Source organism: Trachurus trachurus, assembly GCF_905171665.1.
Source record: "Trachurus trachurus genome assembly, chromosome: 4".
Classification (NCBI taxonomy): Eukaryota; Metazoa; Chordata; class Actinopteri; order Carangiformes; family Carangidae; genus Trachurus; species Trachurus trachurus.
In genome coordinates this window covers 19840646-19943426 of record NC_139898.1, presented here as the reverse complement: position 1 = coordinate 19943426, position 102781 = coordinate 19840646, and the positions used below count along the sequence as shown (strand labels likewise).

The window sequence follows — 102781 nt, the reverse complement described above, 5'->3', positions numbered from 1 at the left end:
GGCTACAGTATCAGCAGTTTAAAAAAGGCTTATGTTATAACGACACCAAATCTTTAATAATAAAATCTTAACAAAGCCGTAATCAAATGCCAAATCATATGAAATGAAGAGAAACATCCCAAATTAAAATTACAATCTGATGGTAGTCTCTTGTATAGTCAGCCCTCAGGCTAACTATACGAGAAATACATTATCAAATAGCTTTGATTCAGCGCAGGCCAGCCATCTCTCAAATCAACCAGAAAACTATAGACATAATTTCTGGAAAAGAATACCAGCACTTTGGCTTTTGGCCAGTGTAGGGTAGCTACTGTATGTGTCCAGTTACAACCTAGAGGCAGGAAATTCTTTATGCATATGGCCCATGACTATGGTGACCCCTAAGGGTAAAGCACAAAAACAAACACATTCAGTGATCAAGAGAAGTAGCCTACACCTTTATCCATCACAACATTATAATTTGGACTTTATTTTTGTATTTAATTTCATGGCTGCATTTCCTTTGCCATAAGAGGCCAATGTACAACTAACAAAACCATGATTTTAAAGAAATAGCTCTGATTTCCCAGATGAATCCCAGTAATAACTTATTTCAAAGACAACGCCGGTATGATTGCTGCACCTTCTTTCAACTGAATTTTCTGTCCGCTCTCAGTCCCTCTTTGGAAGAATAACAAAAGACAATGAACATTAGGCTGTGACTGTGGTTTTCCATCAGGTTCTTAGAGAACGGTTGCTGTCTTAATAAATCCCATTTTGGACTTAAACAACAGACTTTTGAAATAAAAGAAAAGGTGGCTGTGTGATGTGACACGTCTCGTCAGGATAAGAAGAAATGTTTTCAACAAAAAAGTCTATACTCATCTGAACTGAGCCGTTGCCTACCTGATTTCATTCACGTCATATCACTGACATTATTCCCTGGTAGTGACTCATTTGCTATGAGATGCATGACTAGGTTATTGCAACAATAAAGGCAATCGCAGGCTTGTGCTTAACTGCAGGACGGTTTATCACAGGATCAACACATGACAGAGGGAAAAATGAATGGGTCATGATGTTGTCCCATATTTGAGTGACACCATTTATGATCATGATAAAGGCGTGGACCTTTTTCTTTTCAACTGCTTCATAAGAGATCTCAAAAGATTTAATAAAAGGGAGGTGAAATAAGGCCAAGAGTCAAAACTGAATGATAGTGTGGCTCTACATTCAACAAAACAATCACTGGAGGGCATCCTGATGGTCTTGGCGCTGTAATTGGGAAGTCCCCAGCTAAAGTTCAATTGGGGACCTCTCACGTCCATTCATTTGAGATACTTGAGAGTACATAAAGAAGCCTTCTCACTGTTCTCACATAAACTGCTGCTGAGTCACATCTTTATGCAGACCCACCTCCAGATACAGAGGAAAGTGTATGGGCACGTTGCCCTGCCATTACACTGGAAGCAGAGGTCTTAGAAATTCACTGGAGGACATGTGGATCCAGTTTGAATTTAGCAAGATGATTTTGTTACATGTCAAAGCAAGAGTGGAGGGTTTTTACTTAAGAAACAGTAACAATGTTATAACGTCAAAATAGCTGTGTGCACCTATAGGTTGTGAGGGAAACCTAGTAGCCGAGTCAATTTTTGGTTTAGGCTATTGCTGAAAATCGTATATCTTCAATTCAATTCAAATATCTACTCAAAAATGTTTACAACTTTACTAAACCCTTCACCCTGGCATAATACAGAATTGCAGGTGTGGACAATGTTTATTAAAATGCGTACCCCAGGACTGTGCCAAAGAGGATGTGGTAATATTAGGTATTGTGTGTTGCCCAAGGACATTTTGTCAGGATTAAAGACTCCAGGGATCAAACCTATGACCTCTTTCCCTTGTCTCTTAGATCAACAGGTCACTTTCCCACCGTCCGCTTTTATTTATTGCAGTTTTATTGCCCTCCGAAAAACGACGCAAGTGTGTGAGAAAGGCCAACACCATGAACCATATAGTATTTTGTTCATAAAGTTTATTACATAGACGATGAACAGAGAGTTTGAAAATAGCGTTGCCATATTATTCCCCTGACACGACTGACTAATCATTGAATTACATGGTTACATAATGTCCGGCTGCCGACTCACAAGGTCTGTCTGACAAAAACAATTTCATGCAGTCCTCAGATAAGACGGAGGAGATGGAAAACAACCCAATATGAGTTGACACACAGTAGTAAAATACACAATTTGTTTTTTTTTTCTTGCTTCATTTCATAAAGGGTGAATAGATGAGTATGTATGGGTGAAATGTCAAAGAGCAGGAAAACAAAATGATTTACATTGAGACTGTCTGTGTAAGTAGCTACAAGAGGAAAACAACTTATTTATGAGTTGAGGATGTACTGTACTCAAAGAGGTAGCATAGTGTGAATTAATTACTGTAATGAGAGTACATGTAATTTGATTTTGAGTAGCATGCAGCAGTGTGTTTTAGATTGTTTCAGGATTAGATATGTTTTTATTGGGCAAACAGTAATTCTTGCTCCTCTCTAAATGGACCTAGAAACAACTCCCTGTAAAAACAATGTCGCAACATCGGCCCCAACAAGCCCTCTATACTTAGACGCCCCTCTTTAGTAGCACTAGAGCTGTTCGTGGGCTTTCCCAGCCCCAGCCAAAAGTGTTTGTGTAGCTGGTTGTGTTTATTTACTCTGGTCTGAGGGCGAAGACTACCAGGCTGTACTGTGGCGCGTCACAGCACAACGTGCCGGGTCCACTTTCAGCGAACCACCGCAGCAACAAGACGGGCCTTGTGTCGTCTATATTTTGGGGCCTGGGGTCCTGGTCAGTGGTCACTTTCAGCAGCCCAACCTGGGAGCCCTCTGCCCTTTAGTAAAGCAATGTGGGGTCCAAGAGTGCACGATCAACAAACAGACTGACCAAACATCACTCAGCACTTGCTAAAAAAAGGGCTTCCCCAGAGTAAAGGGTACAAGGGGTTGGTTCAGGGCAACTGGACCAGTCTGAAACTGACATAATGAAATATGCATGTGAACCTTGTGCATGTTTTCGAGTTTATTGGGCTGCTTTTCCACAGAAACACACATTGGCTAGTTTGTGTTGACACGGACCATTTCTTTCCCAGTGTCTGACTGCTAATAAAAGTAAGCATTAAATAAAGCTGAATTACCATCACGTGCGCACGTGTGTTTCAAGGTGCAGCTCTGTCTCTGTGTCTCTTTTTTTATACATACTGTAAGCCTCCTGTTAGTTCAAAATATACATAGTTCACAGAGCAAGCTCACAGTTAAAGTCTGGTGTATTTTTGGAGATCATTGGGTGTATTTTTCTGATGAGGTATGCATGTTCATCCTGAAATTTTTCACTAGCCCATGAATTCCTACAGAGGTGGCCTTTTGGGGGATTCGCGCTTCACGTATTGCACAATATCCTGTGATTACATAACACAGTGTGTGAGTTAAACATAAGTTTGAAGCAAAAAACGCGCAGTAACATACAGAATGTCCATCCAACAGGGAAGACTGTTGCAACAAAGGCACAAATATTTGAATGCTCAGCAACTTCTTTTTACATTCTGAGTCTACACAGTGTTTCAATTGTATAACATATCATAAGTGAAGTGACATATGAATTTAGGACCACCACAGAAATCATTCTTACTCTTTTCTCCCTGCAGTTGCTAATAGCGAGTAATCTGACTAATAATGAGTCAACAGGCGTGTGAGCTACATGAGAAGTTAGGTTTGTGGTGTCAGATATGCATCATTTCTACACCTGCTTGTGTAAAGACAAAGACAGTTTCACTCTAACGTCATTACCCGCGGGCATCTCCAGGGAAAAACTCCACTTTTTACTTTTTAATTTGTGATGGTAATTCACTGGAAGACAGAATTTATCATTTTGATCTGACACAAAGAAGAGAGGAGAGAGGACACTGAATGCAGAAGAGTGTTTAAATGTAATATCAGCATCAATTTTGGTATAATTACAGCCCTTGAATGGCGCCTTGAATGGCACCAGAGACCTTGTCATCTATCTGAAGCACTTTTTCAGAGGGATGTACTTTGAATCCTGGCTAACAACTCTGTCCCACCCTCTTCGCCAATCGGATTAGTGCAAATACCGGTATAAAAATTTAATTACATGCATAATGCAGCTCATCAAAAAACATTAGATTAGATTTTAATTTAATGACATACTTTAATCAAAGTATAATGACTTTTAATGACTTGTTACTTGTGTAGATTCATTCATTTACTTGTTTTTTTGTAATTAATATAAAATTATAAAATGAACTTTTCTAAAAAATAAATAAATAAATAAAAACACACATCCTGCGTGGTCATTTTTCTAATGAGGGCAAAATTAGGATTTGTTAAAATTGCCACATCACCACAATCTCAGGCTGCCAAAAGGAGTTCGAAGTTCAGAGCTTTAAACCTTTAAAACCCTTACAGCACAAAGAATAATTTCAATAATTACCCTGAAAACTGGGGGGAATAATGGTACAGACAGTAAAACAACATTCCTGCAGAGAACAGATTTTTGAGCTTTAATCCTGAGTGAGACAGAGTCAGTGCTTCATTGTGTAAAACTGTAACAACCAACAGGAGGAAACAACAGGGAGATTTTCCCTTATTCAAACACTTTGGCCTAAAGGATTATTTCACATTGAGTGTGCGACAGAAATGCAGTTACTCATGGATGTGGATACGTGTTGCTAAGCATGGAAACAATACTGTATGATTACACACCCAAATATAACAGAATGTGTATATTTTTGCAGGAATGTGAAAAGTTCAGAGCCAGGGTGAAACAATAACAGGACAAATCTAAAACCCACTGGACTGTTTCCTCTTTGGATTTCTGGCATTTTATTGAAGCTAGGTCCATGACGTAATGCAGGAGGTCTTATTGCCCAAGCAGAGCGGGTATAAACAAGCATTGGTGTGGAAAGGGGAAAAAGTTTTCAGTGGAATTTGTCGTGATTATTATCTTCATCGATGAGCTGAACCACTTAGCGTCACTTGTTTTTGAAAGTGTGTGATTCCAAGAAAATAGCTTGCATCAAACGCTGTGCCTTGGAAGAATAAACAAAACACCCACATGGAGAAATTTTACCTGTGTTTATTGTGTGTTCGTCCAGTCCATGACAACTCATTCAACAGCATCATTGTGTCTTTGCGCACACATTCACAATAGCTTAGCAGTGAACAAACACGGTTTATATGTATGTATGTTTGTGTATTAACATTTGTAATCACCTCACCTGTCAGTGGCTGTTTTTGCAATATATCATGTATCACACATCTTTGTCTCCACTGACACAGGAAGGATTGAAGTGGCTCAAGTGAACCCAATGTTAAATGTCAAAGGGGGAACTGTAATAACTCCACTAACAGTTTCTTCTGTTACTAATCTTCTCTTTTTTACCCGGGAGCAGAGAATCCAAAGAGCTTAGTGATTGTGTTCATATGATGCACATGCTGCAGGGCTGCAAGTGAGGTTGGAACCAGGTCACTGATTTGCATGATACTGTATGAGTAATGAGAGCAAAGTACCACAGGCCCATTAAACTGGGATTTATCTATTACGAAAATGTTATATCATGCAAAGTGTATTAAATTCAAGATTTCATCTGATTGTAAGCAGGGTCTATCTGCAGGCTCTTTAAAAACCCTAAATAAACACTGCTGTGAAATTACAATCATTCGTTTAAAAGAACGTCAGAGAAGTCCGTTTTGTTTTTGTCCAGTATTAGTCTTCCCCATCACAGCGGTTGTTTCATGAGGTTGTTTCATGAACCTTCCGGTTGTAACTGTAACCAACAATACGTTGGTAATGTGATGTAATTTACATGTATTTACAATATAAATTAAAGTAGCAAAAGGTTGAGATATAGGCAGAAATGAAAGAAAATCTTCATATGACAACATATCACTTTGTTTTTAGCCAAGCTTCATTTTTGCATACAATGAAATGCCTCCTTTACAGATGATAAATGTTGCATTAGAAGATTTCCATGGTAGCTGTGAATGAAAAAAACAAATACTGGTGTTTTGTCACCTGAACACCACCAAACAGTATTAGCATATGAAATGCCAAACATGAGACTAAGTAAAAGGAGCCTAAAATGATGTCTCATATTTGTTTAGTCTAGCATCAATAAGTTAACACTGTATGAATCAGAAAACATGTCATTTACATGATAGCAGCAAAGCTTCATGTCAGATACTGTCAGGTAGTTGGTCTACCAGACTGTAATATCTTAACAACTATCAGATGAATTGGCACCTTTAATATGCACATCATTAACTGAGATGATACAAGTTGTCAAATTAACTATGAGGCAGTGTTATAAACATAATTGAAAGTGATGTTGCTGCATTATCCATATATTAAAATGCACGCATGCTCAGACCAGATGAGTGCAGAGTTGCTGTCACTACTATTCATCATCATTTTGTGCAGGGGCATACTGTAGTGTCATTTCATCTCTCATTAACTGGTGTCATTACTTTCAACAGTATTTGCCAGAAGCCATAGTAACAGTGTTTTGGAAAATAAGTGAGTGAAGCAATGTAGTGTGCGCTCAAGCTCATTCCATTCCACCTTGATTGTTGGCTCGTAAAAGTGCCTACAAGTTAATATGTGTGTCATCACCGCCCACTGACACTCAAAGCTGTGCTCCATGTAAAGTGCACGCATGCTGCTGAAAGCTAGCTATGGTATAAGATAAAGGATATTTGATTACTTCTTGGTTATAGTAAACAGTCTTTTATTTCTATTGAGCATTTAACTAATAAAAAAATAGATTCAGTACATTTTATAATAATTGGCAAAATAGCACTTAAAAATAAAGTATTTTGCATGGGGAAGCTTTATGATTAAAAAATGAAGACAACCCCCCCCCCCAAAAAAAAAACAGGTGTAAAGAGAGAAATTATGTGGCAAATATATCTGTTACTCCTGAATGACTTACCGTAATGATGACTGAGGATGGTACACCCTAACAGCTACTAATAACTTAAAGCAGAAGTAAGTGATATATTTGTGTTAATATAAGTCTTAAAGGGACAGTATGGGACTTTATTGGCTTTTTATTGACAAAAATCAAATATCGCTTTCATAAATACGTATTTCACTGAAGTGGAATCGCGCCCGCATACAAACGAGCGCTTTCTCGTACCTTAGAATGAGATGTTACAAGTCGTTACAAACATACATGGGGGGGTTCACCGAACCTTCTCTGCCATGTTGAATCGCCATGTTTTACGTTCAGTGTCACCGTGGCTGTAAGTAACCTCAAACTCGGGCCGCCGGAGCTTCTCGGCTCGGGGAGAAAGTTTTCCAGACAGCGCCTGTTAAAACTGTCACCACCGTGTAGCTAGTGTGAGGAAGGACGGAGGCACTGGTGTTGCCTTCAGGTGCAGTCAGACACCTGAATGACGCCGTGAGTGACGCCGTCGGCAAACCAACTGGATGTTATTTTACTCGACGAGAGAAAGCCGGTAAAACGTGGGTCAGGTAAACAATACGACATCACCATGACAACATATTGTCACGCCTGTATTGTTTTGCCTCGTGCTGGCGGACCGTTTGTTTACATAGAGGCTTGTTTATCCTGATACATGCAGCGTGTGTTGTTTTTCTGACTTCTGCCCGAGTTTACGTAAACGCAACAGCAAGAATACGTGCCGACATGCAACCGCACCGCTAGATGGGGGTAAATCTCACATACTGTCCCTTTAAATAGTTATATCTTCCGACAGCAATCACTTACATAGAGTGTTTAGACCGAAACATGGGTCTGTCAGTCACTCTGCTCTGCTCTGAGCCGAGGAGAAAACATTTATCGTATCCTACAGTTTTTATCCAATGAGGAGAGAGAACGGCATGCAGGGCTGTGTGTGCAGCCAAGGGACGCAGTGAATGTGGTGACGTAGGGACGAAGACTGTTATGGTGCGTTCAAGGAAACTCGTAACTCGTGTTTTTCCGACCTGTGAAGTCGTACCAGTTCGATCTGGTACGTGTTCACGGGTCGGAAGTTACGAGTGGCCGTTATAGTGACTTTCACAGGTAAAACAGGTCGGAAAAACACGAGTGGGTTGCCTAGAACGCTACAAAGTCGTAAGTTGTGACTTGAAGCTGTAATTTACGGTTTCAAAAGCCTACCTGGAACGCAGCATTAGCCAAAACGACCGGATTGCTTACTTCTGCTTTAAATATAGGACAGTATGACCTCACTGGCTGCTCATGATAATTTGGAACAATGTCAGAAATAGATGCTTACATCTTCCTCTCACTCCTTTTCCTCCCGCCACTCTTATATATTAGAGATCCCTGTAACCTTTAACCTGACATGCCATAATATCTCCTGCTGTTTATACTGGCAGGTGTGCTTCCATCTTTTAATCTTCTCATCGTATTCCAAATCCTGAGCGACTCATTTTCTTAATTACCAGACTTGGAGGGGGATTATGGTTTCTTATGGGAGTCTCAGAAGCCAGCAGGGCCATCAGGAGGCTTAATGTTGGTTGAGAGGGTTGAGGGTGTGCGTGTCAAAATGACCAACTGACACCGGGTATGAACAAATGGGACAAGTACTTGTCGGTCCATATGGCCAGTGGACAGACAGAGACAGAGACACAATTCAAACCAAGCTTAAACTTGTTGATGAGGAATATAGGCTACTTATTTCACTCAAGAAAGCAGAATGTTTGTTTGTATTTTGTACTTGGTAACAAATTACTACATTCAGAACACACAGAGGGCCCTTACTCAGAGTATTTATCTCATGTATCTAGGTACTTGGAACAGTGTGTGATTGTTCCCAAGCCTAAAGAAGACTGTAGGCTACTCGTCTAATTACAGGGAATTACGAGCCTTTCCTGTATTATGTAGTCTATATTTTCTTTTCCCTTTTTTCTTCACTTCCCACATGTCCCTGCTGGAGCATTTTCTTATATAAAGGCTACATTATGAGTGTTTTTTTAGAAGGATTATTTTTTTCTGTGATCAGATTACTGCTAACCACACTCGCTATTCTAGCTGTCTGGAACTAATGTGTTGCTAATAGCATTCAAATAATTAATATAAACAAATAACTTGTATGTATTTTAGCCTTGTAATCTTTCCTCTTGTTGACATAATCATTAGCATTAGATTTGTTGTCCAGTATTGTTTTCACAGTTTTATAAGTGCCCACTGGTGGGCCTTGAAGGAATTGCAAGTGAGCCACTTGTTTTGATGAAAAGATGTAATTCTGCAATGGTGTTTTAAAATGTTCAAGAAAACCTATTAAAAGAAAGTTAAAGAAAATGTTGGAAAAACTCCTTCACTGTCTTTTCTTGCGTTCACACCCATGTGATAAAGCCAATTGTGGAAACTTTTGTTTGGTTGCTGGCTGACCACTTTGCTGTTGAACTTTTATTTGCTATCGGTCTGACTGGATGCTGAAAGTTTGCGTGGTAAGAATTATAGTTTCAGAATGGATAGCAACAGGAAGAATTAAAAGTAAAGAGGGTCAAGAGACAGATGGTGAATCGACATTACCAGCAACACTGGGAACGATTGCTTTTTATTTTTAAGGACAACTCTTTGTTTTAAACCTTGAGAGGATATTTAGTTACCATGCATCCATGTACATAGTGATGACAGAAAATACAGTCTAGCATTTTTGGAGCCTGGTGCAAAATCAGCATGAATCTGCAATTCAAATTTTAAATTTGACTGCTCTTCTTGAAATGTATTTTTCTCATTCTTCACTACACCATATTAATGACTGATTACGCGATTAAAAAATTAAATGCACCATGTGAAGCCATGTACATTTTATACAAGTAAATAAGAAATCACATTATTTATTCTTCCACCACGTCAAGCCTTCAGTGAGATTTTTGACAATGATCTTTTAAGTGGAAATGTTCTTGCATTGGCATGCAAATAAAGTAAATGATGCTTTTAAAACCATATGCTTCATAATGCTTTTTTGGACCCTTGAGTTGTTGGCAGACCTGTTACATAAACAGCATACTATGCTTGCTCGAAGAACTTGATGAAATAACATTACATTACAATAAAATTACTGTAAGATCCCAAATCAATCATATCAGTCATAACAGAACATAGTGTGTGGCGCACATTTGCCTGCTGCCACCATTTATTCCACAAGTTTATTTCCCCATTAGGCTGAATGTCAAATGATAATACTTATCAGTATGAATTTGAATGCAGTTAAATGTCTCAAAAGGTGCAGGAAAAGCTCATGCTGGTGTAAAGCAGAGAGCACGTACCAGCTACAGAGAAAAATAACATTTCATTTGTGAGAAGAAGTAGGCTACTATATGTGAAAGTATGAAGAACCTCTTTTCAAAAGGCCGTTTTGGTGGCTCAGTCAGCAGTACAGTTCAAGTTAATTCATGCCTTACATACACAAGTATCTTATAGTCAAATGAGGCATAATTGGTGGAATGTGGGTCATTCATGAGCTAGTCTTGCACGAGAAACAAAGTCACTTGACATACTTTTGAGAGAACTTCCTTAACCCTAAGCTATATGAGCCGCCACATTATTACCTGATAACCTGCCAGGTTGTTTGTGTTGAAGAATCGGTTGATATCATCAGACATAAACTATCTCTCCACCCTTTTTTTCTCTTGCCCAAGGGTTTCTTGTGTTGACCTGCCAAATTTTTACTAACCAGCGGCTGTAGTGCACCATCTGTGTTCACACACTCTACTCACGACTCCAATCATCACAATCTCCAGGTCATAAATCAAAAAGTTGTAGTAACCACACAAGGCCCCAAGATGTCATCACTGAGCAGCGAAACAGTGCTGCAGATACCACAAACCCCATTTATCTATCTATCTATCTATCTATCTATCTATCTATCTATCTATCTATCTATCTATCTATCTATCTATCTATCTATCTATCTATCTATCTATCTATCTATCTATCTATCTATCTATCTACCTATCTATCTATCTATCTATCTATCTATCTATTTTGCTTCATGTTGTTGTTTTACTATTACTGTTGTTTGTATCTTCCCCTTCCCTTTCCCATTCTGTCCATCTTTTTTTAATGACTTATCATGCATAAGGCATCTTTATATCTATTTCATTACTTATATTATTTATATTTATATTTTCATTCAATTGCTAAAACACTCATTTCTGTTTTCTGTGTGAATCAGTTGCTCAGTTGTCTAAACTCATTCACAGAACTGAACATCCCTCTGACAAAACCATTACCTATCTTCACCACACTATTTGCAAATCTCAGTCAGCAAAACTCTAAACACAATTCTCATGCAATAAAACACAGTTGTCACTGTGATGCACTTGTGATGCATAATGGTAACAACAACATAAACACAAATAAAACACACATGTCATCTGTCAAGTGTCAAACACTCAAAATTGTTTCTAATGATGTAATAACCAATATAAACCACTTTAGAATGCAAGAAGACAGAGTGATCATTTCTGATGACATTCGGACTACTGACATGTCCTTGTGCATGCATACCAGAACATTATTTTGCACATTCACTTAGAATTGCCAGACTGCCATACTGGGGTGGGAGGACACAACCCCAGCAGGAGAACATTGTAGTTGTTGAGATGGTCCATCAAAACGATGCCATTACACTATGTGAAGTGTAAAGCCCTGTGCTGTGCCAAGCCCAAAGACCAGGTGAAGCTCAATTTCAGGATGATGATGAAATTTTTTTTTTCACAGTACCTATTACTGTACTATAGTTTATGTTTGATGAATGCAGAGTAAATGCTAAATCCATAGAGTTGTAAAATATTTTTTTTCTCTTTAGTTTTGGGGACAGAAGACGCATGTGATAATACTGCTGTTTTTGACTGATTAGAGCGAGATCTGACAACATTGTTTGGTTTTGAGCACAGGTAAAACTATTTTGAGGCAATGGTATGATTTTGAACATTTGAAATTTGATTACTTTCTCGATTGTTTACACACATTTCCTGAAAGCATGCCTCATACTCTCAGAACTCTACACACAAATCCAAAAAAACACACACAATGGGCAAAACCCCTAACTTCCCCTGCAAAATGAAACTTTACATTCAAAACAATGTTATTTATTCTCAAAATGCTATTTTAGTCTCAAATGACAAACACAAACCATCATATGACTAGACATTTATAAGAACCAGTTGAACACTGATGTGCTCAGTGTAAAACACTATGATGAATGGAAAACACTTCTACTCCATTCATCATAATGACTTAGGCTTTTTTTTTGTAACTACAGACAGTACATATATAAATGTGTTGTAAAATATTTTAGAATATTGTTTTTATACTCAGAACACTCAAATACACGGTTCATCATCATTATGGTCACTGCTATATATATCGGTGTGTGTGTGTGTGTGTGTGTGTGTGTGTGTGTGTTTGTGTTGTGTGGCCTCTCTCTCTGTTTGGTTTCTCTCTTTTTGGTGTCAGTCCATCACTGCCTGTTTCCCTTTTTTGCTAAAGCTCTGATTGCTAATTGTAAATGTGATGAGTGACTGATGAGTCAGTGTGCATAGTAGGGAAACTAACTTTTTTTTTTTGAATAACAGTGTGTTACTCGTGAAAACAAGATATTTTCTTCATGAAAATTGTGCCAAATGCAGAGAATTGTGTGTAGTGTTTTGAAAAAAGTGTGTTATAGAACTGCTAAATGAGTGTAAAGCAGGAATTGTGCTTGTAGTTGAGCAGACTTGGTTCAGGGGGTCGGTGCATGAGTTAGATGTTGAGGCCATTGTGTCTCAAGTACCAGAAATTGTGTGTAAACAATTGAGAAAAACTGTAAATGAAAGAGAAATTCAATTCTGTTGTGAACAATTGCCAAGTGGTTTGGAGATCAAGTCCATGTTATTTTGATAATGTAATTTCTTTTTCAAGAAATGAGCCAAACCGATGCAGAAAAACTGTAAGTCATGTCAGTCTGTTAAATATGACAAATACTATAATTGAATCAGACAGCAACTGGAAATCAAACGTTATCTGTGTCCAAGGCAAGGCATCTTTATTTATATAGAGCATTTCATACCAAGGCAACTCAATGTGCTTTACATAAAGATAAAACATTTAAAAAGAACAGCATAAAAACAAACAATTTACTGTAAGACATTACAGTAAACATAGAGTTAAAGGGATAGTTCACCCAAAATTCAAATTTCACTCATTATCTACTCACCCTCATATCGACTAAGGGCTGGGAGAAGTTGCAGCACTGCATGTCCATATGACGGTTGCGAACGGAGCTCACTTTTCTTCGTCCAAAAAGACACACCAAAAAACATCCAAATACCTCCATAGTGCTCGTCTGTAATGTCCCTCTTGTATTGAAGCCCCAACATGAGAAATTGTTCCGAAAAAAAATTAAATAAGTATATGTTTTAAGCTTGTTTGTAGTGGAAGCTCCCAGCGCTGCTCTCCCTGGTCCATCCAAATCTCGCGCAATTTGCATTGACATCCAGGTCACAGCTCCGCAAATCGCGAGAGATTCCAGCAGAGTAACACTCGGAGCTTCCGCTTTTTAGTGTGTCTTTTTGGACGAAGAAAAGTAAACTCCGTTCGCAATCGTCTTATGGACATGCAGTGCTGCGCCAAGCCCCCCTGTAACTCAGAGAAGGCACGGAGGACTCTGAAACTTCTCCCAGCCCTTAGTCGACATGAGGTAGATAATGAGTGAAATTAGAATTTTGGGTGAACTATCCCTTTAAAAGCAAGAGTAGAAAATAGATCAAGTTTAAAGTTCTTAAAAAAGAGCTCAGCTATGAGCACATGAAAAGAGAAATGTTTTTAACCTGGATTCAAAGGTGCTCAGTTGGGGCTGATTTCAGTTCTGCTAGTTCGTTCCAGTTGTGTGCAGCATAACAGCTAAATGCTGCTTCACCATGTCTAGTTTGAACTCTGTGCTCCACTATCCACTCCACTAGATTGCAGTTTATTATTAATTTATTATTTTTTTGACTTGCAAATGGCAGCTGCTGTCTTAAGGAGACTTTCATGGTGGCTTGGAGACATGTGAGAGATACAGTATGTGTGTGTGTGTGTGTGCGTGTTGAGGTGGTGGTTTGCAAGAGGGTGTGTATGGACATGTTTTTTGTGTTTCATTTATGACTTGGAAACACACATCCATATCAGTAGGTGTGGTGGTCAAAGGTCCAAGCAGGTGTTGATCTTTTGACTCACACCTTACGATGGGGTTCATCAGGTAGCAGATGCAGAAAATAAAATAACCGCAGCGTTGGTCTAGTAACTCAATGGGCGCCAACCTGTCACAAGTGGTCGCCTTCACAGTCATGTACATCTGACTGGAGGCATTTGGACGCATGTTTACTGCCGGGGTAATCAAATGAGCAGTAAAATAAACACAGCAAAGGCTCTGACTGCAGTGGTGCCTCCCAGTTTGAGTTTCTAGGATATTTTTCCCCCATAAATGAACTGGTTTTCTGTTCCATCTTCTGGAAAATTTGCTTCAGAGCTCCTCTAAATGTCACTCCTATCAAAATACCTTTTTTCATTGCACTGAGTTTCGTGTCAGGTGGTTTAATGTCATGGGATATAGTGTAGCTTGGTTCTTTTCCAACTGCAGCACCATGACAGCAAATTACATTGTGTTCTCTTACAGTCAGATGTGGGAAGTAAAAAGTGTCATTATTACCAACCTCAGGGTGCTGAAGACACCCAGGTGGGAAAAGATGTGTTTGTGGAGTGTTGTTTAGCTCCTTATCAGTGCAAAAAATATTTCAGACGACTCAGATTGCACAAAGCAAATGTGCCAGACTGTCTCTTAGCATTACCCTCGAATCTGACCAGGGGAAATGATGAATTCTGAAAAACAACACAGACAGTCTCAATTTCTAGTCTTATTTACCTACAAACAAAAATGTTGTAACATTGGGCCATCTCATCTTATTTGATTTATCTCTTCACAGCAGCATATTATGGTGATTCGATTAAAACATTTGACATTTTTGCTTGTGTATTTTGACCTATTTGCTTTATCAACACTTACAGACATCCAATCTGTCTGTGATGCATGAATGCCTTTAACCTCCCAGGTCATAGAGATGACTCAGTTGATATTGAAAACATGCATCTAGTTCATATTGATAAAGAAAATTAAAGAATATTGAAAAATCACATTTAAAAAAACAAAAAACTGAATCTCCTCCTACTTTTAGGATGTTCCAGGACCAAGTTCACACTTATCTCTGCTTTCCATTACCAAAAATAAAGCAGGACAATATTACACACAGTAATGATTTACATCGGATGAGCTATTTATGATCTCATTATGAATTGTGGATATATAAAGTTGCTGTTGGCTACATTTCAGTCACTGCTACTGCTGCTGTTGTTCTTATTCCTTGGCTGGTACTTCCGGCACAGGCATAGGTATGTGCGCGTGTGTCTATGCAAATATGCAGAAACTCAACACTCACCAGAACAGAAAATTCAAGTCAAACAACATACCGTTGCTCTAAGTGACAGGTGATTAGTGCAGTACAAAGCATGGAGCAGCGAAGACGGAGGCAAAACCAGAGGAATCCAGACCTAACAGATGACCACATACATACCACTGTAGATTCCAAGGTTATAGAGTATGTGGGTCACAGTCATGTTGCCATGAATCTTTAGGGAAAGCTTCATGAAAGCTACAAAGTACTGTGGTGCCTTAGCCATATTCTGGGTTTGTGAACATGGAAATAGGGCTTTAATAGACACACACCGTTCCCATCTTTGTTTGCTTCACCAGAATTCAGAAATGACTGAATCCAAACCCTGAAGAGTTATGATAAGAAACACCTTAAAGTAGGAAAATCGTCAAGCGAGACTCTAAGTGGAACTGATCCTACCATGAAAATGTCCATCCAGTGTAAGACTCACTTCATCCTTCACTATGAATCCTGACTATTCATCTGTGAAGAACAGAGGGGCTTTATATCCACTCTGTACATTATCATACCAGGCTACCAGTGCATGTAGAATAGTTTGTTGCTATCCCTCCAGACAGTTTAAAAAAGCAGATTTTACCTGTTGAACACATTTGAAAAATACCCAATGAAAGGCCTTTGAAGGGCAAAAATGCATCAAATCAAAAGAGCTTGTTTGTGTCTTGACTGTAACTGACCTTCTGTAAGAAAAACAAATAGTGGGTGTTGAATGATCCACATTCCTGACAAATTTCTACAGAGAGTGCGGACAAAAAAAGTAGGTTTATAAACCAAAAGACTGAACAGGAAACAACAAGAAGGACAGAGTTTCATACCAGGGTAGGTGAGTCACTGAGGAAGTGCTTTCACTACACATTTATAGATACATCTTCAATTTAATTTTAAGGATTTACTACTGTAATTGACTTAAAGCACAACTCAATATTTTTAAAACAGTATTGGTTTCTGACTCGTCTTTTTCTTTTTCTTCTATGCATTGCTGATGAGGCCTTTGGCTGCATCATCACTATTCAAATTCAAACTAACCCACTGCCATCCAGATGAACTGAGTTTACATAACCTCACCTAGTTTGTGTGAGTGTTTGCGTCACACATGTTTGTGAGCATTTGCATTCCCCCATATCATACATCTACTCACATGAGAAAAAATGTGTGTGAGCTCTGTGATTGTCAGAGTTAATTTGCATGTGTGTAACATCCACACATTGAAGGCATGATCAATGGCAGTGTTGATCCATTCCACAGATGGGGGGGGGGGGGGGGGGGGTGTGCGCTCCGCGGAGAAGACTGCCTCATTGTGTGTCCCACTGTGTCTAAAACATGACGACTGAATGGTCGTGCAGATGGACCACCTTTGATCTCCCAAGCTGACCTTTCTTTGGGGAGGGGAAGGGGGGGACAACGGTGGCTGTAGCCATGCAGGCTGATTGTCACATGTTTCATCCCCAGTTGCTATGAACAAGAGATAGGTTAGTGAAGGATAATGATGTTTTTACAGCTCTGCCCTGGCCTTGTTGAGTCAATGTCTACCGTAACATTCTTGAAGGGACTCTTATCACACTTGTCTTGTAATGAACCAATGAAACTGTTGCTGACAACTCATCTGTCAAAGATACTGTATCTCCCGAAATGGTGAGGACGTGTGCTTCCTTTGTTTCCCCCCATGGCTTGGCCACTATTGATTTCCTTTGTGGGCGACAGGCCGGGGAACTCGCCTAGCAGAGAGGAGATATTTTCTTGGAACAGAGTGTCACCACTGCTCCACCTTCCCTACCTGCTGCTTAATATTTAATTCCCTGCACCCAAGGAACGACAGTGGAAAGCTTGTTTCATGATCATTTTGTTGAGATTGAAATTCTGTAAAATCACACCCTTTGTACATATATTTGTCTTATATTAGATATATCATCCATATTAGCTTTAAGGCCAATTTCCACAGTTATTGTGCATTCAACACACTTGCATTCAACACACTTTTAAAAATTGATGAAAAAAATATAGGCTGACAGTGTGTGATATGAGCTTTCTAAGTCACGTGTCAAAGACATACATTTATTTAGTGATATATCTTATTAAGAATAGACCAAAGCATATCAACCTTTGAGAGCCTCCATCTGTTTTAAGTTAAAAATAGGTCTATTTCTCCAACTGCGATCCAAGATTAAGCGTGAACTGAGGTAATGAATTAATGATTTTGTCCAATTGAGGTGAAAAAATGGCCTGGATTGTGTTCAGGATATGAAAGACAGAGCAATGCCTCCTAAAGAGTCAGGGTTAGAATATACAATACACCTCACACTAATAATTTCAGTAACCATAAACCTGTCAGGCAACTGTGTCTCTCACACTTGACTCACTTGTCTTTACTTTTGGCTGCTTTTGATATTGACTGACTTTGAATAAAAGCTTATTCTACTTGTGTATAGCCTACCTTAACAGCTGGACCCATGGATGGAGGTGGGATAGCCTCATGTAAATACAAACTCCTATTGTTCTGCTGATTCTTGAGGTATGAAACCTTTGAAAATAATTTATAGGATAGGTCTATTGATTTTCTCAATTCAAATTAAATAATAAAAAGACCAAACCCACTAACAGATCCTAAAAGTATTGCCTGTGACGCCAAAGCCCTGATACACCTCATATTCTTCTTGTGCAATGAATGTCAATTGTTTGTTTAAAAGCAGATTAACAAACCACACCTTTGTGTTTGACATGATTCTTTACAATAGCTTGTACATAATAATGTAGTTTATTTTGAGTCAACCCCACATCCTGATGCTGGGAACGCTCAGTAGTGCACCAGTAAGTGTATTGATCCACTGAAAATAGTCCCAATAAATACACTATCAAGCATTGTTGGAGAACATTTGCTAAAAAAATGATTGTACTTAACTGTGTTTAAAGGTGAAACTATAGATTTATGACCTGCTTTTAAAGACTAATGCTGTTAGCAAGAATGAATGGTAAATGGATGGGACTCAGAGCCACAGACAAGCTGGCAAAGTTGGAAGGTTTTGAGAAACAGACAAACCAATATTTAGATATTTAGTTAGTTTATTTGTCATGTAGCCTACATTAAAAAGTACGGTGTACAGTCAATTTTTGTCTTCTGTGGTGATTTTATAATTTTTTTTTCATGTGCATTGTCAACAGTTACAATGGGATTTAATATTACAACACCTACCCTTAATAAACACTGAAAATATACTACAAAATGAAATATGTATATTTAACCACCTTAGTGGTTTTTAGACTTGTAAACACAAACACTTTTCTAACTTAAATCTTCTCAAATGAAACAACCTGAAAAGTGGAAAGTATTTGTTAACGGAACTGCTCACCACTCTGCATAATGCAACTTGTGACAGGGGCTCACAAATATGCAGTTCTTGTTTTATGGAGTCGCAGGCCATAAAGACAAACAATACCGTCTGTCAGCAAACGTCAGTGCAAAAGGTAGTTGTTGTTGCCTTAATCCTTTCAACCTGTCTTTGTCTGAAGGTTTTCTACTTCATCACAAATGTCTATATGTGGAGGCATAAAAGATGCAAGAAAGGATTAGGTGCCTCAAGGCAACATGTACCTACAGCAGTAAATCAGTAGCAGACACATGCTATACACATCTGCCTGCCGAGCATTTGTTTCCAGTTAGTCCAGTCTAAACGAGTCCAACTTAAACTTAGCTTTGACCCCCTTTCCCTCCCAGCATGCAAAACACCATTTCTAATACCACACATACTGATTACTAAACATTGTACCTACAGATCACAGAGTGTTGCCATGCATGCAAAAAATTATCAATCCATGTATCTGCAAAGAGAAAGAAAAAAAAAGAGGCAACATTTGCTCTGTTTATCTGTTATCCAGCTGTTACGATGACAATATATGGTGCTAATGGCCTCCTGCAAAACCAAGCCTTTTTCTAAAGCAAACAAGTCCGTCCTTTTCTATATCTCCATGACTCATGTGCAGGCTGAGTGGTTTGGCCGTGTGTGGTGCTATTTTGACAGAGCAAGAAGGGCAAAACAGAGGTGGCCATGGAAACCGGCGGCATCCAATGGGAGAATAGTGTATGGGTGTGGCTGGCTGATGGACAAGTGGTACTGTCCCACTCTGTTCCTTCAGTCTGGTCAATTAGTAACTTTTTCTACCCTCATGCCTATAGGCACACACACACACACACACACACACACACACACACACACACACACACACACACACACACACACACACACAGACACAGACACACACACACACACACACACACACACACACACACACACACACACACACACACACACACACACACACACACACACACACACACACACACACACACACACACACACACACACAGAGAGAGAGAATGAACCACTGGAAGTTTCTGGATAAAGATAAACCTATCACATGATGTAAGACCTCAAAAAGATCCAGATAAAGGAAGCTGTAGGAAAATGGAAAAATTGAATAGCATATGGCAATATGAACTGATTCAAAGTCAGAAGTTTTGGAAGCTTTACTTATTCATTTTACAGTCTGAGTCCAAAAGATTGTCCCTTTATTAGATTTCTGTTCGTATACCAAAATCAGCAGATTAACTTAAGTTCACTTTCCAACTTTATCTCTCTGTGGGGCTTTGAAAACCAGTTTCTAATGTGTGTCACTTCATGGAGGTGAAAGTCACTGATTAATGCCCTTCACTAGCTCCTTACCTGCGGTTGATACGCCACTGAGCAATGTGTTTCAACTGGATTTGTTCCTCTACACCTGCTCAATGCAGGTGGCTCCCAGGGGTGAAAGTGTGCTATGCTTTAAAAGGGAGTGCATGAAAAAATAACCATGGTTCTTTAAAAAAGTTTCCAAAACAAAAAAATACACTGAAGCTTTTCAGATAGGTATCGAATCAACTATTTTACAGCTTTTCTGCATTTACAGTCCTTCTTTGTGTACTAATTTCAGTTAGTGCACAGTGATGAGAAGAGAAAATTAAGCAAGACTTCAGAAAAAAGTCATGTGGTTACCTTATTAATGGTTTCCATGGAGCAAAAACAGTGATACGTAGAGTGCTTGCAAGCCTTGTAGTTTGATGATGTCCTGCATAGGTTTGATCCCACAATAGACCCTCCTACTGAGGTTCCCCTGAGCAAGCTGCTACAAATTCTACAAGTTTAATCTGCTAATCACTGACATTTGTAACGATCATAGAATAAAACTCCTAACTCGTGCTGTTTTTATTGATCTGTTAAAAAAACATGCAACTGTATATACAGTATGCACACACAAAGAATACACATCATATAAATCCTTGAATTATTCACCAGTGTAGTAAGACTTGTTAAATGCACATGAGGACTTTGAATTGGAATGATGTATCACAGACTCACAGGGGAGGGGAGGGGGCTGTGAAAAAATGACACCACCTCCCTGCTGTTTATTCATTGTATGACATTCTGGGGAGTAAACTATGCTTAAAATGTAAACTTACCCACATACGTATATGGAAATCTTCTCTCTACAACACATTACCGACGGCAGGCTGAGATAATTTCACACATTAGAAATGTTCTAATCTGTATGGAAGAAATGATACAAGTTTCATCACAACCATGTTTGAAGTTAAAACTAAGTTACACCAGGATTCCTCCCATGATCCAAAGATTTTATGCCATGTGGATCCAAATTTGCTCATTCCCCTAAATGAGTAAATGAATGCTTCACTGTGTTTACCCATAGACTGCATACAAAAGCCTTTACCATGTGATGACCTGTTGACCTTTTTAGTATGTTTCTCTCACTTTTTTCCACTGACAGTGCATGATGCAGTGACCCTACTAAATGTTGACCTGTTATGTGAAAATGAAAAACAAAAACATGTATCCATGCAAAATTAATTTACCCAGCTGATGAAAATGGTCTGCACTTAACACATATTCAAGAACTAGATCAAAATGCATTGTGATCTGAGGATACTTGGCCCATTGATTTGGTGCGTAACAAAAGACGCGATAGCCACTGCAACTCAGGTTAAAATACTAAGCTTTATGGTGTCTTTAAAACTATCTCACACATCTTAATGAAATTACATTGCTCTTGTTTGCTTTGAGAAGCATGTGAATCATGAAAGATTGGCTAAATTCTGCTTTGCCAATATGAAACCTCGTCGACAGGTTTAACATCACCAAAAAATTAAAGTGGTCAAAAGAGAATATCAAAAACAGACAAGTTGAAAACAAATCTTTTGATTCACTGGGGAAAATAGTCCGTCTTGCTTCAACCATAATGTATTCCTCCGCGGCGTAGTATATTATGCAATGAGGTAGCGAGGCGAACAACGACTGAGGCGGAGTGATTTAGGCAGGACTACACCCAAGCGTCTGTCCGATTGCAGCGGCTTCTCTTCGTTGCCTAGACCAGAAGAAAGCCGGGACGTGACGGAGTCGGGGGTTGTTTTTTGCTTGCTGGAGGCCCGCTAAACCACCGATAAATACAGCTTCCGTACAGTGTCTTCGTCGCTGCTCGAGAGACGTTTGTGACCCAACTTCACCCATCTTACTTTTTCATCTTAGAACTAATTTCACAAACATGACCTGGCAAAGCTACGTGGACAACCTGATGGGTGATGGCAGCTGCCAGGACGCGGCCATTGTTGGGTATGCGGACGCCAAATACGTCTGGGCATCGCACCCAGGTGGTACCTTTGCCAACATAACGGTTAGTATGCTTCGCTTGTTGATATGTATGGTTAGATCGGGGGGAAAAAATGTGAAATTTACCACGCTGGAGCGTTTGTCTGCAGAGCCAGGCCTTGTTGAATGAGGATAAGGCGAGCGGTGTGGTACACATGGTATCCGGTGGTCACACACACACACATACACACAAGTTGCATCGGCACGTATGCACCATTGCCTTTCAATTTAGAGATGCGATTGTTTTGTGTTGGTCCCCCCCCGCCAGTACGTTTAACACACACAGCGGACTTTGAATTGTGTATTTCTCTTGGGGAAACAATCGCCTAGTACGAGGTCGGAAATAACCCACCTAAGCCCAGTGACGGACGGTGCCGCGAACTCGAGCTAAAAGGGGCTAACGTTAACTTAGCATCGCTAGCAGTGTTTGCTCGTGATAACGTTACCGGTCCTAAAGCGAAATAGAATCGGCTCTACACCAATACCAGGATGGTTATTATTATAACTTTTACTGGGATTGCGTCGGTTGTGTTTAAATGACAAAAAAATAGTAAGCAATGTGAGGTTTGAGCAGACAAACGTCTACCGGCCCCGCAACTTATTAACGTTAACATTGATTAGCATCGGTTAACGTTAGCTCAGATCAGGCCGGTCATCATCCCCTAACGTTACTGAAGGGAAACCGTTATTAGCTAACCTAACGCCAATAGCGCAGAGGTAGCGTTGCACACACGCGTTTCAGGCGTGCTGCTGATGGTTTGCCTTGGGTTTTTTTTTCCCCTATACGGCTTCTGTGAATCACAGTGCCTAGCGCTACCGCCCCTTATTTTCCAAGATGGCGGATACACTCCCAGTTTCTTATTCATTTTGTTCATGGATGCTAATCGAGTCGTTAACTCCTCGGTGGAAAAGGAAAAAAGGCACCGACGGTCCAGAGTTATACGGGTCCAGCTTTAAAGTCGTTTGTAGGCTGTAAAAAGTATGTAATCTGAAACGGTGGCTGTGAATGAATGTATAAGTTAACGCGACTAAAAACAACCGACAATCTCCGGCGCTTTCCTCAGTCACAGCCTCCATTTTGTTTGTTAAATAAATTATTAGAGTCCATAATGCAAGTGTTTGTTTGTTTGTGTGGAAGTAAAAAAAAATAATCGTGGTGTTGGTGTATAAAAGATGCAGTCATCTTGATAAAAAGAAACGATCACCCATGCCACAGACAAGTGAAGTATAAGCGCTGGTGTGTGGCTGTGTGGAGCTAACGTAGCTTGGGAGTGTCCTCTCGGGGCTTAGGGCAGGGTATGGTTGTGCTGCTACTACTCGGAAGAAGCAAAATGTAAAAATGCACATAATGGGTTTTTGCAGTCTCTGTCCGGGGGGGAGCCCGCCATGTGGAAGCAAAGCCAATTAATTGAATACTTTAAACTAGTGTTAGATTTGATTCACTCTCGGAGACTTAAATGGGCTTTCATGGGAATGCAGCAAGTTAACAAGGTGGATGAGGAACTGCGGGGCAAGTTTAATGTGGGAATGGAGAACCGGTTCTCCATAGGGGGGGAAACTGTCGTTGTAATTGATAAATTAATTAATTAGCCGACTTGGCCCTGGCCCTCATGTCGCTAGCCGTCATGCTAGCGTTATCTGAGCCTGTAAGAGTTTTCCGAGCTTCTTTTTTTTTTGTCTGAAGGGTTTCGTGTGTGCCATGACTGTGCAGTTCTGGAGTTGAGGGGCGACGCCTTTTGTTCTGCAGACTGGTTCAAAGAAACAAATTACCTATTTAATAAACGTTTTAACATCGGTAATGCATTTTGTAAAGGTTTCAAATACGTTAAGTAGAATATTAACAGAAGTTATACCTTGATGAAAATTTCAGAGATTTTTTTTTTTTTGCCAGATGCAGTGGGCCTCTGAGATTTAAGACTTGATGTGAATGTGAAAAAAAAACCTTAACACTTTAATTCAGATTTTCATGCTTCTAAGTCATAAGACCCATTTTACATTTATCTTAATTTATCAGTTAAGTCAGATGGCTCTGTTTAGACAAACGCAGATGCTTTTTGAGCACTTTACACTTCTGATGATTGCGAAGAACTTTGTAAAGCGCTGAGAAAAGCCTTTGGTATTGGGTAAGAGAATGGTCAGCTAATCATACTGTTATCCTTATTTACCAAAGTTCCTGGCTGTGCTTTAACTGAAATATTAAAACCAACCAAAATACACACGTTTTTTTTTTGACAAATAATTGACTTCTGCACAACTCTAACTTTACAAAGAAGTGTGTCAAAATAAGACTAGAGATGATGCTCTGGTTATTTATTAAATACAATTTAAATGTACCATTGTTGGAGCTTGTTCTAGTGTGCACATTTTAAATGTATATGGCATATGCACATTAAACACCTCATGTCACTGCTGCACCAATGTAGAGTGTCGTAAACAGGTGTGGCAGCTGAATATACCCTGAGACCTAGATTAGCAAAATGACATGCAACTAGCATAAGGAGTGGGAAGTTCAAAGTTAGTTCTGTAGTTCTGCAAGTATTAATGTCACTTGAAGCCGTTCACGCCATAATTAACCTGCAAGGATGTAAGAACTTGGTGAAGTTTTCAGACCATCTAAGTATTTGGAGTTACCCTATCAAACCATATAGGCTAGTATTCTGTAGAGGAGATCTGGGCTTTCCAATGGTGTGTCATGTGATGGGTTTGCATGCTGGGAACTTTACTTTTTTTTCTTGATCAAGATGGCCGCCATACCAACAACCACATTTTCTGGATAGAGGGGGGGTGATGCAAATATTCTTTATCTATTGCTATTTTAACCCTATATATTGTTTATTAACATGTCCATAACAATCCATAACATCTGAAAATAGTTTCATAATTTGTTTTGAATGTCAACTGTAGTGGACACCAGGACCAATTTAATGACTGCTCATCGTTGTGGGAGAAAGAAGTGAAGCAGAGAGGATTCTAGTAGATAGTAGAGAGACATTCAGATTTGGAGCTGTCAGATGAGGATGAGTATCAGTCAGATATCAGATAGGGAAAGATGGTGATGAAGAAAGAGGGGAAGAAGATGCAGGCGAATCCGATGAGACACTCTGAGCCAGAGAGCAGGAAAGTTGTCATGCTCTGGGCCATGAGGACTATGTTTTATTTAGTTTCAGATTAATGTATTCAAATCTATTGTTGTATTTGTACCATGTGTTACTGCTGTTAAATATTTGCTAATTTCCCAAAAATATGCTTGAGGTTGGTCATTAGGAGTCATATTACATCCATGACACTGAAGTTACTGCATTAAAGGGATATTCTGGCATAAGTTTAACCAATGCTCTAACGCACTGTCAGACCCAGTAGAACCCCCCCTCGATAGATCAAGTTTCCCGACCACAAACTTGTCTAGTTGTAGCGACTAAAGCGCAGACAGCCAGATAGCACAATACTGCTGTCTTTGTAGCCACGTTGTTTTCCAACGGCCATCAAAAAAGCCATTCGTAGTCACGAATAATGCTCAGAACAGCACCAAACTACAGTACAAACAGGGTCCCAGCCCATAATACGAGGTATCGAACACCTGCTAGCTTGCCTGAGTTCTATTGAAAACAGACCAAAACACAACTCGCACTCTCCTCCAGCTGCTTCCTACTAATGCAGAAGTCCTGACAAGGCGATTCCCAAATGCATCAGAGTTCCTATCAGTCTTCCCTATCCGTTTCTAACAATAAGTAGCTGTTGTGTTTGTGTTTAAGTAGTTAAGTGTGTGAGGTTAGATATGCTTCTCATTTATTATTTGGGTTATTTTTTATGGACCCTGTTGTTTTTACTTTGACTTTTGGAGAGGCTGCTGTAGTACCGGATTGTGGTGAGCTCAAGAAAAAACGTAAGTAAACAGGGCCACATTTGCCGAACACTAAACCTCTCTTTTCTCAACATAACACTAGCAAGTGTCGACAGGGAAATGAACAGCGTTGAGTCGCTCAAACTATCACAGTCAGCAAAGTGTGTGTGTGTATTTTTGGAACTAAGCGACTTCTCACTTTTCTAATGCATTCAGTAATCGACTTGTTAGGGCTTCTGCAATGGTAGGAAGTGGCTGGAGGTGAGTGGGTTAGTAGTAGCATTATTGTTTTTATATCAAATGTATTCTTGGGTTAATATCACTCTAAAGACATAATCTACTAATTTTCACATGGCAATCGTCCTGTTGTCCTCTACAGTGGGCATGCTGTGAAATTAAAAACTAGAAATATGTTGTGAAAAAATAAAAAAGGTGTTTTAAGGCCAAATGGATAGGAAATCCCCCCAAAGCCATTATCAATAAAACATCATGATTAATCCACTATGTAGACACCACACAATGCAGTATTTAATGTTCCAATTCATGTTAAAGCCACACTAGACGGCTGCAGGTAAGCTGTCTTGTGCTGTGTGGGAGTGTGGCATTATGGTGTTGGTATTCTATGGGACTGGCCAAGACAACAGACTGATCATTTTAAGTGGATATAGGTTATAATGTAATATTGTTGTGGGGCAATGGGATTTACTAATTCTTTCAGTTTTTGTTTTCAACCTTGATTCATCTTACTTTGAATCAAGGTTGGGGGAATTGGGAGCTGAGACAAGAGGTAGAGGGATTCAAATCTTTATTTGTATACCACCTAATCAGTTTCAAAAGGCTTCAAAGTACCCACATTTGGAGAAATTAAAGAGAGGTGGCGTTCAGAGCAGGGAGGAACACCCTTGAATAACCTTGTGGAAATGATGGAAAAGTCTATCTGAATGGCTTGATGTTAAGCTGGAAGCTTGGCCAGGTGTACATGTACCTGACAACTTGTTTTTGTGCTTTGTTCTAGCCCGAAGAAATCGACGTGATAATAGGAAAGGACCGGGAGGCATTCTTCACCAGTGGGCTGACCTTAGGCAATAAAAAGTGCTCCGTAATCAGAGACAGCCTCCAAATTGACGGCGACTGGACAATGGACATCCGGACAAAGAGTCAAGGAGGAGAGCCAACATACAACGTTTCTGTAGGCAAAGCCAGCAAAGGTGAGCATGACATTCATTGTTGTCAGCTGCATACATTTAGTAGTGCTACAGTGACACCGTAGCCTGCTTTTGATATAGTGCCATTAGTTTAGTCATTTTTACAACTTGTGTGTTGTCCATGCATGTGGGATAGATCTTCAAATGCACCTTTCCTCAATATATGACATACACAGGTGTTAAAACTGTCTGTAAATCATAGGATATTATCTTCTTAAAATGTCATGTAATTTATGAGGGAGAGCAAGTACATGTCAGCTAAATCTACTCTGGAAATATGCAGGCAGGTTGTTTTAAAGCTGAAGGGCAAGTTCATGTCAAGATGATCATTGGATTAGGATATAGGTTAAGTGTTAAAGTCAGTTTTCAGTGTTTATAATGTCAGTTGTGGATACTTTACATTTTGTTAGGAAAGCATTGCAGGTAAACCAAACAAAAGACAATTTATTTTCCCCCTTAAATATGTTATGTCTCTACATGTTCATGATTTTTGGTACGTAACCTATTTGGGGCCCTTGTATGAAAGTTTTGCATTTTTCAATGAAACTAACCCTATTTGATACTGAAGATTTATACTCAGCCATGTATTGCAAGAAGATGTATGATGTTTAAAAATGCATTATATCATGGGGGTAATTGATGTTGCATACCTAAAATAGTTTCTTATCCTAGAGCAAACAGTATAATCGAGTCCAATAAACGTATGAGCTCGCTGTTACTTCCAGACTAGATGCTTGTCAGCCAGAACAACAATAAAGTAGGCACTTGATTTGTGTTCTGCATAGCTGAAACACTTCACAACAAACGTCACAGCTCACTCATGGATTGCTATTTAAAGGCTGAGGTTTTTTAATGGTGCTTATCGCCAGTGTAAAATGTTCATATAATTACTGGATATTTATATGAAAATTCAATTTGACTTCGCCTGAAATAAAAAAATAAATAAAAACCTGGATACTGATTGCCTTTTTTCCAAAAAAATAAGACGAACTCAGCTTTCAACAGTAAAACGCTCATGTTGAAGGTGACTGCCCCGTTTAGAATAGAAATGATGAAATCTGTTTGTCAAACATTACTTGATAACCATGTTAGGAAAGTGAAGTTAAGTCCCTTCCAGGGCCTTGTCTGAGAGTTGTGCCAGTTTTCATGTTGCCTGTATGGGCCCCGATGCCCCCGTCCTTCCCACCTTTCCCCCAGACACCACTAAAACGTACAGGTGAGACCGTAACTGGTTATTGTTCCAAGCGCGCACACTGGGCTCACTCACGGAGCTGGGATTTTCTAAACTTTCTAAACTGCATGCATCTCTCTCCTTCCTGGTTAACGCCCTCCTCCCTCCCTTACCCACAAAGTATGACTCTGTTCCCTGCTCACATGCTTCCTGGTTAAAAACGAGTATTGAAGCACTTCAGGGCTCTTACATGTATTGAGGAGAGGTACCACAAGCATGCTGCTGTCTCCGCATGTGTGCTGCATTAGCGATGGTTGTTAGCAGTCAGTAGAAGCTTCACTTTCTTATTCTTTGCTGCTGGCATGTGATTTGATTGATGTTTCAGATGAAACAATAAAGACCAGTGTCCTCAACTGGAGTGCAGTGCAGTAAAGCCTGTCGTACTCACAGGAACACTACACATCCAGCTACTTAAGACGAGAAACCAGGCTTTATCTGGTACTAATGTGACACAGGTAGTCAAAGTGTTTGATTTGGTGACCGCATGGCCTACAAATACAATTCCTACCATACAAATTGAAATTGGGCCAGGGGTGTATTGACCAAATTCATATAACACATAGAGGCAGTAGAGGCAGTGTAGTAGTATTGAAGTGTCATATTGCCACAGCCATTTGATCAAATCAATGTGTGGTTAATCTCAAAAAATTATATTTACTTATTGGTTTTCAGCCAGTTTAAAAGCAAATTAAGTTTTCTTTCTATTATCATTTAATGATTGATTTGTGAAAATCTCAAACTTCACAAGATAGAAACAGGACCCAGACGTATTCAACAAAACAGCTTTGCATGCGTCCTTTTACATGTATTCTCCTGCTGTACTCACTTTCTGTCTTCCTAATTGTGACGTGACACGTCTTGTTGTTTCACCACCAGCAGCACTGATCAGAAAATGAATGTTTAGACTCGATACTGCCTCCAGACCAAAGGTGCTGCTGTGCTTTTTGTGCCATTGTCCTCCTTCGTAACTGTCTCGTCTGCTTGCTGCTATTGGGCCTGTGCTCTTCTCTTTTCACTTGTGTGATCTCCACACCTTCTCTAAATGTCCTCTCTGTCTCTTTTCTTTCAGTCTTGGTCTTGGTAATGGGCAAAGAAGGGGTCCATGGAGGCGGATTGAATAAGAAGGCATACTCGATGGCAAAATACTTGAGGGATTCAGGGTTTTAGTTTAGTTTTGACGTAGCTTATGTGGCGTAGTTGAGGGAGAGAGAAAAACAAACGAAAAGGCAAACAAAAAAAACACAAAACTTCCGAAAAATAGACAAAAAAAAACGCAAATTACTGTCAAATCCATTTTTCTCCCCTGAACAGTCCCATTAAACAAAATCCCAGGAGCGATTTCTAACAGCGCAGGGTTCAGGCTCTGTCCTCAGTAATGTAGCCCCACATTTAGCAAGGTGACAATGAAAAAAAAACAAATAAGTATGTTCTTTTCCAGCCCTGCTATCATCATGTGTATTCATTTATTTTTGTTTTTTTTCCTTTGTGTACTCCAGCAATGGTTTTTGTCATGGGGAAGGAAGGTGTCCATGGAGGGCAGCTCAACAAGAAAGCATTTCAGATGGCTGAATACCTGAGGAAGTCGCAATACTAAAGCAGCCTGTACCCAGCCACCTAGCAGCTCACCCTTACCACCCTGTTGCATTTCACACTACTTCCAGTCCTAGTTGATAGTTACTTTGTTTTGTTTTTTTCTTTTTCTGCCTTCTCTCCTACCCATTTGTTATCCCTCTTATTATTTTTTTTAATCTTCCCTCTTACCCGCCCTCTACCCCTCAACACACTTGCGCTGTGTACTCTTTTACCCCCAATTACGCACTATAAGTTGATCCATAGCAAAGATGAGCATGTTGCTAACAGGTTGTCATGACAAATCTGTACTTAACCAAGACCAGCAAAAATCGAAAAAGATTCTGGCCAAACACTTGGACAATGGAAGCTACAGTGTCAATTTGAAGTAGTTATTTCTTTTTTTTCTCTCCATCATGGTGCCCATTACTTAACCCCCACCCCCCCAAATCCTAATCATACACACTCCCTCCCCCCCTGAACAGCCGATGCCTTTGGAGCACTTGAGCAGTAACCAAGCTCGTCATGTCTTCCTCTTTTTATTTCCTCCATCACATCGGGGAGGGGAGACTGCATGCATATCTCAGTCCACAGTTGCCCCTCTCCCTGTCACACCCACCATGTAACCCCCCCCCGCCCCTTTCTCTCTCACACACTCCCACTCTGCCAAAATGTTCAGTTCCTTCCCTTCTTCCCCCAGTTTCCCCCCCATCCTGTTTGCTCTAAGCAGGTGACACTACAAAACCTCACGCAGGAGACTCATCTTCACCACCCCCAACTTGTTCTCTTAATCCCCTCTCCCTTCAGATGCACTTCTTCTGTCCTGTTTTATACACAGAGGGGGGGGTGGGTGGGTGGGGTTGGCGGTTGTTTCTGTGTGGGAGGGGTGTTTGGATCAGCTCGGTTAACGATCATGAACCGGATTTGCGCGTGTTGGTGTCGTCCAGATGCTGGTAGCCTCTCCTCCCCACCATCACAACCTCTACTACACAAACCCATGGACATTCCACAGTAACAATGGCTCAGGCACTTAAAACTGTTTTTTGTTTGCCAGCTCCTGTAATATATATATATTTTTTATTTTGTTTTTTTGAAAGGCTGCCATTTTTGGACAGTAGATATCCCAGCATATAACCATCTGGAGTATGTCCAGTTTGATTTTTTTCTTTTTTTTATAGGACCAAGTGTAGTTGAAGCTCGGGTGTTTATACAATTGCTCTAAATCATGTGAAGGATGACTGCTAACTTTCTTTTTTTCTTCCAAAAGAAACGCTAACCAGACAAATGCATACTATGGTTTAAAAAAAAAAAAAAAAAAAGAATCAACAGGGGAGGTAAGGGTGGGAGTAAGAAAATTCTCATTTTGTTTCTTTTCTTTATTGTTAGGAAATAAACTACATTTGTACAAACCCATGCTGTGTTGACAACTACAAAACTGTGGAATAAATTGCCTTTTACTTTATAGTCAACTGAGCTCTGGGGTATCACACGGTCTGTCCATGGTCAGTACTGCTAACTAACGTCCAACTGAGAAAAACAAAAAAAACTTTCAAAAGTAGAAATGACACTCAATGGGAGATGGGGATTGGTTGGAACAAAGACGCTTATGGTTGTCATGTTGAAACTTAACTACAGAACCTGTGTATCCTGTGCCATAATGTAGAGAGATCTGTTGCTGTTGTAAGATGGATTTTACCCACTGTCCACTAAGGAGTCATTTCATTGGCACTTTTTTTCTTTTCTTTTTTTTCTTAGCTTCAGCTCCACTGTTAGGCCTTGTGGGATATGTGTACTCATTAAAAGAAAAACCTGTTTCAAGTCCTGTTTGCTGATTTATGTTCATTTCCTTTTCCTCACCAGTTTTTTTTTTTTTTTTTCTTACATCTGGGATACAGTCTCTTTAATGCATCTGATTTCATATGCATAAAACCAAGAAATGCCATAAATTGATTTATCACCTTGTTTACAGACAGATCAAATAAATTTATTCCAACCAGATAAGAGTTTGTCTGTTTTTTTTTACATTGGAGATGTTGGGTCATTTTTAAATTTCTTAAAAACAAAACAAACCCAATAGCTCAGGGATATGTGCTTATTTGCCTTCTTCTAAAGAGCCAGACGTACGATATCGGCATGCTTAGTCAGTGCAAATTTCACTTTATGGTGCTAAGCTTTCAGTCTATGCTCTTAAATGTGTGGATATCTTGCGTCTGGCCTTTGAAACCCTTGATTCTTCAGCACCTTACTAATCCTGAGCTCGGTTGAGTGGCAGTCTTCCTACATTGTCTAATGAGCTAGATGAGAAAATCAATATCACTTTCATGTGTCTTAGACTGAAAATAGGTGATGGCAATGAGCTCATTAGTATTTCAAACTTATGCTAAATTAAAAGCAAGATGTTTAAGATTCCAGTTTCCAACATAATGAGCATGAATTTGAGTAATGCTTGAAAAGCATGTGTCTTAAGTTAGTCTAAACTTAAGTCATTAGATGGGTGCTCTCAGTTCCCTGAGTTTTAACAACAATAGTCCAGTGATATTTTATGAAGCTTTTAAAGGTCAGATTGGGGACAAACCGTTTTAAAAAGTAATTTCCCTTCTATGATCATTTTGGTTGCTGTTGACTTGCGCTGCATCGGAGTGAGTGAGAGACGACAACATCTACTCTATTTGAGCTCTGTGAACATATAATCTAAGGCCGTGGTTCATTCTTTGTTCATCAACAGCTGACCAAGACGCATCAAGGTCCATTTAGTAGCACATTAGGAGCTTTTCATCAAATCACATGATCTTTGTCAGATGAGATTTGGGGCTTTTTATAAGCCACCAAAGAGTGAACAACTGAAGAATGTTGTCTGAAAAAACAAACAACTTTGTGCTGACTCAAAGTGGTGGAAGAAGTATTCAAGAGAAATTACATTATATGTATTAAATTATAAAGGTACCTAAGGTAACAATGGATGATTGTTGGTCGTTGTTTATGAGGGTTATAATAAATTGCATTATCACTGATGCATTAATGTCTTATAAGATTATCGGTACCAAAGAAACAATGCAGAGTTAAACTTTAATCTAGAAACTACCAATAAACTAAGGTTGGCAGGTAAATGCTGTGCTGTTAGACAACATACTTCCCTGTGAACTGAAGAGGAAAAGATCTATGACAGGATATCTGTCATAGATAGGAGATAACGTACAGGTACCTAAAAGTGCTTGAGTAAATGTAGTTGATTACATTCTCACTGGCCTTTATCCCTCCGCCTGCCCATAGAGATAAAATCAAACTGTTAATCTGAGACATTAGTGATATTTGTAGAGTAGTGTAGAAGCCCCATCATTTCCATTTGTTCAATGAGCCATGCCAGACGTGTACAGACTGAGCTGTATCAGATAATAAGGTCACTAGACTATTAGTCATTAGATGTTTACTTGTGTGTTCCTGTTAAAACTCCAGTTGTCCACATAGTAGCTGTTTTGTTATTTAGCACAGACGACAGGCCTGTGTTTACATGACGATGGAAGGTGAACTACATCAAGTTTATTCACAGCCACGTTAACGGATGGTGGAGTTTCCCGGTCGAGTGTCATTTTTCATTTTTATTGAAGTGAATGCATATTGAGAACAGACATACATGAGCAGGAAATCACTGACAAGACAAAAATACACCAACTGAAAAAGGCAACAGGATTCGTTGACAAAATCAAGCAATTTTATGAAAAAAAAAAAAAAAACACATTAGTGTATTTAGTATTTACTATAAACAGTATTAAAATGAGATAAGGTCGGTTAAATGTGTTTTACAAGGCCTATCAACCAGTAACTGCTCGTGTTAAAGGAAGTGATAGGTCTGGAGCAGCCAGAAGAAGTTCACCACAGACGGCGCGGATACACAAAGTGTCTCTTTGAGCCGGTGTAACCCGCGGCGCGCTGCAACGTCACACACACACCCTTTACATCGGATGCGTCTCTTGTCTGGTTTGGCTTCAGTTTCTCCTAATGTGAATCACTGTAACAGACAAACTGTGGCACGAAACACAGACAGAAGCAGCTCGGCTCCTTCACACGTCAGGCTAGAGATAAACTGGCAAAAACCATTATGCTGTGGCTTTAAATGTTTCTATACTTGAAAGTTAGTTAAGTTTAAAAAAAAGAAAAAGAAAAAAGGATGCTGCATAGCGCTTCTGGGTGTGACAGTTTAGCATGAATATGTATGTACAGTAATAAACCTTCCCAGTTATCTGAAACATAGAAGATAGGACATAATCAAAGGTAGATACGTAACTTATTGTGATCTATATTATATATATATATATATATGTATATATATACAGTACTTTTGCTGAACTCTGTGTAAAGCGTGATTGTTTTTTTTTTCCCCACTTGTGACTAAAACAGAAACGCACTGTGTATCATCCTTTTATGACTGATCAGAGTACAGTATAACAGTGTACTGTACATCAGCGGCATCAGTCCTGTCAAGTCTGTCGAGCAGCCCTTAGATACGCTCACCGACTTCCTGTCACATCCACAGAAATCAGCATTTATCCATCATGGTGATAAAAAGAAAACCTACATTTGAACTGGTAGGGAGGAGGATATGTTGCCATGGATTTGAAGCAGTAACCGAAGAACTCTGATGATGAATCCGTTTCGTGCCCTCCAACTAAAGTCTCTGCAGCTGTGAGGTTTGTGTGTGTGTGTGTGCAGGGCGAGAGAGGGGGGGGGGTTTAGTGACCTGTGTGTGTGTGTGTGTGTGTGGGGGGGGGGTCATCTGACAATCAGTCAAGCCCGGGGCAGGTCGTGCTCGATGCCGTCAGAGCACGGCTGCTGCATCTGCACCACCACGGTCTCCACGGTGACCTCCTCCTCGCTGTCGCTGCTGTCGAGCTCGTCGTCCTCGTACTCGGACGACTCCGGGTCCTGCTCCGAGCGCGACGCCCCGGACATGGTGCCGAAGGAGTGGGCGCTGGTGGAGGCCAGGGAGCGCAGCAGCGGGGTGCTCTCCGACACCTCCTCGTTCTCGTCGGGGCCGCTGTCCCCCTCCTCCGAGTCGGAGTCGGAGTCGCCCTGCGAGGGGACCACCTTCTGCTTGCACACCGGACACGTCTTCTTAGTTTTGGTCAACCAGGGGTCCACGCACTTACTGTGGTAGGCTGAGGAAAAAACAAGGACAAGGTCACAGACCCCATGATTGGAGCTCAATCAAGTAGCCAATTGCTGCCAGGGGGTCCAATGTGGCCCCTGAGGTGAATTTGCAAGGTGTGAAAACTACACAGAAAACAGAAGAGGCATAATATTGTCAAAATTGCACAAATATTTCTCATGAAAGGTTTTGTAAAAGGATAGTTCACCAACTCTTCACATCTTAATAATGTACTTCTTTGCGCTAGATACAACAAACAAAGCAAAATGTAGAGTTGATTTGAATTAATTATAGTTTATTACACTGTTATTTTACTAGTCGGGCCCACCTGAGATCAAATAGTGCCGTATGTGGCCCCTGAACTAAAATGAGTTTGACACCCCTGCACTAAATGAACAACATGGACTCACCGTGAGAACACGGTAGGACTCGCAGTTTGTCTCCCTCCTCGTACTCGTCCAGGCAGATGGCACAGACATCGTAGTTGTCCCCTGGGTCAAAGACAATTTGTCTGTCAGAAACTGCTTTGTTGAGCAATAATAGTAATACACTAACTCCTTCTTGGCCAGTGGGAGTGTGTTAATGTCAAAGAACTATGCAAACTCATCCCAGGCCCTGGTCCGAGTGCAATGATCCACCATGACCCATGCAGTTATGAAACATTATGTATTATTAGAGCTAATAACAGGGTTGTATCACAACACACTGCGCTGTGTGGACAGTCAGAAGTCACTTTTGGGACATGGCTAAGGAGTATTATTGGTACACAGAGGATTAAGTGGATGTTTATGTGTTTTCCTGCTGACGTCAGGGTGGGTCCGTCACGTGTCGGCCATTTCAGGAACTCAAGTCTGATTTCCTTCAACTTTTTGTACGACTTCTCCAAATAAAGCCTGTCCCCAGCACCCGCCCATCCAGAGCTCTGCCTGCAGGCACAAAAATCGCCGCTGAACTGCCAGCGCTGCATTTTTCCTGACGTTACAGGATACCCAGAGTCTCTGTGTGAACGAAAAAGCTCAGGAATTTATCAACGCACTCCCTTTTCAAATTCCACAGCGTTCTTCTCCTTTTCCTTCCCTTCCTCTTCTCCCCCGGCCTGAGCCGAGAGGGAGGGAGGGAGGGAGGGGATTGAGGGCTAGAGCGGTGCTGTGCGGCCGGTGTGTTTATGTAAGCTCTAAATGAGCATGTTTTCCCCGACTGGGCTGTGTGTGTCCGTGCCAGGGCTACATGTGACCGTATAAGGATGGGGAGTCACATCGACCACAGCCACCCCTACTCCCACCCCCACTCCTCTCTTTCTCTTTCTCTTCCTCCTCCTCTTCCTTTTCTCTCTGAGCGTCAGCAGCTACAACTCAAGGTAATGTTTGTCAATTCTGCTCACTCTCCCTCTTCACATGCTCAACTTCTGTCTTTCCCCCCTCCCAAACAACACCAACATCATCAACCCAGATTTTTTTTTCTTTTTTCTTTTGTAATTTTATTATTATTTTTAACCCAACTCTCTTCTGCCTTTTCTTTTTGACGTTATTCCAGAGCAGCCTCCATCTTTTCCTCTCCGTCTCCCTCCCCTCAGGCCAGTGTCGGACCGTCGGGGTGAGGGAGAGGGAACGTTTATGCAGGCATGGATCCAGTATACACTCAGGAAATGCTGAACTGTGGCACTAACTGAGCTATTCTGAGGCAGGCAGAGAGGGGAGAAGGTTCAGTCACTTCCTGAACTCAAAGACCGCTCTGGGGAGATAATGAAGACATCTGGGTATCATTTGTAATGTTGAAATACAAAAGGACATGATGACATTTTAAAAACGTATGCAGACTTGATGCAGTTTTTCTCAAGGACTCAAACACAAGCAGTCAGACAGTTATCTGAGTTTTTTTTAAACTCCTAGGATCAAAACTTATCGGAAGGAGAACCGAAAGTCAAACCAATCCTCAAATTGTCCATTGTTATTATCCTTTAGCCCTACACATATAAGGTCCTTACCCTCCTTACACTACCTGAGCTCCTTGCTACGATCCAACCATGAGATGTTCTTCACCTTAATGTAACCTCGCTTTGCTGAGCATAAATCTGTTTGCTACAATTATTTTTAACCACATTAGATCTAATGTAATCTGTAACTGTAGGATTTTTTTGTGTCGTATGTCTCAGGCTAGGTCTTATAGCCGTAGCCAGTCCTCCGCGCCAGCACCACCCAGATGAACGTGTCTGATTGCTTTCAATCAATTTTTGTTTTTATTGTTTTTATTTAAACATCATTCAAATGGTGTGTGTGCACTGACCACTGAACCAGCCCAGGGCTCCAGTGTCCAGTGGTGCAGCAGCATCCGATTCCCAGTCTGGTCCCGGCTCATTTTTCTTTCTCACAGAACAAATTATCCACTTCCTGCTGATCAAAGTTCCTTCCTACTGTCGACGTTACTCGCTTCCTCTAGAAGCCACGGCCGCAGATCACCATGGTAATGTCATTACTGTGACCTACACATGTGAGCAGCTGAGGTTGAGTTTATGAGTCTCACCAGTAACAGTGCATGTGTCACGGACAGCACGAGTTTAAAAATGGAAATAAAATGGCTTTCATGTGCTCTTGCTCTTGTTTTTTTTGTTTTTTTTATAAGAACACTGTTTCCTCTCTCCTCTCAACTAGTCTCGACAGTGTGCCCTGTAAGTGTTTTGGGCTGAGCCACCTTTGAAGTTGGGTAGTAAAATTGTTTTTTTGTTGTTTTTTTTTCAATGTTTTGGTAGTTGTGTTTTTTTTTTCAGATGTTGGGAATCCCTTACATTTACGTATTGGGGGCCAGTAGCACATCTTTAAAGGACTTGTGAGCCGGTGCAGCTCTTCTCCCCCTCTATTTTTCATTAATCAACCAGCCTGCCAGCATTCCTGGCTCTCAGAGGAACCACGCTGTCCTACTGAACTTCAGCTGAGCAGTGAATGTGTGTAGCAGAGCGAGAGCGAGAGCAAGAGCAAGTGAGGGAGTGAGCGAATATAAAGAAAGGGTGACAGAAAAACTGAGTAAAAAAGGAAAAAAAAAAAAAAAACACAGTCAGTCGCTGCTTGAGCCAATCAGACGAGGGCAACCGGCAACTGAGGCCGGTGAACTACGAGACAGAGAGAGGTCCTCTGTACTGACATCAACATGCCTCACACACCGACGGCTGAGACACTGCAGCTGCTCTGTTCAGTGTGTGTGTGTGTGTGTGTGTGTGTCCTGCCCATGGTTTGGAAGCAGAAAGCCGTGGAGCGGGGTGGAGTGACTCATCGTACGCAGGGAGGGATCAGACTGGAGGTCAGGGGTCAGAGGGAGAGTCCGGCCTCAGAATCTGTCCCAGTTTTCTGCAGTCGCAAACATTTGCAATTTCCAACGTCGGTCACTGTCGAAACCCCCCCCCCCCCCCCCCCTCTCCACCCTCCACCCTCCCGCCTCCCAGAGGGCCAAAACTCACTGTCAAACGTCAGGCTTACAGGCTAAGTGGGGATGACGCAAGGCCCCTGCAATAAAACCAGAGCGTAAGTCAAGTTAATGGCAGAGTGGCGCTGTGCTCTGACAGCCGTAGCAGCTGCTATTACATAATCCTGTACATTGACACAGATCTTATGTTGCTCGCTGCTGTTCAGCCTTGTATTGTGGGCCAATTACATGAGTACCATGGTTTTTCACCCTGGCATTGTGCGCCATCCATACAGACCTTCTTTTGTGTCGTTGTCTGCTGTTCACATCAGCCTGTGGACTCTTATTTTCATACATGCCAGTCTGACGTTACCGGCCGGCGCCTCCCATCGCCACCTCTGGCCCAGACCTTCACCAGGACTGCACGTCGGAGGCTAATAAAATATTAACAGCAAATGTGGACGGTATAAACTAAATCAAAGCTCGACAACAAGCAGCAGCAGCAGCAGCGAGAAATAAATCGACTCACTAGGAGCTTGTCCATCACAGTGTTTGCAGAGGTGAACAGAATCAGGAGATTTCTCTGGTCTCAGCTCCTCGGCCAGAGAGGGTTGATGGTGGGCAGACACACTCATCAGCACAAAGGCATCCTGCCAGCGCAGCAGCAGCAGCAGCAGCGGCAGCGGTGGTGTGGCTGATCAGCTGGTTAACATCTTCCTGAAATGACTTCACCGGCTCAAAAGGGACATCACACCATGTTGCATTTAGAAACTCTCCAGGCGTCCTGATTCATACTAACGCAGCACAAGCGCAGACACAGAGACGGATACACAGGCGCGCACCCTGTGATGCCACCTACAGGCTTTGGATGAGAAGCTCTGATGTTTTGATTTTGGCGGCTTTAACTATTGTCATCGCAGCCAGAAAACCTCTCTCTCTCTCTCTCTCTCTCTCTCTCTCTGCAACTTCAGCGCGATTCCTCCAAGACGGCGTTCAGCGGCCATCGTTGGAGGCGCAGCATCAGACGAGCCAGATTGTTGATTGGATCTTTGCAGTGCACGCTGCTCTTTGAACAGCGTTTTCTAAAACAGACTTAAAAGAAAATAAATAAATAAATAAATATAAAAATCACCAGCGTTCCACCAGTGGCTCTGATCTTTGCTGTGGACTTTGAACACATGGAAGGCTGCAGCTTTAGAAGCAGCAACACAACATCACAGTGCTCCCGTTCACTGTGGCTGCATCTGTTCAAAGCCCCCAGAGTCCAAGCTCAGCATTATCCACTGTACCAGAGGCCAAGGGCGCCATTAGGCATCCTTCCCACTCTGTGCTACACACACACGCACACACACACACACACACACACATAAACAGACATATTACACACATATGCGCGCGAACCGATGAACCCCAAGTTCAGGCAAACTGCCGAAGAACTTGGTGGGATGGGAACTGGAACAGCAGCGAGTGACTTGTGTGGCACTGAGCTGTCCCACAGCAATGCCACAGCTGAAAAAAAAAAAATTCCTAATGTGTCACAACATGGGGCTTATAGGAAGAAAAAAAAATCACAGTCAGCACGCCATAAACAATGACCACTGGTGATCTGATGAGCTTTGCGATACCACTGTCTGTATATAGAGATGTACAGCGAGCCTGTGGCCACATGACCACACCACTCCATGTTTCATCAAGCACTAACAGACTTTACCAAACTATCTTAGAAGACTGTTCCACTGATTTAACACTGCACATCACCTTATCAGTATTTTTTTTATCACTTTATTTTGTCTCTCTCACCTACATTACCCACAAAGCAACTTGGTCGCTGACAGTTCAGTCAGAAATTCTAACGTGTTGTGTTAGTGGCGTCTCACGTAGCCTTGAGCATCGAGCAGCACAGATGAGATCATTTCTCTCTAATAGATTTTTTTTTTTTTAATTTTAAAGATCTTCACATCAGCATTGAATAGCTCCTTCTGGGAACATCGGGAAACACCTTTTCTCACATAATGCATCTGTAATCACGCACGCCCCTAGCAACAGTATCTAATGTGAATTTTAGTTTATTTTGGTGGCAGCCAGATACTTATCTCATTTCTATGACAAATATGCTGATTATTGAATATTTTGGTTATTAGAGGACTCAATTTCTAACAATATGGCCCCAAACAGAGGCACTGCCCCGCTGATCTCAGGCTCTCCTGTTACCACCACCCAATGCTTCAAATCAGGGCACTCGCTTCCTTGCCAAGCTAGCATTGCTCCAGAGTGCAGGGCTTAAAAGATGATTAGGTGGAGATTTGGAGTCCCCCCCCCCTCCCCCCCTTCCTGTGTCACCGAACGCTCTGACTCAGCTCACAGGAGCGCAGACGCCGCCCCGGAGGCCGTTTCCTGGACATCTGAACTCTCTGTAGAGGCCAAGGTCGACTGTAGCGGCGGCTGGTGGAAACCCTGAGTCAGAGTGGGGCGCTGCTCGTAGGCACAGCCACCCGAGCGAACGAACCACAGAGCCTGACATGACACACATGCACACACACAAAAAAAACAGCCTTCTGAGCAACACACACTGCTTTTAGCTGGTGTGTTGCATGTGCATCTGTCACTGCCAGGAGGGGAGGAGCAGCTCGGCTCATAACCCCCTCAATTAGCAGCTTTGCAAGGGGGCTACTTATTATGCACCACCCGTAGTCTATAAAGCTCCCTGGTGTTTCCCTCTGCACAGCTGATTGTAGTCAGAGGCTTTCCAGTCTGCAAAATACAGCAGCCGGAGGAAACACAGCCGACACAAAAAGAAAACCTCTAAATACACAGACAAGACTGACTTGACCATAGCACACTAGAATTTGCATTGCAAAACGCTGGTATAACCAGAGTGACCCTTGTACCAAGATAGAGGGGGAAGTCAAAGGTGAAACTCTGAAAGAAAACATTTCCAGTCCAATGTGTCAAACCAGAAAGCTTCACACTATTAACACGCTCTTTGTTATTGTCCCTAAACACAAACACCAACTCCCACTGTACATTTTGGTTTGAGATAAACCAAAATACACTTAACTTTCAACCTCTGGCATGACTGAGACTACATTCCACACTATCAGTCATGTGTCCGGTCTCAACAGAGAGGAGCTCTAATCTGCCACAGAGCGCTTTGTGGAAAAATCAAGTCCATATTAATCCGATTAGCTCCGAGGTGCAGAGCTCGAGGGAGGAATGATGTGTCGTAATTCCCCGATGACATCTCTCTTCTGGGCCGAATCATGTGAGAAGCAGCAGCACGGCGAGGAGGACAAAAAAAGCATCTCTGCAACCTCCGAGGCCAAAGGTTACCGTTACAGTACAGGACTTTTGATCTGTGGTTTCGGGAACACAGGACAATCCTGGTGAAGTAGAGAGTGAGGGTCCAGCACGCAAAATGAGATTTGATGAACTATTTACTGGCAATGTTTTTGTTTGGTTTTTCTGCCTCAGGAAGAGTTTTGTTGAGTCAAAACTTCACCAATAAAAAGTTAAGGTAAAAAGTTAAGGGAGCTCCGTCTCTGTGCAGGTACTTTTCCATTGTGTACTTGTTTACTTTTCCGCATCCAGCATTTAATCCCGCCAGGATTTTATAGATGTGCACAAAACCAGCTTTACCTCTTAAACTCATCATTGCACAATATACTGTAACTCTAAACGGCCCCGCATGTTTATTCCAGACTGTAAACGACTTTGATTTAAACGTTACAGTCTAAATTGAACAGTTTAGAGCGATTTACTTCCATACCTTTCTTGAACTTGTGAATTGGAAGTTTCTTTAGCTGATCTTTGCGCAGGCGACTCCTCCGAGCTCTGTGTCGGTCCTGGACAAACTTGGTGATCTAATCATAGCAGAATAAAAAAAGAAGAGAGAAAACTGTCAAATTCCTTTCAAATCACTTTACAAAAGACAGACACACGTACACAGAGACCTACTGTCCAAGTGATGAGTCCAATTAGAACTCGTACCCTGCAGTTGCACACCTCAGCCAACCCGAAAAAAGCTGCATCACAGCTAAATTTAATCAGAACTAATGGACGCTGATAACTAAGTAACTGCTGAAATGCACCAACCATGAAGACGACAATGAGGATGAGGCAGATTCCCACAATGATGAGGAAGGGTATCAGGTAGTATTCCAGAGGCAGGCTGAAGTCCGGCATGAGAACCACGTGTCCCCTTAGAAAAAAAAAAAACCGCACAGAGCCGTTGTCAGGTGAGGGACATATCAGAAGCATTAAGCTTTGGCAGTGGCAGATATAATAAAGTCATTAAGTTGAATAAAAGCAGCATTTTCTCATTGTGGGCTGCCGCACTTAGAGGGATGGTTTGGGTTTTCCGATGAGGGGTTGTGTGAGGTAGACAGTCCAGAGTCGGAAGACGAGAAGAACTATGTCTTGCCGTGCATGGGGGCCACCAGAAAGATATGTGTTATAGACACTTAAAATTGTCCACAGAGACTAATCTAATATCCATTTAAATGTCAACTCCATCCAGCATTAACACACTTTCCTTTGGCACTATATTTGTTTCTGGTGGCCATTCCTGTTCATTCATGTCTTCTAAAATAAGGAAGAAAAAAAAAAAAAACACAATCCCCTTAAGATATTCCCTCTAGCGTTGTTCACACAAAGGTTCCTCTATCAGCAGAATGACTTTTCACATAGTTAATTAAAGGGATATGGGCTCTGCTTCTGTTCACACAACTCCCTGTACAGCGTATCTCTGCTCCAGTCAAATTTGTAAAAGCTAATTTGGTCCAGACTGACAAAACTCTGCCAATACCATGTTTGGTGTTCATTCCTCTGACTGCAAAGAAGTTGGGAATAACGCTCTTGTATTTGGATGGTATCTGACATGACACCAGCTGATTTGAAAGTGGAGAAATTGGAGTTGAATGCTATGACTCTCTGGGCTCCTCTGACAGGCTGAGACATTTCATTACTGGATTATCACCTCAGCAGCAGTGACAACACATGAGATGACAAATCCTCTGCATTGATATATTGCAGTGTAGTGACATTATACAATAATATTAGAATAAACTCATGGCTAGAGAGCAGAGAATGGAGAAAACAGACAGCTGTGAGTGAGCTAGCGGAATAAAAGGCAGCAGTCGTCTCTTTATGGTGTTTGAACTGAGAGTCGTTAAAGGGGAGAGTGAGAGGAGCCGCAGAGGAAACTGTTTCTATTTATACTGATGGGTAGAAAAATGAGATTTCGGTTTAGACTTACCCCTTGTCATATGTGTAGTCCTCTTTCAGAGAGTTGGCAGTCACCTCGCTCACAAACACAGAGGGAATATCGATCTGCTTCATAACGTCCACTGCACACAGAAAGGCACAAAATTACCCGTGCAGAATATCACACGACTGGATATCAATACTCACTCAGCTCCAGTGATGATGTTGAAGCATATTGTGAATAAATGAAAAATTAATGTTATCAAACTTTCCTCACAGGCCACTAAGTACCGTTTAAACCACATTTCAACAATCGTCATCAGCTGTTAAGAGTTTACTCAGTACAGCTTTCATTATTTTGGACATGAAGATCATGAGATAGATTGTCAAAATATATCTTTTAATAATGGCTTAACAATAGTTTGAAGCAAAAACCATCTACCGTAGTCCCAGATTCTGAAGTGTAAGTCTGCAAGATTTTTGCATTTTGGACTGCTGGTCAGACAAAGAAATCTATATAAATATTTAGACTGGGGCTTTGGAAAGTGTGTTGGTCATTTGTTGCAGGCCCAGGTTGAACACTAGAGAAAGTTGGCTGGTGTTAGCTGCTTTTTCCAAGTTCAAAAAATAAATGTGCATCTCAAAACCACAAATATTCTGCGGTCCCAGGGAGAGCATGTCTGTAAAACCTGTACCAAAAACGAGTGACCAACTAGTTCTCTGTGTGAAAGGGCAGCACACGTTGGGACTGTCTGGCTCGGGTAATACAGAAAAAAACATTAACACAACATTAGTAAAGGTTGTGGGGAGGGTGGTTCAGTTTCCAACAACAAACACTTTGGCTAAAACTTACGGACACTTAAAGTGACATGGTGAAATATCTAAACAACTTGCAACTTGCTCAGAGTATAAAACCTCTTTTGTTTGTGAGATTTACTCCTTGGAAAACAATAATGAGGTCATGAAGCCTCCTGGATAATTCATGACTCTGCTGCAGCCCCTCAAGTAAGAAAAGGGGGACTGACATAGTAGGCAAGGCTTCACTGAAGCCTCCTAAACAATATCATGTCACGAAATGGATAGAGCGAGGACAATATAGAGTCATCGGGAGAAACTGCCTTGATCACATCCTTCCCTGAGCATATCTTGGGACATTAAATGGGTTTCTGCCTGGGAGGCTGCTGTGTTTTTCTTCAGGCTCACAGATGAGAACAAAAAAAGGTACATCCTCTGTCAACAGAGAGCTGCGTGAACAGGCAGCTATGTAAGATGCTAAATGCTTCTGTGTTGGCACCCAGAGGAGGAGCTGCTAACTTACGATCGTTGGATCCCATGCTGATTAACTCATCGGAGTCCACATTGTGAACAATGGCTGCCTTGTACCCCGCTTTCTGGGCATTGAGGACCTGAGGAGACAAAAAACACTGACGTCATGTACAATCTTAAAAAGGTGAAGCCTATTCACCAACAACAGCTTTAAGACTGTACTGCTTCCAGTTTAAGGACGCTGCTGCTGATATGAAATAATTTATGACCTGGCTTTGTGGACTGAATCCTCATCGGGGCAGTGAACGCAGCTGAATTTTGTTTGTCGGCATCTTAATTACAATAGCAGTCTGAGAGGACGGCAAGAGACCACAGATAGCGGGACACAGCGGCTCCACTGGTCTCACTCGACAACATGTTTATGATCAGTTTCCCAGGAAATGTTTGCAAAACGAAAGATGTTTGCATTTTAACGGCCAGCCAGCCCGATCCTCCGTGATAAACACAAACTGCTTGTCCAACCTGACTGAGCTGCAACTGTAGATCCAAAGCAGGAAGCGTTTGATGAAGCAAAGGGAAACTGAGGCTAAAGGAGAAATCTACACGGTTGAGTTTTAGTGGCAGAGCCAGCGAGACGGTAGAAAGGCTGCACTATTGTAGGAATGTATGACAAATGTTGATATCAGATCCAAAAACATCTCACACTTTCACCTCGATGACTTTGCCTACCAGCACCTGTTCTTGTTGCGATGTGCTGCATTTCTTATTTTATTTTGAAAAGGTCACAGGTTTTAATTTCATTCCCATAAACCTCTTTTGTGTTACCTTAAACAAAACACTGAGAACGAGTCAAGGCACAACTTGTGATGCAAATGCAAAAAACGACCTCTCCACCAAGAAAAAACGATAACAGAAAGCAATAAAATCATTATTCATCACTATATCAATTTATTCCAGTTTGAAAGCTATTTTCTTTTTCTTTTTTTTTAAAGTTTGTAGCTCTGTCTCTCTCATGACCAGGACTAGCTCAGATAGTTTCCCTTTGTGTAGCTGCCTGTGTGTTAAGTGTCTTAACTACTGCATTAGTGTGCCACCATGTCCACAGACTCACACACATTAATCAAACATGTGTCTCTCCAAACCTCTTCAGAAAAAAAGTGAAGCTCTCACTTCAGCACAAAAACAGATGCTGCAGCGTCCTGAGCGTAACCTGTTTACCGTGTGTGTGTGTGTGTGTTTGAGGGACAGTGCAGCTGTTATCCTTTAAAAGGCAGCTTTTCAAAATCTGACACGATCTATATATTTGAATTCTTAAAATGAGGATGAGGATTTTTCAAAAGTCTGGGTTGAGTTTTTTTGGACAGTCTGTCATGTATACCGACTGTTAAAAAACTCTGGGTTTTCACTCAGCTTGCAGCCGAAAAATATAAATTTAAAGTTGTGTTATAAATGTGACAGTGATTATATAAATGCAGTATGACAGCTATCTCCACCAGAAATGAACACAGTTGAAAAATTCTGGGGGACCAAACACATCTTTTTTTAAATTTGGCTGCCTTCCTGTTTTTTGAAATATATGATGTTGAATCTTGTCCATGGGATCATTACACTTTTACAACTTGCTGGAAACATTAAACAAATAGTAAAAAAAAGGAAAAAAAAGAGAGAGAAACTTTCCAGCAGCTGAGGGTCAGGTGTGCTGCTGCATCATGGATGTATGGGGAAGCTGATAATAATGAAGCTCTTCCATGTGTGTGGCTGTTTTTGTGGCGCTGACACAGTATATATCCTGTATAGTCATTGTTGTGGCTGACAGCTCACAGCAGATGTGGTGGAGGAAATAGGATGTGACAATATAATCCTGGAATGAACCATTATGCGCTCTCACACGGACACACGGAGATGAAGCTGGGACGGTAAATGTTTCCTCTCGAGTGGAGGGGGGAAAAAACTATTTGCATTAAATCAGGTAAACGTCACAAAAGGCACATTCCTCCTTCTTCCTCCTTGTCTTTCCTTTGTATTTGTTAAGTGATGCTGCTCTGTGAGCAACAGCAACACTGCCACTGCTAAAGAAAAACCACATTCCTCCAGTGTAATATCAGCCAATTTAAAATAATATCATCCAGTGTGGTGGAGAAATAATGGATTTAGCCTCTGACAGCATCCACAGAACAATGTTTTTAACACTTCTGGGCTTTAGTTTGATGAAATTAGAAGAAAACATAAAGCTATGTGTGATGCATCTCATATTTCTGGGGAACTATAGGACCAAAGTGGGACAGAGTCATCCTCATATTCAGTCTGAATAGGCCACTTTGTTTTACTTCAGAGCTCAGTCTGACATTTTGTTCATGGTAGCCACTTTCCATTTGGGATGGGGTTGGTTGGATATTTTGCCCAAACCAATGAGGACACAGTAAAGTATCTGTCCTACCAACATTTGGTCAAGTAAGTTTTACTTTAACAGCCCAGTGTCACACAAATGTGCCTGAAGGAACTTCTCAATCCTCAGACCACGAGTCTGGATAACGGAGAAAAGACTGAATATAACAGATTGACACACTCGGCTTGATAAGAGAACTCAAGAGTGGTTTTCTACCTGAAGCCACAGAGGAAATACTGCCGTTAATTATCAGTCGGAGCATGTGCTGCGCTCTTGAGTTAAATGAACACCCGACCCACAACAGTGAAGAGTGAAACTGCGATGTGCAGCCAGGCGGTGCCATGTAAAGAGAAAAATATCAGTTTAGTCCGGGTCACACTCTTAAATATAAGAAAGTCATCTGCTCTGTTGAATAATCTTAATCAGTGTTGAGTGTGTGTGTGTGTGTGTGTTAGCCCTGTCCTCAGGCCCAGGCCTTTTTTTTATACGAGCATTGTCCTCTGCTGTGATGCAAGAAAATCCATTTAGACCTGTGAGGGGTGAGTGTGTATTGTTGCACTGCATGGACGCTTAACAGTGAACAGCTCAGTCTTTTGTCCATCGCTTGTCATTGTAATTTTATGCAAAGGCATACGTGAACCAGCGTGTATGGCAAGCAACAGCATTGTGATCCCATGTGTTTGCCTGTGAGGGTGTATTGTGCGGAGGTATCAATGGCTGCTGTGTGTGTCTTCGGGCCAGTCGTCTGGGTAAGTAACACACTGGAAATACTGCATCTGGGTGTGTGTGTGTGTGTGTGTGTTCTGAGAAAGGAAAGCGAGCAAGGTGAGTGTGACTTCCGTTTCATTTCATGACGCTTATCTCCTAATGAATGAAACAACCGCTAATGATAATAACAGAGCAATCAACCAAGGCGAGGATAATCCTTTTTTCTCTTTCCCAACTTTGCGATGTGCTGATTGACATGGAATCTTAATCTATAAAATCAATCTGTCATTTGTGCTGAACTACACAAATCCTGACGTGTATCATCTTGTGGTGTGTACAGCGATTAGTCGGCGGTGTGTGAGGCCTTTGTTGTGTGACGCTGCTTCTCAGCTCAGTTTGCCTTCAGGTTAATTTGATCAGTTCGACAGATGTTGGTCCTTTTTTTTTTTTCTTTTTTTTTAAACCAACTCCTCCGCAATAAAGCCGGCAGCAATGTTTGATTGAGTCTCACTGTCAGCCATTTGTTTTACTGTATCATGTAACAACATTAAAGCAGAAGTGAGTGATATATTTGTGTTAATATAAGTCTTAAATAGTTATATCTTCCGACAGCAATCACTTACATAGAGTGTTTGGACTGAAACACGGGTCTCTCAGTCCCTCTGCTCTGCTCTGAGCCGAAGAGAAAACATTTATCGTATCCTACAGTTTTTATCCAATGAGGAGAGAGAACGGCATGCAGGGCTGTGTGTGCAGCCAAGGAACGCCGTGAATGTGGTGACGCAGCGACGAGGACTGTTATGGTGCGTTCAAGGAAACTCGTATTTTTCCGACCGTGAAGTGGTACCAGTTTGATCTGGTACGAGTTCACCGGTCGGAAGTTACGAGTGGCCGTTATAGTGACTTTCACCGGTAAAACAGGTCGGAAAAACACGAGTGGGTTGCCTGGAACGCTACAAAGTCGTAAGTTGTGACTTGAAGCTGTAATTTACGATTTCAAAAGCCTGCCTGGAACGCAGCATTAGCGAAAACGACCGGATCACTCACTTCTGCTTTAATATAGTTAATGGGGAGTTTGCCCTTTGGTTATAAATGAATCTCATATTAATGTGAATGAATCTACATTACCCACACTTGTTAATGGGTCCATTTTCGATAAATATATCATTTTGTCTTTATAGTTATTTTGTTATTATTATTTAGTGGTCGACTCGCTCAGCATTTCCTACTTTTGGTTTCCCGGACGCTGCCCGGCAGGTCATGCGAATAACGCCGCCGAATCGCCGTTTATGGTCGGAACTACGACGGCATCTGATCGTCTTCGAACCTCCGACTTTCATTCTTGATAAATGAAAACATTCTTGGCAAATGTTTTCGCTTTCCAAGAATTTCACCGTGCACGCGGAGGCTCATGGGAAATGTAGTGTGAAAACACTTCGCTTTCCAAAACTCCTCGTTGTCCCTTTAATCTGTTTTATGTTGTGACAAAGCTGTGGTTAATGTTTAAGCTTAAGGTATGATCATGCTTTAAGGTAAATTAACTTCAAGGACGCTTTGTCATTGCCACAGCATGTAAAAAAAAAAAACATGAGGGGAAATGAAATATCATTAAATAAAACACATAGCACATATAACATTAAAAATAAATAACAATAACAACAAAAAAGGACCTGAAGACACAGTCAGTGCAAAAAAAAAAGAATTGTATTAAGTACTTTGCGGTAGCTGAATAGTAACATGCCATATAACCACAACAACCAGCTTCAACCATCACTAGACCTTCACTTCCTGTCTTCATGTTCACTGGGAAAAAAGAGCTAAAAAGGCCTAAACAGGAATAAGAAAAGGTTATGGGACCTTAATCGTTGCCATTACTTGCAGGTGCTTCATATTAGAGAATACCATAATTGAGAAGAAGATAAAATAAAATACATAAATAAAAAAGAGACAACACTGACAAAACGTGCTCCAACACCTCCAGATTTTGTCCAGTGGCTCTGGCTCATTAGTGGATCAGTCAGGTTGTCTTGTGCCAAATAACCACTTCCGAGGTCACACTTGACTCCCTTTAAGTTCAAATCTACATAGCATCTAATCAAATGTAGATGTCATCAGTTCTGCCACTGTGACTGGTATTCACTCCCGGCACAATAACTTGTCTGCAGTTTGGTTCAGTGTCTTTTTTTTTGGGGGGGGGGGGGGGGTTACAGTAAACGTGAGGAGCCATTTTGGCTGCAGGCTGCCTAGATGCCAGTGTGTGGTATGGTCTGTCTGCCTGGGATCTGCACAGGAATTCAACCTCTGCTACTGGCTCACCCTTGTGTTTGCATGGGCAAAGATAAGGACATTCAGTGCATTCCTGAGACTGCAAAGAAGGAGGAAGCAGGAGAGTGAGAGAGCGAGATAGAGAGTGTGAGGCAGAAAATGAGAGAAAGAGAAAAGGGGAAAATGAGATATGAAACCTCTAGAAATAAAAACATCAATTATGCAAAACCCTGTGTGACTAGAAACACATACAAAGGCACACACACACACACACACGATGCGGCATCACCATGGGAGGATTTCTTGGTTGCTCTTCCACCATCTGCAGACCATTGTGGTGAGCTGTAGCACTGTCTTTCATGTCAATTTAACAGCTTTCATTAAACCACTTAACTGCTGTAATCCCAGTGGGACCACACATAAAAATCCTGCTTTTCTCCTTCACTATCACATCGCTCTATAAACCTTTCTTGATTTAAATGTTGTTGTGTGGAAGGGGGAAAGTACAATTTAAATTTACACATTTTATTCCACCAAGAAAAGTTGACAAAGCAACATTGTGTTTCTCTGTACTTTGTTATTTATGGGTTAAAATCCTGGGTTGCTATTGTGCAGCTACACTAAAAAAAACTAGAGGTTAAGTGCCTCTCAAGGGTGTCCTGACGTCTTTTGTGTCATGTGACAGCATGACTTGGCTCCAAAGACTACTAGCTCTGTGTTTTGTTTTTGTTATTTTCCTCCATTTTTCAAAGTCCACATTATTTTTCCCTTTTTTGTATAATCGGGCCATGGATTCATAACAAAGTAAAATAAATAAATAAGCATCTGATGCTTGTTTTCTCTCCATGGTACCCTGCTGTGTGCAAACCAAATTCTGACTTGGCCTGCAGCACAGGCGCTGTCGGGTTTGTTCATCAAACTGACCAATTATGGGTTTTTAGAAGGCAGACTGGACTTTGCTTAATTGGTTGTTGGTTTTAAAGTCACATGAGTGAAATTAACAAGATCCTGAAGCTTTTATCAGGAGGCAAAGAACACTGAGCCCTCAGTAAAATCATCCATTTACACTGAACTAAGACCAAAAGTGACCAATCTCATCAGCCATTTAGTGATTATTCAGTGCCATCTGAAGCTAATTTAAAAATGAAGCATTTAAAGGGGAACTATGCAAGTTTGGTCGCTTTTCCACTGTTTTGCTAACCCTCCTCCCGGCCATGTGCATTTGTTTACAACAAAGCTGGCGAGAAAGCAATCAATACAGTGGTGGATAACGTTAGACATCTTATACGATGTAACGATGTGTATATTTGTGTAGTTTTTTTTTTTCTAATTCACTTTTTATTAGTTTTCAACAAGAAAAGACATACATACACCATACCACAAGTCTAAACCAAGCCTAAACAGAGCCTCTACAAAAAAAACAAAGACAAACAAACGCACAGAGGGAGTCCAATAGAGACAGTATACATACGCCTACACCTATACAAATATATACTGTACATACAAATGCAGACTGGTGACAGGAGTTAACAGTAGGGCTGCAACCCACCATTGTATCAAGATGCTGCGGTATAAGGGCTTATATTTTCATGTATAACTCTTCCTTGTCTTGCAACCTATAACCAAGTCGTTCGTAGGAAGCAATCTCATCGAACCATTCCTTCACCTGTTTAACTTATTTGTGTAAGTTTATCTGTCATAAACAAGAGATTACGTGTTATGGGGCACGTTTGTGTTGCAGTGCTGCCGAGTCGAGATCTGGGACACCGGGTCGGTGGCACTGATCTTGCCAGGTTGGTTTTTAGGCCAAGAGACGCTACGCGGAAGGCGTCTCTTGGCCTAAAAACCAACCTGGCAAGTCATTTATTTAACCATCACAATTACTCCGAAGTTGTTTAATTAAGGTAAAAAATGTGCATAGTTAAGATAAAAATCCTGCATAGTTCCTCTTTAAATGTTCTCATTACTGGCCCTTTAGAAATGTGATTGGCTGAAAAGAAGCAATTAACGGATAATCCTCACAAATATTTCTCAGAACTGCCAGTTTTACCAAACAGTCCAAAATGTTGAGATGTTGAATTTGCAATGACACAAATCCAGCTGCAAATCTTCACAGGAAATTGGATCAACAAGTATTTGGTATTTTTGCTTCATTAATTAGTCACATCATTACTGTACTTATCAAAACTGTTTCTAATTTTGTCTTTTGTTCAGTTGTTTAATGGTTATGTTCAAGCCACATCAAAGTGAGGAAGCAGAGGTGAGCAGGAGTGAAAGTTAGTCCAAACAAGCCTGCTAAACTTGTTTACCAAGTTCATCAAGGGATTTGAATGTTTACAAGCCCTTCGGCGAGAAGGTCGAAGCTGCCTGGAGGCCAACAAGCGCTGGTTTGTGTGTCAGTTCCAAGCAGCTTCATTTTAATGTGTGGGACTGTGAGAAAGTGACAGACGGTGCAGCTGAGAAAAGAAAAACACATTTCGACACTACTGTAAAAATGGGAAGAAAAAAAGAAACTGCAAGTCGTTTTGCGTGTGTGACTGACTTGCATCGGTCACAGTTGGCTGGAGTGTGTAAACGATGCCACCTGGAGCTGCCGTGCTCACTGGTGCTGGATTTAACTGTTTGAACCCCAAAAAAGAGCAGCAACAGACCTCTAAAGTTGCAAAATTAGATCATCAAAAAAAAGTCAAATCACAAAAGTAGTATAAAAAGATGCATCAAATGATTATTTAAGTGAAACAGAGACTCTTGAGTTTCGGGCCTCTCACAGTAGGACAGGATACAAACAGTTCAAACAACTGAGCCCAAATACTGGAGCACACAACTCATTTCAAACTATAGCATAGATGAAAAAAGGACTTGTATATTAACCTTGAGAGGCTTCAGTCTCTTCATGGTTAACAGGGATGAGAGGTAATCAATCAGTGTTTGAGCTTTTATCAAGCTCCCCAAAAATCCAGCCTGAACCGTCCTGAGCCGCCCCATTAACTACATTTATAGGTTTAAGCCTTTTTATCCATCAATCACATCCGGCCATGGTTTAAGGTTCTGTTGCCAATACATACAAGATTTCTAATTATCGCACAATGGCTCATTCCTCAGTCTTCACACCAACCGTAATCTCCAATCAGTGAGCACTCATTCAAGAAAGAAGGTGTAACAGTTAAATGACCAGAAAAACAACAGTTAGACAACAATATCATGCAGGGAAGAACGCTGTGTCGTGGATCATGAAAAAAAAATGTGATTAATGATTATTTCTGGAGTGCAACATAAAATAATAATAATAATAATAATAATAATAATAATAATAATAATAATAATAATAATAATAATAATAATAATAATAATTCTTTATTTATATAGCACTTTTCGCAGCACAGAGTCACAAAGTGCTTCACAAAAATACTGCTGCACAAACTGGTTACATCTTCTTCTCCTTTATTGGGTCTGTGAGAGTGCTGGTGTGGACGGAGGCTGCTAACAGAATCACTAATTACTGCTGCATCACCACTGTGTGTGTGTGTGTGTGTGTGTGTGTGTGTGTGTGTGTGTGTGGGTGTGAGAGAGCATTTGTCAATACTGACTGCACCTTCACTCCTGTGCGTATGCTGCCAACACTGCACAGCCTCCTCATGCAGTGCTGCAGCTCCGACACATCCACTCGTCTTCCCTTCCTCTGCTCTTTTTTTTCTCTCCCCCTCCTATCCTTCCTCTTACACCACTGACATCTTCTCCCTCACACATTCATCTCTTTTCCTGCTTCCTGTCATTTTCTTCTGTCTCTAACTCAAGGCCTTTGCTTTGTTCCTCTTTCATCCGTTTTCCCACCTATTTTTAGGGCCACCCTCCTCCTGTCCCATGAAGCTCTGGCTGTAAAAATGACCAGCGTGGAGCCTGTTGCAGGCGCTGGTCAGCATTTGCATAGAGCCGACTTGACCTCAGCTTTTTGTAAATGAGTCCGAGCAACACACAAGCGCACCTTTCTCACACAAAGCACCAGATCGGATACAAGTACAGAATCAGCAAACACAATGTCTTTTTTCTCAGTTTTAAGAGTATTAACAGGTTTAATGAGATTTTACAAGCTGGCAAGCGAGCGAAGAAACAAAGGCTGAAACTAAACAGGCAAGTAAAATCCATTCCTATTCTCTGGCCTGACCACCTCATCTATTTATTTTTTTCTTTTCCCCATTTAGAGGTCTTCACTGCTGTCCCACTCTGTCCTGAGAAACCAGAGAGTGACCAACGACTGACCAAAGACCAAAAACCAATTTTGGGCCGGGTTCATGTCATCAGGTTGAGAGACCAGCCACAGGTTTCATGACTCGGCGTTAGTTCTGACCACACTGGACATCACAGCAGCAGAGAATAGTTTTGGGAAATCAGTATTTAAGAACGTTGTTCACAGATATTACTAAAGTTCTTTGGAAAAATATATTTTATCATTCACCCAGTTGCCTACAGAGTATTTAATTAATATTTAAAGCACACCCTCAGTGACCACTTTAATAGGTTCCCCTGTGCAATCTAATGCACTCTACACTCTACAACTATTGTACCCTGACGTCTGCTTGTTTACAGGTCACACATTAGCTGACGACAGTGTTGCACTGGACTAAATTTTAACACGTTTCTACTAATCTGCCTCCCTCAGGATTGTACAGTACAGAACCAGTTTAACTATGACCTCAATAATAAAACACAGGATCAATTTAAAATCTTTTCTGCAATTAACTATTTGCTGTGATAGACAGGGGAGCTGTGGTATTGTATTATACATTATACTTGCTACAGATGATTATATTTCTCTTTTAGACCACTACTGCTTGTTATTATGGTATTTTATTGATTATACTGTTGTCAGTGTTGGTGTTTCTCCATTTTTTATTCCTCCTTCTCTCCAGACCTTCAACCGGACGTGTCAAATCTATTAAATCTGCGCAAAAATTTAACTTTTCAGGCTTAATGAAAAAAATAAAATCAACACACAAGGAGCTCCTAAGGGTTTGTTTTAGTATGTAAGACAGTTTGGACCAATGTTTTCCCAAACTGTCTCAGACACAGGTAAGCCTTCTCTGTTTGGACAGAGCTTATAACCACGTCCTCATCTTCTCCCTGGACAGTTTCACTCCCGTTACTTTTTGCTCCCCACATCTTCCCATTCACAACCCCCCACCCCACAATCGTTCTTCTACCCCCCTTCCTCCTTCATCTCCCCTCCTACTTTTCCTCTTCCTCCTCCCTACCTTCTTCTACTCTAAATTTAACCACCTCCTTCGCTCTGCCCTCGTTCCCCTTGTTATATCACCCTAACTGCCAACTTCTCCAGGATCCTGCCCAGCCCCTTCCCTGATATTTCTACCCTCCTGCTTTTATTCTCTCCCTCCCCCTTTTTCTCATTCATTTCCCCTCTTCTCTCCTCTCTCTCTCTCTCCCTCTCTCTCCTGTGTTTCAGAGGAATGCATTGCAGAGGAGAGCTGGGTTTTAGTTTCAAGGTCCAGACAGCTGATTAGATAAGTTCAATAAAACTGCAAACTGCAGGGAGGATCCGAGTACACAGATAACACAGGACTAACGGCAATTCATGCAACACAGTTCTGTGGATGAGGGAAACTATATTTGCACTAAAGGTGCTATAAAGATAACTTTAACACACTTCCCTGATGCTTCCTTGTACCAATTTCGTCTCGCTCTTGATTTTAATATTCGTTCACAAGCTTTTTATCATGATTTTTTTTCTTAGCTTTGAAGCACCTTGTGACTCTCTCTTTAAAGAGCGCTGCATAAATACAACCCACAACTGCATGTCTTTGCGTGTGTCCCCTACCCTATAGGCCAAATGGAACAAGCTGAGCTGTTTGTTGCCACAACAGCTCTAAAAAACGGCAAAGCCACATGAGATATGACTACCATTGCCCTCTCTCTCTCTCTGTCACACACACACGAGCTAGTCATACATCCAGTCAGCCATAGTCATACCCGGTCATAAGACTGAGTGAGCGTGTGCAGGAAGCTAGATCATTGTTTGAATAAAGACTGAGGCCTGTGTGTGTGTGTGTGTGTGTGTGTGTGTGTGTGTGTGTGTGTGTGTGTGTGTGTGTGTGTGTGTGTGTGTGTAGTTTGAGGGCTGTGAGGTCACTGCAGTACAAAAACGCTGCAAGATGAAATGCGTTTACTGTGAGGCAAAGGTGGTAAGCAAGGTTAGATGGGAAATTACCGGCCTCCAGAGCAAACGCTGACCAACCTCAGCTCAGGCTGATGGAGGCAAAAAGACACAATGGTTGGATTTTATGACTGGGCACATTTTTACTCCCAACCACTGACAACTCATCATGATCCGTCATTAACTAGAGACAAAAAAAAAAAAAAACCTTGCATGGCCACATCTCAAGACGAGCTGATGCACCCTTATCTTTCTGGTTAAGAATCAGTGGCACTACGCAGCGTGGACTGGTGGATACGTCACCACAGGTGTCATATTTTGCTTTCTGTGTCTTATTTCCAATCAAAAACGGGTCATTTCCACACAACTACAAAATTCACATACACTGAGGTTTGCCTATTTCCCCCACACAATGTCATTAAAATGTGAATTGCATTTCTAAATCAACTAATGACGTAAGCGAAAATATTGGATTGGGACCCCTTACATCAGATTTCTAAGAAGCGATATGCCCTGAGGGAAACATTTACATTTACGGCTCAATTATCAACTTGTCTGTGCACGTTTTAGGACAAACTAATGTCGTCACATGCAATTTCTTCTTGTACTGGCAGTCTCACAATATACTTTTCTGGTAAATGTTTTTGAATGGGATAATTGTTTAGTGTTATGGTGTCTGATCCGTGCCCTGTCAACTGGAGTTCACAGCTTCCTGACAGGAGAAAGAGCATTTACACCAGACTAGACGTTTAGTCTGAACCGCCCTTTGCCAGACAACTTTTGGACTCCCTCGTGGCGTGACCTACATCTGAGATGGGAAATTTTCCACCAGACAAAAAAAGCTCTATCACCTCTACCAGCCACTGGGCATTTTTACACAATACGCAAACGCTGAATAACGGATATTTGCTGAGCGACTTTGATGACTTCATGACTCTACTTTTGCTGCTGTAATAGCAGGATGTTTGTACTTCACATTACCATGTGAGTTTCAGTTGTAGTGGCTGCTTGCGTTGATTCATTTTAAATCAACAAATTACACTCAACTTACCAATTTATTAAGTAGCTACGCCTAACTAAAACTGACATGGTTTAACCCAACAGTCATGTGATAATTAGATTTTTGCTGAGGTGCTGATTCAACTATGTGGTGTTTTTGTCATGCTGTTTAATTATATTGCTTTATATTGCAACAAGTGCGTGTATTATTTTGCACAATAAAACAATAAAAACTCTGGAAAAAAAGATGAGTGACACGCACATATACAACCGTATAATAGGGTGCTGGAACTAAAAAAACTATAGGCAAAAAACGGATCTGCAGATCTTTTCGTTCGTTTTTTAATAATAAAAACTGAACATTAAAGCTGTCATTAAACTACAGTTTAAAGCAGGGCTGCTGTTTTGGATTGCATTGGTTTTAGTGGGTGCACCTAATAAACTTGAGTATGTATCTCAATAGACTTGGATTAGATGTATTTTTCCTACCAGCTCACCTCTGTAAATATTTAGTATTAAGTTAACGTAGACTTCCACATAATCGAGACACATTCATTACTGGGCTTCTAAACTCAACCCCATGCACCTTTTATCACTTTTGAATGAATGGAAGAAGTGTGCAGCAAAGACAGGAAGAGTATGAACGAAAACAATGGCAGATAGAGGGCAGCAGAGAAAGACTGAGCTGAAAACAGCAAGTAAGAGCGGAGAGAACAATGTGGTAACACAGCACTTGGCATATCCCAGAACCTGTTACATAACTAGAACATTATGTCTCAATGTATATAGACCTCTGTGTCTGTCTGCGTTACTGGAGGTTTGGTGGGACGGACAGACTGCAAAGAATCTTGCAAGGAAAGTAGAGAGGCGTGGGGAGAGCGCCATGGGAGGGAGAGGGGAGGAAAAGGGTATTGAGTTTCCTGTCCACCCCCCCTCCCCCAAGTCCCCTCCCAGAAAGTTCAAAAAGGTCACTAAAGAGCCCCCCCCCCCCCCCCCCCCCCCCTCGCCATCACCACCTCAAAGAATCCTTGTGTACAGGAAGTGCAGACCCTCTCTCTCTGGAGAATTAATTTCTAAAAGGGACGTACAGGGACGAATGATTTCCTCCCTCTCTCTCTCTCTCACACACACACACACACACACACACACACACACACTTGTGCCTATTAACACCCCTTAACTTGATCTCCTTCAGCCCTGCCCATCTCTAGCACACTCTCTCTACATTCGACCGGCTCCCTGTCATGTCCCTATGCGACACACTCAAACACTCTCTCTCTCTCATACACACACACACATTCCGCGGGTGAAGGTGCTGACACTTTCCAGAGGGTTAAGTGGGTGAGTGTCCGTTTTATTGCTCGCTACGGCCACAGATTAAAACCCCTCTATACTGCTCGCTGGATGCTAACGGCCTAAACACTATAGAGGAGGCTGAGGAGAGAAGAGCAACACTGGCATGAAACAGTGGGAGACCTTCTTTTATTTTATGTTTTATTTTTAAGTTTACTGCAAACTTAAATTTTCACGTTTGTATTATCATTTTAATACAGTCCCCTGCCTGCAGGCCTCCGTACACACACAAGGGCCTCGTCTCAGTCAAGATGGAATCTATTATTCCTTTGTTTCCCTGCAGCTTCTGGAGGGAACTGAGCCTGGCTAAGAGGGAGGGTGTGTGAGCGTGTGTGTGTGTGTGTGTGTGTGCGCATGTGTGCAAAAGAGGGGGAATCAAGGTAGACAGCTGAATGCCAGCAACAAATGGTGTGTGTGAGTGTGTGATTGGCAGGGACAGAGAATGGAAGACGGCAAGGATGAGAAGAAAAAGGAAAACAAGACCGGAGACAAAGACTGCCAAGAGGAAAACAGACGCAGAGGAAATGTTAGTGTGTGTGTGTGTGTGTGAGAAAGAGAGAGACACACACATCTGTATACATGTGCCTCCATGTCCTGATGTCTGTAAGATATGAGCAATCATTAAGCCAGAGGCAGAAGTCAGACTGCACAACCAGACCTCACAGACAGACAGACAGACTGGGAGTGTCTGCTAGAGAGAGGGGGGGGGGGGCAAAAATCAAGGACAGGACATGAGGAGAGAGCAAGGAAGAAAAAAAAGAGAGATTGAAAAGGAGATAATGGTAAAACACAACCTCCATACTTCAGCCTGTGTGGGTAAAATTCCCAGAGCAGTGACACATCCAAGTTGTTTGCCATTATCATTTTTAAACGGGCCCGTATTGACCTGCTGTAGCCATCATTTTTATACGCGCTAATGAGAAGTTTCAAAGTGTTCAGTAAACACATGGTTGTGTTAAGAGGGCTACATTAAGCACTAAGCACATGGACTGTTGCCCTGCTGCCAATTTTCCCAGTGGCCAACAGGAGTACTGCAACAAAAAAAAATACAGTAAATCCCCTGCAGGGCAAAAAGTATTTTCCTCAAGTTGAAGGCCCTTACAAAGACATAATGGTAAAACTGTTAAAAGAATAAATCTGACAGCAAATAAGGTCATGCAATGATTTTTTTTTTTTTGCATTGAGATACAAAAAGGACATGCAGGAGAGACAAAAAAAACCCGACCAGATGTTATTAAAAATACCACACATACTGTATGTGTGGTATTTTTTAATAAAGAATGTGCTTCCTTGTTTTCACTTCAAAGTCAAGTTTCTTTTGAAGACAAATCCAAATTAAAAACATAACCACACATTTCTGCAACAAACTGCTGCAGTTTGTCCACTTCAAGTCTGCTGTTAAGAAGTCATTGCCTTGCAACATCTGACCTTGTGATCACCTTTCTGTCACAAGAGCAGATGGTGTGAGGAGTGGAGAAAAAAAAAAAAAAACCTCGGACCATGTTTACATGTTTAAAAGCTGACACACAAACACAGTGAAGCATGAGGGAAGATGCTGGGAGGACAAACACCATCATCCTGTTTGCTTCAAGGAAACATCTTGTTAATTTCATTTTTATCGTGAGGAGCTGTGAAACATCTACTTTGGGGCTCGCACAAGAAGATGACAAAAGTCCTCACTGTGTGTGTGTGTGTGTGTGTGTGTGTGTGTGTGTGTGTGTGTGTGTGTGTGTGTGTGTGTGTGTGATGAACTAACTTGGCAACTAATGTACATTTATTACCCAACTTTTTACCTCTATACATTTAGTTGCTTATCATTTTTAGATGATTACAAGTTAAAACAACTCCTCAATTAGATCCTTACTTACACAATGTAATGGATATGTGTGAGAAACGCACTGAGGCATTCATGTGCTGGTTTGACACGACTGAGGGAACAAGTGATGGCAGAACATAAACTCAAACGAGTCAAACCAGCTCCCTGCATAAGGTTAAATGGCAAATCTGACATGGATCGGGGAGAGGTGTGTGTGTGTGTGTGTGTGTGTGTGTGTGTGTGTGTGTGTGTGTGTGTGTGTGTGTGTGTGTGTGTGTGTGTGTGTGTGTGTGTGTGTGTGTGTGTGTGTGTGTGTGTGTGTGTGTGTGTGTGTGTGTGTGCGCAGTGTATAGTGTGTGTCTTTCACACAGCTATGTGGAGTGGAGTCTGGTTACACTCCAGCAAAGGGAACACCTCACCGCTCTGTCTGTCAACATGCGTGTGATGCAGTAAGACCTTATAAGGCTGCATGCCTGCTGCAGAGCTACAATAGAGTAAAAAAAAAGAAGAAAAGAAAAAACAAGATGACAAATTTGACTTAAAAAGAAAAGAAAGACAGGAAATGTGAGAGCGAATGAATGGGGAGGCAAACAAGAAGGTAGAGAGGGAAGAGGCAGAGCTGAAAAGTTTGAGAGTAAGAGACAGAGAGGTGGAAAGAGGCCGAGAGAAAGAAGATGCCAAGAGGTTGCATGCTTTCCTCTCTTTCACCCCATTACTCATCCCCACTCTCACTCTCTTAATCCTCACTCTTTTCTCCTCTCATCTCCTCCTCTTTCTACCTCACTCCGTCTCCCTCCTTTTTTGAACCCATGAGCAGGGGGTGTAAGCTTAAGGCAGACGATTTATGTTTCTTCTGGAATCGAAATGAAATGAAAAAATAATAATGGGAAAACTTTGAATCGTCTGCCGATTCACAAGGAAGTCAAATAATGTCTGGTAGAAATCATCCATCTGAATGAAGCAGGAGGTTCTGTATTAAAAATATAATTCAGTCCTTCTCTCGCTGCCAAATCTGCCGTCAAATTCATCCGCTGTTCTTACCACAAATATGAAGTTTTTCTAATATAATATTTGGCAACAATTCAGCATGTCTTTATAACCTGGAAAAAGTATCTTTGGCTTATGATTTTTTTTTTTAAATGTATCATCACTGCCCCTAAAATGAAAATACTCATGTTTGTGCTGTATTTTATGTTGTCGTGTTCACGTTGCTTCAAAACTGCAACTTACAATGACCCATTTCAACTGAGATCCTGAGTAACTGTATAGCCACTGTGGGTGACGTAGCATAGGTGAGCTAGTTTTTTAACAAAGATTAGTGGCTTTGACAGTTTTGTCTGTGTTTCTTAATTGAGATGTCCCAGTCCAACGCTTACTCTCCCACTCTCTCCTCAGCAACAGAACCTGGCTGCACTCCTGCTTCTCTGTCTGTGCAGCACATGGCTGGACACTTCACTGGACTTGCGGGAAATCAGCTCTCTCCATCTTTCAGCCAGCTCAGTGACTTATTAAGCAAAAACGTCTTGCACACAACTGCAGCAGTGGTAGAAAAAGACAGAAGTGGCAGTAGCAGTGGGATAGATTATTATGCAGGAAATTGTGTTTAGGGAAATGGCCTCTTCCTGTTTTTGTGGCCCAACAAGCTGATCCAAGACCCTCAGTGAAACCACCGCTCAAACACCACCTACTGATATAAACGCAGTGCGAGGCAACTTGTCCTTGCACAGTGACAGTACATCACATGCACTCTCACATGTTTTGGCAGCCTGGCCGCATAAATTAAAAGCTACTGAAACAAATCATGTTTTCAATTATATCCAGGTGTTGCAATGCACTAAAATACATCCAGTTTTTTTCAAAAATCTGTGAAATGTAAAGGCTCTAATTTATTGCGCCAACACTTTCATTCACAGTAAATATAAAGTTTGATAATCATGTTTAGATTAAAGGTGGAGGTGGTTTGGTGTGATTGAAGAGTGTGATGCGGTTGCTAAGGACAACTACACATACACGAGTAAATGTGATTGTGAACACTGCTGTACCTTGATGTCAAAGTTGCAGTCAAATCGCTTGATGAGGACGATGAAGGCGCCCGTCAAGTTGTCTCTCGGAGGGGGCTCGATGGGCTCGCACGCATTTTCTGGCCGTGCACCAATCAGGAAGCCCTGTGGGGATGACATCAGCAGAGACGTTAAGTGACTTACATGCAAGTTTAAGCAAATGTTATTCATCAAAGGCAGTGAGTAGTCAAAGAAGACACACACACACACATACATACACACATATATATATATATATATATATATATATATATATATATATATATATATGCAGTATATGTAGACAGACAGACAGATAGATAGATAAGATAGAGGGAGAGAGAGTATGCCACTTCAAATCAGTTAAACCGGACATTGAGAACACTTTATGCTTTCAGCTCTCTAGTATTAACACTGTCTAATGTTTGATTGAATCCATGTCTGATGATCCGGCACTGAACGGAGCAGATCATTGTCATTATCTGGAGAATCCACAGTGACAAGTGTGTTGATTGTATGTTATTTGTCATTTCTCATGCACACTTACCCCCGACAGATCAAAAGGACCAGTGATTATGATAAACTTTAACTTAAAGAAAATGTAATGACCTTCTTGACGTTCATTCACTTTTACCAATTCGATGGATTCGATGGATTTATGTCTGCAGAGTCAAAGTGACATTGATGCTCATTATCTCACTTTCTCACACTTCTGAGACACCAGTGGACACACGTCAGCAAGATTTGCCCTATTATCAGTGTTAAATATGATTCAGATTGATAACTGCTGCACTGTAGGGGGTGTACAGAGTATAATATGTTATCTGGTGTCTTTGATGTATGTCTGTTTAATGGGGAAATGTTCTCTCTGAGATAGAATCGCACCATTTTGTCAGATCTTTGAGACACTGACCAGGCCAGATACAACACTGTAAAAGTGTATCATCTCAGCCCACTGACCTAGAATCTGGGCTGCGCTGCTTCGTTCAACTTTCCCTCTGCTCCCCGACTAACAGCAGCCATCACAACCACAGTTGAAAAACAAACGTGGGAAAAAAAAAAGAAAATCTTGTGCTGCAGCCCCAGATGCAACACTGACAGATCAAACATTAATTTAACATGGTAATGCATGAATAATGAATGCACAACCTTCCACAGGAATAGAGATTACTGACGCACAAAAATGATGCATGTGTATGTATATAATATGTATGTGTGTCTTATAGCCTCGCTGCTGTTGTTCTCATTTTGACCTCTGGCCCTTTCTGTTTCCCATCTCTCTTTCTCTGCTGCTTCCTGTCTTCGTCCAATTTCCAATAACAACTTTTGAAGTGGCTGATGAGAGGGAGATAGCAAGAGGAAGAGAGACGGAGACAGAGAGGCTCACTGTGATGAAGGGAAGGAGAACAAAGGCAAAACTGCAAAATAAAACAAGGAGGGATTCAGATGGCCACTAAAATACGAGCAAAGGAGGGAAAAACTGACTGAGAAAGACAGAAATAGAAAGGTGAAGAGAGAGAGAGAGAGAGAGAGAGAGAGAGAGAGAGAGAGAGAGAGAGAGAGAGAGAGAGCAGATAAATGGACAAGAGATGATGAAAGGAAAACACATCAGAGATGAGGAGGGAGGGCCCCGATGTGATATACATATCTGAACCCCCTGCTCTTATGCAAGTGTAACTAACACCACTTTGTGTGTGTGTGTGTGTGTGTGTGTGTGTGTGTGTGTGTGTGTGTGTGTGTGTGTGTGTGTGTGTGTGTGTGTGTGTGTGTGTGTGTGTGTGTGTGTGTGTTAGGGCCAGGGTGGTAGACAGGAAGTGTGGACTGCTGTGGGACTCTGGGACAATTTCAGTTCTCTCTCTCCCTCCCTCTCTCTCTCTCTCTTAAAGCCAACGCTTCAAAAACGAAACCCAGCTTCTATACGAAGGAGCGTCTGCACTTTCTCTCTCAAACACACACAAACCAAGCATCAATTAGCAGCTTTTCTGCCAGTGCATCTTGCCGTCTGCTACGCCAACTTGACTCCAAACATATATCTGATCTGCATATGGAGAAAGACCCACAGTGACACATCACGTTCACGAACAAATCCGTGGGATTGCGCAATGGCACGGACACCAAATTTGCTGACTCAGTGCGCTGTCTGTTGTGGCGTCACATGGTCAGGATCTGATGGTATGTACGGCTGCGTGATGCGGGACATCTGTGAAATTTCACATCAGGGAGGAGAAAACATGTGAGGGATCACCCGCTGCCCTCACACCACTGTCACCTCTGGGTGCCTCCTCCTGTGCAGCTCTGCCTTGCTGCTAAATGACGTCACTGTGCCACTGCCTCACATTCCTCCTTCTGACTTTGAAATCAGAGCCAAGAGCGCCCTCTGTTGGGTAGAAATAACAGGTAAAATAAAATAAAATAATAAAAAAAACACCTGCCAGCACTGCAACGACAAGAGCGGGGTGAAAAACAGGAAATAACTGGGGAAGGAGGGGGAATCCTGAGCACACGGACTGAAAGGAGATGAAATTGCAAAGAGTGGTAGTAGTACATCACTTCCCCAGAGGAGGACTCATCTAATATCACCTTGAAAATCATTATGCATTCACCGCCTGGTCTGCCAGACCTCAAGCTACATCTGCAGCACATAAACTGTGAGAGGGAGCTTTTTTTGTAAAACAGTATTGATATTTTCATTATCCTGCAGTGTCGCTGTTACTCTGATTTTTAGGCCCTGTTGATTCTGTGCCAGGATGTATTCATGTTCCTATACGAACTCTGAGAACAGTAAGTTCCTGACATAAGAGCACTGGGCAGGTCTAGATGGAGCCTAAGATTCAGACTGTGGCCAGTTTAAAAGCCCAAACAGAATAAAAACGCACCATTATCAACAAGCATAAACCAATTGAGATTTTGTCTGCAGTGAGGTAGCTGAAAGCTTTTTATGTTAAATAGAAAATGTATATTTTAGGCTTCAACACATGTTAGCACAAGACCATTAAAACCAGATCCCAGCTGACTGGAAACCTTCAATCAGAAATTATGGAAAAATGTGCGCATCTAACTGCAACTATTGAGACAAATTACAGTATATATTTATAGTATTTTCTAAATTTACTAAAATCCCTGTTATTGCATTATTGTTAGGGAAACTCTACCCCAAATTATGCACTAAGCATGTGATGTGATACCGAAACTGAGAAGTATTTTTCTTACAACACACTTGTTTGTGATATATTTGCACAATTACACAGCTGCAGGTATCACTTGAGAATAGAGAAGAGTGTGAGCAGGTAAAACTAAAACATTTAGTTTCTCAGTTTCATCAAGAGTGCTTTGCTTTATAATGTGTAGTTAAGTGTCACATGAATAGCTGTCGTGGTGGGAAGTCAAGGCTGCCAGTGTGAGAGTAGTAAACTGTACCAGCCAACTATAGACAAACCCTGTTTTTATGGTCTCCACATGTTGTTGTATATGTTTACCTCACCTGTGGTTGTTTTTATACAGACAACATTTTGAGACAGTCTGAATATTAGTATTATGGCATATTAGCATCTACTTGCTAAACTAGTGCTGGCTTTAGTTTGTCTTTTGGCTCAAATGAATTAGGACAATTGAAAAACTACGGTAATCTTTACAGCTTGGCTGAAACAGAAAAAACAACAAAAACAAAGTAAAAAGGTATGGAGTGCATTAATAAAGCAGTCAATGTGGTTTCCTATTGTTGTGAAATCCAACAGGAAAGGGGAGGGGGGTTCTGTGGTGGTTACAGCACAGTGATCATACTTAATCCTGACAGTAAAAATCTTATAATGAGGCCTGTTTGCAGATTTGCTTTCAGTTCAGATAGAGAAATAACAGTGGTATTAATAAGTCCCTCCAGCCTGACCAGGACTTCCTGTAAGCAGATTAAAGCTTGTGTGGCTCCACATTCAGCTTCAGATTCGGACCCACCACTTGAACCTACCCAAACCACTTTTTTTTTTTTTTTTTTTTTTTAAACCTCCCTGATGCATGACCACAACAGGAAGCAGGTGAAGTTGCAGAGCTCGTTTTCAGATCGACAAACAGACAAGTTTTCACAACTTGTTTGCTTTTCAACGCTGCACGTTTTGTCATTGTGATTCTATAACCACCATATTTACATGCACTGACCCTTGACCCTCTTTCTGAGGCCTATCCTATTACTGCACTGAACCTGGACAGGAATGCCAGGGATATGGGGCGACTGGAGAAAAAAAAAGAAAAAATGTGGGACTGTTTCTGGGTCAAACTGAAGTCTGGCTGAAAAAATGTGGGTGAGGAAAATGAACAAAGAAATGCATGAAACTCCCACAGCAGAACGAGAGGAAGACAGAGCAAAGCCGCCAATTATGAGACACTGACTCATTTTTATCACCGTAAAAACCTACAGTAAGTCACCACTTACAGGAACGATCACCGTCTGGTATGATGGATGATTAGTTCCATTACCGTACGTTTACCATAAGCAGGCACGAGACAAATGACTCATTCAGGTGCATTAAGTTAATTGCATTGAATTTAAAAGAAAAGCTCACACCTTATTTTCAGTGTCAATTGTTTCATGTTGACACAGTAAATGTGCAAATGAGCATGTTTAAGCAGACGACAGGCCGAAGCCAAAAGGATGAACAGTGTTTGTTCCTGGAGCTTTGGCTCAGCACAAAAGAGAACTGGTTCATAAAGGAACAGTCCAAGGACGTTCAGGGGTCCTTGAAGACCTCCCAGACTCTCCAGCTTTAAATCTCAATGCATCTGAACATGGAACATTACTGCTGACCACAGAAGCAGTAAATGTGGCTACTTAAGCTCTAAGGTTGACTGGCTGGCTTTTTCTGAGCTTTTCATTATATATTTTTGCTTGCGTGATAACATCTACCCCCAATATGCTGTTAAAGACCGCTTAAAAGGTCACCTTTAAAAGTTACATTATGTCACACAATTTATTTCACCTGTCCAAATGTCATTGTTGTGACATATGAGATCACCTAAACAAAGATGTGCAACCTGATGTTATCTACACTTATTTGTGCAAAGCCTTTCTCAGCTCAGACTGAACAACATCCCGAACAAGCAGCCAGCCCGTCACACCCCTGCCAACATGTACAGACAATTATAATATATAACAATTATAACAATATAACAATTATAATTAGATATGGTGATCATGTGGTCTCTCTTTTGTGATCTCTTGGAAATAACATCAATAGGAACCATACATTTGTGTCACTTGATATGTCGACCTGACATTTAGTACATTTCCATAGCTCAACAGTAAAAGTGTTTGTAATTCAGGGGCTTTACAACTGCTCCACCGCTTTTCTTTTACAAAATCCAAACCACAGGACTTTCCGACGGAAACTCGAATGTCTCCTCTCAGACTGTGTCCGCAGATCCTATAATTGTGGCAGCGTAAGTAGGTACAGAAATGGAATAAAAACCAGAAGCCCGAAAGTCAAGTGGCATGCAGAGAAATTTCATGAGAAAAGGGAAGCTATTTTAACTTAGATGTCGCCTTTTAGACAGAGTCACAATGCTGAAACTCATCTACACAAGTTTTAGCCCAGACCTCTGTTGTACACCATTCCTCCCTATAACCCTTTATCTTATGTTTAAAGCAGAAGTAAGTGGAATGTTTGTGTTAATATAAGTCTTAAATAGTTATATCTTCCGACAGAAATCACTTATATAGAGTGTTTGGTCCGAAACACGGGTCTGTCAGTCACTCTGCTCTGCTGTAAGCCGAGGAGAAAACTTTCCTTGTTTCCTACAAGCTTTATCCAATGAGGAGAGAGAACGGCATAAAGGGGCGGTCCTCTCTGTGTGTGCAGCCAAGGGATGCGCGTGAATGTGGTGACGTAGGGACGAGGGCGGGGGACTGCTAACTCCATCTGCTGACAGGAAGTTAGCCAAAACGACCGGATCGCTTACTTCTGCTTTAATTAAGGGGGAAAAGCCCCCGTAAATGAATATAAAGTTGTGGAGACACAGCAACATTTTGAAATGCACTCTTATGTCACTTCATTTCAGAATGTAGTTTTTACTGCTATAGATGTATGTGATTTACTATCACTGGGACAATCAACAGGATCATATAAACATCACACATTAATAAACTATTAAACATCACCCCAATTATTTTCAAGTAACTGTACGTGTATTATTTTTTAATTATGGTGTAGTTACATATAAGTGAAAATGTAATATAATCTAATATGTAATATTTTACACTTTTTGTATCTTTTAAACAAACTGATGGTTGTTTTTTCTCCTAACATGATCACATGCCGCCCTCAACTTGGTGAACTTGCACCCTTACACTGTGATGCTTTGACTGCAGCTCACTTCAGTCTTTAAGTGGCAACTGACCAACTTCTGCTCAGTACTTTCCTGGGGTCTTGCAGGGCGTTTTGCTCAATGGTTTGACCAGGAGAGACTCACATGCACCAACACATGTATGCACTACTGGACCAGAACTAGACCACCACACATACAGTGTGGGAGCATACACCAAACAGTGTGCTCCCAGCCTCCCACACTGTTTAGCTTTTACTTTCATACAAACAAGACAGACCAGAGAGGTAAACTTATTCCGCACCATTGCACCACACAACAAACCCACAGTGAACAAACACGCTCAAATAATCACACTAATCTATATTCTCATCATAAAAACTGAATTTATGATGCTAATCTAGTGTTATAATAGTGTGTTGGTGTTGTAGATCAACAAACAAAACTTATCTGAGTCACACTTAATTCTGACTTCTGATTTGTGTAATTTCTGTACATATTGGTTATTACATTTTGTAGGTCAAGGTTGAGTCCTAATGAATTTAAAAATGAGTGTTGCATAGTGCGGGTGGACACCGGGTTGCAGCAGCCTTGCTTTGAGGCGACTGTAAACAGCCCCGGTTGTGTAAGTGGAAACAGGGAGGGCTCTGTGTGAAGCCCTGCTCCCTGTGGGGAATCCTCTGGAGACAAACAGGCTTGTGCTGCCTTGTGATGCCAGAGGTTTCTCTAGGCACTATCCAGCTGCAGTGCTGAAGAACGTCAACATCTGAAGTGAGTTTAACTCCAGATACTAAAACATGCAAATGCAAATTTTAGACACGCGCCAAGGCATTAGTCTTGCAGTATGAATGCGATTTGCATGAATTTTTCTAAGGTGGACGTCTTTCCTTATTGCATTCATGAAAGACCAATCATGTATGACACTGGATTTCTAAAGACCAAACAGCAGGTCTAAGATGCAGTGGGAAAGAGAGAGGCTGATTTTACTCTACAGAAGTCTAAACAGCACCAGACAAAGAGTGAGTGCACCACTAAATATCTAAAGAGCTGCAGAGTGAAATGGTAAGAAGCCTGGATCCCCCCCCCCCCCCCCCTCTTCTGTGAATCTGGGACAGTGACCATTAGATGCCAAAAAAATGTATCACAGAGACTGACAAACAAGGTAAATCTTCATCCTGTCTGCAGTAGAGAACTTATTTTCTTCCACAGCCTTACTCTTTGATAATGTGGATGTATTTCACATTAACATTTTGCCTGGTGCAGCTCTAAAATCACAGATTTCATCTGAAGGAGCTGTAACTTTAGGGTGGACAGATAGAGTTCTGCCCTCTGGGACTAGAGCGGCTGCATGTCTGCATGGTGTTCTGTCTCTCTGCCCTGACTAGACATCAGCAGTGAGAGCAGATGCAGAGATTAGATGTGAATTAAAGACAGAGAGCGGGTAACAGAGAGGCTAAGGCTTTTCTCAGCTTTCATAACACTGAATCTTACATAAGACTAATATGCTCACACACATACACTAAGTGACATGACTGTGCGCAATAATCCCTACTGTCTGTCTGGACTGATGTCATAACCTAACACAACCAACGTTTACCATAATCCATATCAAACATTAGCATATACAACACTACACAGTCATGTGGAAAAATTAGGACACCCTGAAAGCCTGTGTGTACGTATATTTAACATATTTGGACATATGGATATTTGGATATTTAATATAAATTTATAATAATATAACTAAAGAATCAAAACTGAAGAAAAGACTTTTCTGTAAAATGTAATTCTAAACAAATGCAATTTTTGGTGAGGAATAAGTTAGGGCATCTGCATATTTATTTACACATAAATCACACACAGGTGTATCACATCAGGTGCACATGATCTGAACATTGTTACTGAGCTTTCTGAAGGAGGCTTGTCCTATTTAAACCTCAGACGTCACGTTTACTTTGGTGAGCTCCTGACTGTTAAAGTGAGAGGGAACACCATGGTGAGATCGAAAGAGCTGTCTGAGGTCTTCAGAAAGAAGACAGTAGCAGCTTATGAGTCTGGTATATAAAAAGATCTCAATAACTAGCTATTTGAAATCAGCCAGGACATTCAAAACAACTGCCAATGTGCCCAGGTCTGGCCGTCCAAGCAAGTTCACTCTGAGAGCAGATCGCAAGATGCTAAGTCGCCAAAAACCCTGAAATGTCATCACAGGACCTACAGCAGGCTCTGCTACTGTTCATGTACAATGCACAAGTGTAACGAGTGTAAGAGAAACATGAAGGCCAGACTGAAGTTTGCCAGAGAGAACGTAGACAAGGCCAGGACTTCTTTGAATGGATGAGTCTGAAACTGAACTATTTGGACACCAGAACACAGGACATGTTTGGCATCAACCAAATGGGGCGTCCTAATTTTGGCTGTATATACACATGTACTCTGTTGTAATCTACTATTCATTTTCTCACCACAGTAATTATAAACAGTGCATGCTGGGAGTTCTGCAGATAAGAACCGAGCTCTGCAAATATCTTAAAATGTAAAGGAGGTGGGGATGCTTTCAGTTTGGTGTCACACATGCACCTCTGTTACTTGTACTGACACATTTACATACAGTTAAGGTATCTGTACCTCTGGTCAACTTGAGCAAGTGACATCACAGGCCTTTGTGCAGGGAGTGGTTTACTATGTCAAGGACAACATGGTAAAACAACTGTAAAGCTTTTACTGTTACATCTTTTAAAGATTGTTGGACAACAACACTGCGACAGAGTGCGTGAGCTGTGTGTGTGTATGATGTGTGAATTAGTTAAGTGGGTTACGAGGTGCCCCAACTTACTCACGTACGCCACTTACTAATTAACAGAAATACACAGTTATGTTCTGCAACAATGACCTACAAATGTTAAATGTTTTTTTTGATACAAATTTTATTATCTTACAAAATGAATTTCAGAGAGACGTTGCATTCTCACTGCTGTAACATCAAAGTCTTTGTTGACGACTGATGGGGGCAAATGGGAAATAAACATGTACGTGTGAGACAATGTCTGACAGGCATCTCGAAGCTCTACTTCCTAAATGGAGAACGGGGTCAGAACTTGTGACGAAGCCACGATTACGCTGCGGGACTGTCACAATGATGTCATGATACTAAACATAGCGTCTTTAAATCCAGACAAGTGGCAGTCATTATCCGTACCCAAATATACAGTGCTCAACCTGCACATAAACATAAACACAAAAACAATACACAGAGCGTTTTGCCATCAGCTTGCTTCTGTGTGCCAACAGCCTTTGTACAACAACAACAACTGAGCTCTTGACTGTTGGGAAATGCCACAATGACCAGCTTAGATAGCAGACATGAATCATCCCCTCTGTTTGTGAGCTTTGTAGATCAACCAGTATGCCAGTTGCTGGGTATGGTAAATGTGTGATGTGTGTGTGTTTGTGTGTGTATGCCACTAAACTTTGATTGAGTGACACCAAAGCAAGCAAGTTTTTTTTTTTTTTTACATCTGGATTCAGATTGCACTTTTAAGTTGTTTTGGAGCTATAAAAACAATTCTCATTACAGTCATACATAAACTCTTCTTCCCTTACCATATCTCTATCGCTCAAACTGTAAAAATGTGATGCTTATTTAGCCCAGGTATCGCTCTTTCCCCTTAAATCAACTTGTTTTTCACGGTTAAACATTAAGTCAATAGAGCTGTAAAGTGGAATCATGCAGAAAAAGAAATGAGAGACCATAAAAATGTTGCAATGATTTTTAGAGTCTACAAACAAATCAGTAGAAACACCTTTGACCCTGCAGCACCCACTCACCTTCAGTCCATCGCTGGGGAGACGATAGCCAAACCGTGCAGGCATGTCATCAAAGTTGTCCGTTTTGTTGTCAAATGAGTACTGAAAGATGGAAAAAAAAAAGTTTTATTATTGATATTAATATTATATCAATATCAAACCAAACAAATAGATCTTGATTTAACGAAGTGATAAATTCAGCGGTCTTGACCACTAGTGGGTAGAAAGACACCGAAAAAATAAGTCTGACATGAGAGTCATCGCTGTCTGCAAAACAACAGAATCAGTACGGTGTGCAATTAGTTACACTGTTTTATTATTGTTGGGTTGTTTATCTGTACAGCTCTACACTTGGCTGGGTGGAGAATTACTCACAGCGGCGATGTCGGCCTCCACAGGCAGCAGGTTGAGGAAGGCGAAGAGCTGCACGGTGAAGATGGTGTAAATCTGCGTGGCCGACAACATCAGCATTCCCAGGGACAGCAGCATCTTGGCATCACGTTACAACCCCCAGCTGCTATGCCACTCACTCACTCACAACGCAACATACACAACCATAAACACACACACACACACACACACACACACACACACAATGGCCTGCAGTGGAACCGCTGTGCTCCGCCTGTCGTTGTCACACCTGGGAAAAACACACATGTAAAAGCCTTTAATGATAAAACAGTTTATTTCTATTAGCTGTAAGACCAGATAGAGCAGGAGCATGTGGTTTTTCACATGCTAGATTGAATTGTTTTGATCAGCTATTTGCTCATATAGAGGAGGTATCCTTTAAACAGGCTGGTACAAATTACATAAACATTAAATGGGGCTAATGTAATCTTCTGTACTGTATTTCTCCCTCATCAGTGACATTAATTATGTATTGTTGGTTGGTTTTCCCCTAAAGAAGTCAGAGTTCAAGGTAAACCATGACGCAGCAACTTTATGGATTTGAAAATCAGCTAAGTGTTTGTCTTCACTGGTGTTTTAGGAGGAAAAAAAACCATCAACAACTGGCTGATGGCACCAGCTATATAAAACACATTAGCTGTACTGGGTTTCAGCTGCCAGTGCGCTGCTGGAGCATTTACTATTTTCAGATGTTTGACTCCTGCCAATCTCCGCAGCAGTAGGCTATACTGTGTTTTAAGTCTGGGAGGATCCCGCACCCCCTTGTGTACGCCCTCTGAAAGTTCGTGTTAAGTGAAATTTCATCTTGATTCGGTGGATTGAATCATAGCTTTTAACACTATATTCAATCTCAATCAACATTTTCAAGGGCATCAGCTTGAACACTTCAGGAGAAGCCAATACCAGTCCCTCGCCCTTCTTTCTTTTCCCTGTCCTCATTTAATCCTTTCTACAGACTGAGCCTGAGAAGTGCTGTGAAGATAGCTACACTGGACTCAGTATCATAAAAATATGACTTCTCATTTGTCCATTTAAAAAAACAAAACACCATGCAAAAGCAGAAAATGTTCCCTTGAGACAAAAGTCCCTAGAAAAGTACTGAGCAGAAGTTGGTCAGTTGCCTCTTAAAGAGTGAGCTGCAGTCAAACCATCCCTGTGTGCAAGTTCACTAAAGTTGAGGGCAGCATGTGATCAGGTCAGGAGAAACCAACAGCTAAAGACGTACCAGGCTTAGGACCACTACGCCATGTTGCCACACTGCAAAATAGAGTTGTAGTATTCGAGGATTACTCTTGATTGGTTGTGTACATGACATGTGACAGCCAATACGGATGATAATAGGCTGGATGTAGTCAATGGAGGAAATCTTGCTGCGAGATTGCTGCTATAATATTTTGTGCCAATATCCCTTCAACAGAGTCTTTCCATGAATGGTAACAATAGTTTCATTCACTGCAATGCTCCCTTAAGTGGAAGTCACCTTTTGTTGTATGGCAGTGATGATTCAAGCAGATGGACAATGCAAAAAAAACAACAACAAAAAACAGCTTTAGCAGCAACTGTCTCCATTTATAACTGAAAACTATAATGTGTCCAACAGCTGCAATCACTCAACTGCTTGGACTCAAATGAAGAAAAAAATGTAATTCATTCAGTCAAGACATTTCCTGACATTTCCGCACTAAATAACTGTATCTAAATAACTTGGAAACACAATTTGTGTTAAATGGGTGTAAAGTTTTCATTATGCAACTTTATTTCCTTTCCTACTCATGCTGCTGTTGCCATTTCCCTCAAAACAAGGTTAAACACACAGTGCAAATCATGCAGCCTCATTTCCTCCATTACATCAAAACATCTGAATACAAAAGAAAAAAAAAATCCCATAAAAAAATTTATGGGAAATGTGGTATCTGACTGTACTTTCACTTCAGCTTCTGTTAGCTGAAAATAATGTGGGAGCAGCCATCTAATTACTGTCGCTTAAAAGGTGTGGCAGAGAAAGAAGTGATGTGTGGACAGTTGAGTCAAACTTGAACCTATTTCTTAAAGTGCTTCACCATTTATTTGGCCATATAAGATATTCAGGTGAGTCAGAAAAAGAATAAAATATTACCATATAACTATGACAACAACATTACATTATTCATACAGTGAATCACAATAAAAAAGTTATCAGTGTAACATTGGATTATTCTAGGGCAAGAAACACTACTTATACTTACTTGTATATTCACAGCAATACTGATAGCCTATAGCCTAGTATGTGCAGCACGTTTTCTGATAACTGAACCGAGAAGCTCTTTTTATGTAAAATAAACTGATGGTTAAGTAACAATAAATAACAATTGTTTTCTGTCTCAGTTTATCCGCTGATTATTTTCTTGAAATGAAACACTAGAAAACAATAAAGTTGTTATGAAAATGTCCTATGACATTAGAAGTCATAGGTGTCTCGTTTCACCTGTCCAATAACAGTCCAACACTCAAATAAATTTTCTATCATGAGACAAAATAGGTTATGGCTCTGAAACTTAAATATTAAATTCAATTGAAACCCTTTATTTGGACTCTGAAATAGATATATAGGCCTAGACCTCATTTACAATATAGCCAAACAAAAATACACATATAAAATAGGCCTACATCATGGACGCCAGGAAACACAATAACAATTTGTACAATTTGTCAAATGCATATTATAAAACATTTTATAAGCTACAAAAGCTAGCTGATAAATATGAGTCTTCTTAATGCAAGAAACATACTAAAGGGGAAGTGAAGGCAACATCACTCAGCAGGATATGACTAAACATCAAGTGACAGCAATCACACTCTGGGGAAAAAGTGAGTGATGTAGTGTTAAGATGTCTAAATTAACACAACAACATGACTGGGTGTTTTTTTAAAGGAGGAAAATAGGGAAACATGATGCTAAGGGGTAAAAAAAAAAAAAACTGCGTTTAAGTTTACAACCCTGTAGCTACTCTCAGAGACTATGCTGGGCTATTACGGTTTACACCCTAAACGGTTTTCACAAATACAGCCGGTAACGTTACTGTCATGCAATGTGAGATAGCTACAGTTTTTTAGGGGGGTGTATTTTTACACATAGACAAATGAGTGGTGTAGTGCGGAGACCTTAAAAGGTGTGCAGCCAGCAACAAAAACAGACCGTCCTGTTCCCGAGTTAGCACGATGCTAACGCAGGTAGCTAGCCCGCTGTCCGTGGCTGTTTACCTTTATTGCTGCGGGGAGGTGTTTCTTGTCCGTGAACTCAGCCGCTGGCAGGGACATCGCTCTCATTTGCTATGCGTCAGGTGAAGGAAACTTGCACGGCAGCGAATATTTTGGGTGCACTTCTTCATCCCAGTTTGAGCGGTGGGTCAAAAAAAGAGAGTGTGAGCATGAACAGTTTTAATCCGCTAGCTTCTTCTTTCATGTGAAGAGCGTAAACTTCCGCCACGTCCTCCGCTCCAATCTCGGCGCCTGATTGGACGGAGCAGCTGTCAATCATCCTGTTTCGGAAATGACTCCAGACGTAAACAGATCCACGTGATGACACAAACTCTCCCTTATACAGTCACATGAACTAAGCCAGTTTTGTATTTACAGCCTTGTTACAGTTGAATGAGTTTGTTACGAGACTGCTGCTGAACGTAAAGTGGAGTAGGCTATCTGTAGGTTTTAACTGGGAAAGAAAGCGTCAGCTCTTTTCCATTGACACTCTTTTTCCTCCTGCTGAACTGCTGAAAACAGTTGACACTTTTAAATCACTAGCACCCTCTATGGCCCAAAAAAAACCCTGAATAAATACAAATACATCGGATCAAAATCAGTTTAACAACTTTGATAATCCCCCGGTTTACTCAGGGAATTATTTTTGCTTTAGTAGCCTAATCCATTTGAATGGGCTACTTCCTCCACCACTGTTTACGTTTTTCTCTTTTTAATGTAAAATTACAGTACACAGAAAAGAATGATTGCTGAAATCTACACTTTTGAATACACATTTTTGCTGCAAGTAATTAATTTCACCTTGTTCATTATTTTACCTCTGAGTAATCCAAAATTCAACCTATTCCTCCATAAAATCAAGGGTTGCTTTATGAACCAAGTTAACAACCCAATATAGATATTAATGTGAAATTCTGAAAAACTACTCTAAATAAAATTAAGTTTAGCATGATGAATAGGCTATGTGTGAGTCAGGAGCAGCAATATCTCAAATATCATATACTTAGATTTAATTTGTGCTGTGTTTTTTGCACAGAAAGAAGAGTTCTTGCTATGAACCAAGACTGAACACAAAAACTTCAGACTTAAAAAGGTCACATGCAAATTAGCAGTCTCCTGTAAAACTTTATAGAAGAATCGTAAAAGTCTATCAAAGAACATTTTGAATAACTGTAACATTCTTTCAACACAGTGTGAAGGCAGTGGGTAGTTTCACAATAAAGACAGAGCACAGAACTGACGTAAGACAGTGCTGGGGTTTGTAACTCAGGTCCGACATGCTGAAAAACACAGTCCTACATAGACCAACTTCATGTGGCAACGTTAGAGCAAAATTAGGTGCCAAAGCTGTAATGAAGGTCCTATGTACATTGAACTTGTCCTGTAATATAACACAACTACACCTGAACTTTGAGACTGTGAGTCTAGGCACATGTGATGATGAGCAGGCTACTAATGGTTGCTGTAAAAACAGGCAGGTCAGGTGCACAGATGACACGGGAGTTGAGCTTTGTGGTTTAACTGTTGTCACGTTCATGACAGCATCTTATCAAAATGCTGACGAAGAATTCTTCAGTTTACAATGCACTCACTGGCCGGCATAATTTTGTACCAAATGACTGATTGTGATTGTTACCGTTTTCCCCAACTCTGCAAAGTCATTTTTAAAAATAGATATTTTCTTCTCTTTTTTTCTTCTTTTTTTTTTACTTAGATAACTACCGTTACTTTTTCTTGTATGGCATCAAAATGTGTTTACTGTTTCAATTTATTTAAGCTTCATCTTTTTCATTCAACATTAGTTGAAAGATTATACTCTTGTCTGTGGGGGGTGAAAAAAAATGTAAAACCCAAATTTTCTTTTGAATCAGTCTATGCCAGTTTGTGGTGTGCCTTCCCAAACTCCCACTCACCTCCTCCTCACTTACTTCAAATGACTCTGCCTGTAACAAACACCTCTCACACACTCCTCAGTCCCATCCTACAGGGCAGCCAAACAGACGAAGGACGGATGTCCCGACTATGAAGGTCCTCATCTACTTTGACGGCTCCTGTGAGCCTTTTGACATTTCTCCAGATCAGACGGTGGGGGCCATGAAGCGGATGGTTAAGGTAATAAAAGCTCCACTCAGGACCATGGAGGTCCTCCAAAATGAATATTTTTTTCAATATTTCCTTGTCAGGTTTTGACTGCATTTTGTGATGGGTTGAATGTAGCACTAGAGGAAAAAGAGCTATGGTGGATGGATTTGTTACATCTTGCCATAATGTTGCTTGTAACGGTGAAGTAGTACTGTTTACATAACAAAATACTTGGCAGATGAATTTGCATAAACTTAAAAGGAAATAGACGGTTTATGATGGTCAGTGTCAATCTATTAGTGTAAAATTAACACTGGAAAAATGTTTTTATTCACTTCACTGGCAAAGCAAATGTTGACACAGAATATGGTCAATCACAAACCTAATTTCTTGGTTTATTCTCAATTGCAGCTCCACTAACTTCCTTAATCCACTCTTCTCTGCAGGAAAGATTTCTTGTACAACTCTCCAGTGACAGGCAGGTACGCAGCTACCTGGAACTGAGCTATGCTGGTGCTGCTCTGCAGGACAGCTGGGCTCTGAGCGACGTGGGCATCACCAGTGGCAGTGCCATCCGATGTCTGATAAAGGTATTAAAACACCAAGATATTTTTTTTACAGATTCTCCACATATACAAACTACTTGGTGCACATTCAATGCCCTGCTCAGCAACACCTCAGTATGGCGGACACTTGCTGTCACAGAACGTTGAACACGGTCCATTTGTTCACTTTTCCCACTTTGTACATATTAAAACACACTGATGTTGCTAAAATCATCTAAGTGTATACCTGTTCAACTTTTTCTCCTCAAAGACATTCTTCTCACAGTGAGTAGATTTAATGTCAGGCTGGTGCAGGAATATGGGACAAGATGTTCCCATGTGAGCAGCAGTTTGAAGGGAAATGTGTTTATGGCTGTCTCAGATCTTTAGTTTGTCCCCATTACTTGGTTTTTAGTATTAGGAGTCATTCCTGGCACATCACTGGGCAACCTTGTGTAAAAGTTGATTGTTGTAAGCGTGTGTGTGTGTGTGTGTGTCCTTTCTCAGCTTTTGTCATTATTTAACAGCCTGTAATAAAGTAGCTGATTTCTTTGTCCTGTTTCTCTACAGACTTTCCTTGTCCTGGTCTGGGCTACACGGCTTTGACATTTCACATGTTTTGTTGATACCAAAAATATTGCAAATATTCTGCACATCGATGAGTTGCCTACATCAGCCAAAAATCAATTGCAAGCCAGACAGAATATAATCTACAAAGCTTTTGCAGATATAAATTACATAGTTTTCTGCTGATGTTATTTCATTGAAAATTCCGTTTATTTGATATTTGTGTAAAAAGCATTTCAGTTTATTGGTTTCTTACTGTAATATAAACAATTCTAGAGAATTCAGTGTGTATCACAAAGTCTAACATCAGCCACAGAGGGGCAGCAAACTCCAACAACACCACATGATGGCCCTCATAATGAGCCACCATACAGCATTCCCTCTTAATTTGTATACATTTTTTTGACATTTAACAAAAAGACACATACTAGTGATAAAATATGATTTGAGAATATATTATATGAAACTGTTGGAATATTATATTTGATGTATAACAGCTACTTTATGTCTTTCATCCTATAACAGTGTTGCTAATATAAAACATAATGTAATGAACTAAAAATGTAAAATGTGAACTTGACTAATGAACCAGCTTGTGACTTGAGTTGCTTTCATGTTTTCCTTATGAACATCAAGGCTATTTTGATTATTTTCCAGTGTGAAAGAAGACCGGTTCTGCATGTGTTCAGTGCTGTGACGGGAGAGATTTTTCCAGTCCCAGGGAATGAGGCACTCCTGCGTATGTCTGTTGCTGGACTGAAAACACTGGTGTCCATGCAGAGTGGCCTCCCTGTCAGCACCTTCAGACTGAGCGCACATACAGATGTGCAACTCTACGACTGCAACCAACTACAAGACTATGCCATTGACGTAGGTAGGGTGCGCTTCTGTGCTGCTATGTGACTGAAATGTGTTGTTTTGTGGTGAATGATGTGTGGATAGCCATGCAACATTATACTTGATTCAGTGACAGTAAGATATCTAAAAAAAAAACTTGATTTAGAGTGTACAGCCTTCATCTGTGATAAATGATGGTTAAAAGTTCAAAGGGTCTCTGCTCTAAATGCTAAAATGTTATCATCTGGCATGAAACTGTTTTTTTTATTTTAATTTTAATTATTACATAGGTGCTACTCTGCAATTGGACACATGGGATGGGTGGGTGGAGTTCCTCCAAGGATGCCTCCTGGGCCACAGACTGACAGTCCAGAGCCACCTCTCAGAGATGAGGATTGTGATGAGGTCATAAATTCCTCACATGAATAGAGGTTGTTGTGTAGCGTATGCATAGTGCAAACAAAACATTTAATGTAGCCGAGGTGAAACTCTCCTCTTTCTTCCAGGTTTCAGCTGCGGGTAGCGCTGTACATTGCTGCCTCCTTAGGCCACCTGGACCTGGCAGACTGGCTGCTGGAGAGGGGGGTGCATGCTGAGGAACCAGTGGGAGTCCATCCATTCCGCCAGTGGTGCCATCAAACCGCCCACCAAGACGCCGGAAAATGTCCCATCCATGTCGCTGTGGAGCGCGGTCAGCTCCTCATCCTCAAACTGTTCACCACCAAGAACCTTTTGACCTTGGCTTGCCGGGACCCGGCTGGTCGTGACCCCTTAAATATTGCCATTCAGCACGGTCACAGGGATTGTGTGCGCTACTTAGCCAACAAGCTGTGCTCAGTAGTGTTGCTGCCAAATATGTCCCTGCCCATGCGCGTATACCTCCAGATGAAACACTGGGTGAGTTTGGGGCAGAAGAGAGTGGTCTCTGATCAATGCCAGTGCATCAATGATCGATTCCAAGCCCGAGCGGGAGACATGTTGCTGGTAGATGGCTTTAACCAGCCACACATGTCCTCCAAATCCAAGAAAACTGAGACCAAGCCAAGAAGAGGAATCAGAGCCAAAGCTTTGCAACCCTTACCCCCCATCACCAACTTACGTTCATTATCCCACTTCCCCTCCCAAAGGGCTCCACCCCAACTACCCAGCATGCAGTCTGTGAACCCCAGCGACTTTAAAGAAACACAGAAAAGGTGGAAGCAGGATATAAAACATAGAAGTGGTGGCCCTTTGGAAAACACAAAGAGGAGAGACAGCAAATTTACACTTCCACCTGTTACAGGAGAAAATTTCCTCAAACCAGTGTATCGTGAGGCCTTCTCTCAGCACCTTGGCCGAACACCCAGGGAAAATGCTATATACTGCTTGAGTATAGCCAGGTGTCTACATTTTCTACTGTATAATGTAGTTGTCACTCACTGCAGGTGTGGTAGATGTTATCATCATCGCATTTCAGTGATTACATTGGGGATTTTAATTGCTATATATAGCAGCTTTAAGTTGCTGTGTGTAATGAGCTCTTTCTTTTCTTTGATAAAGGACCTTCACAGAGAAGCCATGGGTGAAGCAGCTGAGCATAGCGCGGACTTTCATCAGGAAACATGTCCACTCCGTGGCTTGATACTCATGGATCCCATCAACGCAGACAAGTGCCATTCAGCTCTATCACCCATCAGCACAAATGCGTGTGGATCTCCCATCAGCTGCCTGAAAAACACTGTGGACAACGAAGAATTAATCCTTCAGAGTGACAACTGATAAGTGTATCTCAGGCTTTAAGTGTTAACAATAAAAGTTGTATTGTATTGTATTGTATTAAAAAGATGTCTGTATTTACATGCTTAGCCAAATCTCTGCCTTTCAATGTACAGAAAGAAATGGTTAGACAGACATCATCTCTATAGGTAGGAAGGAAAATGGCATGAATGAAAGTTTGTTTTGGACAAAAGTCCAAGCAAGGACTTGCCTCAGAAATGACTTGCCTTATGGTGAAACTCAAGGCTAACATTGAGTATAGCTATAGGCTATAAGATTAGCATGTGACCACCAGAAAAAAAATAATACTGTAACCCTTATATGTCATTTGTGTTAAGATTGATCAAGAATTAAAACACAAGTATCTTTACTTTTGCATGTTATCTATTTATCTATCCTCCTAGTTTGAGTTTGTGGATTTACAATTACCCCTTATCCCACAAAATTCAAATTGTAGTATTCTATAACCTATTTTCTTAGTTAAAATATTGTAGCCTACACTTACACTGTCTTGTCGCACTCACAATTCAGAGGGAAATATCCATAGGAAATATCCGAGTACGTGAAGGCAGCACGATAACAAAACAAAGTCTCGCGATGTTTGGTGAAGCCTAACCGACCCGCTGCCACTGCTGTCTCTGCCCCGCCAGTCAGTGAACAAGCCGCGGACTAGTGGACATGCTGCTGAACCGCCAGGACCCTGCCGCCGCCTAGGTTTTTTCTAATGAGTTTCTGGAAGCGCTTTGAATTATGACGGGGAGCGTGTTTATTAAAGCTGAACCGGTGTTTTGGTAACTGATTCACAGAGAAAAAAACACAGAAGCAGAGAAGCAGCGACAGCAGCAGCTGAAGAGCAACGGTAAAAACCAGGCAACCAGCCGGTCTGTGACAGTCAGCGTGTGGGAATGGCAGCACCCCGGCCGATAAAAGGCATCCTTAAAAACAAGACCAGCGGGACAAACGTCAAGTCGCTGCCCGAAGAGGTGTCGGGGGATGCTCCGGAACAAACCCCGGGGCTCTCGGAAGATGACCCGCAGTAAGTTTTGTGCATCGCTGTCGTGCGGGCGGGTTGTTAGTTAGCCCGGTATCGTTAGCTAGCTAAACACTTGTTAGCCTGGGTAACGTTACTCCCTTGGCCGCGCTGTAACTTGTAACGTAAAAGCCGCCTGTCTGGTTGGTAATGTCACCACCACCACCACTGTGTGTGTTTTGTCTGTCAGACAGATTCTTCTCCCTGATAAAAAAAAAAAAAAAAAAATCTGTGTTATATGTGTAACCAAGAGCTGAGGTTTGACATTTTGTCTGGTTAGCTTGTTAGGTTAGCCAATAATGTGATTACAACGGGTGGTAACCAATAATAATTGTGTGCGTTAGAGACGCCAGGCTGTAATAAAACTCCTCCTGTCGATTTAACTCAATGGTAGTCTGAAGAAGATAGTAATAAACATCGTTAAACAGTGACAACCCCCGTTCAGCCATGACCATAATAGGGCAAATCTACGGCGCTCTCATGGAGAAAGAGCCTTATTTTAATTCAAATATTGTTTTACTCCTACATGTCATCATGACCTCAGATAACCTGGGGTTGAAGCCATAGTTTACGCCTCTTGCATACTGTTACATACATATTTAATTCATTGCTGTACAAGCAAAAAGAAGCAGCATATTATCCTGCCATTTGAATAGCAGAAACCTAATCACGTATAGCTTGCTGTCTTCTTCACAAGATTTGCTTGAAAAATGTTTAATAGAGATCAAAATAGCTGCTGATTAATTTCTCTCCATCAGTAGGTCAATTAATTGTAACAATTGTAAGGTAAGCAGTACATTGTATGGTGCACTGACTAGGAGTAAATATGATGTAGTCCATTTACAGTATGGTTGTCTCTCTGGATTTTGGATTTGTTGCTTTTGCTTATCACAAAAAATGGAGGTAAAATGCCTTGAAAGGGTATTTAGAGTCGATTAGTTTAAGCAGGTGGACGGAGCAGAGCTTGGTGTACCCAAGTTATAATCTGGCAACAAAGACTTGATGTTGACACTGTCAGCTGTGTTATAGGCCTGCGCTGGTGTTAAAGCACCAGTCTGGGTCGAAAGAGGCCAGAAGCTGTGGTAAACAAGGCTATGCTGATCTGATAATCTCTACACCTCTGCTCTAGTTCACCTGCAACCATCTCATAAGACTGCTGTTTATTATTCAATGTTACCATTAAAACCCCTGTCAGGTCCTCTCTGTCATGAACACATCTCATGTGCCCTTTTAGTCCATGTTTTGTAAGAGGACATCTCACATTGCGTGGCATAACTTCCATCCTGGCGCTGGCCAGAGTTTCAGTTTGGCTCATTCAAACACTCACGGCAGAGGACGCTCGACTAAAATATCAAACGTGTTCGATGGCAGAGGGGACATCTCAGACGGGGTCAAGAGAGCATTGTAGGACAAATAAATTTGGGTGCGCTGTGCCAACAGTCTCACAGTTTAAGAGCACAACTAGACTCTAGAATGATCTACCAAAATGTAGAAAGTGAAAACTCATTTTGGGCTGTTAGAGTAGTTGTGCTGTTTCTGATATGTGCTGAGCTGTATGGACAGGTTAACCACTGTTGGAAGTTGGCCTCACCCTCTTTCTCTCTCTGGAGTCACAATGTAGGGAGTTATATTGAAATTTTCATTCATTTAAAAGAGACCTAATACAAATTAGGGGGCATTTATGCTTATTTAGATCAACATGCATGTCACTGTATATCAAAATTGTTCAGATCAGCTTCATGATATGTTCTTCACCTGTCTTGACACTTTGGAAGATAACCAGCTAAAGTTTTGTAGTTGGCAAATGTTAAATGTGTGATTTATTATCATCCACGGTGCTTCCTGCGTCTCTCACACCGGCAGGGCCACACGTCAGCAGCGCTCTTTTTGAGCTGCAGCGTGAGGAATTAGGCCATCGAAGGATGGCAGTTATTAGTGAACTACATTCCCAACAGTGATACTAGCTCTTTCTGTGTTGATACAAAAAAATAGTCCCTTTGACTGACAAAGAAGTAGAGAAAACTTTGTTTTCTTGAGGCATGCATGCTCCCATGCACCAAATCCACAGTCTTTCCTCTTAGGAGCCATGTCTTTTCCAGTGCATTGATATCAGTGACACTGAGACTTTCATCGAGCAGGGAGACAATAACGCCCCAGATCACCGGCCCCTGTTCGCTCAATACTCTGCTGCTTTACAGCCAACTCACAGTTTCCTCTCTGCCCCAGGAAACTCTGGGCATGCAGCGTTCCTGGAGTGAGGCTTGTAAATTAGGTTGCATTCTTGCCAACATAAGACATAAGTGAACAATGTTGCTGCTTTTTAATGGCGGGAAAAAAAAGATATATTATCTTTGAATGTCATGTGTGCTTATCTGGCAGCACAATTCATACCTTAGGATAAGGATATGTAACACAATTTCTTTTGAATTGGGATTAAGGGGAAGAAAGAAAAAAAAAACCTAATGAAACACAAAAAAAGCTTTTCTTTGCATAATTCATATACTGTAGCAGTGGCACCAAATTGTTTTAAGGGAAAAAAAAACATTGTTTGATATTTTTAGCTCTGTTTGTCATCTAGAACACATCTGTGAGTGACTGAGTGAAAAATACCTGAGGCAAAAAAGGGTGCAGGTCTGTTCAGGAGGTTGTCTCATGCTTTATGCTTTGCTGGTTCAAATCCCCTCAGAGTTTTTCAAAGTGCCCTTGAGCATGTTTATCTCTCTGCAAAGCACATCTGCTGAACTACTTTAAAAACAGAAGCCATAAACCATTATAAAAAAATACAAATTTAAAGATGTTGCCAAGAATCAGGGCTTAAAATATATTGATGTGATTAAGTGTAAAAAATAAATAAATAAATGCACGCAAACATACCACAGCTTCTACAGATTTACCACAATTGAATTCTGTGTGATTCAGAGTCGGTGTGATGCATTAACACCACCCACCTGCCAAATGTTGCTAAATCATTGGTGCTAGGTGGAGATGCTGCCTACTGGTGACAGCAGAGTTGGAGCTGAAGCATCAGAAATATTATCTTTTGAGACCCATTTGAAAACACATCATGGTTTGTTTATTGTCTATTAGGATCCCAATTAACCATTACTTCATTATATGAGCAATGGCTATTCTTCCTGGGGTCCAGCACATACAATTCCAAATATAGTAAAAACATACTGAGTAAAAACAACATGAAAATACAAACTAAAACTACACTACAATCATCCAGATATTGAAAGAAATAGTTAAATAGTTTAAAGATTTGCACATACAACACAATACTTAAGCTTATGAAAAAAACAAAGCAAAACAACACACACAGCAACCCAACAAAAAAAAAACCGGAACGAATAACAAAACAAAAAAGGAAACTGAGAAGTCAGACACGATACTATCTCCTTTCTAAAAACATTTTTCAATTTATTTTTTATAACTTATCTAAAGTGCTTCTTATCATTTAGATCCAAATACATATCACTTCTAGTGTTAACCTAATCAGCCTCTTGTGTAGTTTCGCTCCTGGCTACCAAGGAATGTAACCATTGTGTCCATTTCTTTAGGTGGTTAAAGTTGAATGTTGAGCGTGTGATTTATCATCCATCCACTGTGCCCCCTGGTGTCTCTTGCTCCAGCAGGTCCAGAAATTAGCAACAGTCCTCTCTGAGCTGCAGTGAGAGAAATTAGGCCATTGAAGGATGGCAGGCAGTTATTAGTGAATTCCATTCCCAACAGTGAATCAAGCTTTTTCTGTGTTGCTACAAAAATAGTCTATTTGAGTGACATGGAGGTAGAAAAAAAAAACTTCTGGAAGGATCCTTTGTGCATCCAAGCCCCAAATCCACAGAGATTAGATGAACAAGGGTTGTCCATGCTGCCACTGTCATCTCTTGTTTAAAGCAAATACACAAACACACACTCATACCTGCACATATTCCTGCACTGGCAGGTAATTTTTTGCTTGCGCTTGCAAGTATTTTAAGAATCTTGTGCTTCATTTTATTATTTAATACGTTTTTTTTAGCCCTTCACACTGTTTGAATTTTTCATAAGCCTTTGACAGTATAACTTGATTTTTTTTTTGACATTCCCAAATGATGACTCTCCAATATCAACTTCTATCCATTCTGACATTACTTGACTCCCCAGGGACTACGGTGCATACACACTCATGTTTCACATAAAACACTGAAGATTGGCAACCTTTGTTACTGCCCATTATTCAGGACGGCAACGCTTACACCGAGCGTGGCGACGGACGGCTGAGACATATTTTCCCACTTATCAGCTTCAATTGTGTGGAACGTATCGCTCTGCCTTCTAGCACATTCTACAGTACCCAGAGGATATCCTGAACTAGCTCCACAAATACCTACAACCCAGCATGCATCTGGTCTGCCACCTGTCCATGTTTAAACAATACAGCTTCCCACCATAGATTTCTACTCACAGCATGGACCCAGGGGATCAAACACACACAGTTGCTGCTCACAGTTATTAGAGTGCATCTCTCTTGATGTCTGTTTTTTTTTTTTTTTCAATCACCTTTTTAATTTGTGGAGACAAACACAATCTGCACAAGTCAAACACAGCTGTGATAAACCACTGAAAATGCATAATGATTGTAATTTTTAGCTAATGAGTTTAAAAAAACTTCCTTTATGGCAGTGGAAGTTGGTAGTAAACACGTTCCAGTTACAACTCTGTACATTTATCCCGTATGCAAACACTGTCTAAGATAATTCACACAAATTCCATACACTCCTCTCCCAACAACAGGACAAACATGTCCCGTGGTACAAGAGGGCACTGCAAGGCCTTGGCTCCTTTTTCTTTTCTTTTCTTTTTTTAACCCATTAGAGTTTTTGTCATCCCTTCAATCACCCACTATTATTTAGTTCACAGTGATGCATGAGCCTCACACCCAGTCATATATAATTTATGGCTGCCTCCATGAAAGTTGATCTCCTTCACTGTCTTGCAAGCCTCATCCTGACAGTGTGATGGACAGTCTGACTGACAGTCGGTGAATCTCTGACTTTCCATAATGTGGACAGAAAAAAAACCCTCGGGCAGTTTAACCTCCTCTGTGCAGGTCAGTGGAAACCAACTGTGGGCACAGACGATTAAAGTGGTTTTGATGAGGAAAATTGGAGTGGCACAATCAACAGGTGTCTGAACATCCCTGGTCTGCAGGGATAAAGGAGGACAAGTCAGCAAAACTGAGTGAAAATACTTCTTGATACAGGGGCAGGTTAAAAAAATTATTTTATTTAAATTAAATTAAACAGTTGACCTTCATTATAATAAATTGATGTAGCTGCATTCCTTGGCCTTGTGGCTGAGTTATGGCGCATTTCCACTAGCACGGCTTGGCTCGGTTTGGTTGTGTTTCCATTACAACTGAGTATAACTTTTGGTGCCTCCTCGACGTGGGCGGGGTCGTCATAACACGGCTGCGCGAAACCGCGAAAGCCGTGTTATAACCGCCCCTCTGAATCCTTTCTTCGGCAACCAGAGTCAGGAATGTCTGGACCTCCTCGACCGACCAAGGAGTGGATTTCTTCTGAGAAGCCATCTCGTGTTCGAAGTCAAACAGCAGTACAAACTGAAGCAGTAAAAAGTGGTGTCTTGTCTTGACTAGTCTTGTTTTTATTTACATTTTAGTCGGTCGTCGCGCGGTTATGGCGCTTCCAGTGACGACACTCATCAGCCAATCAGTGGAAGGCAGTCGGCTGACGTCACGTTTTAATAACGCTTCGGCTCGCTTGGAAGTGTACCTGGTTGCAGGTACTGCGTGCTAGTGGAAACACGTGCTAGTGGAAACACGCAAATAGCGCGCCAAGCCGAAGCGCGCTAGTGGAAACGCGCCATTAGATACAGCACAAAACAGCAATAGTTTTACTTGTCAGTTTGATCAGTTCAATTCCTCTGCACATCCTGACTTTCACCATAGCTATTAATGTTGCTGTGCAGTGTATCCAGTTTGCAGTCCCTGCACTTGACTCAGCTTCTCTTCTGCTGCACATTTTCTCTTAGGAGTCGAGAGATGACAAGGGCTTAAGAAACTCTTTGAGTCCTAAATCTAGTTGGCTATCTGTCAAACTTTGTGTAATCTTTTTTTTTTCGCTCCTTCTGCTGACTTAGGAGTTTGCACTCATGTTGACTGTTTACCAAAAACTACAGAGGAGGAAAGGGTTTTTTTTTTAATAAAAAAGGAAGGTATAAAAACCAAAAAAAGAAGTTGTTTTTTTTTTTTTTTTTTGCATTTGGACTTCTTGCATATTGTCAAATTATTGTGCAGTGATAATGTTTTTACAGATGTAGCTGTGTTGAAGCAAAGGGTGGCTAATGCGCAAAAATGTATTTCGATTTATATGTACTCAACTAAAGTTCCTTTCATACAATATTTAAAAAATAGTTCAGTGTGTATTTATTTGGATGTGAAAAAAGGACAGATACATTTTGTTACAAGTTCCCCCATTGGCTTGATACAGCGTCTGGCACCAGTTCGATGCTTTGTTCATTTGGACCAGCCGAGGTCTCCACTGTAAAACAATGGCCTCCTGCTGTTACTGCTGGTGGCTCGACTCTGTAGTGGAGAGCAGAGCACAAGCCTGGACCTTTCCCCACTCCCCTCTGACTATGCTACCTGATAGCACAGCTCAACTCTCGGTGATGACTCACTCTATTTAATGAGTTTTCCTGAAGCGTTATGTCGCCAGCTGTTGACCACCCTCGAGAGATAGTCACCGTCGTAAGAGAGAATACAGCTCTATATTTAGTGAGTGGCAGTGGTTGGTGATGTGCCCCCCCCTTTGCAGAGGCAGGTGCATCATCATTGTATTAAAGTTGATGTGATGATTTGAGTGAGTGGACCAGAGTGGATTTAAAAGCAACATCAGTTTGGTTGAAATAGAACATGATTGTCTGCCGCTGGGTTGTGTAACTACACTCCAGAGTGAAGCAATATACACGTTATTAACACACGGCATTGTAACACACACACACACACGCTCCATGCTCCAGGCAGAGTCGTAATTATTTCTGAGATCGGACTGTGGTTTTTAAAATGTTGATGAAATTGGAAAACTAGAAACTAAACCTTTAACTTGTTTTCTTATCCGACTCGTGATACAAATGTTCTTCCCTCTGCCAAAGATTTTTCCCATCTTGTTTATTGAGCAGGATATAAAATCAAATTCTCCATTGATAGTCTTATCTTTGCAGGAATGCTGTATGTAGTATCGGCAGAGGTTTCTCTAGTTTTGGTTGTGGTGCAGTGACAGAAACACACACCCAACAACGCAACATCTCTTTTAATAACATGAGTGTGCTTTTTCAGTATGTTGGTCAAGGACATTTTATCAGGATGAACAACGCTGGCCTACCTGGCTGCATGTTCACAGAGTAGTTTCTCAAAACCACTAGGCCGTTTCCCAGCTGCCCGTAAGCACATCAACATCTCATTGTTTTGCCATTTCATATCAACATACAGTATGTGCATAGGTCTTACCCAAACCATTAAAACCTATGAGTAGAAGGTTCACCTACTTGTGACTGTTCAATTTGCTTTACAAAACAATTTTCCTTGTTTTGTGTGTCAGTTTGGACTCATGCAAGGATAGTACCTTTGTCATTAAAGAGGATCTATGCAAGATTTCTTAGGTTAACTATGCTACATTTTTTACCTTAATTAAGCAGTTTTGGAGTAATAGTGATGGTTTGATACATGACATTTAACTTGTTACAAGGGAGAATTGAGGCTTTCTGCCTTCCACATAGTGTCTCTAAGCTGAAAATCAACTTTGCAAGATCAGTGCCACCGCCCCAGTGTCCCAGCTCTTGTCTCTACGCACTGCGACACAAACGCACCCCATAACCTGTAATCTCTTAAGAATACACAAATATACACGTCGTAACATCGTATATGATATATAACGCTATGTACCGCTCTATTGATTGATTTCTCGCCAGCTTCGTTGTAAACGAATGCACATGGCCAGGAGGAGGGTTAGCAAAACAGCAGAAAAGCGACCGGCACTTTAAATCCACCTCTCACATAGGATGTGAAAATGTTTTTATGCATTAGAAGAAAGAAACATCTTTCTTAGGCACCATTCAGTCCCTCCAGGATTTTGCGGGCTTTTTTTGTGATTGTTGCGGCCTAAAATGCCAGATTTTGCGGCCACATTTTGAAAAAATTGCGGTGCATGTTGCGATGTTTTAAGGGCTTTTGTTGCGATTAAATTGCGGGAGACAGCGAAAGTTGCAAAAAAAAAAGTTGCAGTTTTGTTCTGAATAATTAAAAATCAAAGGAAAATTTTGAAATGTCACAAAATAATGTGAGGTCCTGTTATACCAGCAATTTTCCACTTGTTAAGAAAGGCACAGGAAAATTACATAGAGTTGAAAATTGTTTTACTTTTAATTAAAATGTCTGTTTAAAAATCGTGGTAAAAGAACTGTTTTAAAATGCCATTAAACAGTCCAGTCTTTGAATAAAAAGGGGAGGGTGGCTACTCAAGTCCAGTGCCAGGGCCTTAGGATGGGGGAAGGGGCACCTTGTAACTCGCGGAAAGCACCGACAATTGGTCCAATTTGCGGAAAAGTTGCGGTGATTGTACAAAATTGCAAGATCGCAAAAATTCGCGGGGATTGGCTGAATTTGCGTTAATTGTTGCGATCGCAACATCGCGAATTCCTGGAGGGACTGACCATTGCACTTTCCTCTGTCAAGTCATAGTCTGAAAATATATACTGCGTGCATCTACTTTTGCATCCAATTGTGCAGTCCCCTGAGAGCTTAGAGTGAAGCTAAATACCAAAGTAAACTGCCAAAGTCAGTGTAGCATCCAGGGAAATGAACTTGGCTCAGCATCCACAACCAACTGCATTGATTTATTGACCATCCTCTGTCTGCGTGATACTGTGTCCTCTAGTAGTGCATGACATCTCATCTTTCCTGCACAAAAATGTCATTTTTTTCTATATGTATTTGTAACTAGGTAGTGCCATACACGTGTGAAATTGACAGAAAAGAATATGATAATGGGCCTCTTACACTTTTCTGCGATTGGCAGGTTATCTTGATGTGTTAATACTCCCACCTCCTTCGGTGCTCCGAGTGTGACAGAACAAATGATACGGGCATTTGCAAAATCTTTATGACGGAAGTCTGTTTTGAAGGCAGAGAGGGAGGAGAGCTCTCCAGGCTTGAAGCAGCGGGCGGTGGATTTAGCTTCTGTGCTCTCCCACCCCCTGCCCGTCCCCCATGATACCCGACCTTTTGTTCCATAAACAAGGTCAGGGCTGATGTACAGTACCTTGGCAGGAGAGGCTGGAGAAAGCCAGATAACTCCCAGCAGCCCCTCCCCTGCAGTTAGAGCTTTAGGACACAGTTTAGTTTATTGAGCAAATTCAATAACTTATCATATAATTATTTATGACACAATGTCACAGCCTTTGACAAGATAATTGCAAGTGAGGATACAGAAACCAAACGATGCCAAACCTCAGGAGGATGTTAAGCACAAGATAATGAAATACCTGGTGAAAGAATTAATTTGCAGTGGGATAACTTATTTTTTTATTAAGTTCTTCTGTAAGTTAAAACAAATGCTTCCTTGTCTTCTCCTCTGCACTATAATGGCAGGTGTTCTTCTCTTTATCCTCTCCAGCTAAAGATTTCATTCGGAGCTGATTTATTCTTCATTTCTCTTCATTTCCTCTGAGGATTTGAAAGGGCAGCAAGGATTAGTGTAATTGTGAACAAAAAGCCCTGATGGAGCATAGCAAGGTGACAACCTTATTTCCCAGATGAGAGTGGAACCATTTGGGGGATTAGGAGCAGGTGTGTTTCAAAAATCAACTAATGTGAAAGCAGTTGTATTCAATGAGAAAGATCTTTAGCGTTAACTTGATGCTGTTGTTGACCCCGTTCACTTGCTCAGCCTCTTACTTGCATACATGATGGTGGATTACCTTGATGTGAAATCATACCACTCCCCTGAGAGTCTTAAAAGTCTTAATCCACGTGCTGATGACATATTGGGGCTTTTCTTATCTGTGCGTTCCCAAAATAATGCAGTCCGAGAGAGAACTGGAGCACGTTAAGTCCTACATTAAATCTGGTCACTCTTCCTGCGGGAGGATGTGGTGGTGGTGGCGGCGGCTGGTGCACAGTGGTCCACTTTGAATGTCTGTCCGCTTGACCCTTATTTATGTCTTCTTCTTTTTTTTTTTTCCTTTGATCCTTTTTACAGGAAGAAATCCCAGAAATGGGACGAGATGAACATCCTGGCCACGTATCACCCAGCTGACAAAGACTACGGCCTGATGAAGATTGACGAACCCAGCACACCTTACAACAGGTCAGAGGTTTCAGGCTAAACTTCCTTGTGTGTTATATTTCAACTATAAACCCACTACATCTACAGACATTTGTTTACACTGAAACTACTTCCATCAAGGGCAACGCATAATTGACCCTGAGATGATCTCATAGCTTGTTTAAAGTCCCCATCAGCACCAGTGTTGGAGAGTTAGGTTGGTGTGTGTGTGTGTGTGTGTGTGTTTTGTTGTTACAGGGATGTCTCAGCAGGTTTGTAATCCAATATGTCAGTGTGCTGCAAGGAAGGTCACCCTTGTCGCAGTCTTTTCACCTTTCTCTCCTCTTGGTCCTCTGCCCTGTCCTCCCAACCACCTTTTATCCCCTCCTTCAACTTTTCCTCTTTGTTTGTTTCCACATTTCCTTTCCCTCTCAGTCCTCCCTCCCTCACCTTATTTTTCACTTATCTTGATATCTTGATTATTTCCTCTCTTCCAGGATGGTGGGGGACGATGATGATGAGGGGGCGCTGAGTGATTCGGAAGGCCACGGCGGACTTGCAGCTGATGACCTGGTATCAAAGTAAGTACAAGATGGAGAGGAAGGGAAAATAACAAGCGGTGGTGGTTGAGTGGTTAGGTTGGCCACAGCAACAGCCAGATCCACTGCATTTAGGTGCAGAATTACAATGTGGGAAAAGGGAGAAAAGTGTTTTGTACTCTCAGGTGTAGCCTAGATAAGCCACACCTAAACACACACCTATGTCCTTGTCCTCCAACTAGAATTAACCAGAATAACAATACCTGATAAAAGGTGTATTTACTGTTCAGCCTGTGACGTCCCAAGACACTTAGTGGCCACTTTACTGTGATATCACACAAAGACGCATTGTGGACAACACATTAAAAGATTAAAGTTACAATAGTACCGTATTATTATATTTATTACTATTATTAGGGCTATCAAAGTTAATGTGATAATACATACTTGCATGCAAATTATTTTTAATTCCATTATTTCTTTTGAGGAATGATTAATATGCATTCTTTTATATTGGCTCAACCAATAGTTTGAGTTGAGTTGTTGGAAATGAATAAACTTGCTCTCAACCTTAACAGCTGCTAACAGTTGTTAATAAATTGTAAATAAATAATAACCAAAACACAACTCTGCCCGCACCAGTACGTATTCCCCAGAATGAGGGAATAAATTATCTCCATAAAATGCTTCTTTAATGGCACCTTCATGTTATTATTTGAGTATATTTGTTATGCCAGGTGCAGTGGGTTTGAGGATTTCTGGACAAATCTATTTGCATAAAGGAAGCATATTTGTTCATTATTAAACACCTGAAAACTGTCCCTTAAGGTACCTTTTCAAAAAAAGTGTGCAGTAGTGGCAGAAAGAAAGGCTGAAGTAGTTTATGCATACACAGACATGGCAGGCAGTGCACTCACTACCTTTGACAGTGCTCCAGGCTGAGTTCAATAAATGCATCCTGACAAACTTCATCCTCTTTCCACTGGAGGAGAATAAAGCTGAGAGAACTACGGTAAAGGTCATCAGTATAAAAAAAAACAACCCAAACTCAATTCAGTGGCTTGTACGAGAGGTTGAGATACTAAAGAGTCATGGAGAGAACAGGCAACATTTGACAAGTGTTTGGAAGAAGAAGGAGTCATTGCCTTATCCACTGTCATTTCAGGACACAGTCATTTGGTCTGAAATATTCTGTCTCTGTTCTAAAGGGTTTGTGGGATATAGATTGAATTTCTTTGGTTACCTGCTTCAATCACTTTGTCTGGAAGTAATGAAAAGTGTCTGTCCACTATAAACCCAAGAGCGATGGATTCAAATTTGTTTTCCTCTGTTAACAAACAGATGTTAAATATGTATAGAACGGACCTGTAAAAACGTGTATCTCTATGCATTTCCACATAGCCTAATACAAATCATAAGAAACAATCGAATCCCATGATGCAATTGTCCTACACTCTCGAGTGGAGCAGTACATCTGACAGCATTTCTTTGTTCTCATGGAAAAGGCTGCATTTTGACTCTGAGCCACACAGCTGCTGATCAATAAACAATGGGTTGATGGGTGTTTCCCATCAGACTTGAATTCCTGGGAGGAAAAATGAGTTATGCAGCGTGAGGAAAAGCTTGAAATCATACCGGCCGTTGGTATTACAGACATCCTGCTGCTCAACAATCAGAAAAATGGCAGCGATTCACAATTAAATAAAGAGTAAAATACTTTTTATTCATGTTTGCTGCATCCATCCAGAGCAACTTTGAGTGAAGAAATCTTTACAGCCACATGTGGAGAGCGCAGAGGGTCGGAGCGACAACACAGTGAAAATACAAGTAAAAAATTATGCAAAGAAGCAGAAACACATAATGTGGATTGCTCTCATCTTCTTCAAGTGTCACTTTTACTTTGTTGATACGTTTGCATGAAGGATACTTATCAAATAAGTTGCATAGTGTTTTGGCAAAGTAACTAGAAATTGTAAGTGAGCTGAGGCGTGGAGGAGGATGCCATTGCCTGCCTTCTTCCTCAGCCTTTGAGCCCAGGTCTTTGTACAGTACATCCATCACTCAGAGCTGTCTTCTTGATGGTAACGGGGAGCTTGAGAAGTGTATTTGCTGTGGGCTATCGCGCTTAGCTTACATAAGTGCATTGATGCAGGGATGGGATGAGCTAGTTTGAGTGCGTGCGCGCCACAGAGAGGATAGTGATTAGCTCCAGGCTTGCAAGTCAATTAGCCGCCTTTGTTTACTTCTGTACAGAGTGCCTTCTATTGTTTTACACTAAACCCTCCAGATAGTACAACAGCTGCTCTTTTGCTCCCTTCTTCTCACTCTCGCACATCCACTCACATCACAGTCTGCCTCGCCTTCTAATCCGACTATGCTTTTTTTTTACCTCGTACTTAATTCACTTCATCTGCTTTACACAGCCTCTCTTCCTTCCCGTCTTCTGCATCCATCCCCATCCACCTGGTGTATCTGTTACCATTATTATTGCATTTTGAAACTGTAGTGAAATAGACAGTCTTCTGTCTGGGCGAATCAGGTCAGTTTGATGGAGAGCAGTAGCGCAGTAAATGGGGAGCTTCCCCGGGGCACTTCCACATATTCACAAGCATCCGTCCAGCCATAAACCACTATTCGTTTTGTTCCTCTGCTATTAAAGCTCTTTGTGAGTGTGAGAGCTGGGGATAGTAACTCTTGTTATTTTTGTCTCATGCTTGAGTACTCACACACTCTCACTGTGCCTACTCTCTCCTCCTCCTCGCCTAACATCTCCCCATCTGTGCTCCTCCAATGTCTGTTTCTCTCCATAGCAAGCCTGCTCTGAACTCATTTTTGTTTCTCCACTTTGACTTGAGCAGGAGTTATTATTATTTTTAGTCATATGCTCATTTAATATGGTTAAAATACAATAAAGGGGAGGCACAATGGGACTATTTTGTACTTATTTCGTGTCCCTCTCCTTTTCTCTCATCTTTTAAAGGCTGGCAGCAGCAGAGGGTTCAGATCCTCGCTTCATGAAAGAAGAAGAAGAGGAAGAAGAGAGCAGTGAGGAGGAGGAAGAGGAGCTGACTCCAGAAGAACAAGGTAAACACACATCATGGCACCTTCATCTATGATAATGGTGTGGCCTTGTGTTTTTTTCAAAATTGAGCAGCACAGTCATAACTCATCAGCTCAGAAAGAGACACTGGTACACACTGGTATCTATGGTAATGGCTGTTTTGTTTTGTTTTTTTGTCGTTGCAATGAATGTGCCCCTCAGTTCACCTGTTTATTTTGACTCTCCACTTAAACACACGGTGTCTTCTGCTGCTGCAAAGGTAGTGAAATACAGAGTTGTGTGTGTGTGTGTGTGGGTGCTCAAGTGTGCACATGCTCTTGACCTTTGGCCTCAGAGGCAGAATTGACACTAGAGCTTCATAACAGTTTCTCCCTGTTGTTTCATATTTGTATTTGAGCTCTTACTCAGGTAAAAACAAGAGAGCAAATCCAGACGATGTATTCAAACTGCAGAGCTGCAGCTTCAGCTCTCTTTGACACGGCTGTGGATGTGCTAACTTGTGCCACCTATTGGAACATTTTGACACCAGGTTTAAAACATCTGCAGATGATGATAGATATTTTTGTCAGACTAAAGATAATTACAGAGTTATATATACTGTATGTGTGTAGTGTGTACAGATGTGTGGCAAACTAGGTTGCAAGTGTTTAAAGGCAACCGTCTGCCTCAGGGCCAGAATGTGATGAACACTTATCTAATCACACACACACAGACACACTTTAACACAAACATAGCAACCAGCACATCTTCTAGACTGTTAGCCTCATGCAGTCTGCATCATGTGCTCCATCCTTTCACCTTTTTTCAGTGTAGTTGCTGTTCATCTTTAGCTTTCAGCAAACGCTCAAATCATTATTCACTAAAGTAAGTCTCATCAACTCCCTCACTGTGTCTCACTATTTGCATTTGAACCCTTTTTAAAGTAAGAATAGCAGATGAAGGTTTTGTGGCATTTGCCATATGTGGATTGGGAATTAAATTTCAATTGTTTCTTCCTCTGCAGCCAAAAAGAAGCATTTTCAGATGATGAGGAAGATGCACTACAACGAGGGCATGAACATCAAGCTGGCCCGTCAGCTCATCGCCAGCGAACTAGAAGATGACGATGATGGAGACGAGGAGATGAGGGATGACACAGAGGAGGCGAGGGAGGACACGGAGGAGACAGAAGAGATCAATGTTGACCCGCCACAGGAAGGTAAGGAGAGGAAGACTGTGTTCCTGCGCACGTTTGGATAGATAATTTAATCAGTTTCCAGTTCAACAGGTTTTTCAGTGCCTGGAAAGAAGCATGGTGGTGTTGTACAACGGCAACTGGTTAAATTGAATAGAAATATTGGCTTGTCATCATGGATGTTACTAAATTAATCTGCAGTCTGTTGTTTGTTTATGACTTCCTGTGTCCATTAGGAAGAGGTTCCAGTGTTTACAACAAAGCTTCATTATAACTCACTGTACATAAATAAGCACAATGTGTTATTATAAATGTATATACACTGTTTTTTAGTGCTGTGATATAGCAAACCTGGTCTGGATATGTCAATATTATTTAATAAAACCAGGTCTATAAAACGGTGATACTTATAATAAGTACACGCATTAAGCATTAGTTAAGCATTAATGAATACTGGATTCTTCATTTATAACGCATGAATACTCATTAGCATGTAGTTTATAAATACAGTTAGTGCTTATCAATGGTGAGTAAAACATTTTTTAACTGTTTATAAACTACATACTAATGAGTATTCGTGTGTTATAAATGATGAATTCAGTATTAAGTAGTATTAAGTCAGCAATGGCTTAGTTTTCAGTTTTGAAAAAATGTTTAAATGTTACATAATTTACAAAAAAAGAGTGTATGAACTCCAGACAAAGCATCAAAAGTAAAAAAAAAAAAAAAAAAAAAAAATGTTTTACATAGGCTGTGTGTTGAGTGAATAATTTAAGTTAAAGGGATAGTTCACCCTAGAATGATATTTCGCTCATTATCTACTCACCCTCATGTTGACTAAGGGCTGGAAGAATTATCAGAGTCCACCGTCCCTTCTCTTAGTTACAGGGGGTCTCGGCGTAGCAGTGAATTTCAATACAACGGTTGCAAAGGGACACCGGAGCTCTTGGTAAAAAAACACACACAAAAAAACATCCAAATACCTCCATGATGCTCGTATGTAATGTCCGTCTTGTGCTGAAGCCCCAAATTGCGTAATTGTCCCGAAAAAAATTAAATAAGTCTATATTTTAAGCTTGTTTGTAGCGGAAGCTTCTCGTCTTCTTCTTCTCCTCTTCCTGGTCCGTCCAAATATCGCGTGATTCGCAGTAACCGCACTGACGCCGGCGCAAATCACGCGATATTTGGACGGACCAGGAAGAGGAGAAGAAGAAGAAGAAGAAGACGAGAAGCTTCCGCTACAAACAAGCTTAAAATATAGACTTATTTAATTTTTTTTCGGGACAATTACGCAATTTGGGGCTTCAGCACAAGACGGACATTAAATACGAGCATCATGGAGGTATTTGGATGTTTTTTTGTGTGTGTTTTTTTACGAAGAGCTCCGGTGTCCCTTTGCAACCGTTGCATTGAAATTCACTGCTACGCCGAGACCCCCTGTAACTCAGAGAAGGGACGGTGGACTCTGATAATTCTTCCAGCCCTTAGTCAACATGAGGGTGAGTAGATAATGAGCGAAATATCATTCTAGGGTGAACTATCCCTTTAAAATCACTTGAGGGCAAAAGCAAAATCTCTAAGGCAGCCCCCAGTGGACAGTGGAAGAAAAATGAGACGTTGCATTGTTTTTTTTTCTGTGTCAGTGATGTAAACTTATTTGTGGTCGTGAAAACCAGCTAATGAACCGCAGTTAAGAGAAGAGAAATATTTCCATTTTCTATCTTTCGGATCTCATCTCTCTCATGTTTGTCTCGTTTATTCCCCAGCTGATTCTCTGGACTCGTAGACGAGGCCCTTCTCCCACTCAGTCCTATGTGTCGGCTCGAGATCCAGACGGACAATGCCACTGCGCTGTGTTTCAACGCTGGGCCACAGAGCAGACACTGCTTCACCACCCATATAACACCCTGCAACAGCCAATAACCTCCCGGTCACCTGTCTGTCTCTACTACTCCTTAGAACTGTGCAATATAACCTCCAAACACAACACAATGTTTTTTTTACCTCCCAGAATCAGTACAAACACACAAGTGACGACTGTTGGTCCCTCCTCCTCCTCCCTCTCCTGTTGCCAAGAATTCTCCCCCTCCCACCTCTTCTGGACTGAAGAATATGTGTTTCTGTCCCTGAAAGGAGGATCAAGGCCTTTAGGAAAAAAAAAAAAAACACCCAAAAAAGAAAGAAATAAAACTGTCGGATAACCAGAAGTCCCATCTGGCCACTCCACAATCCCTCTGCAGGCCACAGAGCCAGTACGTCAGCCCTGGAGCAAGCCAGGGGAAACCCCACGGCCTCACTAAAGGCAAATCTGAGACATGACAGCAGTGCTTATACTGGGTGAACTTCACTTTTTTCTTTTTTTTCTTTTTTTGCATCACTCTGTTGCATTTTCTTTCCACCCTCATTACTTTTTTTCTCTTATAAAAGTTGACCAGTTAGATTGTTTCGTTGTTTTTATCCCACCTTTCTTTTTATCCACCTTTCCTGTAGTGCTGTGCCATCAGAATCAGATTTGTTAACATTGGCCTGGTGTTGCTATGGTGAAATAAATTATAGTTTAGCATCTATAGGTTAGTTTCTCATAGTAAATGACTTCGCCTACACAATCTAAATTTCATCATTAAAATATACAAAATTGACATGATACAACTAACAATACACACTATGACACATGCACACTATAGTGTCTGACTGTGATGCTTACAGTAAACTGTATGGCTTATTGCTTTAGATCAAGTAAAACAACACAGTACTACTTGTTTACTTTCCTTCTTTACAAGTAAACAGCACCAAACCTCGCTTCAAATTCTGTCAATTTTACAAACATGTATACCTCATAGGACCAGGATGAAGGTCTTTCCTAAATTAATCCTCTAATAGATTTGGCACATAGGTTTTTAATCACAATGTGGGTTTTTATTAATTGACTGCTGTAAAAATATATCAGATAAATATTTTTTTCAAATTTTTTTGCATAAATCTGTTAATCAACTTCAGTCTTGATCAAAACTACTAAAAAAAATTTTAAAATTCAAAATTGTAACCCTTTGAATGCCAATTGAAAAAACAAAGTCACTGATATGGGAAAAAATACATACAAAATGTGCTATTTTCAATATAAAAAGTGATTGGACAAAGAACATTTTTTTCATGCTATCACAGTCTTGGACATGTCTTAGATTAGTAACATCAATGACTTTTATGCATATTTAGTTTTCGTGCAGCAACAGATTTTCTAAAAAAAAATCCTTAGAGGCTGTTTTTACCCCATTGACTCCCATTATAAACACATTTTTTGAATGCAGAGACATGACACCATATATAAATATAATCTTTACAGTCAGGGTGATCAACCCTGTTCAGAAGGGATCAAATTAGGTAATTTTACTGTTGATCACCTGGTTCACCCATTTACCCATTACATAGGCCTGTTGTATTACTAGCCTAGTTTCTGTATCTGTATAATGGTGTTTATGAGCATATTTGTGTGTGTGTGTGTGTTGGGTGGAGAGTACAGGGTTAAAATAGAGGGTATGTAACTGCAGGACTGACCTCAGAAGTGTATGTTCAATTAGGTGTGTGACCTTTGTGCACCGACCTTGATATAGCTAAAAAATCAAAACATGCACCCCGGCTCTCAGAACTACAAAGCGTCTACATACAGTAAACAAAAACAAAGTGTAAGTGTGATTATGCAACTGCTGGCCAGGTGGCCTTTTGATCTTGAGAAGAGGAGCCTTGGCACTCAGAACTTCACACACACACACACACACACAAATATGCTCATAAACACCATTATACAGATACAGAAACTAGGCTAGTAATACAACAGGCCTATGTAATGGGTAAATGGGTGAACCAGGTGATCAACAGTAAAATTACCTAATTTGATCCCTTCTGAACAGGGTTGATCACCCTGACTGTAAAAATTATATTTATATATGGTGTCATGTCTCTGCATTCAAAACATGTGTTTATAATGGGAGTCAATGGGGCAAAAACAGCCACTAAGGATTTTTTTTTTAGAAAATCTGTTGTTGCAAGAAAACTAAATATGCATAAAAGTCATTGATGTTACTAATCTAAGACATGTCCAAGACTGTGATAGCATGAAAAAAAATTTCTTTGTCCAATCACTTTTTATATTGAAAATAGCACATTTTGTGTGTATTTTTTCCCAAATCAGTGACTTTGTTTTTTCAATTGGCATTCAAAGGGTTACAATTTTGAATTTTTAAATTTTTTTTAGTAGTTTTGATCAAGACTGAAGTTGATTAAGAGATTTATGCAAAAAAAATTGAAAAAAAAATGTATCTGATATATTT

The 102781-nt window shown here is 41.0% G+C and overlaps 4 protein-coding genes across 5 annotated transcripts; 3 read left to right on the top strand and 1 right to left on the bottom strand.

The window, feature by feature from the left end:
* The first annotated feature begins 21855 nt into the window (after positions 1–21855).
* Positions 21856–32017, top strand: pfn2b (profilin 2b). 2 transcript variants are annotated; one of them, XR_014595328.1, is made up of 4 exons: positions 21856–22217; positions 27049–27241; positions 29539–29866; positions 29966–32017. XR_014595328.1 is itself a non-coding variant. In XM_083970184.1 (3 exons), the coding sequence occupies exons 1-3, from the start codon at positions 22089–22091 to the stop codon at positions 30061–30063; spliced, it is 420 nt and encodes a 139-aa protein (XP_083826310.1). In that variant the 5' UTR covers positions 21858–22088; the 3' UTR covers positions 30064–32017. The 2 variants fall into 2 exon arrangements, 1 of the variants encoding a protein (XP_083826310.1); XM_083970184.1 differs by lacking the exon at positions 29539–29866 and having other exon boundaries at positions 21858–22217.
* Positions 32018–34453: 2436 nt separating this feature from the next.
* rnf13 (ring finger protein 13) lies at positions 34454–76717 on the bottom strand. The gene is made up of 10 exons (XM_083970491.1): positions 76542–76717; positions 73266–73530; positions 72912–72992; positions 62778–62900; positions 45095–45182; positions 43829–43919; positions 42667–42772; positions 42341–42434; positions 35592–35672; positions 34454–35191 (listed from the first exon to the last, which is right to left on the bottom strand). Exons 2-10 carry the CDS (start codon positions 73377–73379, stop codon positions 34821–34823), a joined length of 1149 nt encoding a protein of 382 aa, XP_083826617.1. The 5' UTR covers positions 73380–73530; positions 76542–76717; the 3' UTR covers positions 34454–34820.
* Positions 76718–78560: 1843 nt separating this feature from the next.
* LOC310984807 (protein ANKUB1-like) lies at positions 78561–82190 on the top strand (the record flags this gene model as incomplete). Its single annotated transcript, XM_083970126.1, has 6 exons — positions 78561–78650; positions 79067–79210; positions 80390–80606; positions 80860–80974; positions 81076–81948; positions 82109–82190. The coding sequence occupies 6 exons, from the start codon at positions 78561–78563 to the stop codon at positions 82188–82190; spliced, it is 1521 nt and encodes a 506-aa protein (XP_083826252.1).
* Positions 82191–82974: 784 nt separating this feature from the next.
* On the top strand, positions 82975–101346 carry ppp1r2 (protein phosphatase 1, regulatory (inhibitor) subunit 2). The gene is made up of 6 exons (XM_083970801.1): positions 82975–83360; positions 93617–93724; positions 94180–94263; positions 97202–97305; positions 98286–98480; positions 100223–101346. The coding sequence occupies exons 1-6, from the start codon at positions 83230–83232 to the stop codon at positions 100240–100242; spliced, it is 642 nt and encodes a 213-aa protein (XP_083826927.1). The 5' UTR covers positions 82975–83229; the 3' UTR covers positions 100243–101346.
* Positions 101347–102781: the final 1435 nt, after the last annotated feature.

Coding starts and splice junctions, on each gene's coding strand:
- ppp1r2 (XM_083970801.1), top strand. CDS start 83,230: ATGGCAGCACCCCGGCCGATAAAAGGCATCCTTAAAAACAAGACCAGC. Junction 93,725..94,179: donor CCCAGCACACCTTACAACAG/GTCAGAGGTTTC, acceptor CCTCTCTTCCAG/GATGGTGGGGGACGATGATG. Junction 98,481..100,222: donor TGTTGACCCGCCACAGGAAG/GTAAGGAGAGGA, acceptor TTTATTCCCCAG/CTGATTCTCTGGACTCGTAG.
- pfn2b (XM_083970184.1), top strand. CDS start 22,089: ATGACCTGGCAAAGCTACGTGGACAACCTGATGGGTGATGGCAGCTGC. Junction 22,218..27,048: donor GTACCTTTGCCAACATAACG/GTTAGTATGCTT, acceptor GCTTTGTTCTAG/CCCGAAGAAATCGACGTGAT. Junction 27,242..29,965: donor TGTAGGCAAAGCCAGCAAAG/GTGAGCATGACA, acceptor TGTGTACTCCAG/CAATGGTTTTTGTCATGGGG.
- rnf13 (XM_083970491.1), bottom strand. CDS start 73,379: ATGCTGCTGTCCCTGGGAATGCTGATGTTGTCGGCCACGCAGATTTAC. Junction 62,901..72,911: donor TCCCCAGCGATGGACTGAAG/GTGAGTGGGTGC, acceptor TCATCCCCACAG/GGCTTCCTGATTGGTGCACG. Junction 35,673..42,340: donor AATTCACAAGTTCAAGAAAG/GTATGGAAGTAA, acceptor TCTTTGACCCAG/GGGACAACTACGATGTCTGT.